Consider the following 144179-nt stretch of genomic DNA (forward strand, 5'->3'; position numbering starts at 1 on the left):
AGAAATGCATGCTATCAGTCACATAGTGGGATGAGGTCTGTTCACAGTTTAAAGGTTATATTTACCCACAGAGGTGTGTTGAAATAATAAAGAGCAAGCTGTAAAAATGCTATTCCATTGCCGTTTGTGCACTCTTATCTGCCAAGTGCTTTCAGTTCATCTCAAACTGCGTTGCTTTGCCAGCATAGTACAGGCTCTCTGATTTCAATCTTATCAATACCCAAAATGCCAGGGGGTAAATCAAATGTTACAGGAAGCAGCTATGAGTAGGCTGAGATTGGTACTCTGGGATTCTTGTTTGGCAAGGAAGTTCATAATTGGACACAGTTTGTTACATTGTGCATGTGCGTCATTATGTGGGTTCTCAGAGAAGCATATGACTGATGAGTGAGGGCGACTGTCTTACTGGTTTACAAATTGCAAGCATGGGATTGCTCTTGGATCCAAACATGTTGGAATGTATGTGTTCGTATTCAAAGAGTTTGATGTCTAATCCATAATCAAAAAGTATTATCTGACAAATGTTTACTCTATGGGCAGCACGGTGACTTAGTGGTTAGCACTGTTGCCTCACAGCAAGAAGGTTATGGGCTCAATTCCCACCTGTGGCTATTCTGTGTGGCGTTTGCGTGTTCTCCCTGTGTTTGTGGGTTTCCTCCTGGTGCTCCGGCTTCCTTCCACATCCAAAAACATGCAGGTTCGGTGGATTGGAAACTTTAAATTGTCTGTAGATGTGCATGCAGGTGTGAATGTGTTTGTCTATATGTGGCCCTGTGACAGACTGGCATCCTGTCCAGGGTGTACCCCGCCTCTCACCCTATGACTGCTGGGATAGGCTCCAGCTCCCCCGTGACCCTTAATTGGAGTAAGTGGTTGAAGATGAGTGACTGAGTGAGCACAACCTATTACAAAGACTTGACAAGGTCAGCAAACTCTCCCACAATGCGCTGTGTGCCAGTATAAAATGTAGATCAAATCATTGTTCAGAATTCGTCCAAAGACAGGTTTGTGAGGTCTCCTTGTTGATTATTTTCCATTTATTTGCTTGTTTATTTTGATTTCAGCTAGCAGTTTTACATGCTCCATGTGTTCCTAAGTGGCCTCCCAGCGAAGTATTAAATCAGGGCCTATTCTGTTTATAGTCAAACCTCTGATTGAAGAGGAACAATGTGGGTTCCATCCTGGTCATGGAACAACCGACCAGCTCTTCACTTTCACAAGGATCCTGGACGGTGTCTGGGAGTATGTCCATCCAGTCTACATGTGTTTTGTGGACTTGGAGAAGGTGTATGATCAGGTACCCCTGGAGATACTGTGGGAGGTGCTGCAGGAGTATGGAGTGAGAGGGTTCCTTCTCAGGGCCATCAAATCTCTGTACTCACAAAGTGAGAGCTGTGTTCGGGTGCTCAGAAGTCGGGTTCGTTTCCGGTGGGGGTTGGCCTCCACCAGGGCTGTGCCTTGTCACTAATGCTGTTAGTGAGCTTTATGGGCAGGATATCAAGGTGTAGTTGGGGAACAGGGTTTTCGGTTTGGTGGGCTCAGGGTCCCGTCACTTTTTGCAGATGAGGTGGTCCTGTTGGCGTTATCGGCCTGTGACCTCCAACCAGTGGTGGGCACAGTTCTGCTAATCCACTAAGTTTGAATGAGTTTTAATGCTCAAACCTTCAGAATTAGTGCATTACTTTAAAACTAAAATATAGTTGTGATATTTTCACTTTTGTAAAAATGACAGAGTTGACCTTAATGTCGAACTGTCCGGAATTAGTTTTGTTTATAAATCAAAAACATAAGTGAAAACTGATTTGCCTTTGATGTCACCTGACACACGTCTGGGGCACTGTATGTTGAATGTAAATGACTTTTCCTTACAGCAGAGAGCAGGGCACACAAAGACAGGAGTGCTGACTAATTGATTGTGTTGGGTTTGTGATCGCCTTTGTTCTACTCAGAAACGTCGGCGGAGCTTAAACGCAAAACTGGCTTGTCAGTAGCTGACAGTGGGCTGGAGTCAATACTAAAAATTACCTGTTAGCTGTAGTTTCCACTACATTTTTTATTGGTTTAGAGTTATAAAAGTTAACTTTTTAGTTAGCGGATTAGTGGTTATCAAAGCTAACTTTTTGGTTAGCTGTGCCCATTACTGCCTCCAACACTTATTGGATCGGTTCCCAGCTGAGTGTGAAGTGGATGGGATGAGGATCAGCACTTCTAAATCTGAGGCCATGGTTCTCAGCAGGAAACCAACAGATTGCCTACTCTGGGTGGGGAATGTTGTCTTGCCTCATGTGAAGAAATTCATGTACCTTGGGGTCTTGTTTACAAGTGAGGGGACAATGGAGCGTGAGACTGGCCAGAAAATTGGCGCAGAAGGGGTGGTGTTGCATTCGCTCCACCATACTGTTACTGTACCATACTGTATTGCTATTCATTCATTTTCTGCCACTTACACAGTAAAATCACCAGTGCTGAATTAACATTGCCAGTGTACATATGGTCCTACTCTGGTCAGAGTTGGACCATATGTACACTGGCAGTGTTAATTTAACACTGGTGATTTTACTGCGTATCCAGGTCTGGCTCATGGTGGCAGTAGACCAAGCAGCTCATCCCACACTTACCTATCCTCAGCCAAGTCATCTAACTCATCCTGGGGGATCCCAAGATGTTCCCAGGCCAGTTGGGAAATATAATTCAGACTTGGAAAAAATCCCTAAGGATGCAACCAGGGGGCATCCTCTGCAGTTGTCCAAACCATCTCACCTGGCTCCTTTCAGTGTGAAAAAGCAGTGATTCTACTCCGAATCCCTCCAGGATATTTTAGCTTCGCACCTTGTCCTGGAGTGTAAACACAGATGCCCAATGGAGGGATCTCATTTCCATTGCTTGTATCCGTGACCTTGTTCTTTTGGTCATTACCCAAAGTCAATGACCATAAGTGAAAACGACTGAAAATTGACTGGTAAATACACCAATGTTACAAACTGAATGTGCATGCTTAACAGTGTGTAAATCTTGCACGACTAAGCATGAAATCCCATTTCTGCTGTTGGGGTAAAGCGTTATTCCAAGATTATGACAGTATAGTGTAAATGGACTACATTTATATAGCGCTTTTCCATCTGCATCAGACGCTCAAAGTGCTTTACAATTATGCCTCACATTCACCCCGATGTCAAGGTGCTGCCATACAAGGCGTTCACCACACACAGGGAGCAATAGGGATTAAAGACCTTGCCCAAGGGCCCTTAGTGATTTTCCAGTCAGGCGGGGATTTGAACCGAGGATCTTCTGGTCTCAAGCCCAACACCTTAACCACTAGACCATTACCTACCAACAAGTATTACCAACCAGAAAGATCTTATTGTTCTGACTGTCACATCTTAGACACATTTAAGGGACTTTGTCCACCCTCCTTTGGAAGTTACAGACATTTGCCACGGTGTTATCAGTAGATTCAGCCATGTCCGTGTAGCATACGTGGACCACGAATGTCTGAGAACTGCGCTTTGTACCCCAAGGCATTCCACGCGAGTGACCTCCGGAGAAGAGTTTGCGCATGTGCCAAACAATGCAACAACAACTCTGTGGCAGCACAGTGGCTTAGTGGCTAGCACTGGGGTCTCACAGCAAGAAGGTCCCGGGATTGATTCCCTGCCTTTCTGTGTGGAGTTTGCATGTTCTCCCCGTGTCTGCATGGGTTTCCTCCAGGCACTCCAGTTTCCTCCCACAATCAAAAACATGCTTATTTAGGGTCTGCTACTGTCTCTGCACCTGACCAAGGTGCTGTCTCTACATCTGGAGTTGGTCCTTGGTAGCTGGACTCTGATTGCCAACTGCTCCTAGTGGTTGCATTGTGTCTGACTGTAATTAGGATGGGTTAAATGCAGAGGACAAGTTTTGTTGTATGTATGTATATATATGCAATGACAATAAAGTTTCTATTCTATTCTATTCAATGGTCTATTGAGAGTCTTCGCTGCCATACTGAAAACAAAGAATCTGTCCACTGTAAAGGCTGCAGTGCCGGATTGCTATGTAGGTCACACATGACAACCCATAACACAGAGAATTTATTCAGTTGGTGTTAAAGTATGTTAATCAACATAAATGCATATCTATTGTCTCTAAAAATACCTGCACTCTATGTTCATGAATGATTTGTTTAACCTTTTTCAAACACTGCAGCACTGGTTTACTGGGAGGTCACACGACAGCGAAGGCACCCCATATTTGTCAGTTAATCCTGAGAAAATGCTCCCAAAAGAAATTCACAGATACATAAAGCAAAAACATTTAGAAACACCTTCTGCTGCTCTGCATTCGGTGCTATTAAAGATTTCTCAGGATTAATTGACTTAACCTTGATGAGTACTTATGTTTTAAGGTGGATCAGGCAAAGGCTGTTTCTTTTCTCTTTTTCACTCACATGATTGACTGGTTCTATTAGCTGCCTTTAAATGGACAATAAGCGCTGCAGGGAGCCATATTTTAAGATAAGATGAAGTTTAACAGAAGAATCACGTCTCACAGGCTGGTAGCCATGCTGACGTACAGAGGCAGACAGTCAATGAGCACAAAAGCTCAAAATGTCACAGATATTTTTTCCCACAGTGCCTAAGAAAATACACTGGGAATGCCTGAGATCATCATCTACTTTGCCAACAAATCATTAAATGTCTCTTATTTTGCAGAATATATGTGTAGCAAATATGCAGTTCTGTTATGAGGTGAACCTTGAAGTACACCAATATCGCAGAGCAAAACTACAATTTCTCTTCATGGCAGACAGGATCATATCCTTGGATGTTAATAAAAACCCTTGACAAGCATGAGTAGAATTTTGGAGGAACACAGCCTGTCTGTAATAGTTTGTAGGACTGTCAATCATCTGATTCTCTCACTCGCTCTCTCTCTCTCTCTCTCTCTCTCTCTCCTCTCTCTCTCTCTCCCTCTCTCTCTCTCTCTCTCTCTCTGTGTGTGTGCAAGCCTGTAGAGCAATGCCACAAAAGGAAAATACAGTATATGCTGCAATATCTGCATGTAGTCTCAAGATAATAAATGATAAATGTGGTCCATGTACAACCCCAATTCCAATGAAGTTGGGACGTTGTGTGACATGTAAATAAAAACAGAATACAATGATTTGCAAATCCTCTTCAGCCTATATTCAATTGAATACACCACAAAAACAAGATATTTAATGTTCAAACTGATAAACTTTGTTGTTTTTGTGCAAATATTTGCTCATTTTGAAATGGATGCCTGCAGCATGTTTCAAAAAAGCTGGGACAGTGGTATGTTTACCACTGTGTTACATCATGTTTCCTTCTAACAACACTCAATAAGCATTTGGGAACTGAGGACACTAATTGTTGAAGCTTTGTAGGTGGAATTCTTTCCCATTCTTGCTTGATGTACGACTTCAGTTGTTCAACATTTCAGGGTCTCCGTTGTCATATTTTGGACTTCATAATGCGCCACACATTTACAATGGGCGACAGGTACCACTCTTTTACTATGAAGCTGCACCGTTGTAACACGTGCAGAATGTGACTTGGCATTGTCTTGCTGAAATAAGCAGGGACGTCCCTGAAAAAGACATTGCTTGGATGGCTGCATGTGTTGCTCCAAAACCTGGATGTACCTTTCAGCATTGGTGGTCCCATCACAGATGTGTAAGTTGCCCATGTCATGGGCACTAACACATCCACATACCATCACAGATGCTCACTTTTGAACTTTCCGCTGGTAACAATCTGGATGTTTTTTTTCCTCTTTTGTCCGGAGGACACGACGCCCATGATTTCCAAAAACAGTTTAAAATGTGGACTCATCAGATGACAGGACACTTTTCCACTTTGTGTCTGTCCATTCCAAATGAGCTCTGGCCAAGAGAAGGCGCAGCGTTTCTGGATGTTGTTGATGTATGGCTTTCGCTTTGCATGGTAGAATTTTAACTTGTACTTGTAGATGTAGCGGTGAACTGTGTTAACTGACAATGGTTTTCTGAAGTGTTCCTGAGGCCACATGGTAAGATCCTTTACACAATGATGTTGGTTTTTAATGCAGTGCTGCCTGAGGGATCGAAGGTCACGGGCATTCAGTGTTGGTTTTTGGCCTTGCTGCTTACATGTAGAAAGTTCTCCAGATTCTCTGAATCTTATGATTATATAATGGACTGTAGATGATGGAATCACTAAATCTCTTGCAACTGAACATTGAGAAACATTGTTCTTAAACTATTGGACTATTTTTTTCACGCAGTTGTTCACAAAGTGGTGATCCTCGCCCCATCTTTGCTTGTGAACAACTGAGCCTTTTGGGGATGCACCTTTTATACCCAATCATGACACTCACCTGTTTCCAATTAACCTGTTCACCTGGGGAATGTTCCAAACAGGTGTTCTTTGAGCATTCATCAGCTTTCCCAATCTTTTGTCCAAACTTTTTTGAAACATGTTGCAGGCATCAAGCAAATATTTGCACCAAAGCAATAAAGTTTATCAGTCTGAACATTAACTATCTTGTCTTTGTGATGTATTCAATTGAATATAGGTTGAAGATGATTTGCAAATCATTGCATTCTGTTTTTATTTACATTTCACACAACGTCCCGACTTCACTGAAATTGGGGTTGTATATCACACTTTTCTATACGATGTAGACACTCAAAGTGTTCTGCAAAGATGCCTCACATTCAGCCAGTCACACACACACACACACACACACACACACACACACACACACACACACACACACACACACACACACACACACACACACACACACCACACACACACACACACACACACACTGATGTCATCGCGCTGCCATGCTAAGCACTTGGTTGCACACCAGGAGCAACTTGTGGATTAAGGACCTTGCTGAACTGCATGTCTGACAGGGAATCCTCAGGTCACCTCCAGACCACCAACTATCCAATAAAAGATCGGTTATTGAGTATTTAAATTTATGTACTATATAAAGGTGGATCTGACACTTTACTTGTTTTCAGAATTTGGTTTTAAATATGTAAAGCCATAAATTTGTTGCAGATTCATTATTTTACTGCTTGCTGTATAACACATTTACAGTAACAATGACGTAATTGTCTCTAAATCAAATATAACATCAACATCACCAGCAGATAAATAGAATTACAAGAATGGCATCATATTATAATTTAAGCACTGTTTGTCTGTTTGTTTTCCTCTTCCCAAGTCCTTTGCCCAATGTCCACCAAACTCAATAAGTGGATGACACTCAACCCCAGAATTGCCCTTAAAGAATTTGTTTTGGCAAAGGTCAAGGACAAAAGTCAAAATTTTAAGCTTTTCATCCATGAGAGTCGGCACACATATGGAGGTGGGTTCTGGAATAACCCAGACAAGATTGTTTACCAAATGTGTCAAAGGTCAAAATTTAACTTTTTCACTCAGATTTCCATCAAAGGTGACACACATATGGAGGTGGGTTCTGGAATTGCCCAATAAAGACAAATTTGCCAAAGTTCATTATTTGGGGTAACGTCATACCCGTCCGTCTATCTGTTTCTTGGCCTGCTCCTCCTATTTGTGTGATCATAAAGATTCCAAAAAGGTATAGTTTGGACTATGTATCAGAATGTTACCATCAGAATGTTATGGAAATGAGGGATAAAAACCAGCAAAAAAATGTGGCAAAAGTCAGTTTCAGTTTGTAGAGTGGTAAAAAATTAATAGGTTTCTCTAAGTTTAAGAGTGATGCAAATGATTGGTCTGTAAAGTAATGGTCAAGGAGCCATTGACATGTGACATGTGTTACCCTGTAACATAAGCATAACAGTCAGTGCAAACTATAGTCTAAAAAAAAACAAACAATTAACCTCAACCATTAATTTGCATCACGTTGTACCAAATTTGAAGCAAGTTTAACTTTTAGCTATAGTTGTCACTTTGGGTTTGCCATTTTTGTGTAGTCCACGGTGTAGTGAGGCTGGACTGTTAGTGTTGTTTAGTCACCTGATGTGATACCGCAAACCTGACTGGACCATGAACTCTAAAGATAAATCCTGAAATTGCCTTTAAAGAATTCAGTTTGGCAAAGCTAATGGAATTTAGGTGAAGGTCAAGCTCATTGGATTCAAGTGTCAGATTGGTGTCACACTTACTGTCTTCAGGCCCCTGTTTACGAGTACTGTTGCAAAGTGTGTATAATAACCATTTCCTGATGACAGCTGATCTTTCAGTCTGTTGGTTCCACTCAAGGCGTGTTATGGTTGAGGGCTTTCCTCTGCAAATGTTCACATGACTTTCTTGGTCAAAACACACACACACACACAAAAGAACAGGAAGGAGGAGAAAAACATCTGCATCCGCCAGACCATGCAGCTTCACCACAGAGGAGTTTTCACATGACTGCACATACACATGCACGTTAATCTGCCTCTTCAAGTGTGAGCAAAGAGCAAGAAAGAAAGCGGATTAGGAATCAGATGACTCTCTGCATTTTCTTCCAAGTGACTTATTACAAGAGTTGTTTTGAGTGGACTCTTGGACTGTTGAAGGCTTTGGCCCTCAGTGTAGCCAATCTCTCTGATACTGCAGCAGATTACTGGGTGAAATCCATTCTCATCTTTACTCAACATCCAATGCAAAAATCCTGCATATATGTATATGTATATGTAATGCAATCACAGCTATGTCATCTTCAATCATTTTTCCTTTAGCCCCATCATAAATCCAGACTATGTGCACTGTATTTTGTCAGATCGGGCATGAGAATTTCAATGGCATATTGTGCTGCACCATTTGTTCTACTTTCTCAAAAAAAAGTAAAGAAAGAGATTCTTTAACGCATGATTCATTACAGTACACATAATTTTTCTATCAGAAGTTATCATGTTGGTTTCAAGTAGCTGTCTTTACTCTGTCTCTGGTTCTGTTACAGTTGTGCTCTATGACTGCTGGGATAGGCTCCAGCCCCCCGTGACCCATAACTGGACTAAGTGGTTGAAGATGAGTGTGTGTGAGAATAGAATAGAATAGAAGCTTTATTTGTCATTGTACATATACAGTTAGATTAGGGGTGCCACTCCACAACTGAGTTTGACACAGTAGGTCATCACACTTTCCGTGGTGGCGCAATTGAAAACCACCAACACCTTCTGCTCCAGTCTGCTCTTCTTCAGGAGCATCAGGAAGTGCAGTTGCTGCTTGGCCTTCTTCATGACAACCATGGTGTTGGCAGACCAGGAGAGCTCTTCTTGGATGTGGACTCCCAGAAGCCTAAAAGCCAACATCTGGGAAGTATTCACAGTGCTTCACTTTTTCCACATTTTGTTATGTTGCAACCTTATTCCAAAATGGATGAAATTCATTTTTTTCCTCAAAATATTACACACAATACCCCATAATGACAATGTGTTGAGATTGCTGCAAATTTCTTAAACATTAAAAAAAAAAACAAGAAAAACATGGAATAAGTATTCACATTGAAGTCCACCTGAGGTAAATTCAGTTGACTGAACATGATTTGGAAGAGCACACACCTGTCTACATATAAGGTCCCACAGCTGATACTGTTGTGTGGGCCGCTGAAGAGGAGGTACTGCTGGCCCACCACCACCAGAGGGCGCCCTGCCTGGAGTGCGGGCTCCAGGCACCAGAGGGCGCCGCCGCCTCACGGGAGCAGCCAAGGTGACAGCTGTCACCCATCACCTGAGACAGCTGACGGCAATCATCAGTGGGGTATATCAGCAGGACGGCATCTCCACCTCATTGCCGAGATATCGTTTCTACCTGAGAGGTAACGTATCAAAGCTGACGGAGTGTATCCTTTTGGATTTGTGCTTAGTTTGTGGATTACTGTTCCAACGAGAGGTGGAGGTAACTTCCCTGCTGTTCGGAGTCCTGGGTGCAAACGCGCCCCCATCTAACTGTTCTTTGTTCCTCGCCAGCAGTACCAGGTCCGACACGCGGAGGCAGTGGCCACCTGGGAGTTCGGGACTTGGCGGCTCCAGTATTCCCGGGGTCCTGTGGCGGAGGAAGCCGTGTGGTTCCGGTCTTACCTTGGAGAGGCGTCTCCTATCTTCGAGCCTGCCCACACGACACTTTTGTGAATTGACTGTTGTCCATTTCTGTGATTGGTTGTATTCGTTGTGCACATTCACAACAGTAAAGCGTTGTTATTTGACTTACTCCATTGTCCGTTCATTTGGGCCCCCTGTTGTGGGTCTGTGTTCCTACACTTTCACAACAGGATATCTCGGCCAGCGTCATGGATCCCGAGGGGCGTCAACCGACTGTTGAACGGCCAATGGAAGAACAGGGCGCACAGGCGTCCGCAGGAGGGGTAATCGGTGAGTTGCAGCGGATCCTCACCGCTTTCACGACTCGGTTGGATTTGATGACCGAGCAGAACGTCCTCCTGAACCGCAGGGTGGAGGCTCTCGCCGCGCAGGTGGAAGCGCGCCCTCCGGGCGCCGCTGCGGCTCTCCCTCCCGTCGACCCTGTGCATAACAGCGACGTTCCACTGGTTGTCCAACGACCCCTCCCACCTTCCCCTGAAGCATACATAAGCCCCCCAGAGCCGTACGGAGGCTGTGTGGAGACGTGCGCGGATTTTCTTATGCAGTGTTCGCTCGTCTTCGCACAGCGTCCCGTCATGTACGTGACCGACGCTAGCAAAGTAGCTTATGTGATAAATCTGCTTCGTGGTGAGGCACGCGCTTGGGCTACAGTGCTCTGGGAGCAAAGTTCACGGCTCCTTCTGACATATGATGGGTTTGTGAGGGAGCTCAGAACAGTGTTCGATCACCCTAATAGAGGAGAGACCGCTTCAGCCGTGCTGCTGTCAATGAGACAGGGGCGCCGGAGCGCAGTTGCCTATACAGTCGACTTCCGCATCGCGGCTGCGAGGTCCGGCTGGAATAGCGCTGCCCTCCGTGCCGCCTTTGTAAACGGACTGTCGTTGGTCCTCAAGGAGCGCCTGGTGGCTAAGGACGAACCGCGGGATTTAGATGGGCTCATCGATCTTGTCATACGATTAGACAATCGGTTAGATGAGCGCCGTCGGGAACGAGACGAAGGGCGTGGCCAGGCACGCGTCGTCCCTCTCCCTTCCAGTTCCGACCGCGTTCCGCCCTCCCCACGCTCCACGGCCCCTGCACTCCGTGCGATTACAGCCCCCCCTGCTGACGAAGCTATGGACACGAGTAGGGCAACATTTAGGGCACCGGTTACACAAAGGAGGCTGGCCCGCGGGGCGTGTTTTGTTTGTGGCTCGATTGAGCATCAATTAAGAGACTGCCCCGAGCGGTTAAACACCAACGCCCGCCCCTAGAAACTGGGCTAAGGGTGGGCCGAGACATTCACGTGGGACACACCCACATCGCCACACGACTCCCAGTTACAATCCTTTATGAGGATTTAACCCTGAAGGCCCCAGCACTGGTGGACACGGGCTCAGAAGGGAATTTGCTAGACAGCCAATGGGCCAGGGAGATAGGGTTCCCTCTGGTGGCGCTTACCTCGCCTGTGCAGGTACGGGCGCTAGATGGCTCCCTACTCCCTCCAATCACTCACAAGACACCACCAGTAACTCTGGTGGTGTCGGGGAATCACCGGGAGGAGATCGAGTTTTTCGTGACTCCGGCCACCTCCCGTGTGATTTTAGGTTTCCCCTGGATGTTGAAACACAATCCCCGGATCGATTGGCCGTCCGGGGTAGTGGTTCAGTGGAGCGAGACCTGCCATCGGGTATGTTTAGGTTCCTCGGTTCCTCCCGGTTCCCAGGCCAGGGAGGAGGTCAGAGCCCCGCCCAATCTAGGGACGGAGCCGGTGCAGTACCATGACCTTGCGGAGGTGTTTAGCAAGGATCTGGTGCTCACCCTTCCCCCGCACCACCCGTATGATTGTGCCATTGATTTGGTTCCAGGCGTTGAGTTCCCGTCCAGTAGGCTGTACAACCTCTCATGACCTGAACGCGAATCAATGGAGACCTACATCCGGGACTCTTTGGCTGCCGGGTTGATCCGGAATTCCACCTCCCCGATGGGTGCGGGCTTCTTTTTTGTGGGAAAAAAGGATGGCGGATTACGTCCATGCATCGATTTCAGGGGGCTGAACGAAATCACAGTTCGTAACCGATACCCCTTACCCTTGTTGGATTCGGTGTTCACGCCCCTGCATGGAGCCAAGATATTCACCAAGCTTGATCTTAGGAATGCGTATGACCTGGTTCGGATCCGGAAGGGAGACGAGTGGAAGACGGCATTTAACACCCCGTTAGGTCATTTTGAGTACCTGGTCATGCCGTTCGGTCTTACAAACGCTCCCGCGACGTTCCAAGCATTAGTTAATGATGTCTTGCAGGACTTCCTGCACCGATTCGTCTTCGTATATCTAGACGACATACTCATCTTTTGTCCGGATCCTGAGACCCATGTCCGACATGTACGTCAGGTCCTGCAGCGGTTATTGGAGAACCGGCTGTTTGTTAAGGGCGAGAAGTGTGAGTTTCACCGCACCTCTTTGTCCTTCCTGGGGTTCATCATCTCCCCCAACTCTGTCGCTCCTGATCCGGCCAAGGTTGCGGCGGTGAGAGACTGGCCCCAACCCACAAGCCGTAGGAAGCTGCAACAGTTCCTCGGTTTTGCGAATTTCTACAGGAGGTTCATTAAGGGCTACAGTCAGGTTGTTAGCCCCCTGACAGCCCTGACCTCACCAAAAGTCCCCTTCACCTGGTCGGATCGTTGCGATGCCGCGTTCAAGGAGTTGAAACGGCGCTTCTTGTCTGCACCCGTTCTGGTGCAGCCCGATCCTAGTCGCCAGTTAGTGGTTGAAGTGGATGCCTCGGACTCAGGGATAGGAGCTGTGCTGTCCCAGAGTGGGAAGACCGATAAGGTCCTTCATCCGTGTGCCTATTTTTCCCGCAGGTTGACCCCGGCTGAACGGAACTATGACGTCGGCAACCGAGAACTCCTTGCGGTGAAAGAGGCTCTTGAAGAGTGGAGACACCTGTTGGAGGGAACGTCCGTGCCATTCACGGTTTTCACTGACCACCGGAACCTGGAATATATCAGGACCGCCAAGCGGCTGAATCCCAGGCAAGCCCGCTGGTCACTGTTCTTCGGCCGTTTTGACTTCCGCATCACCTACCGGCCCGGGACCAAGAACCAGAAATCGGATGCCTTGTCCCGGGTACACGAAGACGAGGTCAAAACGGAGTTGTCGGATCCACCGGAACCCATCATTCCGGAGTCCACTATCGTGGCCACCCTCACCTGGGACGTAGAGAGAACCGTCCGGGAGGCCCTGGCACGAAGCCCGGACCCCGGGACTGGACCAAAGAACAGACTTTACGTCCCACCAGAAGCAAGGGCTGCAGTCCTGGACTTCTGTCACGGCTCTAAGCTCTCCTGTCATCCAGGGGTGCGAAGAACCGTGGCAGTTGTCCGGCAGCGCTTCTGGTGGGCGTCCCTGGAGGCCGACGTCCGGGACTATATCCAGGCCTGTACCACCTGCGCCAGGGGCAAGGCCGACCATCGCAAGGCTCCGGGACTGCTACAGCCGCTGCCCGTGCCTCATCGCCCCTGGTCCCACATCGGCCTGGATTTTGTCACGGGCCTCCCGCCGTCCCAGGGAAACACCGTCATCCTCACGATAGTGGACCGATTCTCCAAGGCGGCCCACTTCGTGGCCCTCCCGAAGCTCCCAACGGCCCAGGAGACAGTGGACCTCCTGGTCCACCACGTCGTCCGCCTGCATGGGATACCATCAGACATCGTCTCCGATCGCGGTCCCCAGTTCTCCTCGCACGTCTGGAGGAGCTTTTGCCGGGAACTGGGGGCCACGGTCAGTCTCTCATCCGGGTATCACTCCCAGACCAACGGGCAAGCAGAGCGGGCCAATCAAGAAATGGAGCAAACACTACGTTGTGTGACAGCCGCGCACCCGGCGGCCTGGAGTACTCATCTGGCCTGGATCGAGTACGCCCACAACAGTCAAGTGTCATCAGCCACCGGCCTCTCCCCCTTTGAGGTGTGTTTGGGGTATCAGCCCCCATTATTCCCGGTGGTTGAGGGAGAGGTCGGTGTGCCCTCGGTCCAGGCCCACCTGCGGAAGTGCCGTCGGGTGTGGCGTGCCGCCCGTTCTGCTTTGTTGAAGGCCCGGATGAGGGCGAAGACCCATGCAGACCGGCGGCGGACCCCGGCCCCTACGTATCGCCCCGGGCAGGAAGTGTGGTTGTCCACCAAGGACATTCCACTGCAAGTGGCCTCCCCAAAACTGCAAGACAGATACATAGGTCCGTTTAAGATTCTCAAGGTCATCAATCCCGCCGCAGTGAGGCTTCGGCTTCCAGCCTCACTGCGGATCCATCCAGTATTTCATGTGTCAAAGATCAAGCCCCATCACACCTCGCCCCTCTGTACACCCGGTCCGGCACCACCTCCTGCCCGGATCATCGATGGCGAGCCGGCTTGGACAGTGCGCCGGTTGTTGGACGTCCGACAGATGGGCCGGGGCTTTCAATATCTGGTGGACTGGGAGGGGTACGGTCCCGAAGAACGCTCCTGGGTGAAGAAGAGCTTCATCCTGGACCCGGCCCTCCTGGCCGACTTCTACCGTCGCCACCCGGACAAGCCCGGTCGGGCGCCAGGAGGCGCCCGTTGAGGGGGGGGTCCTGTTGTGTGGGCCGCTGAAGAGGAGGTACTGCTGGCCCACCACCACCAGAGGGCGCCCTGCCTGGAGTGCGGGCTCCAGGCACCAGAGGGCGCCGCCGCCTCACGGGAGCAGCCAAGGTGACAGCTGTCACCCATCACCTGAGACAGCTGACGGCAATCATCAGTGGGGTATATCAGCAGGACGGCATCTCCACCTCATTGCCGAGATATCGTTTCTACCTGAGAGGTAACGTATCAAAGCTGACGGAGTGTATCCTTTTGGATTTGTGCTTAGTTTGTGGATTACTGTTCCAACGAGAGGTGGGGGTAACTTCCCTGCTGTTCGGAGTCCTGGGTGCAAACGCGCCCCCATCTAACTGTTCTTTGTTCCTCGCCAGCAGTACCAGGTCCGACACGCGGAGGCAGTGGCCACCTGGGAGTTCGGGACTTGGCGGCTCCAGTATTCCCGGGGTCCTGTGGCGGAGGAAGCCGTGTGGTTCCGGTCTTACCTTGGAGAGGCGTCTCCTATCTTCGAGCCTGCCCACACGACACTTTTGTGAATTGACTGTTGTCCATTTCCGTGATTGGTTGTATTCGTTGTGCACATTCACAACAGTAAAGCGTTGTTATTTGACTTACTCCATTGTCCGTTCATTTGCGCCCCCTGTTGTGGGTCCATGTTCCTACACTTTCACAACAGATACTGCATGTTACAGCACAAACCAAGCAAAGGAATTGTCTGTAGACCTCTGAGAAAGGATTGTCTCCAAGCACAAATCTGGGGCAGTATACAGAATCATTTCTGCTGCTTTGAAGGTCCCAATAAGCACAGTGGCCTCCATCATCTGTAAGTGAAAGGATTCGGATCCACCAAGACTCTTTTTAGAGCTGGTTGCCCATCTAAACTGAGCAATCCGGGAGAAGGGCCTTAGTCAGGGAGGTGACAAAGAGCTCCAGCATTCCTCTGTGGAGACAGGAGAACCTTCCACACGGACAACCATCTCTGCAGAAATCCACCAATCAGGCCTGTATGGTAGAGTGGCCAGACGGAGGCCACTCCTTAGAGGCACATGGCAGCTCACCTGGAGTTTACCAAAAACCACCTGAAGGACTCTCAGACCATGAGAAACAAAATTCGCTGGTCTGATGAGACAAAGATTGAACTCTTTGGCATGAATGCCATGTGTCATGTTTGGAGGAAACCAGTCACCATCCTTACAGTGAAGCATGGTGGTGGCAGCATCATGCTGTGGGGATGTTTTTCAGTGGCAGGAACTGGGAGAGTAGTCAGGATTGAGGGAAAGATGATTGCAGCAATGTACAGAGACATCCTGGATGTAAACCTGCTCCAGAGCGCTCTGGACCTCGGACTGGGGCAACGGTTCATCTTTCAGCAGGACAATGACCCTAAGCACACAGCCAAGATATCAAAGAAGTAGCTTAAGGTCTGTGATTGTTCTTGAGTGGCCCAGCCAGAGCCCAGACTTGAATCTGACTGAACATCTCTGGACAGATCTGAAAATGGCTGTGCGCTGACGCCATTCCCATCCAACCTGATGGAGCTTGACAGGTTCTGCAAAAGGGAATGAGCAAAACTGCCAAAAGATAGGTGTGCCAAGCTTGTGGCATCATTTTCAAGAAAACGTGAGGCTGTAATTGCTGCCATAGGTGTATCAACAAAGTACTGGGGAGTGAATACTTAGGTACATGTGATTTCTTAGTTTATTATTTTTAATAAATTTGCAAAAAAAAAAAAAAAAAAAAAAATTCTCATGTTGTCATTACGGGGTGTTGTAAATATAATTTTGAGGGGAAAAATGAATTTACTCCATTTTGGAAAAAGGCTGTAACATAATGACGTGAAAAAAGTGAAGCGCTGTAAATACTTTCCGGATGTGCTATACGTTGAGTTGATAACATAGCAGGGAAAAAATAGATTTCCTATCAGCAGACTGCTTAAATCTCAGTGTTGCTGCTGTCTGCTTTGTGGTTTTCACTCAAGACAACTTTAGATTTCCAGAAGATGGCATCATAATTTGAGCAAGCTAAGACTTTGGACACCACAGCTTCTTGAATAATGAATAAGTACATGTACTTAACAATTTTCCAAATTTTAAACTTCAGTGAAGATCTGATTATCTCATTTGCATGTGTCTTCATTTGAAACTCTTGCAGAAGCAAATTATCTGATTACTATGCATAATTAATCCACCATAAGAGGCCTCAAAGGCAGTCCCAAGAATTGGTCATTAGCAGTTTTGTAAGTTGGATGTGTTGATCAGGCTTCTCCACATTACAGGGCTGCTTTAAGGAGGTGAAAGGGGCAATAGCTGTGTAATTACGCCTGTCAGTATGGTGGCTGAGAAAGGCTGCAACACTTCCAAATTAAGGTAACACAAGCAAATGCAGAAAACACATGTGAAAATTGTGGCGCTTACAAAAAACAGGAGGTAGAGCTGGAGGTCCCAGTACTGAAAAATGCTTTGGGAGTGATGAGGATGGACAGGATTCAGAATGAACATAACAGATGGACAGCTCACGTAGGATGGTTTGGAGACAAAGTCAGAGATGAGATGATTTACACATATACAGATGAGGGACCAGGGTATATAGGGGGACAGATGCAGAGGATGGAGCCACCAGGTAGGAGGAGAAGAGGGAGGCCAAAGAGGAGGTTGCAGGAGAGAACAGGGTGAGATGGAAATAATTGACCTGATGTGGTGACCCCTAACGGGAGCAGCCAAAAAAAGACGAAGAAGTTGATGCAACTACCTGTTTTTGGATTGATGCAGGTGTGTGTGTGTGTGTGTGTGTGTTTTGCATCTGGTATTGTCTTGATTTGTAAGTGTTGTGACAGTGTCACATGTATTGTAGCAAATATAAAAATGACATGATTTTATATTCGTGTTGAACAATGACTATAGGTGTGTAAACCTATAGTCCCTTAACATCCGAACAGCCCCCACTGTAGAATGTTTTAAGTCTCGTCTTAAGACCCATTTTTATGCTTTGGCTTTTAACACCTCATGAGTTTGTGGTCCTGTGTGTGTGTGTGTGTGTTTTGTTTTTGTTTTTTGTATAGCAATTTGGAAACTATGTTTGTGAAATGTGCTATATAAATAAAGTGGTGTGGTATGGTATGGTATGGTAAATACTGTATGTCCAACATGTAATCACTAGGCCAAGATTTTGACCTTGGCCTATGAGTCCTAGACCTGTAACCTCATCATATTCTTAAAAACAAATTGCTTTGTCCTTGGCTGTAACTGGGTTGGAAATGCTTGTTTCTGAAAAAATAATCTATGCTGATCACATGTTTTAATCAAGTAATGCTATAGCCATCTATCCAGTTGATGTAAGTCCCTTCGGCTGCTCCCTTGTTTGCACTCGGGGTCGCCACAGCAAATCCAAGGTGGATCTGCATGTTGAATTGGCACAGGTTTTACGCCGGATGTCCTTCCTGACGCAACTCCACATTACATGGAGAAATGTGGCAGGGGTGGGATTTGAACCCGGAGTCTTCAGCACTGAAACCAAGCACATTAACCACTTGGCCACTACCCCTGCAGTTGATGAGTTTATTAAAAATCAGAAATCTTGTAAGTGAGGCATTCAGTATTTATTAGTTCTGCACTGACATCACAATAGCTCCAGCACGAAACATTCAACCCTTCCCATTTCAATAACGTGAGCAAATAAAATTTGCATTATCCAATCCTAATGTGGCTGGATCATTAAACAGATACTGAAGGCACTGAAGGAATATTCTTGTACTTGAGAGAAAATCAGAAGAAAATTCTAAATTTAAGAGTTTCAGGCTTGTGCTCTTCTGTACAAGTGCTTATTTGTTTACCATGTATTTGAAATGATTTCTTCTGCGTTTTATGCAAATCTTCCTTATCGAAATATGAACCAGCACTCCAGTGAATGATTGCGCAAACATTTTTATTTTGAAAATCTAATTAAATGTTACCGCTTGGGGGTTCCTGTGCATGCCTGTGAAATTTACTTTTAACCAGTTTTTCTCAAAATCAAATCACTTTGTCACTGGCTGAGCCAAAATCATGCCAAATAAAGTTTGGTCCATTTAAATCCAAACTGATATGGGCCCTTTCTTGAAGATCTCTTGTGTACGGTCTGAAGTGTATAGCAAAAGCAGGGTACAAAGGAGGTGTATTTCATCTCTTAAGTGATCAGGGATGTGTTTTGTGCATAACATGAAATAAACCAATGAGATGTCATGCAGGACTATATTATTGAGGTGGACTGAATAATTAAATGTTAGTTTTGCACAGTCAGTTATAGTTAAGGCTCCACATATGTATCTGGGTAAAGTCCCCTGTACAGAGTGACATTCCTGTTGTAACCTGACTCTCTGGTTGATATCATCACCTTCCTTCCCGTGTTTTCACCCCTCAGCAGACGAAGAGATTGCAAGAACATATAAAGTCTTAAGGAATGTGCTCCAGTGTTGTCCTTTGGACCTGAAAATGACTGGCACTTCTGCCTGATGTGTCAGGCAGCGTGGTCTTAGTAAGTCTGTTTGGACAGAACTGCTACTTAAATTAATGTCTGGCTGAGGTTTAGGCAGGAAGGAAGTATAGTGAAAATGGAGAAACTCATTATAAACTCCCAGGTGTACCCTAAACGCTAACTAGCAATTCCAGTCTGGGGGTGACGGATACAATACAAGCCAGATCAACTCATGAGTCAGCGTCTGGGGCAACCTGGTCTCACGGCATGGCATGATTCAGAAGCACGAAATATACAGTAATCTATTGGTTCGTCATATTGTGACGAGAAGCGCCCCATTTTTGTCACGGCAGCACAAATTCATTCTAATTTATTCCATGATGGCTGCACGAAATTAAAAGTGAAGCAGGTGGTGGTGGTGGTGGGGGGGGGGGGGGGTATGGTTAGGGAGGGGGTAGGGGGTAGGAGTAGGGTTAGTAATAGTGAGTTTAAAAAAAGTCACGAAAATTTGACTCATTTCATGATGGGGCATGAAAAAAAAACGTGAGACTGGGCTGTCTGAGGATGTATTCCAGTCTACTTTACTGTCTGAAGGGCAGTAGTGGCAACTCAGTCTCACAGCAAGTCGTGATTCAGCAGCACAAAATATACATTGGTTCGTCATATTGTCATGAAAAGTGCAAAATTTTCATCATGGGAGCACAAATTTATTCTAATTCATTCCATGACGGGTGCACGTAATTAAAAGTGCAGTGGGGGGTGCTGGTTATGCTTAGGGTTAGGGGTAGGAGTAGCATTAGTAATAGTGAGTTTAAATAAACCCCGTCACAAAAATTTGAATCATTTTGTGACGGGAGGATGGAAAAAAAAATCTGAGACGGGGCTGGTCGTGGACACAGTTCAGCTAATGAGTTAACACAGCTAATTAGCAAAGCTAACATTTTTTTGTTCACTGATTAGCTTTTCAGCTAACTTTTAAACTATTAGCTTCCACTAATTTTAGTTCTGCTAACTTTAAGTCAGCTAATGTTTTTTTAAATGACGTTTAACAGGCCCTGTGATAGACTGGCATCCTGTCCAGGGTATACCCTGCTTCACGCCCTATTTTAATTTTTAAATTTAATTTAACCTTTATTTAACCAGGTTAGTCCCATTGAGATCGAGATCTCTTTTGCAAGGGACACCTGGACAATTATAAAGTTTCCTATTCACCTAACCTGCTTGTCTTTAAATGTGGGAGGAAACCAACGCAAACACGGAGGGAACATGCAAACTCCACACAGAAAGGCCACAGGTGGGAATGCTGTGAGGCAACAGTGCTAACCACTAATCCACCATACTGCCTGAAATTGCTGGGATAGGCTCCAGCCCCCTGTGATCCTTAATTGGAGTGAGCAGGTATTGAAAATACCAGACAGGAATGACTTCCCTGATCTAAACCCGAGCAGTTGTTTGTTATTGGACTTCAGTGCTAGTCATGGACTGTCCATAACAAATGCCATTGTTCAAACATAAGGATGCTCATAAGTGTACATGGTACCAGAGCACCCTAGGCCGAAGGTCGATGATCGATTTGTGATCGTATCATCTGTTCTGAGGCCGCATGTTCTGGACACTAGAGCGAAGAGAGGGGCAGAGTTGTCAACTGATCACCATATGGTGGTGAGTTGGATCAGAGGGTGGGGGAGGACTTTAGACAGACCTGGTGAGCCCAAATAGATACAGCTGTATGCTAAGGTTTGGGCACCCCTGATGATTTCCATGATTTTGCTTTATAAATCATTGGTTGTTTGGATCAGCAATTTCAGTTAAATAGATCATATAGCAGACAAATGCAGTGATATTTGAGAAGTGAAAGGAAGTTTCTAGAATTTACAGAAAATGTGCAATAATTATTCAAACAAAATTGGGCAGGTGCATAAATTTGGACACCCTTGTCATTTTATTGATTTGAATACATTTAGCACTAATTACTGGAACACAAAATTGGTTTGGTAAGCTCATTGACCATTGACCTCCTTACACAGGTGAATCCAATCATGAGAAAGGGTATTTAAGGTGGCCATTTGCAAATGTTTCCAGTCTTTGCATCTCTTCGAATGAGTGGCAACATGGGAGCCTCTAAACAACTCTCAAATGACCTGAAAACAAAGATTGTTCAACATCATGGTTTAGGGGAAAGATAGAAAAAGCTATTTCAGAGATTTCAGCTGTCAGTTTCCACTGTGAGGAACATAGTGAGGAGATGGAAGACCGCAGGCACAGTACTAGTTAAGGCCTGAAGTGGCAGGCCAAGAAAAATCTCAGATAAGCTGAAACGAAGGATGATGAGAACAGTCAGTCAACCCACAGACCTGCTCCAAAGACCTACAACATGATCTTGCTGCAGATAGTATCTCTGTGCATCATTCAACTATACAGCGCACTTTGCACAAAGAGATGCTGTATGATGCGGTAATGCAGAGGAAGCCTTTTCTGTGTACATACCACAAACAGAGTCGCTTGAGATGTGCTAAAGCACATTTGGACAAGCCAGCTTCATTTTGGAATAAGGTGCTGTAGACTGATGAAACTAAAATTGAGTTATTTGGACATAACAAGGGGCGGTATGCATGGCTGAAAAAGAACACAGCCTTCCAAGACAAACACTTGCTATCTACAGTAAAATTTGGAGGTGGTTCCATCATGTTGTGTGGCTGTGTGGCCAGTGCAGGTACTGGGAATCTTGTTAAAGTTGAGGGTCACATGGATTCCAGTCAATATCAGCAGATTCATGAGAACAATGTTCATGAATCAGTGACAAAGTTGAAGTTGCGCCGGGGCTGGATCTTTCAACAAGACAACGACCCTAAACACTGGTCAAAATCTACTAAGGCATTCATGCAGAGGAACAAGTACAACATTCTGAAATGGCCATCTCAGTCCCCAGACCTGAATATTATTGAAAATCTGTGGTGTGATTTTAAGCCGGCTGTCCATGCTCGGAAACCAGTAAACCTGAGATGTTTTGTAAAGAAGAATGGTCCAAAATACCTTCAACTAGAATTGATGTATTTTTTTCTGTTGGGGTGCCCAAATTTATGCACCTGCCTAATTTTGTTTAAAGAATTATTGCACACTTTCTGTAAATCCTATAAACTTCATTTCACTTCTCAAATATCACTGTTTTTCTGCTGTATGATATATTTAACTGAAATTGCTGATCCAAACAACCAATGATTTATAAAGAAAAATCATGGAAATCATCAGGGGTGCCTAAACCTTTGGATACAACTGTAGTGTGGGTCAACTGTGAACGTCTGGAGGAGCCCATTGTCTGAGAGTTCTTCATAAACCTCCAAGTTTATGTTTCAGCATACTAAAATTTAAATTTCTTGAGGTCTGTTTTTCAGGGTTTTATTGTCAATACATAAATAAATAAAATGAAGCCAAAGCTAAATTCAGTGTTTCAGATACAAATGTTTTTGTGGTTTATTTGTTTTATCACAGTTACTTTGTCGGTAAATTAGCAATTGTCTAAGCTAACTTTTAGATTAGCTGTGACCACCGATGAATAAACACAAGAGCGGACATCGAGGTGCTCTCCAAAATTTTGGTGCACTATCTTGAGAGAGGGATTGTCATGATTTTGTGCCCCAATACTCTACTGGTAGCAACACAAAGAACCACAACTCAAGTCAATACCTGTTTGTTTATCGCATAAAACTCACCATCTGGCTGCTGTGGCAAATACTACAAAAAACCTGAACTACAGGTTCCATCAAGAAGTTTGAAAGTGATTTAAGAACAAACACACAGAAATAGAGATGGCATTTAAGTGTAGACAGAAGGTTTAAAGAACTTAGCTTCAGCAACTGGGATTTTTATAAACTTTCAACTTCATTCTCGAAAGAAAGTACTGTGAGTCCATTCGGCTCCTCCCTTGCTTTCACTTGAGGTAACCACAGCAGAGCCAAGGTGGATTTGCATGTTGATTTGGCAACATTTCTGATGTCCGCCAATCCAGATCAGGATCAGGATCACCTCCAAAATTCAGTGGCGTCTTCCATGCCCTAATATCTATCTGTGGTGCAAATTTGGTAACAATCTGTGAAGTAGTTTTGACGTCATCCTTAAAAGCGTATATAAAGTGAAACTTGATCCAGAATCTCCAAAATGTAATGGGGTCTTTCATGGCCTAATATGGATCTGTTGGTGAAAATTTTGTCAAAATCCATGCAGCCTATATAAAGTAAAACTTGATCCAGATTCCGGTGTCGCAGACCGAACAATCCCCCCTAAAAATCAGTCCACCTGCCTTCACTGCACATGAAGTGAAGGCAGGGTGGACCAATTTTTAGTTGGGACCGTTCGGTCGGCTACACCAGATCCGATTCTGGATCACCTCCAAAATTTAATGGAGTCTTCCACGATGGCCTAATATCTATCTGTGCTGAAAATTTTGTCAAAATCTATGCAATAGTTTTGATGTAATCCTGCTAACAGACAGACGGACAAATAAACACCAATGATTTTATAGTCCTTAGCAGATGTTAAAAAATGAGTTCCCTCATATTTTGGGGAAGATTCTAAACTCTTCCCTGTAGCCACTCCTGCAGTAATATATCAGCGTTTATCTTCATCCATAATAACAAAATTCTGTCCTGTAACAGACACAATGTGACTGACAGAACTGACATCTCATTAATTAATTCAGTAACCTTCTGCTGTTTTTCACCAATATAAGTATGTATATATATACACACACACACACACACACACGTATATTTGTGTGTATATATATATATATATATATATATATATATATATATATATATATATATAATATATATATATATATATATATATATATGCTTGAGTGAATGACATCTGCTCTCGTGCTGATTCATCTCTACGGCTCTGCCTACCACTGGGTTGATGGAGGAAGGAAGTAGTGTGAAAATCCAGACCCATTATGAGGTCACAGGTGTGTACTTAACGCTACCTATCAATTCCAACTTGGAGGTGAAGGATGCTCCAAACCAGATTAAATCATGAGTCAGTGTTTAAGGACATATTCCAGCCTGCGTTATTGCCTGTATGATCACATGGTGACAGCTGAGATAGAATGAGTCAACAGCTACACGGACACACTTCAATGCAGGAGATACGTGGGAGAGCGCAGTTTGAATCATGACTGAAGTGTATCACTCATGGTCAGTCAAATCGATGACAAAATTGAATTGGGGGGGGGGGGGGGGCACCAGCAATGCTCAGTAAGAAGAAATGGTGGGAACCAAAGCTGCCTATTGTTTGGTTCCATATCCACCCACTCCTTTGGTCCAAGCTGTCTGTGCTGCTGAACTCACCCGGTAGCTCTCTGTGATACAGCAGAGCCCTTGGAGCGGGGCGCACAGTATTGATGCCAAAGTCCTGTAATCCAAATCCATCAGCGCTGTCTCATTTAACAGATAAGAAGCTAATCTACAGGGTGGGCAGGAGACAGACGTACAAATACAAGGCTTCTCTTGTCGCTTGGTCGTCATTCTTTGCATTCCTGGAACATGTACCATCATGTGCAGAAATAAAACAACACATTGAGGTTTTCTCTCCTTTCTGCCATAGTCCTGAATCAACAATACAGTGTATGGGTTTGTGCAGTTATTTTACTTTTAACATTGTATTAACAGCATAATATGTCAGGAACCGCTGGTCATGCAGCCTTAATCTGAGTGTTAAATTATTTGCAAGATCCAAGGTTTATAGGCTATAATGGAACACTTTGCATATACTGAAGCATTACTGTGGTAACAGGCAAAAACAATTAAATGTATCCAATAGTCAGATCACAATCATTGCGACAAGCAATCAGATGCGCTGCTTTGGTTACTCAGCAACCCCAAATTTTTCTCCAATGAAGGACCAATGAGACCAAACTAGGTATGGCATGGATTGACTACAAGAAGGCTCAAGCCTCAATACCCCACATATTGATACTGAAGCACTTGGCTCTATGCAGTGTCAACAAGACGCTCCTCAGGAACTCAATGTGACTGTGGATGACAACAGTAAAGGTGACCTCTAGGGTCAATACACAAGTGATCATCAGGTGTGGAACATACCATGTTGATGCACAGTCCCTGCTGCTGTTCTGCATAGGCCGGAACACTCTTAGCCAGATTGAATATGGATATAAGTTCAGGACATGGGTTGACCATCAGCCACCTTCTCTACATGGATGCCATCCAACTTTATTCCAAGAGTAAATGAGACACTGATTCATTGATCCATCTCACCAGGAATCAGCAGTGCCATCAGCATGACATTCAGACTGAATAAGTGTGACTGAATGGTAGCAAAGAGAGAGAAGGTGGTTAACAAAGAGTGATTGATGTTATCCAAAGCTAGAATGCAGACTATTAATAATCATCAAAACATGCTTATTTAGGGTCTGCTCCTTTCTCGGCCACTGACCAAGGCAGCGTCTCTGCATCTGGAATTGGTCCTCGGGTGTTGGACTGTGGCTGCCCACTGCTCCTAGTGGTTGGAATGTGTCTAACTGTAATTAGGTTGGGTTAAATGCAATGGACAAATGTTTGTTTGTTGTATGTATATGTATAATAACAATGAAAGGCTATACTATACTATTACTAGAAATGCAGGACCCTTACAAGTACTGTAGTTTCCTGCAGACCAATGGGAGCCATGATTAGTTACCCAGGAGGACAGTCATGCCCAAATTCTTGCTGAGAGTAAGACAAGTACTAAAATGCAGCTCAAAGATCCAAGCCATCAACAGGCATGCCTTACTAATCATCAGATACCCTGGTAGAATAATAAGATGGCCAAAGGAAGAGATCAATCCGGTAGATGTCAAGACTCGTAAGCTTCTCACAATACATGGAGGATTAAATTCAAAGTTCAGAACTCTGAAGCTGTATGATCAGGATGAAATCAGAACCACTCAAGAATACGTCGAGAAGCTGGTCTCAGGGACATATCACAGAGTGAATACCCCCAAGAGCAGAAGACGGAGGAGGATGAGGATTAGAGGAGACATCATGAAAGATCAGACCACTCCATGGCATTTCTTGATGCACTGGCATCAAGAAATCCTACCAATGGCTAGCAAAGGCTGGGCTGAAGGAGAGCACAGAGCCTCTGATCAAACTGCACAATATCTGATCCTGAACACTAGATCTGTGGAGGCAAGGGCCTACCTCAGCAGACAAGAACCAAGGTGTAGGCTGTGCAGAGATGCCCCTGAGATCGTCCTGCACAGAGTGTCAGGGTACATGATGCAAGAAGCTGGGACAGCATACTGAGACTTACAACCACATAGCTGGGATAGTGTACAGGAACATCTGTGCCAAACATGCCCTGGAAATATAGTCTGGAAGTATAGTTTTTCTCCCAAAACGCTGAGAACAGCAGAGCTAAGGTGAAGAGGTTCTTCAAGTTTCAGACAGACAAACAGGTGCTGGCCAACCAAGCAGACACAGTGGTGATTAAAGAGCAGAAAAGGGCAGTTGTGGTAGATGTGGTAATTCCAAGTGATGACAACATCAGAAATAAAGAAGAGGAGAAGATCAAGTAGTACCAGGAGCTGAAGGAAGAACTAGAAAAGTTATGTAAGGTAAAAACCACAGTGATTCCAGTGGTAATAAAAGCTCTTGGGGCTGTGACCTTAAAATGGGAGGGTGGTTCCAGTTGATTCCACATGTAACATCTGAGGTATCTTTCTAGAAAAGAGCAGTCCTAGGAAGAGCTAATATACTGCACATGTCCATCAGTATACTATGGTAGTTTCAAAATATATGTATGTCGTCACACATTTGTGACATTCTGTGTTGTGTTAAAATGGTGCATTTTTTTCTGAAGTACATCTCATGACCTGTTCGCCTCAGTAGATTTTCAACATCAAAGGCTGTTTGAAGTTAATCTTCATACCTGATACATGAGGCACAGTAGATACAACACTACATGCCTCTTGAAATTACAGTAAAATGTTGTGATGAGGTTATAGGGCAGGAAGCCAGCACTGCACTATTTTTAAAGGTTTATACCAAAGGTTTGTTGTGAAGACTTGAGTTGTTTTGTCATATAAGATGGTATTACAATTGTCTTTTTGTAGTCTTATTAATACTTTGGCAATGCAAAAGCAAACAGTCATTTCTACTCATCATGTGAGCAGTTTATATTTATGTACAGTTTTGTTGTTCATTCAGTCTTTTGAATGTCTGAAATTAAAACCAAAGCTGTGTGCACGTTCCTCTGTATACTTGTCTGATTCTGTTCCTGCCTACAGGCTGTTTCCAACCACAACACTGGAAACCGTATCTTTAATAATGTTGACTGCAGATTAGTGCACCTGTGGATGACACAATATCCTGTGGCCTGTTTGAGACAGAGCCTAGAGGAGCAAGAACTCTCATATCTGCCATGATCTCATCATCAGCAGACATTAAATTAATACACATGACCCATGGTCTTGGCTGATGTTTTGTCATAGAAACATCAAAAATCTGCACCTCAGCAAAACTTGAGATGAGATGCTGCATATGTGTCAAGTGTAATGTTTGATGTTGTTCCTTCATTAGTGTGTTAACACAATCACATTTGAGATCTCTCCTCCAGGCTGTTAGCATGATAACTCAAAAACAATACATGCTATCATCTTGTATACCTCCAAGTTTAAAGGGCATGCAATGAGGACAAGCCCCATAAAATCAGGCAAACTTTTATTCACCAGATCAGTCAAAAAAGTAACTGCTTTTCTTATATAATATCACATAGACCTGCTGTCACCTGGTTATTTGATGCTGGGTGGATGATGGATTTGTTGCAGGTGTGGTGGTCAATGATTGAGACAGACAATTTCCACACAGAAATGCACTAAAGAAAATAAATGTTTCACATTCTAAAACTCAAGGACCATATTATGTAGTTTTAACACCTTAAAGAAATTATTTGTTTCCTCATTATTTTTCCAAGATACGTATATTCAAAAAAGTCAAAGTCAGCTTTATTGTCAATTCTTCACATGTACTAGACATACAAGGAATCAAAATTTTGTTTCTCACCTTCCCTCGGTGATGACAGGACAAGACATTTCAACAATAGGGACAAATATTTAGTATTTACAGTGTAGTGTCTGAGGTAATAGTAAAAGTAAAAGTGGAGAGTGCAGTAGTGCAAACCATTCAGTATTTGTAGCAGCAGAAGATTTTTTGTTAAGACACTGTGCAAGTGGTGTGATGGTGATAAAGTGAAACACTGCAGGACATTGTCATTAGATATCATATATACACACACACACACACACACACACACACACACACACACACACACACACACACACACACACACACACACACACACACACACACACCACACACACACACACACACACACACACACACATGCATATATATATATTAGCTTCTTGAAAGCCTGGGTGGAGCTGGGGGGAGAGAGTTCAATAATCTCACAGCCTGGTGGATGAAGCTCTTTGTGAGTCTGATGGTGCGGGACCGGAGGCTCCTGTACCTCTTCCCGGAGGGCAGAGTGCTAAACAGGCTATTTTTGGCACATTTTTAAAAAAGACATGAAGATAAACATTTGTTTTTATTTATAGTCCATCTGTACAGCAGCTTGGCTGGGGAAGTAACTTACGATGTGTGACATTCCACCCACAGTATTTGGAGATAAGCACTGGCCTTGTACGGGGCTTACTTCCATATCGCAGTGTGACCCATTTACTACGACATCAATGACTCGGTGTACAACCCCTGGCAAAAATTATGGAATCACCGGCCTTGGAGGATGTTCATTCAGTTGTGTAATTTTGTAGAAAAAAAGCAGATCACAGACATGACACAAAACTAAAGTAATTTCAAATGGCAACTTTCTGGCTTTAAGAAACACTATAAGAAATCAGGAAAAAAAATTGTGGGAGTCAGTAACGGTTACGTTTTTAGACCAGGCAGAGGGAAAAAATTATGGAATCATGAAAAAAACAAAACAAAACAAAAGAACGCTCCAACACATAACTAGTATTTTGTTGTACCACCTCTGGCTTTTATAACAGCTTGCAGTCTCTGAGGCATGGACTTAATGAGTGACAAACAGTACTCTTCATCAATCTGGCTCCAACTTTCTCTGATTGCTGTTGCCAGATCAGCTTTGCAGGTTGGAGCCTTGTCATGGACCATTTTCTTCAACTTCCACCAAAGATTTTTGTAATAGGTTGAAAATGCTACAGACAGAGTTTTTATTATGAAGCAAACCCCCTCTTATTTTTTTTTTTGGAGATAATACTGTAAAGAACTACTCTAGCAGAGTGACTTGAACGCATCACAGATTTGTGGATTCTACTCCACCAAATCAGTAGATGGCGCTTGTTTGCTCCTGTGGATCAGACAGAGCTATTTCTTCTCAGGCCTTACCTGGCGCAAATCAGAAATAAATGGCGCTGGCTTGACAAGGACATTAATTTGCTGTCTCTCCTCATTGATCCACAGTGATCCATTGTGTGCGTAGAGCCAGGGCACCACAGATCCACAGTGCTCCTTAGCCTGTGGATCACATGTTGCCGGCCCAGATACCCCTAGGTCTGATGCCGGTTACATTTTGGGGGCTCGTCCGGGTTGATCTAGCATCACAGCTGGGTGAAGTGAGTGCCAAGACGGTGTGAAACTCCTGTCCAAAGCTTCAGGGAAGGCTATATTCCAGTACGTCATCCAGAGAGCTGAGGCCACCAGTGTCACCATGTCCACTGTCACACCACAGCGAATGCTGATCTACAATATCCAAAAGAGACTTTCTGGCTTGAGTATAAGTCACTTAATGACAGTTGAAAGTTCAGTTGATGATGGCGGTGTAGCGCGCAGCGTGGATGACCTGAGTGAACCAGAGCTGTATGACCTGATTGTTGACTACCTAAGAAGTGATAAGTTGAAAACCCTGGAGGATGAAGGCATGGCCCAACTCCTTCTCCTGGATGACATGTTGAGTGACCTGCTTACCACCGAGACCGGAGAAGTTGAAGCCAGTCAGGGTACGCCCCCTGCAACAGGAGCTGTGATGACCAATCTACAGGAATGTTCCACTCCACCTCCCCCTGACTACAACCATTCTGACCAACCTCCAGCAACACCAGCCGTAGATATTCCCATCCCTTCATTGAATTTGAACAGTGACACTCCCATTCTGCCACCCTCACTGCCTGACCGAGATGTGTGTCCAGCTGAAGGGGACAGGGACCCTCACTCGCTTCCATCACTTGCAAGAAGGAGCAGCAGTGTGCCACCTACATATCCCGCCTCCACAGCATCAGTCAAGTCACCCACAGCAGGTGTCATTGGTGCTTCCCTTGGTAGAGTGAGTCAGTCTTCCAGTATCGGAGACCAGGTATTGAGGTTGAATGATGTAACAGCTCTGCTCCCACGCAGAGAGTTTAAGTTGCATGGTGGACAAATCACTGATATTGGTTCAGATATGTCTTACAGTAACCTTTGCCAACAAATGGATGAAGGGTTACAAGAAGGTTTTACTGAGTCGGAAGTAATTCGTACTGTGATTAGGATCGTAAAACCTGGTGCATTCAGGGAAATGTTAACTCATAAAGGTGGCTTAACTGTGAATGAACTTAAGCGGTTTCTTCGTGCACACATCAGGGACAAAAACAGCACAGAACTCTTTCAAGAGTTAAGTAATGCTAAACAGCAAGACAAAGAGAGCCCACGGCAGTTTTTGTACAGGATAATGGGTTTGAAACAGCGTGTTCTCTTTGAGTCACAACAGCCTGATGCTGAGTTTAGCTATGACAAAAAGCTTGTTCAGGGTACCTTTCTCCACACGCTTTACCAAGGGTTAAATGAGAAAAGCACTCATGTTCGACATGATCTCAAACCCCTTCTTACAGAGTTACAGGTTACTGATGATTTTCTCTTAGACCAAATCACCAAGTCTACTAGTGAGGAGGCAGAGAGACTGAAACGTCTTGGTACCGTAGCTAAAACTCGACCAGTGACTGTAAGTACAGCTCAGCTTGACAGCAGTGACCCAGCTAAGCAGGTTAAAGTTGACACTGAGCTACAGGCTAATCGTACTGCTATTAAAGAACTGACTGCACAGGTGTCCTCACTGACCAAACATCTGGCCCAGATGGTGAAACCTTTTGACAACATGACACCTGTGAACCTCTGCAAACCAGTGGCTCATCCTCCGGTACCAACAGCTGACACCCGGGGCAGGTGCAGTGACTGTGTACAGCAGAGCAAGGTGAACTGCCCTCACTGTTTTGCTTGTGGTCAAGCCTGACATCGTGCCATTGGTTGTCTGCAAAAGAAGATGTCAGGAAACAGGGTGAGGTCACTGGAAAGGGGCAGCCAGTGACCGCAATAGCCAATGGGCCCCCAGCACTAGCTAGTCACTCAAAAACAGCCAACCCTAAAAGGGTAAATACACCATGTCAACCGCAACCAAAGAAACGTCTAGCGCAACTGATAGGGAACCGATGTATGGTTTCATGTGCTGTTGATGGAGTCCCTTTCCAGATGTTACTTGACTCAGGGGCTCAAGTGACTATGGTGGGAAGAGCCTGGTTAGAAGAAACACTTCCTCATGTCCAAATTAATCCGCTTGAATCCCTACTGTCTGACCGACCATTGGAGATTACTGCAGCTAATGGCACAGATGTTCCCTTTGATGGGTGGGCAGATGTTGAACTCCAGCTCTGTAGCAAGAGTCATGGACATGTCACCATACAAATACCCTTACTAATCAGTCAAAACTTTAACTGTCCTCTCCTAGGCAGTAATGTCATAGCTGAGATAATTGAATCACACAAAGAACATAGAAGTGAGACTGACATTTCTGCTTTACGCAAGGAAGCTTTAAGTATCAATGACAGTGCAGTGGACACTCTCGTTTCTGGTGTTCAGATTTTGACCCCTGATGAGATGACTCCTGAGTGTAGCCTCAGAACTGGGAAGAGAGATGTAACTATTCCAGCAGGGCAGATTTATGAGGTTAAATGTAGAGTCAGAGAATGGCCAAGGTGTGGTGCAATGCTTTTTCAACCCAATGTAGTGAGTAACTGTCCTGAGGGACTAGAGCCATTTCCTGCTTTAGTGGATGTTCCCAGTGGGTCAGCGAAAACTGTTAAAATCCCTGTTCAGAACCCTACAAAACATGATATCTACCTCCCCAAGAGAATAGTTCTAGGTACATTGGTGGAAGTTACTGAGGTGAAACCAGTTAACTGTTTGCCCGGTGATTCAGAGCCCATTTACCATCCCACTGTAAACTCAGCTCAACAAAGTACAGACAGGCAGGGTAAAAGAAATGATAAACCTGACATCAAAAACATGGCAAAACAAAAATGGTACCCACCTGTCGATGTGTCACATTTGGAAGAGGATGAACAAAAGATTGTCAGAGACATGTTGTATGAGGAATCAGATGTGTTTGCTCAGGATGATTCTGATATTGGCTGCATTTCAAATTTGCAACTGAAAATTCACTTAAAGGATGAAACTCCAGTCCAAACATCTTACAATTCAGTCCCCAAGCCTTTGTACAAAGAGGTAAAGGAATATGTCCAAAACCTGCTCCATCAGGGCTGGATCACAAAGTCCATCTCACCCTACTCATCTCCAGTGGTCTGTGTCAGAAAAAAGGACCAGAGCTTACGTCTGTGTGTTGACTTCCGGGGTGTGAACAACAAAACTGTCCCTGACCGCCACCCTCTCCCACGCATCCAAGATCTGCTGGATAACCTCGGGTGGTACTCGTGGTTCTCAATACTCGATCAAGGTAGTGCTTACCATCAGGGCTTTGTTGATGAGAGCTCCAGACATGTGACTGCCTTTACCACTCCTTGGGGGCTATACAAGTGGGTGCACCTCCCATTCGGCCTTACCAATGCCCCGGCGGCATTTCAACATTGTATGGAGGGAGTCCTTGATGGCCTAAGGGATGAGTGTTGCTCTCCCTACTTGGATGACGTGCTCTGTTTTTGAAAGACCTTTCACGACCACGTTGATGACTTGAGGCGGGTACTCTGCCGTCTGAGAGAGCATGGTGTGAAATTACGCCCCCAAAAATGTGAACTCTTTAAAAGGCAGATCAGGTATGTAGGGCGTCTAGTGACCAGTGAAGGTGTTCAGATAGACCCTAAAGACCTTGAGGCAGTTCATCATTTAAAGGACAGAGAGCCAAAGAATGTAGGAGAGGTCAGAGCCCTCCTAGGGTTTCTAGGCTATTATAGGACATTCATACAGGACTTTTCTAGGATAGCCAGGCCACTGTTTAAGCTCATAGAAAGTCCAGGTGAGTCTTGCCAGACATCTACCCGAGCTCGAGCTAACAAGACCAAGCCTAAGGGCACAAAAGGTGGCCAGCTCTCATCTAAAGTCCCTGTCCAATGGACACTAGAACACAGTGCAGTGGTATCGCGCCTTGTTGACATGCTAACTAGTCCACCCATCTTAGCCTACCCAGACTTCAATTTGCCCTTTGTTCTGCACACTGATGCCTCAAATGAAGGTCTGGGGGCTGCGCTCTATCAGCAACAGGGGAACCAACTCCATGTCATCGCTTATGGTTCAAGGACACTTTCGCCTGCTGAAAAGAACTACCATCTCCATTCTAGCAAGCTTGAGTTCCTTGCCCTAAAGTGGACAATCTGTGATAAATTTAGAGATTACCTCTATTATGCACCCACCTTCAAATCAAATCAAATCAATTTCATTTATATAGCGCCAAATCACAACAAACAGTTGCCCAAGGTGCTTCATATTGCAAGGCAAAGCCATACAATAATTACAGAAAAACCCCAACTGTCAAAACGACCCCCTGTGAGCAAGCACTTGGCGACAGTGGGAAGGAAAAACTCCCTTTTAACAGGAAGAAACCTCCAGCAGAACCAGGCTCAGGGAGGGGCCGTCTTCTGCTGGGACTGGTTGGGGCTAAGGGACAGAACCAGGAAAAAGACATGCTGTGGAGGGGAGCAGAGATCAATCACTAATGATTAAATGCAGAGTGGTGCATACAGAGCAAAAAGAGAAAGAAACACTCAGTGCATCATGGGAACCCCCCAGCAGTCGAAGTCTATAGCAGCATAACTAAGGGATGGTTCAGGGTCACCTGATCCAGCCCTAACTATAAGCTTTAGCAAAAAGGAAAGTTTTAAGCCTAATCTTAAAAGTAGAGAGGGTGTCTGTCTCCCTGATCCGAATTGGGAGCTGGTTCCAGAGGAGAGGAGCCTGAAAGCTGAAGGCTCTGCCTCCCATTCTACTCTTACAAACCCTAGCAACTACAAGTAAGCCTGCAGTCTGAGAGCGAAGCGCTCTATTGGGGTGATATGGTACTATGAGGTCCTAAGATAAGATGGGACCTGATTATTCAAAACCTTATACGTAAGAAGAAGAATTTAAATTCTATTCTAGAATTAACAGGAAGCCAATGAAGAGAGGCCAATATGGGTGAGATATGCTCTATCCTTCTAGTCCCTGTCAGTACTCTAGCTGCAGCATTTTGAATTAACTGAAGGCTTTTCAGGGAACTATTAGGACAACCTGATAATAATGAATTACAATAGTCCAGCCTAGAGGAAATAAATGCATGAATTAGTTTTTCAGCATCACTCTGAGACAAGACCTTTCTAATTTTAGAGATATTGCGCAAATGCAAAAAAGCAGTCCTACATATTTGTTTAATATGCGCATTGAATGACATATCCTGATCAAAAATAACTCCAAGATTTCTCACAGTATTACTAGAGGTCAGGGTAATGCCATCCAGAGAAAGGATCTGGTTATCAATCAATCAATTTTTTTTATATAGCGCCAAATCACAACAAACAGTTGCCCCAAGGCGCTTTATATTGTAAGGCAAGGCCATACAATAATTATGTAAAACCCCAACGGTCAAAACGACCCCCTGTGAGCAAGCACTTGGCTACAGTGGAAGGAAAAACTCCCTTTTAACAGGAAGAAACCTCCAGCAGAACCAGGCTCAGGGAGGGGCAGTCTTCTGCTGGGACTGGTTGGGGCTGAGGGAGAGAACCAGGAAAAAGACATGCTGTGGAGGGGAGCAGAGATTGATCACTAATGATTAAATGCAGAGTGGTGCATACAGAGCAAAAAGAGAAAGAAACAGTGCATCATGGGAACCCCCCAGCAGTCTACGTCTATAGCAGCATAACTAAGGGATGGTTCAGGGTCACCTGATCCAGCCCTAACTATAAGCTTTAGCAAAAAGGAAAGTTTTAAGCCTAATCTTAAAAGTAGAGAGGGTGTCTGTCTCCCTGATCTGAATTGGGAGCTGGTTCCACAGGAGAGGAGCCTGAAAGCTGAAGGCTCTGCCTCCCATTCTACTCTTACAAACCCTAGGAACTACAAGTAAGCCTGCAGTCTGAGAGCGAAGCGCTCTATTGGGGTGATATGGTACTACGAGGTCCCTAAGATAAGATGGGACCTGATTATTCAAAACCTTATAAGTAAGAAGAAGAATTTTAAATTCTATTCTAGAATTAACAGGAAGCCAATGAAGAGAGGCCAATATGGGTGAGATATGCTCTCTCCTTCTAGTCCCCGTCAGTACTCTAGCTGCAGCATTTCTGAACCAACTGAGGCTTTTTAGGGAACTTTTAGGACAACCTGATAATAATGAATTACAATAGTCCAGCCTAGAGGAAATAAATGCATGAATTAGTTTTTCAGCATCACTCTGAGACAAGACCTTTCTGATTTTAGAGATATTGCGTAAATGCAAAAAGGCAGTCCTACATATTTGTTTAATATGCGCTTTGAATGACATATCCTGATCAAAAATGACTCCAAGATTTCTCACAGTATTACTAGAGATCAGGGAAATGCCATCCAGAGTAACGATCGGGTTAGACACCATGCTTCTAAGATTTGTGGGGCCAAGTACAATAACTTCAGTTTATCTGAGTTTAAAAGCAGGAAATTAGAGGTCATCCATGTCTTTATGTCTGTAAGACAATCCTGCAGTTTAGCTAATTGGTGTGTATCCTCTGGCTTCATGGATAGATAAAGCTGGGTATCATCTGCGTAACAATGAAAATTTAAGCAATACCGTCTAATAATACTGCCTAAGGGAAGCATGTATAAAGTGAATAAAATTGGTCCTAGCACAGAACCTTGTGGAACTCCATAATTAACTTTAGTCTGTGAAGAAGATTCCCCATTTACATGAACAAACTGTAATCTATTAGACAAATATGATTCAAACCACCGCAGCGCAGTGCCTTTAATACCTATGACATGATCTAATTTCTGTAATAAAATTTTATGGTCAACAGTATCAAAAGCAGCACTGAGGTCTAACAGAACAAGCACAGAGATGAGTCCACTGTCCGAGGCCATAAGAAGATCATTTGTAACCTTCACTAATGCTGTTTCTGTACTATGATGAATTCTAAAACCTGACTGAAACTCTTCAAATAGACCATTCCTCTGCAGGTGATCAGTTAGCTGTTTTACAACTACCCTCTCAAGAATCTTTGAGAGAAAATGAAGGTTGGAGATTGGCCTATAATTAGCTAAGATAGCTGAGTCAAGTGATGGCTTTTTAAGTAATGGTTTAATTACTGCCACCTTAAAGGCCTGTGGTACATAACCAACTAACAAAGATAGATTGATCATATTTAAGATTGAAACATTAAATAATGGTAGGACTTCCTTGAGCAGCCTGGCAGGAATGGGATCTAATAAACATGTTGATGGTTTGGATGAAGTAACTAATGAAAATAACTCAGACAGAACAATCGGAGAGAAAGAGTCTAACCAAATACCGGCATCACTGAAAGCAGCCAAAGATAACGATACATCTTTGGGATGGTTATGAGTAATTTTTTCTCTAATAGTCAAAATTTTGTTAGCAAAGAAAGTCATGAAGTCATTACTAGTAAAGTTAATGGAATACTCAGCTCAATAGAGCTCTGACTCTTGTCAGCCTGGCTACAGTGCTGAAAAGAAACCTGGGGTTGTTCTTATTTTCTTCAATTAGTGATGAGTAGAAAGATGTCCTAGCTTTACGGAGGGCTTTTTTATAGAGCAACAAACTCTTTTTCCAGGCTAAGTGAAGATCTTCTAAATTAGTGAGACGCCATTTCCTCTCCAACTTACGGGTTATCTGCTTTAAGCTATGAGTTTGTGAGTTATACCACGGAGTGTCAGACACTTCTGATTTAAAGCTCTCTTTTTCAGAGGAGCTACAGCATCCAAAGTTGTCTTCAATGAGGATGTAAAACTATTGACGAGATACTCTAACTCCCTTACAGAGTTTAGGTAGCTACTCTGCTCTGTGTTGGTATATGACATTAGAGAACATAAAGAAGGAATCATATCCTTAAACCTAGTTACAGCGCTTTCTGAAGACTTCTAGTGTAATGAACTTATTCCCCACTGCAGGGTAGTCCATCAGGGTAAATGTAAATGTTATTAAAAAATTATCAGACAGAAGGGAGTTTTCAGGGAATACTGTTAAGTCTTCTATTTCCATACCATAAGTCAGAACAAGATCTAAAATATGATTAAAGTGGTGGGTGGACTCATTTACTTTTTGAGCAAAGCCGATAGAGTCTAATAATAGATTAAATGCAGTGTTGAGGCTGTCATTCTCAGCATCTGTGTGGATGTTAAAATCGCCACTATAATTATCGTATCTGAGCTAAGCACTAAGTCAGACAAAAGGTCTGAAAATTCACAGAGAAACTCACAGTAACGACCAGGTGGACGATAGATATAACAAATAAAAACTGGTTTTGGGACTTCCAATTTGGATGGACAAGACTAAGAGACAAGCTTTCAAATGAATTAAAGCTCTGTCTAGGTTTTTGATTAATTAATAAGCTGGAATGGAAGATTGCTGCTAATCCTCCGCCCCGGCCCGTGCTATGAGCATTCTGACAGTTAGTGTGACTCGGGGGTGGTTGATCATTAAACTAACATATTCATCCTGCTGTAACCAGGTTTCTGTTAGGCAGAATAAATCAATACGTTGATCAATTATTATATCATTTACCAACAGGGACTTAGAAGAGAGAGACCTAATGTTTAATAGACCACATTTAACTGTTTTAGTCTGTGGTGCAATTGAAGGTGCTATATTATTTTTTCTTTTTGAATTTTTATGCTTAAATAGATTTTTGCTGGTTATTGGTGGTCTGGAGCAGGCACCGTCTCTACGGGGATGGGGTATTGAGGGATGGCAGGGGGAGAGAAGCTGCAGAGAGGTGTATAAGACCACAGCTCTGCCTCCTGGTCCAACGCTAGACAGTCACAGTTTGGGAGGATCCAAAAAAATTGGCCAGATTTCTAGAAATGAGAGCTGCTCCCTCTAAAGTGGGATGGATGCCGTCTCTCCTAACAAGACCAGGTTTTCCCCAGAAGCTTTGCCAATTATCAATGAAGCCCACCTCATTTTTTGGACACCACTCAGACAGCCATCAATTCAAGGAGAACATGCGGCTAAACATGTCACTCCCGGTCTGATTGGGGAGGGGCCCAGAGAAAACAACATAGTCCGACATTGTTTTTGCAAAGTTACACACCGATGTAATGTTAATTTTAGTGACCTCCGATTGGCGTAACCGAGTGTCATTACTGCCGACGTGAATTACAATCTTACCAAATTTACGCTTAGCTTTAGCCAGCAATTTCAAATGTCCTTCGATGTCACCTGCTCTGGCCCCCGGAAGACAATTGACAATGGTTGCTGGTGTCGCTAACTTCACATTTCTCAAAACAGAGTCGCCAATAACCAGAGTTTGATCCTCAGCGAGTGTATCGTCGAGTGGGGAAAAACGGTTAGAGATGTGAACGGGTGACGGTGTACACGGGGCTTCTGTTTAGGGCTACGCTTCCTCCTCACAGTCACCCAGTCAGCCCTGCTTTCCCGACTGCTCGGGATCTGCCAGGGGGGAACTAACGGCGCCTAAGCTACCTTGGTCCGCACCGACTACAGGGGCCTGGCTAGCTGTAGAATTTTCCACGGTGCGGAGCCGAGCCTCCAATTCGCCCAGCCTGGCCTCCAAAGCTACGAATAAGCTGCACTTATTACAAGTACCGTTACTGCTAAAGGAGGCCGAGGAATAACTAAACATTTCACACCCAGAGCAGAAAAGTACGGGAGAGACAGGAGAAGCCGCCATGCTAAACCGGCTAAGAGCTAGTAGCTGCGCTAAGCTAGCGGATTCCCAAAAACACACAAAGTGAATAATGTGCAAATAATCCAGAGGTGATTCAGCAGAAGGAGTGCCCCAATCAAGGCACCAAACAGGCCATGAAGCAGCACAGGCAACGCACGACAACAGCGAACGCACGACAACGGTGCTAAAATAAAATAAAAATAAAAATAAAAAAAAAAATAAAACGAAAGCGTTAGCAAGCTAGTTAGCTTGCCAACGCTAATGAAAGTTAGCTGATAAAAGTGCTCCGTCGCGATGTTTCGACCGTTAGAGGTCTTCCTTAGGCGTGGAGCACAGTAAAAAAGTTAAAAAAAAGTAAAAGGTAAAAAGTAAAAAGTCTTGAAAAAGACTGTTAGTTCAAGTCCAAAGCAGCAGGTAGCAGTCTCTGTGTAAACAGTCCCAACAGAGAGCCAAAATTCTGATGCAATCTCACTCCGAAGACCAAGTCACTGAACCAACCAACCTTAGTCTGTGAAGAAGATCCCCCATTTACATGAACAAATTGTAATCTATTAGATAAATATGATTCAAACCACCGCAGCGCAGTGCCTTTAATACCTATGGCATGCTCTAATCTCTGTAATAAAATTTTATGGTCAACAGTATCAAAAGCAGCACTGAGGTCTAACAGAACAAGCACAGAGATGAGTCCACTGTCTGAGGCCATAAGAAGATCATTTGTAACCTTCACTAATGCTGTTTCTGTACTATGATGAATTCTAAACCCTGACTGAAACTCTTCAAATAGACCATTCCTCTGCAGATGAACAGTTAGCTGTTTTACAACTACCCTTTCAAGAATTTTTGAGAGAAAATGAAGGTTGGAGATTGGCCTATAATTAGCTAAGATAGCTGGGTCAAGTGATGGCTTTTTAAGTAATGGTTTAATTACTGCCACCTTAAAAGCCTGTGGTACATAGCCAACTAATAAAGACAGATTGATCATATTTAAGATCGAAGCATTAATTAATGGTAGGGCTTCCTTGAGCAGCCTGGTAGGAATGGGGTCTAATAGACATGTTGATGGTTTGGAGGAAGTAACTAATGAAAATAACTCAGACAGAACAATCGGAGAGAAAGAGTCTAACCAAATACCAGCATCACTGAAAGCAGCCAAAGAGAACGATATGTCTTTGGGATGGTTATGAGTAATTTTTTCTCTAATAGTTAAAATTTTATTAGCAAAGAAAGTCATGAAGTCATTACTAGTTAAAGTTAAAGGAATACTCGGCTCAATAGAGCTCTGACTCTTTGTCAGCCTGGCTACAGTGCTGAAAAGAATCCTGGGGTTGTTCTTATTTTCTTCAATTAGTGATGAGTAGTAAGATGTCCTAGCTTTACGGAGGGCTTTTTTTATAGAGCAACAGACTCTTTTTCCAGGCTAAGTGAAGATCTTCTAAATTAGTGAGACGTCATTTCCTCTCCAACTTACGGGTTATCTGCTTTAAGCTGTGAGTTTGTGAGTTATACCACGGAGTCAGGCACTTCTGATTTAAGGCTCTCTTTTTCAGAGGAGCTACAGCATCCAAAGTTGTCCTCAATGAGAATATAAAACTATTGACGAGATAATCTATCTCACTCACAGAGTTTAGGTAGCTACTCTGCCCTGTGTTGGTATATGGCATTGGAGAACATAAAGAAGGAATCATATCCTTAAACCTAGTTACAGCGCTTTCTGAAAGACTTCTACTGTAATGAAACTTATTCCCCACTACTGGGTAGTCTATCAGAGTAAATGTAAATGTTATTAAGAAATGATCAGACAGAAGGGGGTTTTCAGGGAATACTGTTAAGTCTTCAATTTCCATACCATAAGTCAGAACAAGATCTAAGGTATGATTAAAGTGGTGGGTGGACTCATTTACATTTTGAGCAAAGCCAATTGAGTCTAACAATAGATTAAATGCATTGTTGAGGCTGTCATTCTCAGCATCTGCGTGGATGTTAAAATCGCCCACTCTAATTATCTTATCTGAGCTAAGCACTAAGTCAGACAAAAGGTCCGAAAATTCACAGAGAAACTCACAATAACGACCAGGAGGACGATAGATAACAACAAATAAAACTGGTTTTTGGGCCTTCCAATTTGGATGGACAAGACTAAGAGACAAGCTTTCAAATGAATTAAAGCTCTGTCTGGGTTTTGATTAATTAATAAGCTGGAGTGGAAGATTGCTGCTAATCCTCCACCTCGGCCCGTACTACGAGCATTCTGGCAGTTAGTGTGACTCGGGGGTGTTGACTCATTTAAACTAACATATTCATCCTGCTGTAGCCAGTTTTCTGTAAGGCAGAATAAATCAATATGTTGATCCATTATTATATAATTTACTAACAGGGACTTAGAAGAGAGAGATCTAATATTTAATAGACCACATTTAACTGTTTTAGTCTGTGGTGCAGTTGAAGGTGCTATATTATTTTTTCTTTTTGAATTTTTATGCTTAAATAGATTTTTACTGGTTGTTGGTGGTCTGGGAGCAGGCACCGTCTCTACGGGGATGGGGTAATGAGGGGATGGCAGGGGGAGAGAAGCTACAGAGAGGTGTGTAAGACTACAACTCTGCTTCCTGGTACCAACCCTGGATAGTCACGGTTTGGAGGATTTAAGAAAACTGGCCAGATTTCTAGAAATGAGAGCTGCTCCATCCAAAGTGGGATGGATGCCGTCTCGCCTAACAAGACCAGGTTTTCCCCAGAAGCTTTGCCAATTATCTATGAAGCCCACCTCATTTTTTGGACACTACTCAGACAGCCAGCAATTCAAGGAGAACATGCGGCTAAACATGTCACTCCCGGTCCGATTGGGGAGGGGCCCAGAGAAAACTACAGAGTCCGACATTGTTTTTCCAAAGTTACACACCGATTCAATATTAATTTTAGTGACCTCCGATTGGCGTAACCGGGTGTCATTACTGCCGACGTGAATTACAATCTTACCAAATTTACGCTTAGCCTTAGCCAGCAGTTTCAAATTTCCTTCAATGTCACCTGCTCTGGCCCCCAGAAGACAATTGACTATGGTTGCTGGTGTCGCTAACTTCACATTTCTCAAAACAGAGTCGCCAATAACCAGAGTTTGATCCTCAGCGGGTGTGTCGCCGAGTGGGGAAAAATGGTTAGAGATGTGAACGGGTTGGCGGTGTACACGGGGCTTCTGTTTAGGACTACGCTTCCTCCTCACAGTCACCCAGTCGGCCTGCTTTCCGGCTGCTCGGGATCTGCCGGGAGGGAACTAACTCCTTTACTGTATACACGGATAACAATTCCCTTGTTTATGTATTGAGCACAGCCAAGTTGAATGCAGTTGGACATCGGTGGGTGGGTGAGTTAGCCGATTTCCATTTCACCATCAGATATCGACCAGGCAAGTCAAACACAGATGCTCACACCCTGTCACGATATCCAGTGCAACTTAATGACCACCTGTATGAGTACACTGAAATAATGCCCCCAGATGTAGTCTCAGCCATCTGGCAGGGGGACAACGCTCAAAGAGACAGTGATGTGCCATGGGTAGCCGCATTGCAACTGCATGCTGGTGCAGATGAAATACCTCATGAAGGCACTCCGGTTATCACTCCAGAAAGTGTTCGAGCAGCTCAAAAGGGAGATGCTCCTATCTGTGAGGTGATAAACCTAAAAAAAAGTGGATGGTGTCCAAATGATAAAGATAAGAGACGAATGGGACTGGAGACATGCAGACTAGTACAAGAATGGAACAGACTCACACTTGACAAAGGAATACTTTACAGGCAGACAGGGCAAAGGAAACAGTTGGTTCTCCCCAGTAAACTGAAGTTGACTGTTCTGAAACACCTACATGATGACATGGGGCATGTTGGCGCAGATAAGGTTATTCATTTGGCTCGAGAAAGGTTTTATTGGCCTTTTATGCAGCATGAAATTGAAGACTATGTCATTCGACAATGTCTGTGTGTTAAACAGAAACGACCAAGCATCCCACAGAGAGCACCAATGGGTTCTATAACAACCAGTGCCCCTTTTGAGCTTATCTCTGTTGACTATCTCCACCTTGAGCCAAGTAAAGGTGGCTATGAATATATACTCAACAAAAATATAAACGCAACACTTTTGGTTTTGCTCCCATTTTGTATGAGATGAACTCAAAGATCTAAAACGTTTTCCACACACACACACACAATATCACCATTTCCCTCAAATATTGTTCACAAACCAGTCTAAATCTGTGATAGTGAGCACTTCTCCTTTGCTGAGATTATCCATCCCACCTCACAGGTGTGCCATATCAAGATGCTGATTAGACACCATGATTAGTGCACAGGTGTGCCTTAGACTGCCCACAATAAAGGCCACTCTGAAAGGTGCAGTTTTGTTTTATTGGGGGGGGGGGGGGGGGGGATACCAGTCAGTATCTGGTGTGACCACCATTTGCCTCATGCAGTGCAACACATCTCCTTCGCATAGAGTTGATCAGGTTGTCAATTGTGGCCTGTGGAATGTTGGTCCACTCCTCTTCAATGGCTGTGAGAAGTTGCGACGACGAACTGGAGTCAGGTCGAGACCCCGATGAGGACGACAAGCATGCAGATGAGCTTCCCTGAGATGGTTTCTGACAGTTTGTGCAGAAATTCTTTGGTTATGCAAACCGATTGTTTCAGCAGCTGTCCGAGTGGCTGGTCTCAGACGATCTTGGAGGTGAACATGCTGGATGTGGAGGGTCCTGGGCTGGTGTGGTTACACGTGGTCTGCGGTTGTGAGGCTGGTTGGATGTACTGCCAAATTCTCTGAACGCCTTTGGAGACGGCTTATGGTAGAGAATGAACATTCAATACACGAGCAACAGCTCTGGTTGACATTCCTGCTGTCAGCATGCCAATTGCACGCTCCCTCAAATCTTGCGACATCTGTGGCATTGTGCTGTGTGATAAAACTGCACCTTTCAGAGTGGCCTTTTATTGTGGGCAGTCTAAGGTACACCTGTGCACTAATCATGGTGTCTAATCAGCATCTTGGTATGGCACACCTGTGAGGTGGGATGGATTATCTCACCAAAGGAGAAGTGCTCACTATCACAGATTTAGACTGGTTTGTGAACAATATTTGAGGGAAATGGTGATATTGTGTATGTGGAAAAAGTTTTAGATCTTTGAGTTCATCTCATACAAAATGGGAGCAACACCAAAAGTGTTGCGTTTATATTTTTGTTGAGTATATCTTAGTCTTGGGAGATCACTTTACTCGTTTTGCACAAGCCTACCCGACTAAGAACAAGTCAGGCAGAACAGCAGCTGAAAAGATTTTCTATGACTTTACCCACGCTTCGGGTACCCTGACAAAGCTACATCATGATCAGGGGTGGGAATTTGAGAACAGCGCTTTTCCAGAGACTTCCAGCAGCTGGCTGGAATTGCCCACTCTCGAACTACCCCCTATCACCCACAGGGGAACCCTGTTGAGCGTCTGAACAGGACCCTTCTACAGATGCTGCGAACTCTACCAGAGGAGAAAAAGGCTGAGTGGAAAGACCACTTGCCCCACATAGTCCATGCATACAACTGCACAAGACATGAGGGAACAGGCTATTCACCGTTCTTTCTCCTGTATGGAAGAGCCCCACACTTGCCTGTTGATTTGCTCTTTGATCTCAAACTTGAACAAGAGTCACAGTCCAGACAAGAGTATGCACAGAAATGGGCTTCTCATATGCAGGAGGCATACAAGATTGCCTCAGAAAATAGTGAAAAGTCCTCAGCTAAAGAAAAAAAGTCCTATGATCGGCATGGTAAAGGCATTGTGCTGCAGCCAGGAGATCGGGTACTGGTCAGAAATCTGTCAGAGAGGGGTGGGCCAGGGAAACTTCGAGATTATTGGGAAAAGGGAATTCATCGTGTTGTTGAAAGGATTGGAGATGGACCTGTGTATAAAGTTCAGTCAGAAACAGGAGACCAGAACCTCCGTGTCCTGCATTGTAACCTTCTCTTACTTGTTAATGACTTACCCTTGGAACAAGATGAGAAAAGTCAGTGGGCAGCAAAAAAAATACAAAAAAAACACACTGAGATAAAAGACAGAAAGACAGTGGAACAGGAGTCTGAAAAACTCTGATGAAGAGGAAGACTACCCCTATTGTCTCAGGACCATACCTGTGTATCATAGGGAGAGAGTTAGACCTCCCATACCTCAGTCAAAACCACACAGTGAACTCAGTGTGGTAGCTCCAGAGTTCAGCCAATGAGACCGGTAACTGAGACAGCGCAAATGCAGCAGCCACCTGAACCTGAGCCAGTTGCAGTGCCAGATCCAGTGCAGGTGCAGATGCCATCTGCCACACCATCAGCTGAGGAGCTACAGCAAGAACCAGGAAGGGATGACACTATGGAGGATGTAGGTACAGAGCAGCAGGTTGAAAAGAGTGTGCCTGTTACGGAGCCATTGGGAGAGGAAGTGCTGCCTGTGAGAAGGTCAACCCGAGCAACAAAACCTCGAGAAATACTCACATATGACTACCCTGGACAACCCTCCTACCAGCCCTGGAGGCCTGGAGCAAACATGATGTTTGCCTGTGTCCCTTACCCCATGCCATATTACCCAGCTATTCCCGAACCCTGTTATTACCCACTGGTATGGGCATGTTAGACCTGTGATACTATAGACCTTGACTTAAAAGACATTCACTTGTACAATTGCGAAAGACGTTACTTTGAAGTTCCGATTTCCTTGACTCTTGACTTTCTGGAGTTAATTTGGTTCTAGATGTCTGGAGACATCTCTTAAAGCAGGGGAGAGTGTAATAGGTTGAAAATGCTACAGACAGAGTTTTTATTATGAAGCAAACCCCCTCTTATTTATTATTATTATTATTATTTATTATTACGTCATCCAGAGAGCTGAGGCCACCTGTGTCACCATGTCCACTGTCACATGTTGCCGGCCCAGATACCCCTAGGTCTGACGCCGGTTACATTTTCAATTGGATTAAAATCCGGACTATTTGCAGGCCATGACATTGATCCTATGTGTCTTTTTGCAAGGAATATTTTCACAGTTTTTGCTCTATGGCAAGATGCATTATCATCTTGAAAAATGATTTCATCATCCCCAAACATTGATGGGATAAGAAAAGTGTCCAAAATATCAACGTAAACTTGTGCATTTATTGATGATGTAATGACAGCCATCTCCCCAGTGCCTTTACCTGACATGCAGCCCCATATCATCAATGACTGTGGAAATTTACATGTTCTCTTCAGGCAGTCATCTTTATAAATCTCATTGGAATGGCACCAAACAAAAGTTCCAGCATCATCACCTTGCCCAATGCAGATTCGAGATTCATCACTGAATATGACTTTCATCCAGTCATCCACAGTCCAGGATTGCTTTTCCTTAGCCCATTGTAACCTTATTTTTTTCTGTTTAGGTGTTAATGATGGCTTTCATTTAGCTTTTCTGTATGTAAATCCAATTTCCTTTAGGCGGTTTCTTACAGTTCGGTCACAGAAGTTGACTCCAGTTTCCTCCCATTCGTTCCTCATTTTTTTTGTTGTGCATTTTCGATTTTTGAGACATATTGCTTTAAGATTTCTGTCTTGACGCTTTGATGTCTTCCTTGGTCTACCAGTATGTTTGCCTTTAACGACCTTCTCATGTTGTTTGTATTTTGTAATTGAGCCATGATTCATGTCAGTCCACTTGGTGCAACAGCTCTCCAAGGTGTGATCACTCCTTTTTAGATGCAGACTAACGAGCAGATCTGATTTGATGCAGGTGTTAGTTTTGGGGTTGAAAATTTACAGGGTGATTCCATAATTTATTCCTCAGAATTGAGTGAGTCCATATTTTTTTCCCTCTGCTTGGTCTAAAAAAGTAACCGTTACTGACTGCCACAATTATTTTTCCTGATTTCTTATAGTGTTTCTTAAAGCCAGCTTTAGTTTTGTGTCATGTCTGTGATCTGCTTTTTTTCTACAAAATTAAACAACTGAATGAACATCCTCTGAGGCCGGTGATTCCATAATTATTGCCAGGGGTTGTATAATGTTAATTGGCTTTTACCAGTTCCATTTGCTTGCTTGCTCTTAAATATGATCAATCTATCTTTATTAGTTGGCTATGTACCACAGGCTTTTAAGGTGGCAGCAATTAAACCATTACTTAAAAAGCCATCACTTGACCCAGCTATCTTATCATAGTACAGAAACAGCATTAGTGAAGGTTACAAATGATCTTCTTATGGCCTCAGACAGTGGACTCATCTCTGTGCTTGTCCTGTTAGACCTCAGTGCAGCTTTTGATACTGCTGACCATAAAATTTTATTACAGAGATTAGAGCATGCCATAGGTATTAAAGGCACTGCGCTGCGGTGGTTTGAAATGGGGAGTCTTCTTCACAGACTAAGGTTAATTATGGAGTTCCACAAGGTTCTGTGCTAGGACCAATTTTATTCACTTTATACATGCTTCCCTTAGGCAATGTTATTAGGAAGCATTGCTTAAATGTTCATTGTTACGCAGATGATACCCAGCTTTATCTATCCATGAAGCCAGAGGTGTTGGGAAAGTGTAGTGACACGGACCCACAACAGGGGGCGCAAATGAACGGTCAATAGATGAGCCAAAAAGTAACAATTTAATGTTGTGAATGTGCACAACGAACATACAGACAATCACAGAATATCATAACAGTCAATACACAGAGGTGACGTGTGGGCAGGCTCGAGGATAGAAGATGTCTGTCCTGAGAAGAGCCGGAACCACACGATTTCCGCCGCCCCAGAACCTGGTGAATACTGGAGCCGCCAAGTCCCGAATTCCCAGCTGATCACCGTCCCCGACTGTCGGATCTGGTACTGCTGGCGAAGAACAAAGACAGTCAAGTGTGGGTGTGTGTACACCCAGTAACAACAACGGTGGGAATGCCACCTCCACCTCTCACTCAATACTTGCAGCGCGTCCTCAGAGGAAAAAGAGTGCCGTATTGCACAGCCTCCACAAAAGGACCGGAACTCCTGCAAACACTCACAATAAACAGATTCTCAATATTTCCACAAAGGCTGAAGATATTACCTCCTATGAAGTATGATATCTCGGCAACGAGGTGGAGATGACGTCTGGTCTTTATGGAGTGAGATGATGTTGAGTAGATGGGTGACAGCTGTCAAGAGGTAATGAGCGACAGCTGTCACCCCCGGCTGTGTCCATGGCGGCAGCGCCCTCTCGTGCCTGAAGCCCGCACTTCAGGCAGGGCGCCCTCTGGTGGTGGGCCAGCAGTACCTCCTCTTCTGGCGGCCCACACAACAGGACCCCCCCCTCAACGGGCGCCTCCTGGCACCCGACCAGGTTTGTCGGGGTGTCGGCGGTAGAAGTCGGCCAGGAGGGCCGGATCCAGGATGAAGCTCCTCTTCACCCAGGAGCGTTCATCGGGTCCATACCCCTCCCAGTCCACCAAGTACTGGAACCCCCGACCCATCCGATGGACGTCCAGGAGCCGGCGCACCGTCCAAGCCGGCTCCCCGTCGATGATCCGAGCAGGAGGCAGCGCCGGTCCGGGAGCACAGAGGGGTGAGGTGTGGTGAGGTTTGATGCGGGACACGTGGAAAACCGGATGGATCCGCAGTGAAGCCGGGAGTTGGAGCTTCACTGCGGCAGGACTGAGGACTTTGAGGATCCTGAAGGGGCCAATGTACCTGTCCTGAAGTTTTGGGGAGTCCACCTGGAGGGGGATGTCCTTCGTGGAAAGCCACACCTCCTGCCCGGGCTGGTAAGCAGGGGCCGGGGATCGCCGGCGGTCTGCATGGGTCTTCGCCCTCGTCCGGGCCTTCAACTAGGCAGAACGGGCGGAGCGCCACACCCGACGGCACTTCCGCAGGTGGGCCTGGACCGAGGGCACACCGACCTCTCCCTCGACCACGGGAAACAACGGGGGCTGATACCCCAAACACACCTCAAATGGGGAGAGGCCGGTGGCAGAAGACACCTGGCTGTTATGCGCATACTCGATCCAGGCCAGATGGTTACTCCAGGCCGTCGGGTGCGCGGATGTGACGCAGCGGAGGGTCTGTTCCAAGTCCTGGTTGGCCCGCTCTGCCTGTCCGTTCGTCTGTGGATGGTACCCGGACGAGAGGCTCACGGTGGCCCCCAGTTCCCTGCAGAAGCTCCTCCAGACGTGTGAGGAGAACTGGGGACCACAATCAGAGACGATGTCGGAGGGTATCCCATGCAGACCAACGACGTGGTGGACCAGGAGGTCTGCTGTCTCCTGGGCTGTTGGGAGCTTCGGGAGGGCCACGAAGTGGGCCGCCTTGGAGAATCGGTCCGCTATCGTGAAGATGGTGGTGTTGCCCTGGGACGGCGGGAGACCCGTGACGAAATCCAGGCCGATGTGGGACCAGGGGCGATGAGGCACCGGCAGCGGCTGGAGGAGTCCTTGGGCCTTCTTATGTACTGCCTTGCCCCTGGCACAGGTGGTGCAGGCCTGGATATATTCCCGGACGTCGGCCTCCATAGACGCCCACCAGAAGCGCTGCCGGACAACTGCCACGGTCCTTCGCACCCCTGGATGACAGGAGAGCTTGGAACCGTGACAGAAGTCCAAGACTGCAGCTCTGGCCTCTGGTGGGACGTACTGACGGTCCTTCGGACCGGTTCCAGGGTCCGGGCTCCATGCCAGGGCCTCCCGGACGGTCTTCTCCACGATAGTGGACTCCGGAATGATGGGCTCCGGTGGATCCGACAGCTCTGTTTTGACTTCGTCTTCGTGTACCCGGGACAAGGCATCCGATCTCTGGTTCTTGGTCCCGGGGCGATAGGTGATCTGGAAGTCGAAACGCCCGAAGAACAGTGACCAGCGGGCTTGCCTGGGGTTCAGCCGCTTGGCGGTCCTGATATACTCCAGGTTCCGATGGTCAGTGAAAACCGTGAATGGCACAGACGCTCCCTCCAACAGGTGTCTCCACTCCTCAAGAGCCTCTTTCACCGCAAGGAGTTCTCGATTGCCGACGTCATAGTTCCGTTCAGCCGGGGTCAACCTGCGGGAAAAGTAGGCACACGGGTGAAGAACCTTATCCGTCTCTCCGCTCTGGGACAGCACGGCTCCTATCCCTGAGTCAGAGGCGTCCACTTCAACCATGAACTGGCGGCTAGGGTCGGGCTGCACCAAAACTGGCGCAGTAGAGAAACGTCGTTTCAACTCCTTGAACACGGCTTCGCACCGATCCGACCAGGTGAAGGGGACTTTTGGAGAGGTCAGGGCAGTCAGGGGGCTTACTACCTGACTGTAGCCCTTAATGAACCTCCTATAGAAATTAGCAAAGCCAAGGAACTGTTGCAGCTTCCTACGGCTTGTTGGTTGGGGCCAATCTCTCACCGCCGCAACCTTGGCCGGATCAGGGGCGACGGAGTTGGAGGAGATTATAAACCCCAGGAAGGACAAAGACGCGCGGTGAAACATGCACTTCTCGCCCTTCACAAACAGTCGGTTCTCTAACAACCGCTGCAGGACCTGACGTACATGCTGGACATGGGTCTCAGGATCTGGAGAAAAGATGAGAATATCGTCCAGATATACGAAGACGAATCGGTGCAGGAAGTCCCGCAAGACGTCGTTAACCAAGGCTTGGAACATCGCGGGGGCGTTGGTGAGGCCGAACGGCATGACCAGGTACTCAAAGTGACCTTACGGGGTGTTAAATGCCGTCTTCCATTCGTCTCCCTTCCGGATCCGAACCAGGTGATACGCATTCCTAAGATCCAGCTTAGTAAAGATTTTGGCTCCATGCAGGGGGGTGAACACGGAATCTAACAATGGCAATGGGTATCGGTTGCGAACCGTAATCTCATTCAGCCCCCTGTAATCAATACATGGACGAAGTCCGCCATCTTTCTTGCCCACAAAAAAGAAACCTGCCCCCATCGGGGAGGTGGAGTTCCGGATCAGCCCGGCAGCTAATGAGTCCCGGATGTAGGTCTCCATTGATTCACGCTCAGGTCGTGAGAGGTTGTACAGCCTGCTGGACGGGAACTCAGCGCCTGGAACCAAATCAATGGCACAATCGTACGGACGGTGCGGGGGAAGGGTGAGTGCCAGATCCTTGCTGAAGACGTCAGCAAGATTGTGGTACTCAACCGGCACTGCCGTCAGATTGGGAGGGACTTTGACCTCCTCCTTAGCCTGTGAACCGGGAGGAACCGAGGATCCTAAACACCCCCGATGGCAGGTTTCGCTCCACTGAACCACAAACCCCAGACGGCCAATCAATCCGGGGATTGTGCTTCAACATCCATGGGATGCCCAAAATCACGCGGGAGGTAGAAGGAGTCACAAAAAACTCAATCTCCTCCCGATGGTTTCCAGACACTACCAGAGTTACTGGTTGTGTCTTGTGTGTGAGTAAAGGGAGGAGGGTGCCATCTAGTGCCCGCACCTGCAATGGCGAAGGAAGCGCCACCAGAGGGAGCCCTACCTCCCTTGCCCATCTGCTGTCTAGCAGATTCATTTCTGACCCCGTGTCCACCAGTGCTCGGGCTTGAAGGGTTAAATCCCCGCTCAGGATTGTGACTGGGAGTCGTGTGGCAATTTGTGTGTGTCTCACTTGAATGGTTTGACCCCTCCTTAGCCCAGTCTCTAAGGGCGGTTGTTGTCGTTTTGGACGTTTGGGGCAGTTTCTCTGTGTGTGCTCAGTTGAGCTGCAGAGAAAACACTCTCCACGGATCAGCCTCCCCATTTTGGCCCTGTGCGTTTCCCTAACAACGTCAGCAGGGGGAGCTGTTGCCCCACAAAGCGCTGCGGCTGTGGAGCGTGGGGAGGGCGGCGCCTTATCGAACCCGGAAGGGAGAGGGGCGGCGCGTATCCGGTCACGTCCTTCGCCTCGCTCCCGACGGCGTTCGTCCAACCGATTGTCTAACCGTATAACGAGATCGATAAGCCCATCTAAATCCCGCGGTTCCTCCTTAGCTACCAGCTGCTCCTTCAGAACCAACGACAGTCCGTTTACGAAGGCGGCCGGACCTCGCAGCCGCGATGCAGAAGTTGACTGCATAAGCGGCTGCGCTCTCGCGTCCCTGTCTCATTGACAGCAGCACAGTTGAAGCGGTCTCTCCTCTGTTAGGGTGATCAAACACTGTTCTGAACTCCCCCACAAACCCAGTGTATGCTGATAACAACCGTGAGTTCTGTTCCCAGAGCGCCGTAGCCCAGGCGCGTGCTTTACCCCGAAGCAGAGCAATCACATAAGCTATTTTACTAGCATCTGACGCGTACATGACGGGACGTTGTGCGAAGACGAGCGAACACTGCATAAGAAAGTCCGCGCACGTCTCCACACAACCTCCGTACGGCTCAGGAGGGCTTATGTATGCTTCAGGGGATGGTGGGAGGGGTTGTTGAACCACCACTGGAACGTTCATATTCTGCACAGGGTCGGCAGGAGGACGAGCTGCAGCAGCGCCCTGAGCGCTCGCCGCCATCTGTGCGGAGAGAGCCTCCACCCTGCGGTTCAGGAAGATGTTTTGCTCAGTCATTTGATCCAACCGAGCCGTAAAGGCGGTGAGAATGTGCTGCAGCTCACCAATCACGTCTCCTGCAGACGCCTGTGCTCCCTGCTCTCCCATTGGTCGTTCAACAGCCGGGTGACGCCCCTCGGAGTCCATGACGCTGGCCGAGATATCCTGTTGGGAAAGTGTAGTGACACGGACCCACAACAGGGGGCGCAAATGAACGGTCAATAGATGAGCCAAAAAGTAACAATTTAATGTTGTGAATGTGCACAACAAACATACAGACAATCACAGAATATCATAACAGTCAATACACAGAGGTGACGTGTGGGCAGGCTCGAGGATAGAAGACGTCTGTCCTGAGAAGAGCCGGAACCACACGATTTCCGCCGCCCCAGAACCTGGTGAATACTGGAGCCGCCAAGTCCCGAATTCCCAGGTGATCACCGTCCCCGACTGTCGGATCTGGTACTGCTGGCGAAGAACAAAGACAGTCAAGTGTGGGTGTGTGATCACCCAGTAACAACAACGGTGGGAATGCCACCTCCACCTCTCACTCAATACTTGCAGCGCGTCCTCAGAGGAAAAAGAGTGCCGTATTGCACAGCCTCCACAAAAGGACCGGAACTCCTGCAAACACTCACAATAAACAGATTCTCAATATTTCCACAAAGGCTGAGGATATTACCTCCTATGAAGTATGATATCTCGGCAACGAGGTGGAGATGACGTCTGGTCTTTATGGAGTGAGATGATGTTGAGTAGATGGGTGACAGCTGTCAAGAGGTAATGAGCGACAGCTGTCACCCCCGGCTGTGTCAATGGCGGCAGCGCCCTCTCCTGCCTGAAGCCCGCACTTCAGGCAGGGCGCCCTCTGGTGGTGGGCCAGCAGTACCTCCTCTTCTGGCGGCCCACACAACAAGAGGACACACACCAATTAGTTAAACTGCAGGAATGTCTTTCAGACATAAAGACATGGATGACCTCTAATGTCCTGCTTTTAAATTCAGATAAAACTGAAGTTATTGTACTTGGCCCCACAAATCTTAGAAACATGGTGTCTAACCAGATCCTTACTCTGGATGGCATTACCCTGACCTCCAGTAATACTGTGAGAAATCTTGGAGTCATTTTTGATCAGGATATGTCCTTCAATGCGCATATTAAGCAAATATGTAGGACTGCTTTTCTGCATTTGCGCAATATCTCTAAAATTAGAAAGGTCTTGTCTCAGAGTGATGCTGAAAAGCTAATTCATGCATTTATTTCTTCTAGGCTGGACTATTGTAATTCATTATTATCAGGTTGTCCTAAAAGTTCCCTGAAAAGCCTTCAGTTAATTCAAATTGCTGCAGCTAGAGTCCTGACGGGGACTAGAAGGAGAGAGCATATTTCACCCATATTGGCCACTCTTCATTGGCTCCCTGTTAATTCCAGAATAGAATTTAAAATTATTCTTCTTACCTATAAGGTTTTGAATAATCAGGTCCCATCTTATCCTAGGGACCTCTTAGTACCATATCACCCCAATAGAGCGCTTCGCTCTCAGCCTGCAGGCTTACTTGTAGTTCCTAGGGTTTGTCAGAGTAGAATGGGAGGCAGAGCCTTCAGCTTTCAGGCTCCTCTCCTGTGGAACCAGCTCCCAATTCGGATTAGGGAGACAGACACCCTGTCTACTTTTAAGATTAAGCTTAAAATTTTCCTTTTTGAAAAAGCTTATAGTTAGGGCTGGATCAGGTGACCCTGAACCATCCCTTAGTTATGTTTCTATAGACTTAGACTGCTGGGGGGTTTCCCATGATGCACTGAGTGTTTCTTTTTATTCACCTCTTTTTGCTCTGTATGCACCACTCTGCTTTTAATCATTGGTGATTGATCTCTGCTCTCTTCCACAGCATGTCTTTTTCCCGATTCTGCTGGAGGTTTCTTCCTGTTAAAAGGGAGTTTTTCCTTCCCACTGTCGCCAAGGGGGTCGGTTTGACCATTGGGGTTTTTCTGTAATTATTGTTTTGCCTTACAATATAAAGGGTTTTGGAGCAACTGTTTGTTGTAATTTGGCACTATATAAATAAAATTGATTTGATTTGATTTGCAGACCAACAACTGTGAAGTGAAGCACGACTAAAGCGACGAGAATGAATGAATGAATGATTTATTCAGCACGCACAAACAAAATCTGTCATTCACAAAACAAGTCAAGAGAAAACAAAAATTAAAACATATAGAACAAAACTCAAACAATTTACCAACTTAATGATGCTGAAAGGGTGTGGGCAGAAGCAGAAGCTTATAAACGCCCACCGCGTACACCAGTTTCTGTGTTATGTGTTGACGCGGGTTGAGGAGCGGACCTGCGTCAGACAGGACCCAGCGCTAAAAATAACCAGAAAGCGGTTCCAAACAGAAACTATTTATTATTCACCTGTGCTTAAAAGTGTAAAAACATAAAAACAACGTCCCTCTGGTGGAGTGATTCGTGGCTCGCTCTCCAGCGCCCGCAAGGATTAAAGCCGGCGCTCCTGGATTCTCTGTGAAGCAAAGAGAAGGTGAGGTAAGTCAACAGATACAACTATATCTTCCAATAAACACACGCTATCAGCAACACACTCAGGTCAGTGTCCTTTTTTTACTTTATGCAAATGAGCAGCTTCTCACAACAAGTGGAGGATCACTTATCCTTCACGCCACAGCAGTGAGAAGCAAACTGCACAATTCTCTTCACAATTCCAGTATACTGTGTAACAAAACACCAAGTTACTATCAACAATTACTTAAACACTTAATTACCTTTAGTGTGTGCTGACAGCATGTGTCCTCACCCCTCCCTGCTTCACGGGCTCGATGTGTCAAAACCCAGGCGCGGTCCTCAGCGTCTCACAAACGAACGTCACAAGGTCGAGTTCCTGGCAGTTCTGCTCAAATCACACATGACTTAAATGCAGAACGCCATCCAATTATCTGCTTCAGCTGCAAGTCGTCCAGGTTGCACGTGAGCACCAATCACAGGTGCTTTCCATGATGTTGATGAGGGTGAAGACTCTTCAGCCAGCACCTTCTTCACAGACAAATCAGCCCTCATGCCACCTGGAGAGCAAAGAAAAGAAAAGAACACCAAAACATCCAGCCACGCCCCCCCAACACACAACATTCTGTGTACAAACATAAAATAAACACAAAAAACAAATGCCAGTCAGTAATGTAATGCAGTGAAACAAACAAAGTAATACAACAGACAAACAAACAAAAAATAGCCACACAGGCAATTTACTTAATTACTCAAACTATAACAAGTTAATAATATGTCCACAAATCATGAGCAATAACAACTCGTTTACAAATCCCTGCACAAATCCCTTACCACATCTAAACTCCATTTCACATAATGTAAAGAAGGTGCTCCTAGCTCCTTTTCAATCCCAATCATGTTTATTTATATATACATGTAAGTATGTACGTGGGTGTGTATGTGTCTATGTATGTGTGTGTATATATATATATATATACACACACACACACACACACACACACATACATACATACATACATACATACATACATACATACGAGGTCTGTCAATAAAGTAACGGTCCTTTTTATTTTTTCAAAAACTATATGGATTTCATTCATATGTTTTTACGTCAGACATGCTTGAACCCTCTTGCACATGCGTGAGTTTTTCCATGACTGTCGGTGACGTCATTCGGCTGTGAGCACGCCTTGGGAAGGAGTGGTCCCGCCCCCTTGTCGGATTTTCATTGTCTGGAAATGGCGGAATGAAAAGGACTTTTTTCCATCAGAATTTTTTCAGAAGCTGTTAGAGACTGGCACCTGGAAACCATTCGAAAAATTTATCTGGCTTTCGGTGAAAATTTTACGGGATTCACAGAGAATAATGTCTGTTACTACAGCTTTAAGGACCCCTTTAAGGATGCTCGGCGTGCCGCGCTCCGAGCTGCGACGACGCGGCACAAGCCACCTGCCCATTTCTAAACGAAGATTATGGGGTGTTTCTGAATTGAAATCAATTTCACTGATACTTACTGGACTGGTAAGCATTGAAAGCCGAGATAGACATGTCCAAACTTGTCCTCTGACACGCCGAAACGGAGGTGTTCCTTTGTCTCGCTTCCAAAGCGAATCGGTGTTTACGCGCGAAGCCTCCGCGCGGCTTTCCATGACAAAATCTCTTGTTAAAAGTGAAATCTGCCGGAAAATGGCTGATGTCCAGCTCTTGTGATAACCAGAGAAAGAACACACGACGGTCTCGTATCCACAGAGCCATCCATTTAGAAATGGTCCGGTGGCTTGTGCCGTGTTGTCGCAGCCCGGAGCGCGGCGCACCGAGCGTCCTTAAAGGGGTCCTTAAAGGGGTTCTTAAAGCTGTAGTAACAGACCTTATTCTCTGTGAATCCCGTAAAATTTTCACCGAAAGCCAGATAAATTTTTCGAATGGTTTCCAGGTGCCAGTCTCTAACAGCTTCTGAAAAAATTCAGATGGAAAAAAGTCCTTTTCATTCCGCCATTTCCAGACAATGAAAATCCGACGAGGGGGCGGGACCACTCCTTCCCAAGGCGTGCTCACAGGCGAATGACGTCACCGACAGGCGTGGAAAAACTCATGCATGCACACGAGGGTTCAAGCATGTCTGACGTAAAAACATATGAATGAAATCCATATAGTTTTTGAAAAAAATAAAAAGGACCGTTACTTTATTGACAGACCTCGTATTCTATTTCTACCTCATTTCTTATGTCTTGTACTGTTACAAGTATTATTATTGCTTATCGTTGCACATGCTGTTTGATGAACATTTTCTTCTACTTGCACCCACCTTGTGTGTTTTTTAAGAGCTGATGTAACATGTGAATTTCTCCTCTGTGAGATCAATAAAGTTTATCTTTATTTTTATATTATTTTTATACAGTCTTTTAAAACAAGCCAGTACTAGATACCGTAATACAATCTAAATAATCGTTCCACACTCACAGCCTTTACCAAAACGGAATGACCTTTAGCAGTCGTTCGAATCTTTCTTCTGTCAAATACCAAAGTTCCACGCAAATTATAACTGGACTCTCTCAGTTTAAACAGCTACTGGACATGTTGAGGCAAGAGTCCACTTTTAATTTTATATATTATCTGTATTATAAAATAATCAACCAAGTCATAAATTTTCAAAAACTGAAGATGAACAAACAATGAATTTGTTGGTTCCCAATATGGTTTTTTTACTTCTTACTATTCTAGCTTTTTTGTAACAGAAATATTGGATTAGTATTTGTTTTGTATGTATTTCCCCAAACGTCAATGCAGTAAGTCATATAAGGGACAAGTAATGAGTGATACAATGAAACCAACAGATGCTGGGGGAGAAAGTATTGTACTTTGTACAAGATAGAAATAACTTTTGATATTTTGGACTCAATATGTTTTATATGAGTTTTCCAACAGAGCTTATCATCAACAAAAACTCCAAGAAATTTGGTTTGAGATACAATTTCAGTTTCAACGCCATTCAACAATAATTTACTGCTTAAATTTCTAGGGTTACTTCCAAATATAATGCACTTAGTTTTATTGAAATGAAGTGATAATTTATTAGAATCAAACCAATATTTAAATTTTTGCAATTCCCTCTCCACCAAGTCCAAGAGCTGTCTCAAATTATCCCCACTACCAATCACAGTTGTATCATCAGCAAACAAAATACAACTCAAAGACTTAGAAACCAAACCTATATCATTAATATACAACAAAAACAATAATGGCCTGAGGACTGACCCCTGGGGCACCCCACACGTGGGGTTAATTCAGATATTAACCCACCAAGATGAACACACTGATACCTATTACGTAAATAGCTAGCTATCCAGTTAAAGGCCAGTCCTCTAATACCGTAATTTTTCCAATAATAAGGTATGATCAATAGTATCAAATGCTTTCTGTAAATCAAAAAAAAAAAAAAAAGAAAAGAAAAAACCAACAGTGTATTGCTTCTTCTCTATTGCATTTATAACTTGTTCCACAAAGTCTATTAAAGCCAAAGAAGTTGTTCGATTTTTTTTCTGAAACCATCCTGCTGTTCGTTAAGTATATAAAATCGTTCAACCTCTTTACAAATATTTTTTCCAGAATTTTAGAAAACTGTGGTAACAAAGAGATTGGCCTATAATTTGAAAAAAAAAAAAAAAAAAAACGTGTTTATTGCCTGATTTAAACAATGGTATCACCTTAGCAATTTTCATTCTGGAGGGAAATTTCCCAGTCATGAGTGACAGATTACAAGTATATGTTAAAGGTTTGATAATACAGTCAATAATGTTCTTAATCAAAACTATATCAAAACTATTTATATCAGTGGATTTTTTTCTCTTAATTTTGTGAACTATATTAAAAATTTCTTTTTCATCTGTTTCTCTAATAAACATTGAATCCTGAATTTTATTAATTAATTTACAGTTGTCCATAGAACACTTTGTCATAGTTACAATTGAGTTTGATAAGTTTTTACCAACATTAACAAAATAATAATTAAAATAATCAGCAATAATTTTATTTCCTTTTACAATTTTATCAGAGTCTATATAAAAGTAAGATGGATAATCTTTAACAACTTTTTTCTTTTTAATGATTTCACTTAAGAGCTTCCAGGTTCCCCTAATGTTTTATTTTTATCTAACAAAGCACAGTAATACTGCTTCTTACGCAATCGCATAATGTTTGTTGATTTATTTTTCTATGTCTTATATTTTCTATCGGCTTCATTAGTTCTAAATTTTAAAAACTGCTTATACAATAAATTTTTCTTCAGTCCTTTGTGTATCTCTGGTTTTTGTCACCCACGGACAATGTTTATCATACGGATTAGATACAATGTATAATCAGATTAGACGTCTTTTATCATTGCTGTTGATTGACTGTATAGAAAGTAGTGGCTTCTATCTTTAATTTTGTTCATTCAAGCTTCACCAGTGCTGCTCAAACACGTTAATGGTTGTTGATAAGGAGTTAGATAAGCTATATTTCTCTGTCATTCATCCCCTGACTTGTTAACTTTTGGTTCATCAGAAGACATAAAGGACTGCAGCTTCATTTGCCCAAGTTAATCATCTGGATCTGTTTTTGTACAGGGAAGTGTCAGATGATTCTACTGTGACACTTGACCCACATTTAGTAGGTTCCCACACTGTTCAGTGTTTGCATGGACTGGGTGTCAGTGATGGATCCACCACCACCAGCCAAAAAAAGAAAGAAAGAAAAGATGAGAAGAAAAAAATATGAAGAACAACAGAAAGGAAAGAAGCAAAAAAAAAAAAAAACAACAAAAAACCACACAAACACACACACACACACACACACACACACAAGTTTGATATCCTACTGTTTCTGCCACAATTTCTTCTTATTTTCCCCTGAAAAAAAAGCTGAACATATATAGCACATTTGATGTGTTACTCCGCGCTCTGACCACATTGCTACGCAGATGTCAGTAATGGCGCTGTCATCTGAGAGCGAGACAAACTGGTGGAGCGACGACGATACTGAAAGGAGTGAATACGAGGTCTATTAGATAAGAAACCGACACTTTTATTTTTTTTAACTATATGGATTTGAATGACGTGCGATTACACCAATCATGCGTGAACCCTCGTGCGCATGCGTGAGTTTTTTCACGCGTGTCGGTGATGTCATTTTCCTGTGGGCAGGCCTTGAGTGAGATGTGGTTCAGCCCTCTCGGCTGAATTCCTTTGTTTCACACGCTGCTCGAGACGGCGCGCGTTGCTGTATCAAAATTTTTTCTGGACCTGTGAGGAATATCCGAGTGGACACTATTCGAGAAATTTAGCTGGTTTTCGGTGAAAAGTTTAACAGCTGATGAGAGATTATGGGATGTTTCTGTCGGTGTAAGGACTTCCCACGGAGCGGGACGTCGCGCAGCGGTTCCAGGTGCCGTTGTCGGCCTGTATCGACCTGAAAACATCCTAATTTAAGGCTTAATTCACCCAGGACGTCGTGAGAGAACAGAGAAGATTCAGAAGAGGCCGGCATGAGGACTTTATGTGGACATTCCACTGTTTAAGGACATTTTGTAATGAAAGACGTGCGCGCAAATTCACGAGTCGTTTCCGTGACGACTCGGTGAATCTGTGTGCGCCGCGACAGGAAAAACACCTCCGTGTTGAAAACCATTTGTAAAATTCAGGCGGCTTTTGATGGCTTTCAACAAGTGAGTAACTGAGAAATTGTTTAACAGCTTGGGCATGTTCCAACTTGCCCGTTAAGTTTTCCAACGAAGGTGTTTTTCCTGTTGCGACCCCCCGCGGTCGGGTCCGGCCCGACATGCGACTCTGCCCGCACGTTCTTTCATTACAAAATGTCCGTTAACAATGGAATGTCTGAATAAACTCCTCATGCCGACTTCTTCTGAAAGTTTTCTGTTCTCTGACGACTTACTGGGTCAACAGAGCCTGAAATGTGGAAGTTTTCAACTTGAAACGGCGAGACGCTGCCGCCTCGAAGCGCAGATCGCCGTCAGGCGCCGTGGGCCATCCTTAAAGCGACACTACCAGACCAAAATCTCTCATCAGCCGTTAAAATTTTTACCGAAAACCAGCTGAATTTATCGAATGGTGTCCACTCAGTTGTGCCTTACAGTTTTTGAAAAAATTTTTATCAAACAAAGCAGCAGTCTCAGCCATTCGTAAACAATGAAAAAACGACGAGAGGGTGGTGACTCCTCACTCAAAGACTGCCCACAGGCGAATGACGTAACCGACAGGCGTGAAAAAACTCACGCATGCCCACGAGGGTTCAAGCATGTCTGATGCAATCACACGTGATTCAAATCCATATGGTTTTTGAAAAAAATAATAAGGTTGGATACTTTTCTAACAGACCTCGTATAACCGATAAATACAATACTAATGGTGATTATTTGATGAGTCCGGACCAGGAACCTAGCAACATTTCCCTAAAACTACGGTCTGCGTAACAGTTTTATCAAACTATATTATTATGTGGGTTTTGATGTAGCCTTCAGTGGTGAAGCGACCTTTCGCTGAAAACACAGATCCAGGTCAAACTACTTACAAAAAATAAACTGTGCAAATGATGGAACTGGATTAGAATGGGAATAACCCCCTTGTGTCTGATGATTTGCGGACGTTAATGCGATTTTATGGTCGCAAATATCCAGTAAAACTGACTTTACGACCGTAAAATCCAGCATTAACATCCGCAATGCATCAGGCCAGTGGTGTGCACAGTTTCACTAATCATTGAAGATAAGGTTTTCATGATCAGATTAGCTTTTCAGATAACTTTGGAAAACATCATCGGACCAACTATCTTCCGATAAGTTTACCGCTAACATTTTTGCAGATGTAGCTTTTTGTAGTAGATGGGTAGTTCTATCCTCTACAAACAGAGAAGAGGTGGTTCTAGAAGAAACCACTCTATACTCTCCAGGCAAAGGAGAACTGGTCATAGAAAAGAAAAAACGCTAATTTCTTTTGGCAATAGCACCCAAGTCATCCAGATGCATACAGTTTTAACTTATGATTAAAATTTTAACCAAACTAATTTCGGACAAGTTATTTAAATTAACGTCACGTCTGAAGTTTTCTAAAGTGAAAATATCAGATATATGTTTTAGTTTTAACGTGATGCACTAATTTTGAAGGTTTTAGTGTGAACGTGGTGTGTGCACAGTGCATTATGGGTATTCACAACAGAAGAAATACATTTGAGATGCTCTGATCAGGATCCACAGGGACAACAGCATTAAACTCTTTGTATATTGTGCCTAAAACTCTTGTGAATATATTCTCTGGGTTTATAGACGTTGTTATTGTGTTTATGTTATGTAAAAATGCCGACAGTCTGTTAAACTGTAATTCAGGCTGTGTGATATAACTGGCGTCAAAATGCATAGAACACTGCCATCTAATGGTGACCGGTTCTATCACAGTGTTGTCGACCACAGGATTTTAAAATTATCTGTAGGTTTCCAAAACCTGAGAGACCACACACGTGGAGATAAAAACAAATCATAGATCTGACAGGTTTAGTTGTACAGTGTGTTGTGTCAACCACACTGTAAAAACAACACACACAAACAGATTTCACACACGAACATTCCCAGATCAGACACCTCGCTTTCTGATTGGTTGTATGTCACATTTAGCTCCTCGCGTCCTTCTTAACACACCACACACAGCAGGAATATCTGATAAGATTATATTTAACGTTATCACGATTGTTGGGGCGTCCTTAAGATTGTCGGAAGGGGAAGATCGGGTCCGATATAGGCCTAATTATCTTGCCATGTGAACCAGGCTTGATATTATGACGCCTCACGGAGCGACTGATTGATCTATTATAGCACCGCATGATCCGCTAACCAATCAGATGTTATGATGCCTCACGGAGCGACTGATTGATGCATTATGACACCGCACCAAACATTTTCATTACAACAAATGTTTTCATTATTATTTGATTTCTTTGTGTGACTAACATCGTTATTCCAGCATTCAAAAGGCGATTCCTATCACCACACAACTCCAACAAGTACACACGAGAAAGTTTTTTGACAGTTCTTGTTCTTGAAAGAAACCTTGTCTCCCTAACCGGATAGAATTGTGATGTCATCACGTGTGCGCTTAGGTGCTGTCTAGCGGGATTGTGAAAATTTATTTCTTTTGTTATACAAATGAGAAAAATGACATATTTTACAAAAGCACATTTATTTGTAAACACCAACACGTTACATTGATTCACTTGTGTTGGTTTTTACATAGAATGAATTAATCAACTAACCAATCAGTGTGAGCGGAGGCTTAGTTTACCCATAATCCCTTTGGTGTATTAATGTTTAACTCTTTAGAATTAGTGCATTATTTTAAAATTAACAGATATGTGTTATATATATTATTTTGTACATTTTAAAAGTTTACATTAATGTAGTTATTCTATCTGGAATAATTTTATTTATAAAGCAAAACCATAATTCAAACCTGCTTTCCATTTCAAGACCTCTGCCTCATCGCTGGACCACTGTATCCTGTCAGGGAAAATGAGGTTAATGTCAAGCATAAGGATTCATCCCTGCTGGATGTTTGGTAGGGTTGTGGAAACCAGTAGCTGCGTAGACTTTATTGCTGAGAAAATATTTGCTGACTTTGACTTTGTGGATGATGCTGTGATAATCAATGGATATCCTGTTTACAGCACTTGAGAAGTCGAGTGAGGAATCAGTGTTTGGTTTTGGAATGATCCGGGATCAACACTAAGATCTAGGCTTTCAATGACTTCCTGGATTTGGCAATCAGAAGTGGATGTGTTTGCAGCGAAAGTGTTGAGCTTGTAGAAACATTCATGTCTATGGAGCCTCAGCCTTTGAGAACAGGAGACACCTGGGAAGAGCTTACAGAGGCATGAGGTCGCTGGACAGAGGTGTTTGGTGATGCTACTATCTTTGCAGGAGAACTAAAGTCAAGTCTTCATGGCTCTTGTGGTTCCTTTCTTACAGTATGATTGTGAGACTCGGACCTAAGGTATTGACTGGATATCTTTGGTACAATGTCGCTTTGGAGGATCCTTGGGAACCTCTGGAAGGACTTGTTGCCAAATGAGCGGTTACTTAATGAGACTCAACTGAGGAGCATCACTTGCGGCCGCTATGACATTTTGGCCTGTGACATGTGTTTCTTTGCATGATCCAGCTTGCAGATGCCTCAGTGTTGAGGACCCCAGTGGCTGGACAAGGCCAAGGAGATGCATACATTTCTCCTGGCTGCAGCAGATACATGGTTACTTTTGAGACCTGGCAACGGGTCAGTTGTCTGCCTGGGTGGCTGGAAGCCAGGACGTAGTGCAGTTCTATGGTGGGGTAGATGCTGTGATGCAAGGTACTAGTGCCTGCTCCCAGATTTGTCTTGAAGTGTCAGATGATATTTGTTCTAACAAAATGTGTCTCAATACTTTGTTAGTCAGCAGATCAAAGTGTTGAAATTGGGCTCACTACCGTAATAATATTTGTAATTATGTTTCACCCAGGAAGAGGGTACCAGCGAAAATTGAGGCATTGTCTTAGATGCTGAGTGTACTTTTCATGTACATATGAAATACACATGAACGTACCTCTAATCACGTACGGTGTTCCCTCATCAGTGGATGTTTAAAAAGCTTTTTTTAAAGATATGTATTTCATTGCATTTTCTGTTATTATGTCCGCCAAGGACATAATAAAATCATTGGCGTTTATTTAGTTATCTGTCTGTCTGTTAGCAGGATTACGTCAAAACTACTGCACGGATTTTGACAAAAATTTCAACACAGATACATATTAGGCCATGGAAGACTCCATTAAATTTTGGACATGATCTGGATCTGAATCCGGATTCTGGATCAAAATTTCACTTTATATACTCTTTGAAGTATTATGTCAAAACTACTTCACAGATTCTCATCAAATTAGCACCAGAGATACATACTCGTATTAGGCAATGGAAGACTCCACTGAATTTTGGAGGTGATTCGGTGTAACAGTATATCTTCCCTCCCACCCTGGAAATCTCCCCCACCCCTGAAAGGCAACATTCCTACAGGGCAGCACTGACAGTATACAGTAGTTGACGCTACAAACTCAAAACTATTATGTTCAAACTGCTTTTTTAGCAATCCTGTGAATCACTAAACTAGTATTTAGTTGAATAACCACAGTTTTTCATGATTTCTTCACATCTGTGAGGCATTAATTTTGTTGGTTTGGAACCAAGATTTTGCTTGTTTACTAGTGTGCTTGGGGTCATTGTCTTGTTGAAACACCCTTTCAAGGGCATGTCCTCTTCAGCATAAGGAAACATGACCTCTTCAACTATTTTGACATATCCAAACTGATCCATGATACCTGGTATGTGATATATAGGCCCAATACCATAGTAGGAGAAACATGCCCATATCATGATGCTTGTACCACCATGCTTCACTGTCTTCACTGTGAACTGTGGCTTGAATTCAGAGTTTGGGGGTCGTCTCACAAACTGTCTGCAGCCCTTTGACCCAAAAATAACTATTTTACTCTCATCAGTCCACAAAATATTCCTCCATTTCTCTTTAGGCCAGTTGATGTGTTCTTTGGCAAATTGTAACCTCTTCTGCACGTCTTTTATTTAACAGAGGGACTTTGCGGGGGATTCTTGCAAATAAATTAGCTTCACACAGGCATATTCTAACTGTCACAGCACTTACAGGTAACTCCAGACTGTATTTGATCATCCTGGAGCTGATCAATGGGTGAGCCTTTGCCATTCTGGTTATTCTTCTATCCATTTTGATGGTTATTTTCTGTTTTCTTCCACACGTCTCTGGTTTTTTGTCCATTTTAAAGCATTGGAGATCATTGTAGATGAACAGCCTATAATTTTTTGCACCTGCGTATAAGTTTTCTCCTCTCCAATCAACTTTTTAATCAAACTACGCTGTTCTTCTGAACAATGTCTTGAACTTCCCATTTTCCTCAGGCTTTCAAAGAGAAAAGCATGTTCAACAGGTGCTGGCTTCAACCTTAAATAGGGGACACCTGATTCACACCTGTTTGTTCCACAAAACTGACAAACTCACTGACTGAATGCCACACTACTATTATTGTGAACACCCCCTTTTCTACTTTTTTTTTTACTAATAGCCCAATTTCATAGCCTTAAGAGTGTGCATATCATGAATGTTTGGTCTTGGATTTGTGAGAATCTACTGCATCTACTGGTACCTTGTTTCCCATGTAACAATAAGAAATATACTCAAAACCTGGATTAATCTTTTTAGTCACATAGCACTACTATTATTCTGAACACTACTGTATCTTTCCTCCAGGGGGAAGATACACTGTTACACTGGATCCAAATTGGTGGACGTCAGAAATCTCTGATTGCTCTTGTTTTCTAATGTTGCAATATGCACTTTGTACTCCATGCTGTATGTCTATTATAATTGATTTCAGTTTAATTTAAATGTAAAGCAGTTGATCAGACAGGCATTTAACTGCATGAATTAAGATCAGTCATTCAGTGCCGTTTGAAGAGGCATTTTCTGCTGCTACTGGTTTCCAAACAATATGAAAAAAAAAAAAAACAGAAAAATAACAGCAAACAGACTCTTTAGATATTTAATCTCACATTATTATTCCAAGACCAGCATGTCTGCTTTACTTCCACTTCAAAGCAAAGCCACAGCTTATCAAAAGAAAATAGATGGACATGGCTTAAATAAATAGAAAAAAGCATACACCAGAGCTACTGCATCCAATCAGAGTATTTTACACACATTTTAATTATGGATGTGTTTCTTTCTTTAAAAGAACTACAGTAGACATTTATATGTCCCTGTTTTTTTCTGAAAAACATTACTTTTATGTTTAATTCATACAAAAGAGCTCTTTATGTATGATGAAGAAAAATGTCAAACCTTTGATCCGGCTTATGATAGATTCAGAAACGATTGTAGGTTTCATGATCAAGGCAAAGCATAAAATATTTTAATGAAATGAAAGAGCCACTGTGATCTTTGCTGTGTGAAAACCAGACAGAAGCAAAACATGTTCTCACCTCCTGCTCGTATATCCTCCCCCGCTGTGATCTGTCAGGACAAAGTTAAGAATCGTCCGTAAATTTGATCCAGAGAGCTCTAACCCACGTTTGTGTGCCAGAGAGAAAATTGGAAAGTAATTTTACCAGCTGCCCTGGTCTCGTCTCTCGTTGTGTCAGGACAATTTATTATGAGATGAGTTTGTTAGGGTTGAATGCTTCTTGACAGACTCGGATGATATATTGTGTTTGCTAAAGCAAACAGGGGTTTAACATGGCCCATTTCATCAAACTGTTTTTAAGTACATGACATTATGTTGTTATGTTGTTGAACCCAAGTTTAGTCATGAGGTAAAAGCATGTGACATCATAATGTAATTTCACAAACGCGTTTGGGCCAATTTCAAACCAAACTTACTGTGTGCGTGTAGGTTGACCCCAGAATTGCCCATAAGAGGTTTGTTTTGTCAAGCGTTAAGGTCATTTGAGTCAAAAGCCCCTTTCACAACGGGCCTGTGTGGAGTTTACAGGAATGGCTGCATATGTTGTACGCGGGGGGAGGGGGCGCTTTGGCCTGCTTCTTCTTATGTGATTTTGAAGCTTACTGCCAGCAAAGTTCAGCAGAGTCCAGCGAGATGAATAAAATCTAGCAATGCAGGAATGTATTGATAAAAAAACCTAAAAGGATTTTTCGCCAGACTGGCGTAGGGTAGGGCACAATTGCGGAGGGATGGTGTACAGTAGCGCAGTGTTGCGTAGACTTGCTGAATGGCCGCGAAAAAAATTAAACATGCTTAATTTTTTGCGTCCATTTCACAGACCCCTTTGCATCCCTCAGCAAACTGCCACGTAGGGCTGCATAATTATGCTCGACGTAGGGTTGCATTTAAGCTCAACGTAATTGGTACGCTGCATTACGCAACTCTACGTTAGCCCGGTGTGAAAGGGGCTAAAGGTTCTATGTCCACCAAAGTCGATATATGGCAACAGTCAACCGCACAATTGTCCTCAAAGGGTTTGTTTTGGCAAAGGTAACGGTCATTGGGTCAAAGGTCAAAATTATGATTTTTCACGCCAATGTCCACCAAACGTGGTACACTTATGTAGGTGGGTTCTGGAATTTCCCAGGTGACATCAAACTGGCCAGAGATCAATGTTTTAGTCAAACACATCAGGGTCAACAGTCAAAATTTAAGTGTTTCACTCTAATTTGTGCCATATGTGGCAAACGTGTATACTCTAAAACATGCAGCTGCATTTACAACCCCTGGCAAAAATTATGGAATCACCGGCCTCAGAGGATGTTCATTCAGTTGTTTAATTTTGTAGAAAAAAAGCAGATCACAGACATGACACAAAACTAAAGTCATTTCAAATGGCAACTTTCTGGCTTTAAGAAACACTATAAGAAATCAGGAAAAAAAATTGTGGCAGTCAGTAACGGTTACTTTTTTTAGACCGAGCAGAAGGAAAAAAAAATATAGAATCACTCAATTCTAAGGAAAAAATTATGGAATCATGAAAAAAAACAAACAAAAACAAAAGAACGCTCCAACACATCACTAGTATTTTGTTGCACCACCTCTGGCTTTTATAACAGCTTGCAGTCTCTGAGGCATGGACTTAATGAGTGACAAACAGTACTCTTCATCAATCTGGCTCCAACTTTCTCTGATTGCTGTTGCCAGATCAGCTTTGCAGGTTGGAGCCTTGTCATGGACCATTTTCTTCAACTTCCACCAAAGATTTTCAATTGGATTAAGATCCGGACTATTTGCAGGCCATGACATTGACCCTATGTGTCTTTTTGCAAGGAATGTTTTCACAGTTTTTGCTCTATGGCAAGATGCATTATCATCTTGAAAAATGATTTCATCATCCCCAAACATCCTTTCAATTGATGGGATAAGAAAAGTGTCCAAAATATCAATGTAAACTTGTGCATTTATTGATGATGTAATGACAGCCATCTCCCAGTGCCTTTACCTGACATGCAGCCCCATATCATCAATGACTGTGGAAATTTACATGTTCTCTTCATGCAGTCGTCTTTATAAATCTCATTGGAACGGCACCAAACAAAAGTTCCAGCATCATCACCTTGCCCAATGCAGATTCGAGATTCATCACTGAATATGACTTTCATCCAGTCATCCACAGTCCACGATTGCTTTTCCTTAGCCCATTGTAACCTTGTTTTTTTCTGTTTAGGTGTTAATGATGGCTTTCGTTTAGCTTTTCTGTATGTAAATCCCATATCCTTTAGGCGGTTTCTTACAGTTCGGTCACAGACGTTGACTCCAGTTTCCTCCCATTTGTTCCTCATTTGTTTTGTTGTACATTTTTCGATTTTTGAGATATATTGCTTTAAGTTTTCTGTCTTGACGCTTTGATGTCTTCCTTGATCCACCAGTATGTTTGCCTTTAACAACCTTCCGATGTTGTTTGTATTTGGTCCAGAGTTTAGACGCAGCTGACTGTGAACAACCAACATCTTTTGCAACATTGCGTGATGATTTACTCTATTTTAAGAGTTTGATAATCCTCTCCTTTGTTTCAATCGACATCTCTCGTGTTGGAGCCATGATTCATGTCAGTCCACTTGGTGCAACAGCTCTCCAAGGTGTGATCACTCCTTTTTAGATGCAGACTAATGAGCAGATCTGATTTGATGCAGGTGTTAGTTTTGGGGATGAAAATTTACAGGGTGATTCCATAATTTTTTCCTCAGAATTGAGTGAGTCCATATTTTTTCCCCTCTGCTTGGTCTAAAAAAGTAACCGTTACTGACTGCCACAATTTTTTTTCTTGATTTCTTATAGTGTTTCTTAAAGCCAGAAAGTTGCCATTTGAAATGACTTTAGTTTTGTGTCATGTCTGTGATCAGCTTTTTTTCTACAAAATTAAACAACTGAATGAACATCCTCCGAGGCCGGTGATTCCATAATTATTGCCAGGGGTTGTAGTTATGCCCACTTGCTACCTCTCTTTAACATAAAGAGCTCTTACAAGTTTTGGATGTTGAACAAATTGATTTACAAGTTGATTTGAGTTGTAAAGTTGAGTTCAACATCCAAAACTTGGATGCGGGCGTTGGGGTGCAGCAGAAAGTGATTGCAACATAGAACAGTAAAAACCTGGTGTAAAGTCCAGCACAAAGTTTTTACGAAGCTCGATATTCATATAAGCCTCAGACAGGTGGGTGCACAATGTGCATCATCTCTGCATGTGCACATATTAAGTCATACTGAACTGAAAACAAGAGTTCAACAAAACAAAAGTTTTGTTGAAGTCTTGATTTGATTTGGGATATGTCCACCTGCTGCTTTGACATGCTCTTGGCAGAGCTTGAGAGTGGGTTTTGCATTTTCTTATGAATGTAATTTTTTTTGACAGTGCTTGTGTGAGGAGGTGATGGTCTAGTGTTTAAGCGTTGGGCTTGAGACCAGAGGATCTTCGATTCAAACCCCAGCCTGACCAGAAAATCACTAAGGGTCCTTGGGCAAGATCCTTAATCCCAGAGTTGCTCCCGGTGTGTTGTGAGCTCCTTGCATGGCAGCACCCTGACATCGGTGTGTATGTATGTGTGAATGTGAGGCATCATTGTAAAGTGCTTGGTGCGTCTGATTCAGATGGAAAAGCACCATATCAATGCAGTCCACTTACTTGTGTGGACTGCATTTAAAAAAAGTTTCCAAAAGTTCCTGTATACACGTGGAATTTGCCTGATTAATTTAGGAGAAATCCAGCAGGGACGGCCGTGCTGTCAGCTTGTCAAACAGTGATTCACTGCAGTTCTCGTGTTTATTGTATGAGACAGATGGATTGATGCAATCACAGTTCTTTCCCTCAGCTGATGGCTGTGTCATTTGTAACAGTGCACCTTCGCTGTTTCCTGCCCACATCATGATGATTGATGTCTGGCAGCAGTCTGACCCACACGCCTCTGCTGCTGGATTGTGATTTTATTATTTTTTTTGTAAACACTGCAGTCTGTCTTTACTGAATATATTTGAAAATACACAGCACCTCCTACTGTTTGACAAAGATTTCACCTTCATTGTTGCAGCCAAGCCACAGCCATATTCACTAAAGCTCAAAACATTTTAAATCGAAAGAAATGAAACAATACATGAATACAACAGATGACGTCAGTATTCAGTTTCCGGGATTTGGCCATGTGGGCAGACCAGTCCAATCACAGGCTGTTTCAGGTCCTACGTTATGCTTATAACAGGTCAGTTTCTGCACACACACATGCTGAAATGTGTGATTTTGAGGAGATTTTCCATAAAACTCCAAAACAAAGTACATTAAAACTGATTTTATACACTATGATCCCATTAAGTGCCTAACTAAGAAGCAGTGGCCTGAAGAAGAGAGAGCCAGACTGGTGACCAGAAGGTGAAAGGTTAAAGCTAATAGATGCCATTCAGAAAGATCCCCAATCACCAAGTTGCTCCTGTTGGGCAATTGAGCGTTTTGAATGCCAGCACATTGACGTGTGTGTGTGTGTGTGTGTGTGTGTATGAGGCAACTTTGTAAAGTGTATTGAGTTTCTGCATCAGACGGAAAAGTGCTAGATATAATACAGCACTTTTGATTCATAGATTGCTTTACAGAATGCATTTGTAGCCCAAACAATAATCAATAGTCATACTTTATGTAGCATTAGACAAGTTTGTCCCAGACCACTGATTATACATAGTAATGTGTTTGCCCTCATGCACACTGTGGTACAGACTGTGGGTGTCACAGTCATGAGACTTACATCTCTTTTGTCTCAATGAGCAAGCATATAAATGTTTAAATGTGCTGTAACTCAACAGTTACCCATCTCATAAATCACATGCATTATGGAAATAAACCCTAATTACTGTGTCAACGTGTGTGAATCAGTTTTTATCTTCAACTTCTCGATTCACCCAGTGTCATTTGATGTACATGTTATTTCTTAGACTTATACCTTCAGCCAGAGTCAAACTGCAGAATGGAAAAGGTTAAAAGAAGTGATAAATACAACCCCAATTCCAATGAAGTTGGTACGTTGTGTAAAATGTAAATAAAAAACAGAATACAACAATGATTTGCAAATCTTCTTCAACCTATATTCAATTGAAAACACCACAGAGACAAGATATTTAATGTTCAAACTGATAAACTTTATTGGTTTTGTGCAAATATTTGCTTATTTTGAAATGGATGCCTGCAACATGTTTCAAAAAAGTTGGAACGGTGCAACAAAAGACTGGGAAAGTTGATGAATGCTCAAAGAACACCTATTTGGAAACAGGTGAGCATCATGATTGGGTATAAAAGGAGCATCCCCAAAAGGCTCAGCCATTCACAAGCAAAGATGGGGCGAGGATCACCACTTTGTGAACAACTGCATAAAAAAAAGTCCAACAGTTTAAGAACAATGTTTCTCAACGTTCAATTGCAAGGAATTTAGGGATTCATTGGAATTGGGGTTGTATAAGCATTTGGTGTGAATAAGAATCATCTTCATATTACATACTGTTGTCATGCATATTTTTTAGAAAACAAGACAAAGAACTGAGATCATTTGTATGTTTCAAGTTTGTTGCTGTTCATAGTGCATCTGGAAAGTATTCACAGTGCTTCAGGTTTTCCACATTTCATGATGTTACAGCCTTATTTCAAAATGGAGTAAATGAATTTTCCCCCTCAAAATTCTACTCACAACACCCCGTAATGACAACATGAAAAAACTTTTTTTTTTAATTTTTGCAAATTTATAAAAAAAAAAAGAAAAAAAGAAAAAAGAAATAAATTGCATGTGCATAAGTATCCACAGCCTTTGCTCAATACTTTGTTGATGCACCTTTGGCCGCAATTTCAGTCTCAAGTCTTCTTGAATATGATGCCACAAGCTTGGCGCACCTATCTTTGGGCAGTTTTGTCCATTCTTCTTTGCAGCACCTTTCAAACTCCATCAGGTTGGATGGGGAGCATCGGTGCACAGCCATTTTAGATCTACAAAGATGTTCAGTCGGTTTCAGGTCTGAGCTCTGGCTGGGCCACTCAAGGACATTCACAGAGTTGTCCTGAAGCCACTCCTTTGATATCTTGGCTGTGTGTTTAAGGTCATTGTCTTCTGAAAGATGAACCGTTGCCCCAGTCTGAGGTCAATTCACTCTAAGAAATGAAACACAGGGGTTTTAAATGTAATTAATACAATTATTTTCAATATACTTGCAATTGTTAATTTTAGGGATTTAAGTAATAATGTTTCATTTGATTTAATTAATTTCAACTACAATATTGTTTTGCACTTAATTAACAATGTTATGTGGAAAAAGTTACCTTAACTTTATCAATTAAATTCAATGTTTTATTTCTTAGAGTGAAGAGCACTCTGGAGTAGGTTTTCATCCAGGATGTCTCTGTACATTGCTGCATTCATCTTTCCCTCAATCCTGACTAGTCTCCCAGTTCCTGCCACTGAAAAAAATCCCCACAGCATGATGCTGCCACCACCATGCTTCACTGAAGGGATGCTGCCTGGTTTCCTCCAAACATTATGGCATTCACACCATTCACACCAAAGAGTTCAAGCTTTGTCTCATCAGACCAGAGAATTTTGTTTGTCAAGATCTGAGAGTCCTTCAGGTGCCTTTTGGCAAACTCCAGGTGGGCTGCCATGTGCCTTTTACTAAGGAGTGGCTTCCGTCTGGCCACTCTACCATACATACAGGTCTGATTAGTAGACTGCTGCAGATGGTTGTCCTTCTGGAAGGTTCTTCTCTCTCTACAGAGGAATGCTGGAGCTCTGACAGAGTGATCATCAGGTTCTTGGTCACCTCCCTGACTAAGGCCCTTCTCCCTGATCACTTTTGTTTTTTTTTTTGTTTTTTTTGCTCTGACATGCACCTTATAGGTAGACAGGTGTGTACCTTTCCAAATTATGTCCAATAAACTGATTTACCCCAGGTGGACTCCAATTAAGCTTTAGAAACATCTCAAGGATGATCAGTGAAAACAGGATGCACCTGTGCTCAATTTTGAGCTTCATGGCAAAGGCTGTGAATACTTTTTATTTTAATAAATTTGCAAAAATCTTAAAAAAAAAAAAAAAAACGTTTTCACATTTTCATCATGGGGTATTGTACACTCAACAAACAAATCTAAACGCAACACTTTTGGTTTTGCTCCCATTTTGTATGAGATGAACTCAAAGATCTAAAACTTTTTCCACATACACAATATCACCATTTTCCTCAAATATTGTTCACAAACCAGTCTAAATCTGTGATAGTGAGCACTTCTCCTTTGCTGAGATAATCCATCCCACCTCACAGGTGTGCCATATCAAGATGCTGATTAGACACCATGATTAGTGCACAGGTGTGCCTTAGACTGCCCACAATAAAAGGCCACTCTGAAAGGTGCAGTTTTATCACACAGCACAATGCCACAGATGTCGCAAGATTTGAGGGAGCGTGCAATTGGCATGCTGACAGCAGGAATGTCAACCAGAGCTGTTGCTCGTGTATTGAATGTTCATTTCTCTACCATAAGCCGTCTCCAAAGGCGTTTCAGAGAATTTGGCAGTACATCCAACCAGCCTCACAACCGCAGACCACGTGTAACCACACCAGCCCAGGACCTCCACATCCAGCATGTTCTGTTGTGTGGGCCGCCAGAAGAGGAGGTACTGCTGGCCCACCACCAGAGGGCGCCCTGCCTGAAGTGCGGGCTTCAGGCACGAGAGGGCGCTGCCGCCACGGACACAGCCGGGAGTGACAGCTGTTACTCATTATGTCCTGACAGCTGTCACTCATTCTTCATCATCCCACTCCATAAAACCCAGACGTCATCTCCACCTCATCGCCGAGATATCGTACTTCAATGGAGGTAATATCCTCAGCCATTTGTGTTTACTTATAAGCTGTATATTGTGAGTGTTTGCAGGAGTACCGGTCCCTCTTCCTGTGGAGGCTGAGTGAGTGCAGGACGGCACTCTTTTCCTCTGAGGGATCACTGTAAATTCAGCAGCATATTGAGTGAGAGGTGGAGGTGGCATTCCCACCGTTATTGTTATTGGGTGTACACACACCCACACTTGACTGTCTTTGTTCTTCGCCAGCAGTACCAGATCCGACAGTCGGGGACGGTGATCACCTGGGAATTTGGGACTTGGCGGCTCCAGTATTCACCAGGTTCGGTGGCGGCGGAAATCGTGTGGTTCCGGCTCTTCTCAGGACAGACGTCTTCTATCCTCGAGCCTGCCCACACGTCAGCTTTGTGGATTGACTGTAATCATATTCTGAGATTGTCTGTGTATTCGTTGTGCACCTTCACAACATTAAATTGTTATATTTTGGCTCATCTATTGACCGTTCATTTGCGCCCCCTGTTGTGGGTCCGTGTCACTACACTTTCACAACATGTTCACCTCCAAGATCGTCTGAGACCAGCCACTCGGACAGCTGCTGAAGCAATCGGTTTGCATAACCAAAGAATTTCTGCACAAACTGTCAGAAACCGTCTCAGGGAAGCTCATCTGCATGCTCGTCGTCCTCATCGGGGTCTCGACCTGACTCCTGTTTGTCGTCGTAACCGACTTGAGTGGGCAAATGCTCACATTCGCTGGTGTTTGGCACGTTGGAGAGGTGTTCTCTTCACGGATGAATCCCGGTTCACACTGTTCAGGGCAGATGGCAGACAGCGTGGGTGGCGTCGTGTGGGTGAGCGGTTTTCTGATGTCAATGTTGTGGATCGGGTGGGCCATGGTGGCGGTGGGGTTGTGGTATGGGCAGGCGTCTGTTATGGACGAAGAACACAGGTGCATTTTATTAATGCCATTTTGAATGCACAGAGATACTGTGACGAGATCCTGAGGCCCATTGTTGTGCCATACATCCAAGAACATCACCTCATGTTGCAGCAGGATAATGCACGGCCCCATGTTGCAAGGATCTGTACACAATTCTTGGAAGCTGAAAATGTCCCAGTTCTTGCATGGCCGGCATACTCACCGGACATGTCACCCATTGAGCATGTTTGGGATGCTCTGGACCGGCGTATACGACAGCGTGTACCAGTTCCTGCCAATATCCAGCAACTTGACAACCTGATCAACTCTATGCGAAGGAGATGTGTTGCACTGCATGAGGCAAATGGTGGTCACACCAGATACTGACTGGTATCCCCCCCCCAATAAAACAAAACTGCACCTTTCAGAGTGGCCTTTTATTGTGGACAGTCTAAGGCACACCTGTGCACTAATCATGGTGTCTAATCAGCATCTTGATATGGCACACCTGTGAGGTGGGATGGATTATCTCAGCAAAGGAGAAGTGCTCACTATCACAGATTTAGACTGGTTTGTGAACAATATTTAAGAGAAATGGTGATATTGTGTATGTGGAAAAAGTTTTAGATCTTTGAGTTCATCTCATACAAAATGGGAGCAAAACCAAAAGTGTTGCGTTTATATTTTTGTTGAGTGTATGTAGAATATTGAGGAAAAAAATGAATTTCATCCATTTTGGAACAAGGCGGTAACAACAAAATGCGGAAAAAGTGAAGCGCTGTGAATATTGTCCGGATGTACTGTATATATAAATAAATATACACGGTGTATCTGCCTGTCTGTCTGGACTATTTAAACTTTCTGCCTGGCTTATCTGCTTGGTAGCTTGGTTTTCAGTTGATTTCCAGGACAAAGGTCAAGGCTAGATCTGAGTACTCACGCTAGGGTACAATATCATAGGAAAATGCAGCATGTCATAATAGGGCATATGAATATTCAGTGGGTACTATTAGTAGAGGGTATCCAGATGAAGTACTATTGCCATAATATGCAAACAGACTACATTATATTATCCCATGACGCAACTGGCACCAGAAGGAGAACTTCCTCGGAAAATTCAAAGAACACAGTGGACATACATGAAACAGCAGTGTCATCCTAGATGCTGTGGAATTGAGTTCATACATTTATCCTAAGCATTTGTATTTTCAGACAAGTTAGTTACTGGAGGTACCCTTGATCTTGTAGCATTAACTCCTAAAAAGTAACCAGTAACCTGACTTACAGAGGGAACAGTTTTTCTGTCTCTCTGAATGGCTGAGTATGAAAGTTTATATCTAAAAAAGTTTTGCTTTTGAAGGGCAAGCATCTCCAGTTTTCTTTTTCTCCCCTAAGTGTAAAACTAATTTTTAAAATCAATTTATTCCTCATTATTATTATTATTATTATTATTATTATTATTATTATTATTATTATTATTATTATTATTATTATTAAACAGTATTTATTGCCAAATATTTTTTTCTTTCTTTCTTTCAAGGACCACAATGCAAATAATAATTTTTATTTTATCCTTAACAATATTAACAGGCATATTTGTTCTTATATGTAATTTTATTTCCAAAATAAATCAAAGCAAATCAAAGATGGATGGATTTATTTATTTAGTAATTTATTTGTTAAATATTTTTATGTGGAACAACACTTGCAGCATCCAAATAATTGCACTAGATGGCATTGTCGGAGAGAAAATTACTGATCCAAAATCTATGAACCGCAATTTACAGTATAAACGATGCTTATCCCAGAAATTCGTCCTTTTATAAGTTCCAGTGATGGAGTTTTTTTTTATTAAATGCTTGATGATTAACATGTACAACAACCTTATCGTTTTAACATCTTGAATCAACATATGTCCATGAGTGTTTTCCTAAATTTGATGAAAAAAGAAAACATTAACTGTGTCTGAAGCGAGGACACGCTGAGCGCAGTGGGATTACGCGGCGCGCACTGATCCTGTGCGTTTGGTTTTGCGCAGCGACGCGCGGGGACACGAGCTCTTCGCTCCCACCAGAGGTCTTGAGGGAACACGAACGATCCACAGCTGTCCACGCAGGAGCGACGCAGGAGGCTGCTTGGCTTTATTTATTTATTCTCTTTCTTCTTTTTTAATCCATCGCCGGTTATTATTGATCAGGGATCAGACGGGGCGGGGTGTCTCTCTGTCCCGTCGTCAGCCCGCAGGCGCCGTGCACTTTACCGACACACGCAGAGGACACCACACGCCGGTTTTACTGGACTCTCTCTCTCTCTCTCTCTGACACACACACACATCCATGGGAATACTTTCAAAGGAACCTTTTACATGAAAACAGGTAAGTGATTGCTGCGCATGAAGATCACATCCAATTTCTGACACGAATCTATCGTCTTGTAAATGATTTGTAGTCCAGAATCAGAATCAGTGTATGGAGTTGGACTAATGAAGCTCAAGCCAGCACATGGCGAGTGGCCAGATGAGCAGAGGACACGACAACAAAGTGACAGCTGGCGTGATGTGTGATGATGAAAATAGACCCCTGAGCACAAAGATCATTCAGGGCGCGTGCATGATGCTGATACGGGCAGTGCATGTGTCACAGCCTCATAATGCATCATTCTTACACCGGGAAGAATGTGTTGTTAAATAGGCCCAAATGGAAAACAAAAGTCAGTGCCTGCAGCAGTTTAGTAGCACGTATCCACTGTGCCAAATGCGTGCGTGCAGGTTTGAAAAATGTTTTATTTCCTATTTTGAGCTTGTAAGCTTACAGGGTCATAAGGGGCTGGACAGAGGTGTGTAGCAATGCTGATATCTTTGAAAGTCCAAGTCTTTAGGGTCCTCCTTGTGCTTCCTGTCTTACTGTACCATTGTGGGACTTGGAGAGTAACCAGTCACCAAAGGTCACGACGGAGGATCCTTGGTTATGCTGCAATGACTTGGTGTGAAATGAACAGTTACAAATAGAGACTCAGATGGTGACTGAATGTCAACTCCAACAATTTGGCTGTGTGATGCTTTTCTCTGTGCATGATCCAGCACTCAGGTGCCTCAGTGTTGAGGACTTCTGTGGCTGGAGAAGACTAAGGTGATACCCATGTTTCACCTGGCTGCAGCAGATAAGATGTTTTCTTTCAGCTTGGTCACCACGCTGCCCCTTCATTCATTTTCTAAACTGTTTGATTCCAGTTAAGGGTCACGGGGGGGGGGGGGGGGGGGGGGGGGGGGCATGGAGCCTATCTACTGTTATAACTCACCAATTCAAGCTATTTTAAGCCACAAAGCTATGAATATTTGAGAGACAGATTGTGTGTGCCTGGTGCAGACAACTGCTCCTAGCAGTAGATGTTTGGTTGCAAGTGGCTGTGAACTCAACTATCTTGCTCCTTTCTGGCCATGTTATTGTAAATATCTGAGATAGTCTATGTTCCAGTATTTTCACTACATGAAAATTTGATATTATTTAATTGATATGTCAGCACTATTAACACCTTAGCAAGTATTGATAGTCTGGTGATGTTAGCTCCACTCATGTTGCCACTCTTAATAAGGTTGGATGCTGGTCCTAGTTATTAATGACTGCACCCAAGTCACCAATTAAAAGAACCTTGACCAGTCCATAAAAATACATGTTAATCAAACTTGAGACCGAAGGTCACCACGCCTATTAGCCTTAGTTAACTTGGTAACCTTGAGATAGGTGGATGTGTTTGGGATTTATTTGTTCAACCCAGGTCATGGTGCTCTTGCCCATGCTCCACTTCTTTACCCATTTAAGTGTTGGCTTTGGAGTTAGGTGGACTCCAGCAGTGCAAAGATTATCTACTAACACAGGGGTGGCCAAGTTCGGTCCTCGAGAGCCACCTTCCTGACACTCTTAGTTGTCTCCCTGCTCCAACACACCTGAATCCAATGAAAGGCTCATTAAAAGTCTGCTAACGAGTCTTCCATTGGACTCTAAGAGTCAAGAGGGAGACAACTAAGAGTGTCAGGAATGTGGCTCTCAAGGACCGAACTTAGCCACCCCTGTACTAACATGAGCAACAGATTGGTTGTGTCCCACAGCAGCCGATACTCCAGATACTTGAAATGGAGCAATATCTCCGCCTGGTGGACATTTGCCATTAATGCATTTACAACAGAATTTTGCCAAGAGCTTTAGTGACATATGGAGTGCCCTATTTGAGCTTCAAGCACACTCTTCAGAAAGCCTGCAGGTGTCATCTAAGAGGGTTTTGTCCAGTATATATAGTGTATGTAATACATGCCTGCACATGGAGAAATTCCCCTGCCATTTCTTGGTTGGGGAACTCATGGCAGGGCAGAAATTCCCCTGCCATGAGTTGTTTCTTGGTGGAAACAACTCATGTTCTTCTGCATGTAAAACTAATCAAAATCTGGATTTCTGCTTAACCAGTGAGACATGCATCAGTGGGAAAAAATGCAGCAGCTCTTTTGATTGAATTAAGAAACACAAAATTGGATCATTTTGAGAGAACGGAAAAGGCTGATTTTTCGGACACATCTCCTCAGATTTGACAGAACTGTCAGCATCTGTTTGTCTTGGGAGTTGATGGTGTAGCATTGGCAATGGGGCATATCTTCGCATTCAAAAGGTTTCTGGACTGTGTCGTGTCAGGTGCCAGAACATGTACTTGACTAGAGGTCCACGGTGGAATGCTGTCTCTCACACAGCGGCTGCACATAAAGTAATATGGCTCTCTGGCAGACACAGCACTTGGCTTTCTAATGTTGTCAGTATAGTTTGGTGGCTTTAACTCTATCAACCTTATTCATTCAGAATTGTTTCTGCTGTATGTAGATCTAACTGTGTAACTAGACCAGGTACTTGGTGAGCGTACACATCAGCCACAATGAATAAATGCTTAAATTTTGCATCTATATTACGAGTATAATAGCCAAATGGCCTCTGTGTGCGTGCGTGCGTGTGTATGGCTTAGATCACAGAGAAACTGGAGAGAGCTGACATTTGCCATTTGGTATGCTTATGTATTTTGGGTCAAGGATGAATGCTGCAAAAACAAAAAGTTGATAGGACTAATATTTTTGGAAAAATCAGTGATATTAGACAGTGAACAATGGATGTTGTGCTGCAATGCACCATGGGAGTTCAGGGTTTTAAGGTTTTAAATGTTATTGTGGTTCCAGTTATTTCAACACTGCTGTTAGTGTAATTGATTTATTGTGTTTTTGTAGTTCAGTTGGTTTAGTTAGTTTAGAACTAGTTCGCGGGTACAAGCGGCCGAAATGGGCTTCCTCAGGAGGGTGGCTGGTGTCTCCCTTAGAGATAGGGTGAGAAGTTCGGTCATCCGTGGGGAGCTCGGAGTAGAGTCGCTGCTCCTTCACACTGAAAGGAGCCAGCTGAGGTGGTTCGGGCATCTGGTAAGGATGCCTCCTAGGCGCCTCCCAAGGGAGGTGTTCCAGGCACGTCCATCTGGAAGGAGACCCCAGGGAAGACCCAGGACTAGGTGGAGAAATTATATCTCCACACTGGCCTGGGAACGCCTCGGGATACCCCAGTCAGAGGTGGTCAATATGGCCTGGGAAAGGGAAGTCTGGGGTCTCCTGCTGGAGCTGTTGCCCCTGTGACCCGAACCCTGAAAAGCGGTTGAAGATGAGTGAGTGATGAGAGATGAGTGGATGCACATGAAAGTGAAAACACTTTAAAAATCAAATGACAAAATAGAAGTAATAATAAAATATGATGATGATAATAATAATAATAATAATAATAATAATAATAATAATAACAGTAGTGTGTATATGATAATAACAAACTAAACAATTTATAAATATATAAATATATCAAGACAGTAAATTAACATTAAAAATTACATCATTAACAGGAAATAAAAGGGTCAAGTTCTTCCTTTATTATACCATGGTCAGTGAGAATTCCATGTCCAACTGGCATGTATTATTTTCGTGTATACGCACACGTAGTTCGGCGAGTTAAGTCACTGTAATATCCCTCCGCTTTGGTCGTCACCACAGCAACGCACAAATCAGTTGGCACAGATCAGTTGTGTTTTGACAGGTGAATGACAGACACGCGATAAAACATGGATTTACAAGTGAATTTTAATATGTTTGGCCAATATAAAATGTTTGATGAATGGGAAGAGGAGGAGAGCAAATGAGAAGAACAGCAAAAGCAACGGCATAAAGATTTAACATCGGACGAACTGGACAAGATTGAAGACAGGAAAGAAGAAGAGAACAGTTGCCAAGGATGAAAATATCTTGAGACTGGCATAAAAATACGAGTCGTCACTTTGTGGAGTAACACCACTCACCATTCACGTTGTGGTGTTTTAGACTCCTTGTCGTGTATTCAGACTGTATAATGCATGGCTTCTTGTTTAATCTTTACATAACTGTTGAGGTCTAAGGTTCTAACAATATTCTGGACTCACAAGCCATTCCAACTCATTATAGAAACTTTGCATAATTTATTACCACCCTTGAAAAATGTCAGTTACCTATAACATAAACACTACCTAATCTAGAGCCCATGGATCCCCATGGGCAAAGTGCTAGTAGGGATTAACAATAGTTCTGTAATTTATAATGGTGCTACAAAGATGTAGATTTTACTGACTGAAGGGGAATCAAACTGAGGTCACAAATCACCATCACTTCACTTGGTGTGCATACTTAAGTAAGCCATTATTTTATCTTTTATTATGTTTTTAATTGATTAATAATGGTGGAGAGTTTTTTTTCACAATGACATTATAAAGAGTGAAAATATTAAATATTTCATATAATTAAACCTATTTTTTTTTGGGGGGGGGGGGGGTGATGTCATAAAAGAATAAAAACAGTTACATATTACAAAGTCCAAATCTGATTAAATGTTCCAGCATCACTGTAAATCAAGGCTGAGTGACATGTCACTCTTATTTTTCTGTGAGTATGTTTTTCTGACACATTTCATCAAGATCAATAATACAGAAGCGACGCTGCCAAGTCCCAAACACTCAGGCAGGAGTGGTAACTTCAAGGAAAATTCTGGAATTTCAGATACCATAATTTCGGAGGCTTGTAAAACATTGCCAATGTCTATAAAAATGATTAAAAATTATTTCCCTCAGAAATGCAAAAAAAAAAAAAAAAAAAAAAAAAAAACCTCTTCCGTGATCAAAGGGAAGAATTGTTTCATTTCTGATTTTGTCTGTTTAAAATGTCAAAGTCCAGCCATTACAGCTTGTACAGAAAAAAACAAAAAAAACAAAGAGGTTCAATCACCACCTCTTTCTCTGTCATTGGTGGCTTTAATAATAATAAGAATAAAACAATCCACACGTCACAGGATTGTTGTACAAATTAATTTCCTCTCCAATATTTGACACATCCTGCGTTTACCTGCTTTGTTGTCATGGTGATTTGTTTTTAACGAGAGGTTTACATTGATATTTGATCTGTCACACAAGTAAGTCATGACAGTCACATGAAACTGCGCTGACTCGCAGGCTGACAGGTAGTATGTAAATCAATGATCCTCGGTTTATTCCTTGGAGCTGGAGTTGGTCAACAGGACCTTTCTTTTAAAACACAGCGTGACCCTTGCTGCTGACTCTCCCAGCGGCTAACAGAGCCGCCGGCACTTTCTTATGAAAAGATTGCACTGTGTTGTTCAACTCAGCCGGCATTGTCACTCTCCTGTTGTGTCTCATGAGGAGGATTTATTTAGCTCTGAAGTTACTGTCAAAGAGCTGCTTTCATGCGAGGATCGGCGAATGCTGGCTGCAGTGCGTCAGTAAGTGTAAGCTAAAAGATGGCCGCCGTGACAGTAATCCTCTTTGCGCAGCAGTACACTAAATCAGGGGTTTTCTTTCAATCGGACATTTTCATCAGTGTGTGGTTTTGTAATGCCACCAAGAAGGAGAGAAGGTTTTTATTCCCCCACTCCATTTCAACTTCCGAATTGCTTAAATATTTAACAAAGATGGAACTATTTTTGGATTTGTGCTCAGTTTGTTGCGGCATTTATGCAATATGTATATACCAAGCAAAAGCAAAAATAATAAGAAATGGCTGTCAATGTGCACTGTAAACCCCAACAAGTTGGCAGAAAAAAGAATCATATAACTGATTGTCTCAATTTTTTATGTACCCCAAAATAATAAGTTATTAGAACTTAAATATTTGCATTGAGACGCTCTGATCACGCTTCACATTAACTGCTGCACACGGACAACACAATTAACATCGCAACATAAAACTATTTTTATATTGTGCATAAACTCTTGTGAATATATTCTCTGGGTTTTTAGACGTTGTTATTGTGTTTGTTTTATGTAAACGTGCGAGAATCACAGGCTGTCTCTCCGTTATTTTAAATGGGAGCTGCTGTGAGCTACACTCACTTCCTGATCATGTCGTTCTGGGGGAAAGTGAAGTTTGCTCTTTAACGTCTTGATTATTGTTCTTTACAACACTGTTTGTCCTCTTTGTTCCAGAGTAATATGTATAATATGTCTGAAATTCGGTGTGCGCTTATTAAATTCCACGCAGATTAAATTTAGCAGAGACGGATTTTTTTGTTATAATTGTTTTAGCAAGTTTTCAGGGTATGCAGCAGTCTCTTATTAACGTGACGAAAAGCATAAAAAAATTACATTTTTGTAGTATAATATTCATTTACAATTGTCATCGTGTGGATTCTGTATGTTGTTTTGACTGCAGCGACTCTCTGGCACGCAAGATTATGGGATACGTGAAAACCCCGAATTATAGAATCCTGGCTGCCCTCATGGAAAAGTGACCCACCCCATTAAGTCATTAAAAATGTATGAAAACATGCACATACAAATGACAAACATTAATGTAAATAAATTTATTTAGAAACACATGCTATTTCATAATATTAATCTTCTATTTTGTACGAAATACACAATTACATGAATCTCAAGCCTCTGTCACACATAGCAAGAATGTGCAGGAACCAGGCCGACATGGCAAATATCATAATCGGGCGCAGTCGGGAGGAAAAGAGGCGTGGTCAGCAGTGTTAGAATGCAGCCAGCCTACCTCATACACACCTGCACAATGGCATCCAAAGCGTATGTAGACAACAGGTAGATGACACTGACTGCCGTCAGACGGCCATAAAAGCTACTGAAGACTACCCGATGTCCAAATATCTGGATGGCAGACACGGGGGCGGAGTGGGAGGGAGCATTGTGTCCTCCCTTTACACAGGCCCTGCCGAGACTGGACACCAGAGTTCTATCAATGTATGGACCAGACCCATGCCATATGTGTCCAAGCCAGCATCAGTGTTGTCACTCACTCAGTCATGCAACATCTGCGCTTGTTCTCTCCTTTGCAGCGCTAATGACCTCACATGCGTGTGCATGCGTAGAGCAGGTGCTGGACTGATGACGTGATTGCTGTGTGTGTGGGTGTTCATAACTGCTGAATGAGCAGATATGCGTGTGCATGGGTGCCGTGTGCGGGGAGCGCACGTGTGCACCCCCCTCAAGTTAATAGAAATTGACTACTTTAAGTACAAAAACATCATATATAAACAATAATCAAAGGCAGAATTGGAGATTGTGGCTTGAGCACATATTTTTATCTGAATTGGTATATATCATCAATTCTTCAGCTGGGAGGCTGTGATTATGTTATTGACAACAAGGTGGCGGAACCTCTGAGTGAAAAAAGTGGAGAACTTACTATCATTGGCATTATAACCCTAAATTTATCTAAGTGCTAAATGCAAAATGTCTGTTGTGTATGTAAATTTGCAGGCATGTACACAAAACATCACACTCAGCCGTTACTATGGTATAATACAAAAGGCAGCACACGTTGTTTACAGACGCTTGGTCATCCAGGTCTATTCAAGGACAAATATACTCATTTTCTACATTCAAAACATGTTTACCCAGCAGCACTATTATGTCAAAATGTGTACTTTCTTCCTCTAAATACATATAATCATGTTACCTTCCTTTTTGTGTTAGATTCAATCTTGTCATATGAGTAAAAAAAAAAAAAAAAAATTAAAAAAGGCAACAACCTAATGAACTCCTAGAACAAGGGTCGGTCATTGACAGACACTTTGACCTGATGGCTGATTTGGTACAAGTTGTTCACAAACTAAAATCTATGTAGTTCAATCCCTGACTGCATCTCTGTCTCACGTTGATGGAGGCCACTCTGCTGCAGAAATGTTTCTGTACCCTCCCCAGATTTGTGCCTTGAGACAGTCCTGTCTTGGAGCTCTACAAACAATTCCTTTGACTTCGTGCTTGGTTTGTGCTCTGACATGCACTGTCAACAGGGAACTTATATGTAGACGTGTGCCTTTCCAAATCATGTCCAATCAACTGAATTGTTGGGAGTACAACCCCAATTCCAATGAAGTTGGGATGTTGTGTAAAATGTAAATAAAAACAGAATACAATGATTTGCATTTCTGGATGTTGTTGATGTATGGCTTTCACTTTGCATGGTAGAGTTTTAACTTTCACTTGTAGATGTAGCGACGAACTGTGTTAATGGACAATGGTTTTGTGAAATGTTCCTGACCCCACACGGTAAGATGCTTTACACAATGATGTCGGTGTTTAATGCAGTGTTGCCTGAGGGATCGAAGGTCACAGGCAGTCAGTGTTGGTTTTCGGCCTTACTGCTTGCGTGTTGAAAGTTCTCCAGATTCTCTGAATCTTCTGATTATATTATGGACTGTAGATGATGAAATCCCTAAATTCCTTGCAACTGAATGTTGAGAAACATTGTTCTTAAACTGTTGGACTATTTTTTGATGCAGTTGTTCACAAAGTGGTGATCCAATCCCCATCTTTGATTGTTAACGGCTGAGACTTTTGGGGATGCTCCTTTTATACCCAACCATGACACTCATCTGTTTCCAAATAGGTGTTCTTTGGGCATTCATCAACTTTCCCAGTCTTTTGTTGGCCTGTCCCAACTTTTTTGAGATGTGTTGCAGGCATCCATTTCAAAATGAGCAAATATTTGCACAATAAAGTTTTCAGTTTGAACATTAAATACCTTGTCTTTGTGATGTATTCAATTGAATATAGATTGAAGAGGATTTGCAAATCATTGTATTCTGTTTTTATTTACATTTTACACAATGTCCGAACTTCATTGGAATTGGGGTTGTATGTGGGTGTGTGTGTGCTCCTGGTCCTGGGTTTGTCTATGTCTGTGTCCTGTGGTTGTGTCCTGTCCCCTGTCCAGCCTGATGATTTATCATTGTCTGTTGTCATCTCCTGCCTGTTTCATTTCTGTTTGTGCTCTCCCCTGTCACCGTGTGTGTCCTCCAGGTGTCTGTTGGTCTGTTTGTACCCTTGTCCCGAGTCTTCCTTGTCCTTGTACTCCTGGCCCGTTAGTTCCAGTGTTGTGTTTACTGTACTGCTTATGAGTCATTTTCCCCCAGTTAGTGGTGTATTTATTAGTTCCATGATTATTATGTCCCTGGCTTTTGTTTTAAGTTATTGTTCAGTTCTTTCTGTAGTAGTATAATTTAAGTGTCCCTTTTCATGTCTTAGTTCTTGTTAGTCTTGCCTCAGTTGCACTTATAGACTTGTTGAGTTCCATGTTAGTTTTTGTATTTCGCACTTGGATTTATATTTTGTTTTTGTTACTTCCTCTGTTGTATTTTGTTATGTTATTATTGTATTTTGTTAGGCAGCATGGTGGAGTAGTGGTTAGCACTGTTGCCTCACAGTGAGAAGGTCATGGGTTCAATTCCCACCTCTGGCCTTTCTGTGTGGAGTTTGAGTGTTCTCCCCGTGTTTGCGTCGGTTCCCTCCGGGTGCTCCGGCTTCCGCCCACATCCAAAGGCATGTGGGTTAGGTGAATTGGAAACTTTAAATTGTCCGTAGGTGTGTGTACAGGTGTGAATGTGTTTGTCTATATGTGGCCCTGTGACAGATTGGCGTCCTGTCCAGGGGGTACCCTGCTTTGCGTTCTATGACTGCTGGGATAGGCTCCAGCTCCCTGTGACCCTTAATTGGACTAAGCAGTTGAAGATGAGTGTGTGTGTATTTTGTTATGCTTTATTTTCTATTTACTCTTAAGGTCAGTTTTAGTTTTCTTCTTTCCCTGAGTTGATGCACCTGTCACTCATTAGTTCATTATGGTATGTAAGCCCTCACCTGTCTGCGTCTCCATTGCCTGTAGAGTCACTGTGGTTCCTACTATCCTGTTTTGTGAGTAGTCTGTAATTGCCATGTGTTCCGTGCTTTTCCTGTCATTTATTTTTTCCTCTGGGTTATTCTGTGTTTGGACTCTGTTCCCTCAGCCCTGTTTTTGGACTGTTTGTCACTTTAGGATTTTTTTGTGGATTAATACATCACCCTGGCATTTGCACCGACTCCTGTATTTTGCTACCTGCATTTGGGGGTTCAATTTTGACTGTGTTTGAACAAAAACATAACATGAATTAACTCCAAGTGCACTACAATTAAGGTGTAGAAACATCTCAAGGATGATCAATGGCAACAGGATGCACCTGAGCTCAATTTGGCCTCATAGCAAAGGCTGTGAATACTTGTGTACATGTGATTTTTTAGTTTTTTTATTTTTAATAAATTTGCAAAAATCTCAAAAAACCCTTTTCACATTGTCATTATGGGGTATTGTGTGTAGAAAAAAAAATTATTTCATCCATTTTGGAATAAGGCTGTAACATAAAGTGGATAAAGTGAAGCAATGTGAATACTTTGTAGATGTACTTTGTACATCTTATATTTGAATTGAATTACCATTTTTAATCAAGTCGTTTGTTCACAAAAAAAAATCTAGGTGAATCCACATCTTTTCAGATATATATTGATCACCTTATCTCGCTCTCTTCCAACAATTTGTTTGATCAGCCCTCTCAGTTCTCAGATTCTCTGACTCTTGCCCTTTTGGAGGATGGGAGGAAAGCAAGGGATGAAAGGAGTGAGGAAAGTCATTTTGCAGATAGAAAGAGTGAACTTCATCCAATAAGAGGGATGGGACAAAAACTGAAGTTGATACGCCGCCAAAGTATATTCTCCACCATCCCCCCACCTCAGAGTGATATATGGTCCTAATGTTGCTCTCTAATAATAAGCAGCATGCCTTTGTAAGTCAATGGAAGACAAATGATCACAAACTTCCACAAGTAAATGCTGTGGAAAGTCAAACTGCAAATACAAACAGTACTATGCCACTCCAGCAGGATAGTAAGACATTTTGTTAAATTTAAGACATCTATACGATGCAGTTTTTCTCTCTGTTCAGCTATCCATTTTCGATACCCGCTTACTCCAGTTAAGGGTTACGGGGCGCTGAAGCCTATCCCAGCAGTCACAGGGCCACATACAGACAAACAAACATATTCACACCTGCACGCATGCCTACGGTCAATTTAATGCTTCCAATTCACCTAACCTGCATGTCTCTGGATATGGGAGGAAGCTGGAGCATCTGGGGGGAACCCACAGAAACACAGGGAGAACATGCAAACTCCACACAGAAAGGGTGGGAGTCAGTCCCACGGCTTTCTTGCTCTAAGCATCAGTGCTAACCACTAAGCCACCGTGCTGTTTTTTTTCCCTTTCTGTGTTGATCAATTTTCTGTTGATTTAAAAAAAAGTAAAGTTATGTTGTATTGGAGTTATTTTTGATCAGGATATGTCATTCAAAGCGCATATTAAACAAATATGTAGGACTGCCTTTTTGCATTTACGCAATATTTCTAAAATCAGAAAGGTCTTGTCTCAGAGTGATGCTGAAAAACTAATTCATGCATTTATTTCCTCTAGGCTGGACTATTGTAATTCATTATTATCAGGTTGTCCTAAAAGTTCCCTAAAAAGCCTTCAGTTGGTTCAGAATGCTGCAGCTAGAGTACTGACGGGGACTAGCAGGAGAGAGCATATCTCACCCGTGTTGGCCTCTCTTCATTGGCTTCCTGTTAATTCTAGAATAGAATTTAAAATTCTTCTTCTTACTTATAAGGTTTTGAATAATCAGGTCCCATCTTATCTTAGGGACCTCGTAGTACCATATTACCCCATTAGAGCGCTTCGCTCTCAGACTGCGGGCTTACTTGTGGTTCCTAGGGTTTGTAAGAGTAGAATGGGAGGCAGAGCCTTCAGCTTTCAGGCTCCTCTCCTGTGGAACCAGCTCCCAATTCAGATCAGGGAGACAGATACCCTCTCTACTTTTAAGATTAGGCTTAAAACTTTCCTTTTCGCTAAGGCTTATAGTTAGGGCTGGATCGGGTGACCCTGGACCATCCCTTGGTTATGTTGCTTTAGACGTAGACTGTGGGGGGTTCCCATGATGCACTGTTTCTTTCTTTTTTTCCTCCGTATGCATCACTCTGCATTTAATCATTAGTGATCGATCTCTGCCCCCCTTCTCGGCATGTCTTTTTCCTGGTTCTTTCCCTCAGCCCCAACCAGTCTCAGCAGAAGACTGCCCCTCCCTGAGCCTGGTTCTGCTGGAGGTTTCTTCCTGTTAAAAGGGAGTTTTTCCTTCCCACTGTGGCCAAGTGCTTGCTCATAGGGGGTCGTTTTGACCGTTGGGGTTTTTCATGGTTATTGTATGGCCTTGCCTTGCAATATGGAGCGCCTTGGGGCAACTGTTTGTTGTGATTTGGCGCTATATAAGAAAAAAGTTGATTGATTGATTGATTGATTAGCTGATGCCACTGTGCCACCGCCTGTAACATTCTGGATCTGCATGGAGCAATGAAAAGGAAGGAACTGGAATTTACTAAATCCTTCTTGAAAACAAATGCATCACCATTTGATTAATGCACCTCTCACAGAAGACATGCTTATTAATATTGAGTGAGCTTCACTTTGATACTGCTTTAATGTGGCAGTCAGAGATACAAATGGCTGAGCATATAGCGCTATAAGAGTGCTTATTACACCTCTGCTCATTAGTTTGTTGGATCACTCGTACGTTACAGTAATTATGCAGATTCCACCATCCAATATTTGACAGATTGATTGTAAGCTGAGTCACAGTACTTTGAGATACGGCAATCTTCACCAAATCCTTTCTGATGTTCATAATTCATAGATATTGAGGTTCCTGAGCTGTTATCACCCTTCTAAACATGGGATGACAGCTGATACACTGGTGAAAAATAGCATGTTTTTTTGCATCAACTAAGTAATGTTCAGTTCTGATGTAGCCGAAAATAATATTTTGTTACTTGTAAGGGTCTCGTTTAAAAGTAAATCCTGGTGCTGTTTCAGATTTGTCATGTCAACCAGAAAATCTTTTCCACCCACACAGTTTTAGAAATTATACAGCATTCATACATCAGTGATTTTGTCAAGTTAGACATATTTGAATTTAAAATATTTGAATTTATTTAATCTCTGCAGCACTGAGACACACAGACTCGAATCACGTCTGAATGGGGTGTTACAGCCATGTTAAACATATATTACAGATACATCTTCTAACTCATAAGAAAGACTGACAATGTATCTGTAATATCATGGTCATTAGGGGAGGTGATGGTCTAGTGGTTAAGGCGTTGGGCTTGAGAACAAACAGAAGATCCTTGGCCTGACTGGAAAATCACGGGGCCCTTGGGCAAGGTCCTTAATCCCCAAGTATGGCAGCACCTTCAAATCAGGTTGAATGTGAGGCATTATTATAAAGCGCTTTTGAGCATCTTATGCAGATGGAAAAGCGCTATATAAATACAGTCCATTTACTATTATGACCATTATGGACATAACACCACGTTAACATGTGCTGCGCTGCTCCATGGCTCTGTGACGCATTGACTCGCAGTGCATTTGCATGGGCTGTTATGCTATCATGGCTGGTGCAGCCATGATAGCATAATATTACACATACGAGGGCTGTCCATAAAGTATAGGTCCTTTTTATTTTTTTCAAAAACTATATGGATTTCATTCATATGTTTTTACGTCAGACATGCATGAACCCTCGTGCGCATGCGTGAGTTTTTCCATGCCTGTCGGTGACGTCATTCGCCTGTGAGCACTCCTTGTGGGAGGAGAAGTCCAGCCCCTCGTCGGAATTCCTTTGTCTGAGAAGTTGCTGAGAGACTGGCGCTTTGTTTGATCAACATTTTTTCTAAACCTGTGAGACACATCGAAGTGGACATGGTTCGAAAAATTAAGCTGGTTTTCAGTGAAAATTTTAACGGCTGATGAGAGATTTTGAGGTGATACTGTCGCTTTAAGGACTTCCCACGGTGCGAGACGTCGCGCAGCGCTCTCAGGCGCCGTCATCAGCCTGTTTCAAGCTGAAAACCTCCACATTTCAGGCTCTATTGATCCAGGACGTGATACAAATGGTTATCAACACGGAGGTGTTTTTCCTGTGCCGCCGCACCGCGCCGGCTGCGTCCCGACGCGCAGACCCGTCCGCACGTCTTTCATTAAAAAAATCTCCTTTAACAGTGGAATATCCGGATAAAATGCTGAAACCGACTTCTTCTGAAACGTCTCTGTTCTCTCACGACGTCCTGGATCAATAGAGCCTGAAATGTGGAGGTTTTCAGCTTGAAACAGGCTGACGACGGCGCCTGAGAGCGCTGCGCGACGTCTCGCACCGTGGGAAGTCCTTAAAGCGACAGTATCACCTCAAAATCTCTCATCAGCCGTTAAAATTTTCACTGAAAACCAGCTTAATTTTTCGAGCCATGTCCACTTCGATGTGTCTCACAGGTTTAGAAAAAATTTTGATCAAACAAAGCGCCAGTCTCTCAGCAGCTTCTCGGACAAAGGAATTCCGACGAGGGGCTGGACGACTCCTCCCACAAGGAGTGCTCACAGGCGAATGACGTCACCGACAGGCGTGGAAAAACTCACGCATGCGCACGAGGGTTCAAGCATGTCTGACATAAAAACATATGAATGAAATCCATATAGTTTTTGAAAAAAATAAAAAGGACCTATACTTTATGGACAGACCTCGTACATTGTCATTCCCGCTTATGGGTTAGATAATGTATCAGTAATATCATGTTTATTATGGCTATTGCATGTGCTGCTACGCAGCTCAGAGATGCATTGATTCGCAGTGACACACAGTGTTTTCACTTTGGTTGCACAATGTTCACATCGAGTTCACAAAATGAATGTGTGCCACGGACTTTGCACATTACAATACTACAATACTTCTTTTGTGCACCCCAAACGGGATGCACTGGAGATGCAGTCTGGCTCATTCATGGCACAATCAGCACATGCTTGCAGGATTTGACGTGCCTGACCATTAAACCCCCGTCGCACATAGACGGATTGAGGCCGAATTGCGTCAGAATGACACATCCGGCCACAGTCGGGAAGTATTAAGGTGCAGTCTGAAGACAGTTGGACAGCAGTCTTGGTTGCATGTTTGTGTTTTGACATTTTAGTTCAGTGATTCATTTATATTTTGTATTCGTTATCATAGGTATATGTATATTTTATATGCATATGTATACATTATTACTTTTTTGGTTAAAGGGATGGGCGTTTATAAGCTTTTGCTTCTGCCTACAATCTTTCAGGCACATGGGTGCATTGTTGGATTGTTTTCTTTGTAAGTTTACTTTATTATTTTGGGTCTGTATGTGATGAATAATTTCATTCATTCATTTATTCATTCAGTCTCTGAGCAGTGTACATAGCTGGTCCCATTCGCCCGGCTGTCTCGAATGTGTTGCACAGTTCAAAACACTCTTGGCACCATTGAGATAGGACGCACATCTGACAGCGGTCTATGTGCAGTTTAACAGCATTTGAAATGATCTGATCGCGGTTGATTGAACTCTGAGATGGATCGGTCACGGCAAAGCCTGACGCCATGTTGTGCCACATATGTCCACCTCCACTGGACCCCGGCCAGGGAGGGCAAAGGAAATGTTGATATGTAATAACATGTATGTGGCACGCATTCAACATGTGGAGTGGATGTGAATAGTGCACAATCAAGCTGAAAGCACCGTGTGCCACTGCAGGTCCACATCGACCAACGCACGTCGCCGCACATCTGAATAGGTTGTTATACCCATGTTATATCCATTTTGTCCTGACAGTACAGATACACTTCCATACCCTCCCATGGGTGAAATATTGTGCATGTCATAGCTGTTACACCACAGATAGGTGCGCTGCTCCACATCATTGCGCCTGTCAGAGGCTCGGTGCAGCACCCCGCAATGCAGCTGAACGGGATGTCACCGCTGCAATACACGTATTATTACATCACCTCCTAACTCTGTAGCAGGTATGATGTGGAACTGTTTCCCCAGCCTATGACAACATAAACAAACATTCAACTCACCCCGGAAGCTTTCCACGCAGTGTAAACAGTAGCCAGGGACAGCAACATGTGGTGAAATCCCTTTCACCTGGCTGCACTGTGTGCTGACAACATCGATCGATTCACAAATGCATAAATAAATCTAATGCGTATCAAGTATACGCTGAAATGGCCACAAGTAAGGAAAAAGGAAATGGTGGATTGGCAAAAAAAAAAAAAGAGAAAAAGGTTGCTGGCTGCGTTTGAAGAATGTTGCACGCATGGGGAAAGTTGACACACTGCCACCACAGTTCAGCAGCAGTTATAGAGTCCAGCCGCACAAATAAAATCTAGTAATGCTCCAGTGATTGGAGCATTATACTGATCAAACACCTAAAGGGATTTTTCGCCAGACTGTACAACAGCAGGCGATCACTGACAGTTCCTGGGCTCGCGTGTGCATGCATATTCAGCCATTATGAACAACACGCAGCTGAACAAACATTTCAGCTACACACTGGCACACTGGTAGGATCACCTGTTCTATGCATGCACTCCATCATTTGAAAGACACACAGTCCTGCCAGCACACCTTCCTCCTGATGAGCGCTTGGAATGTGAGGACAAGCGAAGATGTGATTGCGTGGGTGAGTGAGTGAGTGACAGCTCCAACGTTGGTGGCGTCTGACAGCAGTCTGTGTCATCTGACTGATGTCTAAATGTGTTTTGGCTGCATTGTGCAGGTGTGCACGAGGCAGTCTAGCTGTATTCTGACACGGCTGACCATGCCTCTATTCCTCCCGACTGCATCCGGATTATGACCATTTTTGCAGTGTTGACCTGGTTTCTGCACATTCTTGCTATGTGTGACAGGGGAATTACCAGTTTCCCTTGAACGTGATCAGAATGTTTCAAATGCTGTTGGGATGCTGTGAGAATCTTTAGAATTTTCAATTTCACTTTATTTTCATTTATATAGTGCCAAAACACAACAAAGTTGCCTCAAGGCGCTTCACACAAGTAAGGTCTAACCTTACTAAATAACTACAGTCAGAATGCAGTTAGAGACCATCTCAAATGGCGTTCAATATTTTTCCACTTCGAATGCACCTCAGATGTTTTGAACATGAGCGAAACATTCGGGCCGGCTGCACAAATGTGTCGGACTGTTTGGAATGCACCCAGAATGCTGCCAGAGGCTTTGGAATGCACCTCACCTGTGTCGAATAGGTCGAATTTTAATTCTGATGGAATTCCGGTGTCGCAGACCGAACATGCCCCCTAAAAATCGATACGCTCTGCCTTCACTGCGCATACGTCATTTCTGAGCATCACCAGTGTTTCGACGATCATCACGTTGTTTCTGCTTAAAACTGCACTCCAGTCATCATCTATCTCAGTGAAAGATATCTGAAGCAATGGAAATAATTGTTGCACAATCATTTCCACATAAATTCAGCATTATTTCATAATAAAAGATGGAGGAAGCGATCAGAACACTGCAGCCAGAGGAGCTGCTCGCTCCTGCATTCACTGCGCCTCCATCATTTCAAAGTGTCTGTTGCAACTCACCAAATATCTCCTCATTTCTGCTTAAAACTGACTTTAGAATGATTTAAGAGGTTTTACCTTGTCATCTGATGGTTAATAATTTCATTATTCCTTTTGATTGCTTTGGCTGAAGAGAGTCTGTCTCAGATGAGCTGCTGTGGTCTGAAATGACACATGCGCAGTGAAGGCAGGGTGTGTCAGGTCATGAGTTTATCTGCTGCGGGGTTTTGATTAGTTTTTATCTGATTGGTTGTTTTCTTTTCTTTTAATTATGTTCTTGGTTGACTTTTTCCCTGTGTTGGGTTTTCTGGCTCTCTGGGATGTGGGCGTGTCTCACTGTCTCACGCTCTCTCTTTATCTCTTTCTTGCCATGGCCATGCCCTCTTTCAGGTGCCTTCTGCGCACACCTGTCTCTTTGCCTCTCATTATCGGAAGATATATATATTGCTCATGTTGGGACCAGGAAGCAGAGTTGTAGTCTTACACACCTCTCTGCAGCTTCTCTCCCCCTGCCATCCCCTCATTACCCCATCCCCGTAGAGACGGTGCCTGCTCCCATACCACCAATAACCAGCAAAAATCTATTTAAGCATAAAAATTCAAAAAGAAAAAATAATATAGCACCTTCAACTGCACCACAGACTAAAACAGTTAAGTGTGGTCTATTAAACATTAGGACTCTCTCTTCTAAGTCCCTGTTAGTAAATGATATAATAATTGATCAACATATTGATTTATTCTGCCTTACAGAAACCTGGTTACAGCAGGATGAATATGTTAGGTTAAATGAGTCAACACCCCCGAGTCACACTAACTGCTAGAACGCTCGTAGCACGGGCCGAGGCGGAGGATTAGCAGCAATCTTCCATTCCAGCTTATTAATTAATCCAAAACCCAGACAGAGCTTTAATTCATTTGAAAGCTTGACTCTTAGTCTTGTCCATCCAAACCGGAAGTCCCAAAAACCAGTTTTATTTGTTATTATCTATCGTCCACCTGGTCGTTACTGTGAGTTTCTCTGTGAATTTTCAGACCTTTTGTCTGACTTAGTGCTTAGCTCAGATAAGATAATTATAGTGGGCGATTTTAACATCCACACAGATGCTGAGAATGACAGCCTCAACACTGCATTTAATCTATTATTAGACTCAATTGGCTTTGCTCAAAATGTGAATGAGTCCACCCACCACTTTAATCATATCTTAGATCTTGTTCTGACTTATGGTATGGAAATTGAAGACTTAACAGTATTCCCTGAAAACTCCCTTCTGTCTGATCATTTCTTAATAACATTTACATTTACTCTGATGGACTACCCAGCAGTGGGGAATAAGTTTCATTACACTAAAAGTCTTTCAGAAAGCGCTGTAACTAGGTTTAAGGATATGATTCCTTCTTTATGTTCTCTAATGCCATATACCAACACAGTGCAGAGTAGCTACCTAAACTCTGTGAGTGAGATAGAGTATCTCGTCAATAGTTTTACATCCTCATTGAAGACAACTTTGGATGCTGTAGCTCCTCTGAAAAAGAGAGCCTTAAATCAGAAGTGCCTGACTTCGTGGTATAACTCACAAACTCGCAGCTTAAAGCAGATAACCCATAAGTTGGAGAGGAAATGGCGTCTCACTAATTTAGAAGATCTTCACTTAGCCTGGAAAAAGAGTCTGTTGCTCTATAAAAAAGCCCTCCATAAAGCTAGGACATCTTACTACTCATCACTAATTGAAGAAAATAAGAACAACCACAGGTTTCTTTTCAGCACTGTAGCCAGGCTGACAAAGAGTCAGAGCTGTGTTGAGCCGAGTATTCCTTTAACTTTAACTAGTAATGACTTCATGACTTTCTTTGCTAATAAAATTTTAACTATTAGAGAAAAAATTACTCATAACCATCGCAAAGACATATCGTTATCTTTGGCTACTTTCAGTGATGCCGGTATTTGGTTAGACTCTTTCTCTCCTCCAAACCATCAACATGTCTATTAGACCCCATTCCTACCAGGCTGCTAAAGGAAGCCCTACCATTAATTAATGCTTCGATCTTAAATATGATCAATCTATCTTTATTAGTTGGCTATGTACCACAGGCTTTTAAGGTGGCAGTAATTAAACCATTACTTAAAAAGCCATCACTTGACCCAGCTATCTTAGCTAATTATAGGCCAATCTCCAACCTTCCTTTTCTCTCAAAAATTCTTGAAAGGGTAGTTGTAAAACAGCTAACTGATCATCTGCAGAGGAATGGTCTATTTGAAGAGTTTCAGTTAGGTTTTAGAATTCATCATAGTACAGAAACAGCATTAGTGAAGGTTACAAATGATCTTCTTATGGCCTCAGACAGTGGACTCATCTCTGTGCTTGTTCTGTTAGACCTCAGTGCTGCTTTTGATACTGTTGACCATAAAATTTTATTACAGAGATTAGAGCATGCCATAGGTATTAAAGGCACTGCGCTGCAGTGGTTTGAATCATATTTATCTAATAGATTACAATTTGTTCATGTAAATGGGGAATCTTCTTCACAGACTAAGGTTAATTATGGAGTTCCACAAGGTTCTGTGCTAGGACCAATTTTATTCACTTTATACACGTTTCCCTTAGGCAGTATTATTAGACAGCATTGCATAAATTTTCATTGTTACGCAGATGATACCCAGCTTTATCTATCCATGAAGCCAGAGGACACACACCAATTAGCTAAACTGCAGGATTGTCTTACAGACATAAAGACATGGATGACCTCTAATTTCCTGCTTTTAAACTCATAAAACTGAAGTTATTGTACTTGGCCCCACAAATCTTAGAAACATGGTGTCTAACCAGATCCTTACTCTGGATGGCATTACACTGACCTCTAGTAATACTGTGAGAAATCTTGGAGTCATTTTTGATCAGGATATGTCATTCAATGCGCATATTAAACAAATATGTAGGACTGCTTTTTCGCATTTGCGCAATATCTCTAAAATCAGAAAGGTCTTGTCTCAGAGTGATGCTGAAAAACTAATTCATGCATTTATTTCCTCTAGGCTGGACTATTGTAATTCATTATTATCAGGTTGTCCTAAAAGTTCCCTCTCAGACTGCAGGCTTACTTGTAGTTCCTAGGGTTTGTAAGAGTAGAATGGGAGGCAGAGCCTTCAGCTTTCAGGCTCCTCTCCTGTGGAACCAGCTCCCAATTCAGATCAGGATGACAGACACCCTCTCTACTTTTAAGATTAGGCTTAAAACTTTCCTTTTTGCTAAAGCTTATAGTTAGGGCTGGATCAGGTGACCCTGAACCATCCCTTAGTTATGCTGCTATAGACGTAGACTGCTGGGGGGTTCCCATGATGCACTGAGTGTTTCTTTCTCTTTTTGCTCTGTGTGCACCACTCTGCATTTAATCATTAGTGATTGATCTCTGGTCCCCTCCACAGCATGTCTTTTTCCTGGTTCTCTCCCTCAGCCCCAACCAGTCCCAGCAGAAGACTGCCCCTCCCTGAGCCTGGTTCTGCTGGAGGTTTCTTCCTGTTAAAAGGGAGTTTTTCCTTCCCACTGTCGCCAAGTGCTTGCTCACAAGGGGTCGTTTTGACCGTTGGGGTTTTTCCGTAATTATTGTATGGCCTTGCCTTACAATATAAAGCGCCTTGGGGCAACTGTTTGTTGTGATTTGGCGCTATATAAATAAAATTGATTTGATTTGATTTGTCAACACACAGATGAGTCAGCTGCTGTCACGGTTCGACTCTCAGGCTTCGTTGGAGACAGGCGCCCATGATCCCAGCCCACCTGCCCTGGGGCCGACCGCTGTCTCTCTGGCACCAGCACCAGCGCCTGTTGCAGCTGTCACATCCAGAACACTTCTCCGGCGACACCGGAGATGTCAAACGATTCATCACACAATGTGAGCTCCACTTCGAACTAATGGCATCCATGTTCCCGACCGACAGAACCAAGATAGCGTACATGATCACTCACCTCTCCGGTCGCGCGGCAGCCTGGGCTACTGCCGAGTGGGCACGTCAGTCTCCAGCCTGTGTTTCACTTCCAGCATTCACCACCGCACTCGAGCAAGTGTTCCAGCATACGGCTCTTGGGCACGAGGCAGTGCGCACACTCATGAGACTGAAGCAGGGCAGCCGCCGGGTCACTGATTACGCCATTGATTTCCGCATTCTTGCTGCAAAAATTGAATGGAACCCGGCGGCCCTCATCGATGTCTTTTTCCAGGGTTTGTCAGCTGAGATACAGGATCAGCTGGTAGCAGTCGACTTGTCGGATGAGCTCGACGAATTAATTGCGCTGGCAATCCACACTGACCATCGCCTTCAGGACCATCCGTGCCGAGGGATCCGCTATCCAGTTCAGCGGATTGACACACACCCAAGCCATCCCTCCGCCTCCACTCCTGCCCGGGCTGACCTCCCACCCTTCAGCTCAGAGGAGCCCATGCAGTTGGGACGCATGTGCCTGTCATCTGCAGAACTACAGTGCTGGCGAGAGGACGGCCTCTGTTTTTACTGTGGACAGTCTGGACATGTCATATCCCATTGTCAAGCCAGGGATGCCACCATGCTGCCAAAAACAGAATTGCGAGTGAGTCTAAGTTCCATTTCTGTGTCAAGTCAAAATATGATCCCGGCCAAATTAATGTCTGATCATGCCTCAGTTACTGTCTCGGCTTTTGTTGATTCAGGATCAGATGCCAATCTAATTTTGCTCTCTCTTGCCAGGTCCTTTCACCTAAAGATGTATAGAATCACACGGCCATTGGTGGTACGTGCAGTGGATGGTCACATTTTAGGACAAATTACTCACCGCACTCAGCAAGTTAAAATGTTAATCTCACACAGACATGAAGAATTAATCAGTTTCCACATAATGGAAAATATGACTCACCCGCACATACTGGGGCACCCCTGGTTGCAACGTCATGGTCCCAACTTTGATTGGGCAGAATGTGAAATTATATATTGGAGTCCGTCATGTACTAATGTATGTCTTCTTGCTCCCAAATGCACTCCGCTAGAGGTTAATCCTGACCTTGCAGGAGTCCCAGAATGTTATCATGACCTTGCAGCCATTTTTAGTAAGGCCAGAGCGAAATCGTTACCACCACATCGCAAATACGATTGTGCGATCGAGCTACTGCCAGGAGCAACTCCGCCTCAGGGAAAACTTTTTTCCCTTTCAGCCCCAGAACGTCGAACAATGAATGAGTACATTCAGGACTCTTTAGCAGCTGGATTAATCCATTCTTCGTCATCACCTGCAGGGGCGGGTTTCTTTTTCGTCGAAAAGAAGGATAAAACACTCCGCCCCTGCATCGATTACCATGGCCTTAATGATATTACCATAAAGAACCGCTATCCACTACCGCTAATCTCCTCTGCGTTCGAGTTATTGGAGGGTGCCACGGTCTTTTCCAAGCTCGACTTGCGAAATGCTTATCATCTAGTTAGAATTAAACAAGGAGACGAATGGAAAACAGCTTTCAATACACCCTCCGGACATTATGAATATCTCGTAATGCCGTTTGGCTCACCAATGCACCCGCCGTCTTCCAAAACCTGGTCAATGATGTACTACGTGAATTCCTGAACAAATTTGTCTTCGTCTACTTGGACGATATTCTCATTTTTTCCTGAGATCAGGTAACCCACACCCGTCATGTCCGTCAGGTCCTTCAAACACTGCTACAAAATGGGCTTTTTGTGAAAGCCAAAAAGTGTGAATTTCACAGATCCACTATTTCCTTTTTAGGTTTCGTAATTTCGGCCGGAGAAATTAAGATGGATCCTGCAAAAATAGCGGCGGTGCGCGAGTGGGCAGTCCCCACATCTCGCAAGGAGGTGCAGCGAGTTTTAGGTTTTACCAGTTTCTATCGCAAATTCATTCTGGGTTTTAGCACCATCGCAGCTCCTTTACATGCAGTCACCTCGTCCCTCCACCCGTTCTCCTAGACGCCGGAGTGCGACGAGGCGTACAGAGTCCTAAAAGATCGTTTTACCACGGCCCCCGTGCTTCACCTCCTTGACCCTGCACGGCAGTTTGGGGTCGAACTCGATGCCTCCAATGTAAGCATGGGTGCAGTCCTGTCCCAGCGGAGTCCATCCGACAACAGGCTGCATCCATGCGCCTTTCTGTCAAAGAAGCTGTCCCCAGCTGAGCGAAACTATGGCATCAGTGACCGTGAACTGTTAGCGGTAAAAGTGGCCTTGGAGGAGTGGCGGCACTGGCTAGAGGGGGCACAGCTTCCGTTCATAGTTTATACTGACCACAAAAACCTTGAATATTTGTGCTCCGCCAAATGACTGAACTCCCGACAGGCCCGTTGGGCAATCTTTTTCAGTAGGTTTCAGTTCACCTTGTCCTATCTGCCGGGCTCTAAAAACGGGAAACCCAATGTGCTATCCTGACAGGGGGATCCGGCTGAAGCTACCACAGACCCATAATCAATTTTACCCTCATCATGTTTCGTAGCTGCGCTAACCTGGGACATCAAATCCAAAATAAAGTCTGCAGTAGGAGAGGCGCCTGTTGCTGCAGGATGTCCACGGGGAAAACTATACGTTCCCCCCGCACTCAGGGGGGAAACCATCCGATGGTGTCATGAGAGCCGGATGCTCTGTCACCAAGGGGTCAAGAAAACTGCGTTCGTAGTATGTGTCCGCTTGTCAGCAATGTGCCATACACAAATCTTCCAGTCGCCCACCAGCAGGCACATTACTACCATTACCAGTCCCGACTCGACCATGGACGCATATAGCGATGGACTTTGTAACCGGGTTTCCTCCCACCAAAGCCTCATTTACACATAGATGGTAAGAGCTCCCGGAAGCGTCCCGGAAGAGTCCCGGAAGAGTTTTTGGCCGTCTTAAGGATCAAACGCCGTTGTTAACGCCCGCACTAGGGGGGCGTGGCTTAGTTCCGGCTTTACCGGAAATCGTCGAAAAAATTATTCAACATGTCGAATAATTCCGGGAGCGCTCCCGGAGAATTCGCGGAGAATCACTGTTTCATCCTGCCCCTTCCTGTAGTGCCGCAGTTTACACCACCGTAATTGGCGGCCGGCGTTGTATCCCTAATCAACAGCGTGTAAAACGGCGATAGAGCCCACATCGGCATCCTCAAGGGCGTTTTAACCGGCGACAGAGGCAGACAAAACGGCGGCGCTAGCAGACAGTACGCCATTCTAAATGCCACCTCCCGGTAAATGGCGTTCCAAACGACCAATAGGCGGCAGTCAGTATAAAAACGCTAGCGCACTGCATGCAGGCCTCTCACTCGCAGCCAGCTCCAGATATTTTTGCAGAGAAGCTCCAGTATGCCTCCTTCAGAAGCAGAGGGAGGCCTGTGGTGGAGACAGAGCAACATGTTGAGGAGGGGGAAAAGGAAGGAGAAGAAAAGGCTGAGGATGATCTCCCTCCCCCTGCAGTGACAGAGGCATGTATTCCTGCTGCTTCAGCCTGTTATACTCTGGGGGTGGTGCCTATATGCAAAAGTTCCTGGAGTAACGCAGGATTTACCTGGATAAAACCAGTGGTACACAGGGCATTATTGGCGGCAGCAGAACACCACCGTTCTCACGCACGTCTTAACCTGCGATTGTAAAGGATAGAACTGGGTATTAACTCCCGTTGCCTGACGTGCTGGATGCTATGGCGTCAAAACGTCGCTTTATTCGGCGGATTTAGCGGCGTTTTATCCGCGTATTTGCAGCTAGTATGGCAGTCAAAACGCCGGTGAAATGCTCCGCCCCTTTCCACCACAAAAACAGCCAGAACTACCGCGAACTTCAGTCTACGTACTACCCGCTGACAAAACCGTCTATGTGTAAACGGGGCTTAAGGGTTGTACGGCCGTCCTGACGGTGGTGGATCGCCTGTCTAAGATGGTCCACTTCATTCCTTTGAGAAAGCTACCATCTGGAAACCGCTGAGATAATGCTGAAACAGATTTTTAGGTTGCACAGGTTACCACAAGACATTGTGTCGGACCGGGGGCCGCAATTCTTGTCCCATTTTCGGAGGGAGTTTTGCCGGCTCCTTGAGGTTTCGTCCAGCCTTACCTCGGGCTACCATCCACAGGCCAATGGGCAGGCGGAACGGCTTAACCAAGAATTGGAAAAGGGGCTCGTGTCATGGCACCCCACATGCTGGTCTGACCAGCTCCCCTGGATTGAGCTTGCCCATAACTGTTTGCCCTCAGTGTCCACCGGTTACTCCCCTTTTCATGTAGTATTTGGTCACCAGCCCGCCTCGTTCCCCTCAGCTGATCACGACTCCTCTGTTCCGTCAGCACTAAGTCTTATCCTTCGTTGCCGTAGGGCCTGGAAACAGGCATGGGCAGTTCTGCTACGTTCCGCGGTGTCCTATAAGGCCTCCGCGGATCGGAGGCGGTCCCTTGCCCCTTCTTACGTCCCGGGTCAGAAGGTATGGCTCTCGACGCGTCACCTTACCCTTAGGGGTGTGCCCAGTAAACTAGCTCTGAGATTTGTTGGCCCATTTTCTGTTTCCAAGGTCGCAAATCCCGTTTCTGTCCGTCTTCGTCTTCCCCGGTCCATCCCACATTTCATGTCAGCAATATCAAACCTGTCCGGTCCAGTGTTTTGTGCCCTCCTGCCGGTCCCCCGCCGTCTGCCCAGTGTGTGGATGGTGGCCCGGTTTTCTCTGTGAATCGGCTCCAGGCTTCTCGGTGCTGTGGGCGCGGTTTTCAGTACCTGGTTGATTGGGAGGGTTATGGCCCCGAGGAGCAGTCGTGGGTTCCCTCCCGCTTTATTCTGGACCCAGGTCTTGTCCAGGCCTTTCATGCCGCTCACCCTGCTTCTCCTGGGCCGTCTGGGGCCGGCCATGGTGGGGGGGGGGGGTCCTGTCAGGTCATGAGTTTATCTGCAGCGGGGTTTTGATTCGTTTTTATCTGATTGGTTGTTTTCTTTTCTTTTAATTATGTTCTTGGTTGACTTTTTACCTGTGTTGGGTTTGCTGTCTCTCTGGGATGTGGGCGTGTCTCTCTGTCTCCCTCTCTCTCTTTATCTCTTTCTCACCCTGGCCACGCCCTCTTTCAGGTGCCTTCTGCACACACCTGTCTCTTTGCCTCTAATTATCGGAAGATATATATATTGCTCATGTTGCTCTGCTTCTTCGCCAGATTGACGTGCCCTGTGCCTTCATTCCCGCCTCCGATTCCTGTGTCCATTGTCCTGCCTGCTTTTGCGTATTACCGACCTCCAACCTGTTCACTCCGACCTTGTTTAAGCCTGATGTCTGTGGTACTTTTGCTGTGTTGTTTTGGACTGTCTCTCCGTGTACCGACCTGTGCTCTTCACCTCACTAAAGTTTTGCTCAAACCCTAACTGCCTACCTGAGTCCTGCATTTGTCTCCAGACAAAACCACCTGTCAGGGTGGACCAATTTATAAGGGAGGACCGTTCGGTCTGCGACACTGGCTCATTCAGCGTTCATTCAGTGTGATGGGGGTATAACTTAATCCATAATGACAACCATCCCAAATAGGGATCTGTCCAAACCATCCAAAGTGTACCACTGGTGTGGACAAAATAGGTGGCGAGGCTGAGCGTGGCTACCACCGGTGGTGTGTCAATGAACTAACAAGGAGTGGGCGAATGAGCCGGGCTTTTAAACTGTAGTGGAGTAGATGAGTGATTGAGACAACCACGCAATTTTATTCACTTCTCTGATTATGCCGATCCAGGAGCTTGATGTTTTTGCTGCCCCCCAGGCACTTGGTGCCCTACGTGCAGTGCGTGATGAGCGTGTGCACTTCAGCTGCATGCCTCAGTCCACCCAGCGGTATACAGGTAATGACCTTGGTTGGGGAAACAACATGTGTCGAACTAGCGTCTTGTGCAGGGGGAGTCATAAGACTCTCATCTTCTTCACAGTACGGAGTCCGGCGGTAAGCACCAATCAGCCTCAGGGACTATATAGGACTTACTTCTTCTTTTTATTGTTATTATTCCCACAACGTGAGATCCTGAATCATAAGAACAATCCCTGAATGCTAGGTTCAGATCACATCCAGCATCAAATTAACGGCAAAGTGGTCATCTCCTCCCTCATCTGGCTGGTTTTCTAAGTCCGGGCGTTGTCCTTTGCACTTTAAAAAGCTCTAGTTTTGAACAGAGGACACTCTGTTCATCCCAAGCCCCTGCTGATTGAAGTTCTCTAAAAGAGGAGTTCACATGTCTGTCGTCTTTACGTGCACATGGACCATGTGCCTTGTTACAAACACACAGAACAGCACATAATGACCCTTCCCACCATTAACTCCTAATGTAATACAGCGCTAATGTTTTAGTGGAGCTCTTCAGTGCAGAAACTCAATAACATTAGCCATGAGTTTGCAAAGATGTGATAATACACAATCAGACTCAAAGCTTCACTGAAACAAAATGTGGTATTTTGTTTATCACCAGCCAAGAAGCACTTAAGCTTTTTTTAAAATGGATATTGTATCTTACTGATGGTTAATCCATTTTGAATCTCTGTCCAGAAAATACAGATACCCATTAAAATATCGCTGTGTGCCATTCACTGTGTGAGAGCTTCTCAACATGTCTTTTCATCCAGTGCATAAATAAATCAGCAGCAGCAAACCTCTCAATTGCAGAATCTCATGCTAATTTATCAAATATCATCTACTCACATGGCTTGCCCATATGAACATCATATTGTTGGGGAAAGTGTAGTGACACGGACCCACAACAGGGGGCGCAAATGAATGGTCAATAGATGAGCCAAAAGGTAACAATTTAATGTTGTGAATGTGCACAACGAATATACAGACAATCTCAGAATCTGATAGCAGTCAATACACAAAGGTGACGTGTGGGCAGGCTCGAGGATAGAAGACGTCTGTCCTGAGAAGAGCCGGAACCACACGATTTCCGCCGCCACCGAACCTGGTGAATACTGGAGCCGCCAAGTCCCGAATTCCCAGGTGATCACCGTCCCCGACTGTCGGATCTGGTACTGCTGGCGAGGAGCACAAACAGTGAGATGTGGGTGTGTGCACACCCAGTAACAAAAACAGTCAGAAGGTGGAAATCCCACAGATAAGGCAACACCCACAGGAAAACGGCTGCAAAGAAGTTCAGACTATAAAGTCAGTGTTAAGTTCAGATACAGCAGAGAATATTACCTTCACAGGTAGATGATATCTCGGCAATGAGGTGGAGATGACGTCCGGGTTTTATGCAGTAGTACGATGACGTGTAGATGGGTGACAGCTGTCACCTCCCGGCTGTGTCCGTGGCGGCAGCCCCCTCTCGTGCCTGAAGCCCGCACTTCAGGCAGGGCGCCCTCTGGTGGTGGGCCAGCAGTACCTCCTCTTCTGGCGGCCCACACAACAGGACCCCCCCCCCCCAACGGGCGTCTCCTGGCGCCCGACCAGGCTTATCCGGGTGACGGCGGTAGAAATCGGCCAGGAGGGCCGGATCCAGGATGAAGCTCCTCTTCACCCAGGAGCATTCTTCGGGTCAATACCCCTCCCAGTCCACCAAATACTGGAACCCCCGGCCCATTCGACGGACGTCCAGGAGCCGGCGCACTGTCCAAGCCGGCTCCCCGTCAATGATCCGGGCAGGAGGCTGCGCCAAACCGGGAGCACAGAGGGGTGAGGTGTGGTGTGGTTTCAATCTGGACACATGGAAAATCGGATGGATCCACAGTGAAGCCGGGAGTTGGAGCTTCACTGCGGCAGGGCTGAGGATCTTGAGGATTTTAAATGGTCCAATGTACCTGTCCTTCAACTTAGGTGAGTCCGCTTGGAGGGGGATGTCCTTCGTTGATAACCACACCTCCTGCCGGACTGGTATGCAGGGGCCGGGGACCGCCGGCGGTCTGCATGGGCCTTAGCCCTCGTCCGGGCCTTTAACAAGGCAGAACGGGCGGTGCGCCACACCCGACAGCACCTCCGCAGGTGGGCCTGGACCGAGGGCACACCGACCTCTCCCTCCACCACGGGAAACAATGGGGGCTGGCACCCCAGACACACCTCAAATGGGGAGAGGCCGGTGGCAGAAGACACCTGGCTGTTATGTGCATACTCGATCCAGGCCAGATGGTTACTCCAGGCCGTCGGGTGCACGGATGTCACACAGCGGAGGGTCTGTTCCAACTCTTGGTTGGCCCGTTCTGCCTGTCCGTTCGTCTGTGGGTGGTACCCGGACGAGAGGCTCACGGTGGCCTGCAGTTCTCTGCAGAAACTCCTCCAGACTTGAGAGGAAAACTGGGGACCTGGGGTGAAGAACCTTATCAGTCTCTCTGCTCTGGGATAGCACGGCTCCTATCCCTGAGTCAGAGGCGTCCACTTCAACCACAAACTGGCGGCTAGGGTCGGGCTGCACCAGAACTGGTGCAGACGAGAACCGGCGTTTCAACTCCTTGAACGCGGCTTCGCACCGATCCGACCAGGTGAAGGGGACTTTTGGAGAGGTCAGGGCTGTCAGGGGGCTAACTACCTGACTGTAGCCCTTAGTGAACCTCCTGTAGAAATTTGCAATGCCGAGGAACTGTTGCAGCTTCCTGCGGCTTGTTGGTTGGGGCCAATCTCTCACCGCCGCAACCTTGGCCGGATCAGGGGCGATGGAGTTGGAGGAGATGATGAACCCCAGGAAGGACAAAGAGGTGCGGTGAAACTCACACTTCTCGCCCTTCACAAACAGCCGGTTCTCCAACAACCGCTGCAGGACCTGACGTACATGCTGGACATGAGTCTCAGGGTCCGGGGAAAAGATGAGTATGTCATCCAGATATACGAAGACGAATCGGTGCAGGAAGTCCCGCAAGACGTCGTTTACCAATGCTTTGAACGTCGCGGGGGCGTTAGTGAGGCCGAATGGCGTGACCAGGTACTCAAAATGACCTAATGGGGTGTTAAATGCCATCTTCCATTCGTCTCCCTTCCGGATCCGAACCTGGTGATATGCATTCCTAAGGTCCAGTTTGGTGAAAATTTGGGCTCCATGCAGGGGCGTGAACACTGAATCCAACAGGGGTAAAGGGTATCGATTACGAACCGTTATGTCGTTCAGCCCCCTGTAATCAATGCATGGACGGAGTCCGCCATCTTTCTTGCCCACAAAAAAGAAACCTGCACCCATCGGGGAGGTGGAATTCCGGATCAGCCCGGCAGCTAATGAGTCCCGGATGTAGGTCTCCATTGATTCGCCCTCAGGACGTGAGAGGTTGTACAGCCTGCTGGACGGGTACTCAGCGCCCGGGACCAAAACAATGGCACAATCGTACGGACGGTGCGGGGGAAGGGTGAGCACCAGATCCTTGCTGAAGACGTCAGCAAGGTCATGGTACTCAACCGGCACCACCGTCAGATTGGGAGGGACTCTAACCTCCTCATTAGCATTTACACCGGGAGGAACCGAGGATCCTAAACACTTCCGGTGGCAGGTTTCGCTCCACTGAGTCACAACCCCAGACGGCCAATCAATCCAGGGATTGTGTTTAATCATCCATGGGAAGCCCAAAATCACGCGGGAGGTAGAAGGAGTTACAAAAAACTCAATCTCCTCCCGGTGATTCCCAGACACTACCAGGGTTACAGGTAGTGTCTTGTGTGTGATAAAAGGGAGAAGAGTGCCATCTAGTGCTCGCACCTTTACTGGCGAAGAAAGCGCCACCAGAGGGAGCCCTACCTCCTTTGCCCATCTGCTATCCAGCAGATTTCCTTCTGACCCCGTGTCCACCAGTGCTGGGGCTTGAAGGGTTAAATCCCTGCTCAGGATTTTAACTGGGAGTCGTGTTGACAGATGTGTATGACCCACGTGAATGTTTTGACCCCCCCTCAGCCCAGTCTCTAAGGGCGGGCGTTTGTGTTTTGACCATTTGAGGCAGTCTCTCTGCTGATGGCCTCGGACAGTGGACTCATCTCTTTGCTTGTTCTGTTAGACCTCAGTGCTGCTTTTGATACTGTTGACCATAAAATTTTATTACAGAGATTAGAGCATGCCATAGGTATTAAAGGCACTGCGCTGCGGTGGTTTGAATCATATTTGTCTAATAGATTACAATTTGTTCATGTAAATGGGGAATCTTCTTCACAGACTAAAGTTAATTATGGAGTTCCACAAGGTTCTGTGCTAGGACCAATTTTATTCACTTTATACATGCTTCCCTTAGGCAGTATTATTAGACGGTATTGCTTAAATTTTCATTGTTACGCAGATGATACCCAGCTTTATCTATCCATGAAGCCAGAGGACACACACCAATTAGCTAAACTGCAGGATTGTCTTACAGACATAAAGACATGGATGACCTCTAATTTCCTGCTTTTAAACTCAGATAAAACTGAAGTTATTGTACTTGGCCCCACAAATCTTAGAAACATGGTGTCTAACCAGATCCTTACTGTGGATGGCATTACCCTGACCTCTAGTAATACTGTGAGAAATCTTGGAGTCATTTTTGATCAGGATATGTCATTCAAAGAGCATATTAAACAAATATGTAGGACTGCTTTTTTGCATTTACGCAATATCTCTAAAATCAGAAAGGTCTTGTCTCAGAGTGATGCTGAAAAACTAATTCATGCATTTATTTCCTCTAGGCTGGACTATTGTAATTCATTATTATCAGGTTGTCCTAAAAGTTCCCTAAAAAGCCTTCAGTTAATTCAAAATGCTGCAGCTAGAGTACTGACGGAGACTAGAAGGAGAGAGCATATCTCACCCATATTGGCCTCTCTTCATTGGCTTCCTGTTAATTCTAGAATAGAATTTAAAATTCTTCTTCTTACTTATAAGGTTTTCTGTCTGAATGTGGCCCTGCTCGTGTCCCTAGCACCGTCAGCAGGGGGAGCTGTAGCCACTCGGAGCGCTGTGGCTGTGGAGCGTGGGGAAGACGGCTCTCTTTCGGACCCGGGAGGAAGAGGGACGGCTTGTGCCTGACCACGCCCTTCGTCTCGCTCCCGTCGGCGTTCTTCTAACCGATTGTCCAATCGTATAACCAAATCAATAAGCTCAGCCAAATCCCGCGGTTCCTCCTTAGCCACCAGGTGCTCCTTCAGGACCGACGACAGTCCGTTTATGAAGGCGGCGCGGAGCGCAGTCATATTCCAGCCGGATCTCGCAGCCGTGATGCGGAAGTCGACTGCATATTCGGCTGCGCTGCGGAGGCCCTGTCTCATTGACAGCAGCACGGTAGACGCGGTTTCGCCTCTGTGAGGGTGATCAAAAACAGTTCTGAGCTCCCTCACAAACCCAGTATAAGAGGCGAGGAGCCGTGAACTCTGTTCCCAAAGCGCTGTAGCCCAAGCGCCTCGAAGCAAATTAATCACGTAAGCCACCTTGCTGGCGTCAGACGCGTACATCACGGGACGTTGTGCAAAGACGAGCGAACACTGCATAAGAAAGTCCACGCACGTCTCCACAAAACCTCCGTACGGCTCTAGGGGGCTTATGTATGCTTCAGGGGATGGTGGGGGGGGGTCCTTGAATGACCAGTGGAATGTCTGTATTCGGCACCGGGTCGGCAGGAGGAGGAGCTGCAGCAGCGCCCTGAGCGTGCGCTTCCACCTGCGCGGTGAGAGCCTCCATCCTGCGATTAAGGATGACGTTTTGGTTGGTTATCAGGTCCATCCGAGCGGTAAAGACGGTGAGGATGTGCTGCAACTCACCAATCACGCCTCCAGCCGACGCGCACCCTGCTCTTCCATTGGCTGTCCAACAGATGGTTGACGCCCCTCGGGATCCATGACGTTGGCCGAGATATCCTGTTGGGGAAAGTGTAGTGACACGGACCCACAACAGGGGGCGCAAATGAACGGTCAATAGATGAGCCAAAAGGTAACAATTTAATGTTGTGAATGTGCACAACGAATATACAGACAATCTCAGAATCTGATAGCAGTCAATACACAAAGGTGACGTGTGGGCAGGCTCGAGGATAGAAGACGTCTGTCCTGAGAAGAGCCGGAACCACACGATTTCCGCCGCCACCGAACCTGGTGAATACTGGAGCCGCCAAGTCCCGAATTCCCAGGTGATCACCGTCCCCGACTGTCGGATCTGGTACTGCTGGCGAGGAGCACAAACAGTGAGATGTGGGTGTGTGCACACCCAGTAACAAAAACAGTCAGAAGGTGGAAAGTCACCTCCACCTCTAATCACACACTCGTGCAGCTCCTGTTAACCACTTATCTGGTTGGGGTGTGAAGCAAAGCCGTCGCTGATCACACCAAAACGCCAATCCCACAGATAAGGCAACACCCACAGGAAAACGGCTGCAAAGAAGTTCAGACTATAAAGTCAGTGTTAAGTTCAGATACAGCAGAGAATATTGCCTTCACAGGTAGATGATATCTCGGCAATGAGGTGGAGATGACGTCCGGGTTTTATGCAGTAGTACGATGAAGTGTAGATGTGTGACAGCTGTCATGAGATAATGAGTGACAGCTGTCACCCCCCCGGCTGTGTCCGTGGCGGCAGCCCCCTCTCGTGCCTGAAGCCTGCACTTCAGGCAGGGCGCCCTCTGGTGGTGGGCCAGCAGTACCTCCTCTTCTGGCGGCCCACACAACACATATAGCCTTCTAAAAAATGCAATTACAGTATTAAGTGCCCTCTGCAGACTGATGGGAATTTGTCACCAGAACAATGAAATGGTAAAGGGACTGCATTTATATAGTACTTTTCCATCTGAATCAGAAGCTCAAAGCACTTTACAATGATGCCTCACATTCACCCATTCACACTCACACACTGATATCAGGGTGCTGCCATGCAAGGCACTTACTACACACTGGGCTCAACTTGGATTAAGGACCTTGCCCAAGGGCCCTTAGTGATTTTCCGGTCAGGCTGGGATTTGAACCGAGGATCCTCTGGTCTCAAGCCCAAAGCTTAACCACTAGACCATCACCTCCCCAATGAAGCTTTTTTTTTTTAAGTGTTTTGAAGCTCATGTATGACAACAAGAAACCATGAAGTAGCAAAATAATTCAGCTCTCATTTAAAGTCTGCATTGGAAGGTTCTGGGTTCAAATCCCACCCCTGCCACATTCCTCCATGTAATGTGGAGTTGTGTCAGGAAGGGCATCCGGCATAAAACCTGTGCCAATTCAACATACAGACCCACCTCGGATTTGCTGTGGTGACCCCGAGTGCAAACAAGGGAGCAGCCGAAGGGACTTACTATTGGATATAATCATTTCTTAATAATGTCACATAATCTTCATAATGTTGCCCCTCAAGTCAGATCTAGGAGGATGCATGTCTCATCACATCCACCAGGGTCCTGGATGGAAACCACCCAGGTCGACAGCCTCTAGAAAATAACCATTTAAATCAAATCAAATCAAATCAATTTTATTTATATAGCACCAAATCACAACAAACAGTTGCCCCAAGGCGCTTTATATTGTAAGGCAAAGCCATACAATAATTACGGACAAACCTCAACGGTCAAAACGACCCCCTGTGAGCAAGCACTTGGCGACAGTGGAAAGGAAAAACTCCCTTTTAACAGGAAGAAACCTCCAGCAGAACCAGGCTCAGGGAGGGCCAGTCTTCTGCTGGGACTGGTTGGGGCTGAGGGAGAGAACCAGCAGTCTAAGTCTATAGCAGCTTAACTAAGGGATGGTTCAAGGTCACCTGATCCAGCCCTAACTATAAGCTTTAGCAAAAAGGAAAGTTTTAAGCCTAATCTTAAAAGTAGAGAGGGTGTCTGTCTCCCTGATCCGAATTGGGAGCTGGTTCCAGAGGAGAGGAGTCTGAAAGCTGAAGGCTCTGCTTCCCATTCTACTCTTACAAACCCTAGGAACTACAAGTAAGCCTGCAGTCTGAGAGCGAAGCGCTCTATTGGGGTGATATGGTACTATGAGTCCCTAAGATAAGATGGGACCTGATTATTCAAAACCTTATAAGTAAGAAGAAGAATTTTAAATTCTATTCTAGAATTAACAGGAAGCCAATGAAGAGAGGCCAGCATGGGTGAGATATGCTCTCCCCTTCTAGTCCCTGTCAGCACTCTAGCTGCAGCATTTTGAATTAACTGAAGGCTTTTCAGGGAACTTTTAGGACAACCTGATAATAATGAATTACAATAGTCCAGCCTAGAGGAAATAAATGCATGAATTAGTTTTTCAGCATCACTCTGAGACAAGACCTTTCTAATTTTAGACATATTGCGCAAATGCAAAAAAGCAGTCCTACATATTTGTTTAATATGTGCTTTGAATGACATATCCTGATCAAAAATGACTCCAAGATTTCTCACAGTATTACTAGAGGTCAGGGTAATGCCATCCAGAGTAAGGATCTAGTTAGACACCATGTTTCTAAGATTTGTGGGGCCAAGTACAATAACTTCGGTTTTATCTGAGTTTAAAAGCAGGAAATTAGAGGTCATCCATGTCTTTATGTCTGTAAGACAATCCTGCAGTTTAGCTAATTGGTGTGTGTCCTCTGGCTTCATGGATAGATAAAGCTGAGTATCATCTGCGTAACAATGAAAATTTAAGCAATGCTATCTAATAATACTGCCTAAGGGAAGCATGTATAAAGTGAATAAAATTGGTCCTAGCACAGAACCTTGTGGAACTCCATAATTAACCTTAGTCTGTGAAGAAGATTCCCCATTTACATGAACAAATTGTAATCTATTAGATAAATATGATTCAAACCACTGCAGCGCAGTGCCTTTAATACCTATGGCATGCTCTAATCTCTGTAATAAATTTTTATGGTCAACAGTATCAAAAGCAGCACTGAGGTCTAACAGAACAAGCACAGAGATGAGTCCACTCTCTGAGGCCATAAGAAGATCATTTGTAACCTTCACTAATGCTGTTTCTGTACTATGATGAATTCTAAAACCTGACTGAAATTCTTCGAATAGACCATTCCTCTGCAGATGATCAGTTAGCTGTTTTACAACTACCCTTTCAAGAATTTTTGAGAGAAAAGGAAAGTTGGAGATTGGCCTATAATTAGCTAAGATAGCTGGGTCAAGTGATGGCTTTTTAAGTAATGGTTTAATTACTGCCACCTTAAAAGCCTGTGGTACATAGCCAACTAACAAAGATAGATTGATCATATTTAAGATCAAAGCATTAAATAATGGTAGGGCTTTAGTATAGCCCCTTTAGTGTAGTAATATAATTTCAGACCTGACTGATCTTAAAATTCCAAAATGAATGATAGCCAGTTGCCTTGGATTAAGTTGTAGGTTGTTTCAAATATTTCTCTGCCTAGCTCAAATAATAGTGTTTTGAGTCAACATGGGATTTTGCAGTCACTGAGCCTGTGACCTTGTTAATACACAAATTAAATGAATGACTCTGTGCTCATCTCAATAATGCACTTTGTTTTTGATGCTATTCTGATTTTTCTGTTTCCTGTTTCTTCAGCTTGGTAAAAACTTTGTAAAAACCTTGTGACTGTGACAATGGCCTAAGCAGAGGGTCACCCCTCTGGGTCTGGTCTGCTTGAAGTTTCTTCCTCAGTATTATCAGAGGGAGTTTGTCCTTACCACTGTCACCTGTGTTCTTGCTTGAGGGGTTTGTAAGGTTAGACCATACTCAAGTGAAGCGCCTTGACTCCGCTTTGTTGAGATTTGGCGCTGTATAAATGAAATAAATTGAATCACGGTTGCTCTGGTGATCATGTTTCCTACTGAGACAATGACTGAATACTTGATTGGATGTGCCAATATTGATAAGAGTGGCCAAAAGGGTCTTAGAGATATAGTGACAAATGTTTGGATAGATGGACACTGGAAAAGAGTAAATGTGGTGGCCCAGGATAAGAATGTGTCCAAATAATGTCATGTTCTTGTCTTTCTCAATTAGAAACATAAGGAAATAAAGAAGGACATAAGGAAGCCAAAAAAGCAATCACAGTAACACACTTCTTGTTGTCAGTGGAAGTGTTTGGTAGTATGTAGAGGATTCCTATGGACTGACGGTGAGTCGATTACAGATTACAAGTTGATTACAGATGAGGGGACCATTCCTGTTTCATATATATATATATATATATATATATATATATACACACACACAGTGAGGAAAATAAGTATTTGAACACCCTGTGGTTTTGCAAGTTCTCCCACTTAGAAATCATGGAGGGGTCTGAAATTTTCATCTTAGGTGCATGTCCACTGTGAGAGACAATCTAAAAAAAAAAAAAAAAAAAAATCCGGAAATCACAATGTATGATTTTTTTAAATAATTTATTTGTATGTTACTGCAGCAAATAAGTATTTGAACACCTGCCAACCAGCAAGAATTCTGGCTCTCACAGACCTGTTAATTTTTCTTTAAGAAGCCCTCTCATTCTGCACTCTTTACCTGTATTAACTGCACCTGTTTGAACTTGTTACCTGTATAAAAGACACCTGTTCACACACTCAGTCAATCACACTCCAACCTGTCCACCATAGCCAAGACCAAAGAGCTGTCTAAGGACACCAGGGACAAAACTGTAGACCTGCACAAGGCTGGGATGGACTACAGGACAACAGGCAAGCAGCTTGGTAGAAGACAACAACTGTTATGATTATTTATTAGAAAGTGGAAGAAACACAAGATGACTGTCAATCTCTCTCGGTCTGGGATTCCATGCAAGATCTCACTTTGTGGGGTAAGGATGATTCTGAGAAAGCTCAGAACTACACAGAAGGACCTGGTCAATGACCTGAAGAGAGCTGGGACCACAGTCACAAAGATTACATTAGTAACACATGATGCTGTCATGGTTTAAAATCCTGCAGGGCAGCAAGGTCCCCCTGCTCAAGCCAGCACATGTCCAGGCTCGTTTGAAGTTCACCAGTAACCATCTGGATGATCCAGAGGAGGCATGGGAGAAGGTCATGTGGTCAGATGAGACCAAAATAGAGCTTTTTGAAATCAACTCCACTTTCCATGTTTAGAGGATGAGAACAACCCCAAGAAAACCATCCCAACCGTGAAGCATGGGGGTGGAAACATCATACTCTGGGGGTGCTCTTCTGCAAAGGGGACAGGATGGCTGCACCGTATTGAAGGGAGGATGGATGGGGTCATGTATTGCGAGATTTTGGCAAACAAACTCCTTCCCTCAGTAAGACCATTGAAGATGGGTCACGGCTGGGTCCTCCAGCATGACAATGACCCCAAACACACAGCCAGGGCAACTAAGGAGGGGCTCCGTAAGAAGCATTTTAAGGTCCTGGAGTGGCCTGGCCAGTCTTCAGACCTGAATTCAATAGAAAATCTTTGGAGGGAGCTGAAACTCCAAACCTGAACGATCTAGAGAAGATCTGTATGGAGGAGTGGACCAAAATCCCTGCTGCAGTGTGCAAACCTGGTGAAAAACTACAGGAAACGTTTGACCTCTGTAATTGCAAACAAAGGCTACTGTACCAAATATTAACATTGATATTCACAGGTGTTCAAATACTTATTTGCAGCAGTAACATACAAATAAATTATTTAAAAAAAATCATACATTGTGATTTCCGGATTTTTTTTTTAGATTATGTCTCTCACAGTGGACATGCACCTAAGATGAAAATTTCAGACCCCTCCATGATTTCTAAGTGGGAAAACTTGCAAAATCGCAGCGTGTTCAAATACTTATTTTCCTAACTATATATATATATATATATATATATATATATATATATATATATATATATATATGCAAATGACTAATGTCTGAAAACTAAATTTAATAAAATGCACAACCTTGATGTACGACAAGAACTACAACAAATATAGATGAAGTCACCCAACTTTTTAATAAAGATTTGTGGAGACAGTTTTGAAGAACTGTCTGACAATCTGACAAGAGAAAACATAATCATCCCTTATCATTTGACGTGAAATATTATATCTACCGCTAGTTTTCTTCTCAAAGGTCTAAGACAGACATTTTGTTGCGTTGTTTTTGATTATTAATAAATGTTTTTTATAATAATTTGATGTTCATTCTTACTTCTGCTTTCAAATCAGCACAAAACAAAGCCATCTCACAAGCAGTTCTGTTCAATATCCTAATCCTAAATGTAATTGCCTCAAACAAAACCTTCCTCTCCCACCATCTCTAATGCAACACAGTAATCCATCACACAGAAACATTAGTGCAAAGACTGGAATGGAGCTGCAAAGACTTATTACTGTTGGCCTCTTGGGGGCAATTTGAACATCTGGTAGAGAGGGCTCACTCTGCACTGTGTTGCTTCAGTGGCTTCTGCTGTCAAAGAGTGCAATAATACACCTACACCAGCAGGAATGGGGGAAAACAGATGAATGCAAAGTGAGGAAATATGGCACAAATCATGCTGCAATGTCCAGGAAAAACTTCAGGCTTTAAAAAGAGATAAAACACAGCTGGACAAAGGATACAGTTGTATGCAAAAGTTTGGGCACCCTGATAACTTTCATGATTTTCCTTTATAAATCATTGGTTGTCTGGATCTGAAATTTCAGTTTAATATATCATATAGCAGACAAACACACTGATATTTGAGAAGTGAAATGAAGTTTCTAGTATTTACATAAAGTGTGCAATAATTATTTAAACAAAATTAGGCAGGTGCATAAATTTGGGCATCCTTGTCATTTTATTGATTTGAATACATTTAGCTCTAATTATTGGAAGACAAAATTGGTTTGGTAAGCTCATTGACCCTTGACCTCCTTACACAGGTGAATCCAATCATGAGAAAGGATATTTAAGGTGGCCATTTGCAAATGTTTCCCCTCTTTGCATCTCTTCTAATGATTGACAATGAATTGGATTGCATCATACCTATGTGGCAGGAAACAATGTGTTTGAGTAAATCACACATTGTCCCCTTTAAAAGACTGCACTATGGGAGTTCCACAGGGTTCCATTTTAGGGCCGCTGCTTTTTAGTTTGTACATTAATGATCTTCCATCGGTGTGTGACATTAACATCATTATGTATGTGGACGATACTGTCCTGTTTAGTCACAGAAAGAACATGACAGAAGTGGCCACAAAATTAACAGGAGAATTGAAAAAGGTTGCTGCCTGGCTACAAAATTGCTGTCTCACACTAAATGTTGACAAAACGGTTGCAATGTACTTTACAAACAGACAAAAACCTTTAAATCAACCAGACATCCATATAAATATCTGGATAACTAAGATCTGGATCAGGTGACCCTGAACCATCCCTTAGTTATGCTGCTATAGACTTAGACTGCTGGGGGGTTCCCATGATGCACTGAGTGTTTCTTTTTCTTTTTGCTCTGTATGCACCACTCTGCATTTAATCATTAGTGATTGATCTCTGCTCCCCTCCACAGCATGTCTTTTTCTGGTTCTCTCCCTCAGCCCCAACCAGTCCCAGCAGAAGACTGCCCCTCCCCGAGCCTGGTTCTGCTGGAGGTTTCTTCCTGTTAAAAGGGAGGTTTTCCTTCCCACTGTTGCCAAGTGCTTGCTCACAGGGGGTCGTTTTGACCGTTGGGGTTTTTCCGTAATTATTGTATGGCCTTGCCTTACAATATAAAGCGCCTTGGGGCAACTGTTTGTTGTGATTTGGCGCTATATAAATAAAATTGATTTGATTTGATTTGATAAATGGGAAAAAAAAAATGTAAACAACTTCACCTACTTGGGCATTACCCTTGACCCAACCTTGACTTTTAAAAATCATGTCAACAAATTGTGTAATTCTTTAAAATTTAATCTGGCATATTTTAGGTACATTCGAGGATCTCTTACTATTGAGGCATCTCATATGTATTTAAATTCTGTGATTCTCTCACGCCTTCTGTATTGCGTGACTAGTTGGTCGCAGGCCAGTAAATCAGTCCTAAAGCCACTTGAATCAATGTTCAAAAGGGCAATAAAAATTCACGATAGGAAATCCAGACAATATCATCATTCTCTTATTCTTTCTAAGTATAATTTTCTAAATTTTGACAATCTAATAATACATGCAAATATTTGTATACTCTTTAAAATCATTTATGATATGGCTGCTCCTCCTCTAAGAAGGATTGTCACATTGTGCTCAGAAAGAACAACTCGAGCTACAAGGGCAACCTCTAGAGGAGAGTGCAGCATCGCTAAATGTAGGACCTCTTTTGCCAAATCTGCCTTTTCTGTTGTTGCCTCTAGTCAGTGGAATATCTTACCAAATGACATAATGAAATGTACAACTTTTCCAATGTTTGCACAGCTGACAAAGAAATGGCTTTTATAAAAGCAAGTTTGCACCCACCACTGATGAATGTATGTGTATAAGAGTGTGTGCATGTGAGAGCACAGAGTGCAGGTGTCTGAAAAGTATGATTTGTATATATGATGTATGTGCCTATGTGTGAGAGTATAGCGTGAAGATGTTTGAAAAGTGTGACTATGTATGTATGTGTATATATATATATATATATATATATATATATATGATGAGTGTGAGTGTGAACAAAGCGGTATCTTTTGTATATGTCTGTGAATTGATGAAATGTTGAAAGTTTTTATGAATGGTATATTTGAGGGGCAACGTATGATATGTTTACAGTATGAATAGTCTTTGTGCTAAATGGATTTTCTTTTCACTTACAAACTCTGTCACTCACAGTTAGACATCAACCTGTCCAGGGACTACAGGTGGAAATTAGTATTTTTGCTATAACCTGGAACAATGCATCTTTCCTGTTTTTTAGGTCAATGTATTATTGTGCACTCTCCCTGAGAAATAAAATCATACCATACCATACCATTGGCAACATGGGAGCCTATAAACAATTCTCAAATGACCTGAAAACAAAGATTGTTCAACATCATGGTTTAGAGGAAGGATACAAAAAGCTATCGCAGAGATTTCAGCTGTCAGTTTCCACTGTGAGGAATATAGTGAGGAAATGGAAGACCGCAGGCACAGTACTAGTTAAGGCCCGAAGTGGCAGGCCAAGAAAAATCTCAGATAAGCTGAAGCGAAGGATGGTGACAGCAGTCATAGTCAACCCACAGACCTGCTCCAAAGACCTACAACATGATCTTGCTGCAGATAGTGTCTCTGTGCATCATTCAACTATACAGCGCACTTTGTACAAAGACATGCTGTATGATGCTGTAATGCAGAGGAAGCCTTTTCTGTGTACATACCATAAACAGAGTCGCTTGAGGTATGCTAAAGCACATTTGGACAAGCCAGCTTTATTTTGGAATAAGGTACTGTGGACTGATGAAACTAAAATCGAGTTATTTGGACATAACAAGGGCCGGTATGCATGGCTGAAAAAGAATACAGCATTTAAAGAAAAACGCTTGCTACCTACAGTAAAATTTGGAGGTGGTTCCATCAAGCTGTGGGGCTGTGTGGCCAATGCAGGTACTGGGAATCTTTTTAAAGTTGAGGGTCACAAGGATTCCAGTCAATATTAGCATATTCTTGAGAACAATGTTCAAGAATCAGTGACAAAGTTGAAGTTGTCCCAGGACTGGATCTTTCAACAAGACAACAACCCTAAACACTGCTCAAAATCTACTAAGACATTCATGCAGAGGAACAAGTACAACATTCTGGAATGTCCATCTAAGTCCCCAGACCTGAATATTATTGAAAGTCTGTGGTGTGATTTTAAGCAGGCTATCCATGCTCGGAAACCAATAAACCTGAGATGTTTTGTCAAGAAGAATGGTCCAAAATACCTTCAACCAGAATCCAGACTCTCATTGGAAGCTATAGGAAGTGTTTAGAGGCTGTTATTTCTGTAAAAGGAGGATCTACTAAATATTGATGTATTTTTTCTGTTGGGGTACCCAAATTTATGCACCTGTCTAATTTTGTTTAATGAATTATTGCACACGTTCTGTAAATCCTAGAAACTTTATTTCACTTCTGAAATATCACTGTGTTTGTCTGCTATATGATATATTTAACTGAAATTTTGGATCCAGACAACCAATGATTTATAAAGGAAAATCATGGGACAGCACAGATTGTGAGATGACACCATTTTTCATTCTGCTGTAAGCAAGCAGTCAAATAAACAAGTGCATATTTGAAGGTGGGATTGGAGGTGTGACGTCTGTGGCAGCATTAAGAAATGCAGCAGTGGACGTGTTCACACACCACATACATGTCATGTGGAAATGTAGATTTCCTCTTCCAATTCAATACCCTTATAAATTCCTGCATAATTATCCCAGCCAGTCAAATATGGACAAAGATCAGTAAAAGCTAATTCTGGCACTGATACAATCTCAAAATTTAAAAGAAAACGGTGAAGCATCGTCGGTGTCGGTAGCATGGCCCAAGCAGAGGGTCACCTCTTTGAGTCTCATCTGTTTGAGGTTTCTTCCTCAAATCATCAGAGGGAGTTTTTTATTACCACTGTCACCTGTGTGCTTGGTCTGGGGGTTGGTTAAGGCTAGACCTTACCTGTGCGAAGTGCCTTGAGGCAACTTTGTTGTTGTTTGGCGCTAGATAAATGAAAATTAGTTGAAATTAAAAAGCACCATTTTGGGGCTAGGCAAAAAAAATACATTCATTTTTTTGACATCTTTTATTCAGAACTCTGTCAAAAGGATCGAATGTCTTTCATATTTGAGAGCGTTATGTAGGATGGTGTCCTTTATCAACCGACAAAGTTTGATCCGGATCTGACCCAGATTACAGATTTTTGGACATTTGAATTTAATATTGTAAAAGCCTGTTTGGTGTACATTTTGCATTATATTTCAATCAAAAGTGCCTTAATCACTTTCATTTGTGACAATGAGGTGCAAACTGACAGTCTCAATGAACAGACTAAGTTTGATCTGCACCTGATCCTGACCCTTATGGCAGATTTAGCAGATATTTGATTTGAACACAGAAAAGGCCTTTTGATCTTTATTTTTTGTATTATATTTTAGCTTATGAAAACTCACTTCTAACAGGACTTTGACCTTGAAAATTTTTCCAACATAAAAATCTGTGGAATTGGAAACTAGTTTGCACTCTACGACCGCAGTGCTGTAGTTACTATGTTTTTCCAACCTTGGTAAGAAAAACAAACAAACATGGAGACATAATAATATTCAGAACTACTGTATGTGTACTCACAGTAACTGGGGTGACATTGTGGCTGCGCCTGCTTTATGTTTTACTTTATGAGGCATAATGATAAACACAGGGACAGTAAGGTCATCTGGCAGTGCAGTCCTGCACAGCTGCTGGATAAACCGCTCACCCATGGTATTCATCCTGCCAGGCCACTACTTTCACCCTTTGTTGTTTTTTTTTTAAGAGTAAGAGCCTCGTACTGTCAAAGCCTCCTCTGGCTGCACCGCCGCAGTGGCAGAATGAATCACAGGAGTGAGTGGAGGAAACATCCCAGAGGTGAGAGCAGCTCTGTCCTGTCCATGCTCATGTGACTTTAATGCAGAGGGGGCTGCAAGAGAAAAATAAGGCTGGAAAAATCAAGGAGATGAGGGCAGGGCAGGATTGTCACCCAGAGGAAGAACTGTATTAGATTGGCACTCTTTCTATAAACCACATCTCTGTATCATCGTGTTTGCCTGTTCATGCTCGAATGTCACTCTCGCCACTTTGTAACGTGATTGTGAAGAGATCAATCTTGACTTTTAAGTGACCTAATAGTGGTGCAGCTTAGCTAAAATTTCCATAACAGCTGTTTATTTTGTAACTAAAGCATCAAATGTGGCACACATACAACCCCTGGCAATAATTATGGAATCACTGGCCTCAGAGGATGTTCATTCAGTTGTTTAATTTTGTAGAAAAAAAGCAGATCAGACATGACACAAAACTAAAGTTATTTCAAATGGACTGTGGATGACTGGATGAAAGTCATATTCAGTGATGAATCTCGAATCTGCATTGGGCAAGGTGATGATGCTGGAACTTTTGTTTGGTGCCGTTCCAATGAGATTTATAAAGATGACTGCCTGAAGAGAACATGTAAATTTCCACAGTCATTGATGATATGGGGCTGCATGTCAGGTAAAGGCACTGGGGAGATGGCTGTCATTACATCATCAATAAATGCACAAGTTTACGTTGATATTTTGGACACTTTTCTTATCCCATCAATTGAAAGGATGTTTGGGGATGATGAAATCATTTTTCAAGATGATAATGCATCTTGCCATAGAGCAAAAACTGTGAAAACATTCCTTGCAAAAAGACACATAGGGTCAATGTCATGGCCTGCAAATAGTCCGGATCTTAATCCAATTGAAAATCTTTGGTGGAAGTTGAAGAAAATGGTCCATGACAAGGCTCCAACCTGCAAAGCTGATCTGGCAACAGCAATCAGAGAAAGTTGGAGCCAGATTGATGAAGAGTACTGTTTGTCACTCATTAAGTCCATGCCTCAGAGACTGCAAGCTGTTATAAAAGCCAGAGGTGGTGCAACAAAATACTAGCGATGTGTTGGAGCGTTCTTTTGTTTTTTGTTTTTGTTTTTCATGATTCCATAATTTTTTCCTCAGAATTGAGTGATTCTATATTTTTTTTTCCTTCTGCTTGGTCTAAAAAAGTAACCGTTACTGACTGCCACAATTTTTTTCCTGATTTCTTAGTGTTTCTTAAAGCCAGAAAGTTGCCATTTGAAATGACTTTAGTTTTGTGTCATGTCTGTGATCTGCTTTTTTTCTACAAAATTAAACAACTGAATGAACATCCTCCGAGGCCGGTGATTCCATAATTATTGCCAGGGGTTGTATTCAAATTAAGTAATGTTCATTTTCAGATATGGAGGCATCCTAGAACTGACCACTCATGACCTACAGGGGTCAAAATTTTAAAATGTTCCAGGCATATTGAAAGGTATATCATATTTGTCTGATCATAACGATTCCAAATGATTTGTCTTTCTGTGACTGAATGTTCTGGAGTTATGGGGTAATGGGTTATGTGGTTCTTATTCAGATCCAATCAGTCTTGGTGTCCAATGTTATTGATGAGAAGTTTCAATCTGGTTTGAAATTGTGCCATAGCACTGAGACAGCACTGCTGAGGGTTTTTTAATGATCTAATGGTAACTGTTGGCTCAGGAATCCCTGCGTTGTTGGTGCTGCTTGATTTGACAGCTGCTTTTGACACTGTGGATCATGGGATCCTCCTGGCACGACTGGAACAGTGGGTGAGCATTACAGGTTGTGCTCCCTCATGGTTCTGGTCCTACTTGACTGACCGGAGTTTTTCTGTGCAGCTCGGTGAATTCACCTCCTCCTCAGCCCCTCTTGCCTCTATGGTCCCCCAAGGTTTCATGCTTGGCTGATTCTTTTCCTATTGTATATGTTACCATTGGGGTCAGTTTTTAAGAAATACAATATTTCTTTTCATTGTTATGCAGATGATGTTCAAATCTACCTGCCTTTAACGTCAATGTTCATTGATTCCTTACAGACATTGCTTGATTGTCTAAATGATGTTAAGTGCTGGACAACTGCAAATCTTTTGAATTTAAACGAAAACAAGACTGAAATTATAATGTTTGGATGTAATCCAACAGATTTTTCTGCTGGCTTTCTGGGCCCCCTGTCACCAAACATCCAGTCGTCAGTGAAAAATCTTGGTGTCATATTTGATGATTCTTTTCCTATTGTATATGTTACCATTGGGGTCAGTTGATCGTCAGTGAAAAATCTATCATCATATTTGATGATAGGCTGAAAACATGATTGCCAAGTTAATTCGTTTTTTTTCATCTACGGATTTTATCTAAAGTAAAAGGGTACCTGCCACATAAAGATTTTGAGACCGTAATCCATGCTTTTAAACACACGTTTGGATTACTATAACTCTTTGTATTTTGGCCTGGACTACTCACTCTTGCACCGCCTGCAGGTGGTACAAAATGCGGCTGCCCCTTTCCTTACTGGCAAACACAAGCAGGACCACATATCTCCTGTCCTAGCCTCGCTGCATTAGTTGCTTTTAGATTTGATTTAAAAATGTTGTTTGTCTTTAAAGCTCTTAATGGCCTAGTCCCCCAGTATTTGTCTGAGCTCCTCCATGTCTTGGCCCCTGCCAGAGCATTGAGAACCACAAAGCAACTGCTGCTGGTCACCCCAAAAATGAGGCTAAAAACTAAGGGTGACGGAGCCTTTGTGGCAGCGATCCCTAGGCTCTGGAAGAACCTGCCCTGACATATCTGTTCTGTAGGATCTATTGAGGTTTTTAAATCTCCTTTAAAGACTCACCTCTTCTCTCTGGCTTTTAACCAAGGTTAAGTGGATTTTTGGTATATTTTTAATGAATTAACTTATTTGTTTTATAGCACTGCATTATGTATTTTAGTATAAGTATTTATTGTGTTGTTGTGTTTATTAATGATATTGTTTTAATGTGTATAGCACTTTGGTCAACTCTGGCTGTTTTAGTGCCCTATCAATAAAGTTTTAGTTGAGTTGGGTTAAAAACAGCAAAAATGATGACAAAAGTCAATAACAGTTTGTACAGGGGTCAAAAGTTAAAGTTATTACAGTTTTAGTAAAAAGTTATGCAAATTATTGGTCGTGTTAATAGGATTTTAAAAAGGAATATACATATTACAGGGTAACGTGTCACATGACATAGAATCCAATTGAGGGCAACCTTGTTTGACCTTTACATAGAGATCAAACATTCAACACAGACAAAACTATTCCATTTATTAATCCTATTAGCTCAACCAATAATTTGCATCACTTTATTACCAAAATTGGTGCAACTTTAATTTTTGACCCCTGTACTACTGAAATTGATCTTTGTCATAGTTTTTGCTGTTTTTACCCTGTAACTCCACAACATTTAGTCAAGGATAGTCTAAACTATACAGGAATAGTTATGATCAGAAAAATAATATGATATACCTTTCAATATGATTGGAACATTTTTAAATTTTAAACCCTGTGTAATTCTTCATTAACCAGCTCCCAATTCAGATCAGGGAGACAGATACCCTCTCTACTTTTAAGATTAGGCTTAAAACTTTCCTTTTCGCTAAGGCTTATAGTTAGGGCTGGATCGGGTGACCCTGGACCATCCCTTGGTTATGTTGCTTTAGACGTAGACTGTGTTTCATAATTATTGTATGGCCTTGCCTTGCAATGTGGAGCGCCTTGGGGCAACTGTTTGTTGTGATTTGGCGCTATACAAGAAAAAAGTTGATTGATTGATTGACCCCTGTTGGTCATTTGAGATCAGTTTCAGGATGCCTCCACATATGAAAATAAGTATTATCCATCCATCCATTTTCTTCCACTTTATCCGGAGTCGGGTCGCGGGGGCAGCAGCTCAAGCAAAGCCACCCAGACCTCCCGATCCACACACACCTCCCCCAGCTGCTCCGGGGGAACCCCAAGGCGTTCCTAAGCAGTGTTGCCACAGTTACTTTGAAAAAGTAATCCAATTACTGATTACTGATTACTCCTTGAAAAAGTAACTTAGTTACTTTACTGATTACTCAATTGCAAAAGTAACTAAGTTAGATTACTAGTTACTTTTTTAGTTACTTTCCCCAGCTGCCGACAACAACCCTCTGCCACCTCAACATGACAGTGATACCTGAAACTCACTTTATAGTCACCCTTTCTTGACTTCAATGAAAATAAATACTTGTTTTATAAAAAGTAAAATAATCTTTCTTGACCTCATATTTAACTGTTGACAGCACTGTAACAGTAAAACTTGAAATTTCTAACCTACGTTGTTTGTAAATGTAACTATTAAATTCTAACGTTTTTCTAACATTTAAATTCGCTATAAACATTTTACTTGTCAAAATTATTATTATTTTAAGTAGTATTAGTAGTTGTAGTAAAAAAACGGCTTCAAAACTGGACCTTTAATCTAGGGGTGTTGTGGGGGAGGGGGGCACATCCCTGCCCCACGCCCCCATTCCATCTGGATTCGCCCCTGCTTTGGCGTTTGAGCACAAAGAATGGATAACATTTATTTATGCAGAAAACATGACCAGATTTACAGGTAAGAAAGTTTTATTGTGTTTTCACATCATGTGGTCCTCAGAAAAAGAGTTTAGGTGCATTTGAGTGGAAAATAGTGTTAGTTGTTGACACGTTGCGGAGGATCAGCTGTTTTTAACGAGATGATACGGAGCGGCTCAGCTCAGAATTCTAAATAAAGGAGAAAAATAAAGCATAAAAATGACTTTGTAAAGCTCAGTGCAGGTGTGCTGTTTTCACCGCGCTTTAAGAGGTGAGGATGAGTCGGAGCTGATGAAAAGCTCACAGCTCGCTTAAAGTGGGCAGTTCAGAACCTCAACCCCCTGCCCACGGACCAAGTTTAATGCTCCTGTCGACCCACAATGCAAAAATAATAGTAACGCACAGTGACTTGGAGAAGTAACTTTAATCTGATTACTCATTTGGAAAGGTTAACACGTTAGATTACTCGTTACAAAAAAAGTGGTTAGATTAGAGTAACGCGTTAAGTAATGCGTTACCGGCATCACTGTTCCCAAGCCAGCCGAGAGACGTAGTCCCTCCAGCGTGTCCTGGGTCTTCCCCGGGGCCTCCTCCCAATGGGACGTGCCCGGAACACCTCTCCAGCAAGGCGTCCAGGGGGCATCCGAAAAAAGATGCAGAGCCACCTCAACTGGCTCCTTTCAACGTGGAGGAGCAGCGGCTCGACTCCGAGCTCCTCCCGAGTGACCGAGCTCCTCACCCTATCTCTAAGGGAGCGCCCAGCCACCCTGCGGAGGAAACTCATCTCGGCTGCTTGTACTCGCGATCTCGTTCTTTCAGTCATGAGCCAAATCTCATGACCATAGGTGAGGATCGGAACGTAGATCGATCGGTAAATCGAGAGCTTTGCCCCCCTACTCAGGTCTCTCTTCACCACGACGGTCCGATACAGCGACCGCATCACTGCAGATGCTGCACCGATCCGTCTATTGATCTCATGCTCCATCCGTCCCTCACTCGTGAACAAGACTCCAAGATACTTAAACTCCTCCACTTGAGGCAAGGACACTCCACCGACCTGTAGAGGGCAAAGCTCCTTTTTCCGCTCGAGAACCATGGCCTCGGATTTGGAGGTGCTGACCTTCATCCTGGACGCTTCACACTCGGCTGCAAACCGCCCCAGTGCACGCTGAAGGTCCTGATTTGACGAAGCCAACAGAACCACATCGTCCACAAACAGCAGAGACGAGATTCTGTGGTTCCCAAACCAGACCCCCTCTACACCCTGGCTGCGCCTAGAAATTCTGTCCATAAAGATAATGAACAGAACCGGTGACAAAGGGCAGCCCTGGCAGAGGCCAACGTGCACTGGAAACAGGTTTGACTTACTACCGGCAATGCGAACCAAGCTCCTGCTGTGGTCGTACAGGGACCAGATAGCCCTTAGCAAAGGACCCCAGATCTCGTACTCCCGGAGCACCCCCCACAGGGTGCCCCGAGGGACAGGGTCGAACGCCTTCTCCAGATCCACAAAGCACCTGTGGACTGGTTGGGCAAACTCCCATGAACCCTCGAGCACCCGATGGAGCGTGTAAAGCTGGTCCAGTGTGCCGCGACCAGGTCGAAAACCACACTGCTCTTCCTGAATCCGAGGTTCAACTATCGGTCGAATTCTCCTCTCCAGTACTCTGGAATAGAACTTACCGGGGAGGCTGAGGAGTGTGATCCCCCTGTAGTTGGAACACACCCTCTGGTCCCCCTTCTTAAACAGAGGGACCACCACCCCGGTCTGCCAATCCAGAGGCACTGTCCCCGACTGCCACACGATGTTGCAGAGGCGTGTCAGCCAAGACAGTCCTACAACATCCAGAGACTTAAGGTACTCAGGACGGACTTCATCCACCCCAGGAGCCTTGCCACTGAGGAGCTTTCTAACCACCTCGGTGACTTCGGCCTGGGTAATGGATGAGTCTGCCTCTGAGTCCCCAGTCTCTGCTTCCTCTTCGGAAGACGTGACGATGGGATTTAGGAGATCCTTGAAGTATTCCTTCCACCGCCCGACAACATCCCCAGTCAGGGTCAACAGCTCCCCACCCGCACCATAGACAGTGCTGGTGGAGAGCTGCTTCTGCCTCCTGAGGCATCGGACGGTTTGCCAGAATTTCTTCGAGGCCGACCGATAGTCCTCCTCCATGGTCTCCCCGAACTTCTCCCATACCCGAGTTTTTGCCTCTGTGACCGCATGGGCTGCAGCACGCTTGGCCTGCCAGTACCTGTCAGCTGCCTCTGGGGTCCCACCTACCAACAAGGACAAGTAGGACTCCTTCTTCAGCTTGATGGCATCCCTTACTTCTGGCGTCCACCACCGGGTTTGGGGATTGCCACCGTGACAGGCACCAGAGACTTTGTGACCACAGCTACGAGCGGCCGCATCGACAAAGGAGGTGGAGAACATGGTCCACTCGAACTCCATGTCTCCAACCTCCCCCGGGATCTGGGAGAAGCTCTCCCGGAGGTGGGAGTTGAAGACCTCGCTGACAGAGGGTTCTACCAGTCGTTCCCAACAGACCCTCACAATACGTTTGGGCCTGCCAGGTCTGACCGGCTTCCTCCCTTCCCAGCGGATCCAACTCACCACCAGGTGGTGATCGGTCAACAGCTCAGCCCCTCTCTTCACTTTAGTGTCCAAGACACGTGGCCGAAGGTCAGATGATACAACTACAAAGTTGATCATCGACCTCCGGCTTAGGGTGTCCTGGTGCCACGTGCACTTATGGACACCCTTGTGCTCGAACATGGTGTTCGTGTTGGACAAACTGTGACTAGCACAGAAGTCAAACAACTGAACACCACTTGGGTTCAGATCGGGGAGGCCATGCTTCTCGATCACCCCCCTCCAGGTCTCACTGTTGTTGCCCATGTGCAACGGGGAGACCTGTCCCCAACCCGAAGGCGTAGGGACGCGACCCTCTCGTTCACCGGAGTGAACTCCAACCCATGGCAACTGAGCTGGTGAGCAATAAGCAATGCGACCCCAGCTCTCCGCATCTCCCCATGGGCAACGCCAGAAAAGTGGAGCATCCACCCCCCTCCAGGAGTTGGGTACCAGAGCCCAAGCTGTGTGTGGAGGGGAGCCCGACTATCTCTAGTCGGTATCTCTCAACCTCCTGCACAAGCTCAGGCTCCTTCCCCCCCAGCAAGGTGACATTCCACGTCCCAACAGCCAGGGGCTGTGAATGCGGACTGGGCCGCAGGGTCTCCCGCCCTCGACAGCCACCCAATCCTCTCTGCACCCGACCCCCATGGCCCCCTCTGCAGGTGGTGAACCCACAGGAGGGAAAAAAATGTAGTTAAATAAGTATTAGTTAAAATGTAAATAATTATTATTAGTTATTATAATTATAAATATAACCTGGTTACAGCAGGATGAATATGTTAGTTTAAATGAGTCAACACCCCCGAGTCACACTAACTGCCAGAATGCTCGTAGCACAGGCCGAGGCGGAGGATTAGCAGCAATCTTCCACTCCAGCTTATTAATTAATCAAAAACCCAGACAGAGCTTTAATTCATTTGAAAGCTTGTCTCTTAGTTTTGTCCATCCAAATTGGAAGTCCCAAAAAACAGCTTTATTTGTTGTTATCTATCGTCCTCCTGGTCGTTACTGTGAGTTTCTCTGTGAATTTTCGGACCTTTTGTCTGACTTAGTGCTTAGCTCCGATAAGATAATTATAGTGGGCGATTTTAACATCCACACAGATGCTGAGAATGACAGCCTCAACACTGCATTTAATCTATTATTAGACTCAATTGGCTTTGCTCAAAATGTAAATGAGTCCACCCACCACTTTAATCATACCTTAGATCTTGTTCTGACTTATGGAATGGAAATTGAAGACTTAACAGTATTCCCTGAAAACCCCCTTCTGTCTGATCATTTCTTAATAACATTTACATTTACTCTGATGGACTACCCAGTAGTGGGGAATAAGTTTCATTACAGTAGAAGTCTTTCAGAAAGCGCTGTAACTAGGTTTAAGGATATGATTCTTTCTTTATGTTCTCCAATGCCATATACCAACACAGGGCAGAGTAGCTACCTAAACTCTGTGAGTGAGATAGATTATCTCGTCAATAGTTTTATATCCTCATTGAGGACAACTTTGGATGCTGTAGCTCCTCTGAAAAAGAGAGCCTTAAATCAGAAGTGCCTGACTCCGTGGTATAACTCACAAACTTGCAGCTTAAAGCAGATAACCCGTACGTTGGAGAGGAAATGGCATCTCACTAATTTAGAAGATCTTCACTTAGCCTGGAAAAAGAGTCTGTTGCTCTATAAAAAAAAGCCCTCCGTAAAGCTAGGACATCTTACTACTCATCACTAATTGAAGAAAATAAGAACAATCCCAGGTTTCTTTTCAGCACTGTAGCCAGGCTGACAAAGAGTCAGAGCTCTGTTGAGCCGAATATTCCTTTAACTTTAACTAGTAATGACTTCATAACTTTCTTTGCTAATAAAATTTTAACTATTAGAGAAAAAATTACTCATAACCATCCCAAAGACATATCGTTCTCTTTGGCTGCTTTCAGTGATGCCGGTATTTGGTTAGACTCTTTCAGACAGAACAATCGCAGAGAGTTATTTTCATTAGTTACTTCCTCCAAACCATCAACATGTCTATTAGACCCCATTCCTACCAGACTGCTCAAGGAAGCCCTACCATTAATTAATGCTTCGATCTTAAATATGATCAATCTGTCTTTATTAGTTGGCTATGTACCACAGGCTTTTAAGGTGGCAGTAATTAAACCATTACTTAAAAAGCCATCACTTGACCCAGCTATCTTAGCTAATTATAGGCCAATCTCCAACCTTCCTTTTCTCTCAAAAATTCTTGAAAGGGTAGTTGTAAAACAGCTAACTGATCATCTGCAGAGGAATGGTCTATTTGAAGAGTTTCAGTCAGGGTTTAGAATTCATCATAGTACAGAAACAGCATTAGTGAAGTTTACAAATGATCTTCTTATGGCCTCAGACAGTGGACTCATCTCTGTGCTTGTTCTGTTAGACCTCAGTGCTGCTTTTGATACTGTTGACCATAAAATTTTATTACAAAGATTAGAGCATGCCATAGGTATTAAAGGCACTGCGCTGTGGTGGTTTTAATCATATTTATCTAATAGATTACAATTTGTTCATGTAAATGGGGAATCTTCTTCACAGACTAAAGTTAATTATGGAGTTCCACAAGGTTCTGTGCTAGGACCAATTTAATTCACTTTATACATGCTTCCCTTAGGCAGTATTATTAGACAGCATTGCTTAAATTTTCATTGGTACGCAGATGATACTCAGCTTTATCTATCCATGAAACCAGAGGACACACACCAATTAGCTAAACTGCAGGATTGTCTTACAGACATAAAGACATGGATGACCTCTAATTTCCTGCTTTTAAACTCAGATAAAACCAAAGTTATTGTACTTGGCCCCACAAATCTTAGAAACATGGTGTCTAACCAGATCCTTACTCTGGATGGCATTACCCTGACCTCTAGCAATACTGTGAGAAATCTTGGAGTCATTTTTGATCAGGATATGTCATTCAATGCGCATATTAAACAAATATGTAGGACTGCTTTTTTGCATTTGCGCAATATCTTAATATATAGTTGTCCTCAATATCTAAATTAGAAAGGTCTTGTCTCAGAGTGATGCTGAAAAACTAATTCATGCATTTATTTCCTCTAGGCTGGACTATTGTAATTCATTATTATCAGGTTGTCCTAAAAGTTCCCTGAAAAGCCTTCAGTTAATTCAAAATGCTGCAGCTAGAGTACTGACAGGGACTAGAAGGAGAGAGCATATCTCACCCATATTGGCCTCTCTTCATTGGCTGCCTGTTAATTCTAGAATAGAATTTAAAATTCTTCTTCTTACTTATAAGGTTTTGAATAATCAGGTCCCATCTTATCTTAGGGACCTCATAGTACCATATCACCCCAATAGAGCGCTTCGCTCTCAGACTGCAGGCTTACTTGTAGTTCCTAGGGTTTGTAAGAGTAGAATGGGAGGCAGAGCCTTCAGCTCTCAGGCTCCTCTCCTGTGGAACCAGCTCCCAATTCAGATCAGGGAGACAGACACCCTCTCTACATTTAAGATTAGGCTTAAAACTTTCCTTTTTGCTAAAGCTTATAGTTAGGGCTGGATCAGGTGACCCTGAACCATCCCTTAGTTATGCTGCTATAGACTTAGACTGCTGGGGGGTTCCCATGATGCACTGAGTGTTTCTTTCTCTTTTTGCTCTGTATGCACCACTCTGCATTTAATCATTAGTGATCGATCTCTGCTCCCCTCCACAGCATGTCTTTTTCCTGGTTCTCCCTCAGCCCCAACCAGTCCCAGCAGAAGACTGCCCCTCCCTGAGCCTGGTTCTGCTGGAGGTTTCTTCCTGTTAAAAGGGAGTTTTTCCTTCCCACTGTCGCCAAGTGCTTGCTCACAGGGGGTCGTTTTGACAGTTGGGGTTTTTCTGTAATTATTGTATGGCTTTGCCTTGCAATATAAAGCGCATTGGGGCAACTGTTTGTTGTGATTTGGCGCTATATAAATGAAATTGATTTGATTTGATAATTATTATATATGTATGTATGTATGTATGTTACATTTCTGTCATTGAGTGATCTATCAGTCTTGCATCATGCCTTTTGTTGTGTCCACTGCACTTCCTGGGTTTGTGATTGTCCTGTATACAATCTGTATACATATACAAGCTGTATACATATGTATGTATAATTATATAATAATAATAATAATAATTCTTCTTCTTCTTATTATTATTATTACTATTATTATTATTAGTTAAAAATGTAAATAAGTATTATTTAATTTAAAATATGTGCGCCAAATTTCAGGCTTTAGTCACAAAATGCACAATCATTTTTCCAATCTGCTGCACTATAATGACCTCTTTCCCCACAGAGTGGTGCTCGGGTCAATAGCTCTGAGGGTTCCTGTCCAGAGCAGATCATCCCTGTCACCGACAAAGTCTTCAGAGCCATCATCATGACTACAAACAAACCAGAGGAGGTGACTGGAATGCACACGTCATTGCATCCATGTAAAATCATGTCTTGGTGTTATTTTATGTAATTGATGTGCAGTAAAGGTCTATATGTATTCTGACAGCAGAATGTTTTGCCATTTTGTCTCTTCATCATGAAAATAGAGCTACATCCAACATGAGGGACAACAGGAAGATTAAAAAGGAGTTCCTGAAGAAGCCCATGTTTAAATATCCAGTTTTAGAACAGAGTTAAACATGATTATAGCCCAGTAGAATAAAAGAAACTAGGGAGAGCTGACATTTGTATGCTTATGTATTTTGGGTCAAGGATGAAAGGAACACTAATAGCACCAATATTTTTGGAGAAATTACGTAACAACAGTGAACAATGGACATTGACAATTACATTCTGGACTCACACACCATTTCAAAATCATTATAGAAACTTTGTGTAATTAATTATCACCCTTGAAAAATGTCAGTTACCTGTTTTTAATGCTACCCAATCTAGAGCCCATGGATCCCCAGGGGCAACACGCTAGTTCTAGTTTTGGAATTAAGACACATAATGCCACCATTTTCAGAGACCAAGTAATTGGTAATATATATATATATATATATATATATATATATATATATATATATATATATATAAAATCACGGGACAGAATCACGTGTGCTTGCATAAAGCCAACCTTTTCCGACGAGCCAACCCAATCCGACGAGAGCACAACACGCCCTCACACAAAGGCTGCTTACCAGCAAATGACGCAATCGACAGGCGTGAAAAAACTGACCCATGCACACGAAGATTCAAGGTTTGCTCATGCAAGCACGCGTGATTCAAATCCATCAGGTTTTTGCAAAAAATAAAAAAGGTCCAATACTTTTCTAACAGACCTCATATATATCTTACGTCTTAGTGTGGTTGGGCTCTTACAGCTGTCACCTACATGTTTGCCCAGGGGGCTTATTAAGGTTAGACCTTACCCTTGTGAAGCACCTTGGCGCAACTTTTATTCTGATTTGGCGCTATATAAATAAATGAACAGTTTTTCCAAGCACATCCAGAGAAGCCTACACAGCAAAATCACCAGTGTTAAACTCACACTGACAGACTGGGGCCATATGTTCACTGTCAGTGTTAATTTAACACTGACCAGAGTACGACCATATGTACACTGGCAGTGTTAATTTAACACTGTCAGTGTTAGTTTTACACTGGTAAATTTACTATGTACTTTTTGAGAACGGCCTAGTTTATAGGGTACCATACTCGTATCTGCATACTTTATATAAATGAGGTGCAAGACATTTTAACTGACTTGGAAATGATCACATATCCATATCCTTACTTGTCCAAAGAAAACTGACAGCAAAGTGGGTCATTTCTTTTACAAACTATCCTGACATTTTGTTTGTCCATTGACTTGTGGGCTCTGAAAATGGAGGTAAATGGCTGTAATTCCTAAATGGTTAATGCAAGATTTTTCTTAGTCCCCTTGATTTTAAAAATAAAAGTCTACAATACAAGCAGATACTGATTGCAAAAATGACAATTGTGCTCAAATACTTATGGACCTTAGTGCAAAGGTTTTGTCAGATAAGATGACTGTGGATGATAATCAGGATGTATTTTGCAAAAACATATGTACAAAAGTGGTGTGATGGGTAAAAAAAAATATATATAGCACAAGAAGCTATTTGACATATTTCAACAGAGCATTTCTTCTAATTGATCTCAGCGTGACTTGATGTGCTTTTATGGTTATTTATTCCCCTCTGAATTTGGGGTGATGGGAGAAAAGTGTCTGAGTGTGTCCTTTAGGATAAGACAATCTTGCAAATGAAAAATTGTTATGTGGTAAGTGGTTTATGCAAAACTATTTAGATCCTACTAAGATGAATGGTTTGGTGCGAGTTGTACAGCAGGTTTTTAGAATGCTCAGCCATTTGTTGGACCTTTTAAAAAGGAGCTGCAACACGTAGACATCTCTGTACCATTATTGAGGAACATGTTCTTTGTAGAAAGAACACACAGAGAGAACATGCATCCATGGTTCATTCCACCTGATAAAACTGCAAATGATGCAAAATTTGTGCAAAGTAAGAGAAACATTTATGTAGCTGCCATAGGCATAGATAGGAGGGCTCATCTGGGATTTAAACCCATTTCATACCCCACAGTCCCAGTAGTCCTTTAGAGTGTCTCTTGGCTAGGGCAGCACAAGAAAATACCTTCTTAAGATGTGGGTCATGTTTTTAGATCAAATAAAAAAAATGACACCTAGAATCTTGTGATTTTACATTTTTATACTCCTCTTCTAATGATGGAACACATCACAGAACCTAAATGACTAAAGACAGTGAAGCAGTAATCCATCACAATGGGGTTGTTACATGTAATTTTCAGTTCTTGCACCATTATGTGGGAACTTTAAAAACTTCTCAGCCTCACCCAGAAAACATCACAGCAAAAGTTGTTCTTGCATTACATTTTCAACATAGCATCCCACTTTAAACTTGGTCCAAGTTTCATTATCCCTTCAGTTCCATATTTAGCCTCCAGATACTTTTTTTCTGGCTTCTTATAAATTTAGTCTGTAGTGAAGTTCAAACACGCTGAGTTGTATTATATCACACAGGTTCATGGTTTGTGGTTTTGCAAACTGTCCCTTACATATTTCTTCAACAAACATGCAACATGCTTTGTGTTCTGTGACACACAAACAGGTACAGTAGTGTTCAGAATAATAGTAGTGCTATGTGACTAAAAAGATTAATCCAGGTTTTGAGTATATTTCTTATTGTTACATGGGAAACAAAGTACCAGTAGATTCTCACAAATCCAACAAGACCAAGCATTCATGATATGCACACTCTTAAGGCTATGAAATTGGGCTATTAGTAAAAAAAAAAAAAAAAAAAATAGTAGAAAAGGGGGTGTTCACAATAATAGTAGTGTGGCATTCAGTTAGTGAGTTCGTCAATTTTGTGGAACAAACAGGTGTGAATCAGGTGTCCCCTATTTAAGGATGAAGCCAGCACCTGTTGAACATGCTTTTCTCTGAAAGCCTGAGGAAAATGGGAGGTTCAAGACATTGTTCAGAAGAACAGCGTAGTTTGATTTAAAAATTGATTGGAGAGGGGAAAACCTATATGCAGGTGCAAAAAATTATAGGCTGTTCATCTACAAAGATCTCCAATGCTTTAAAATGGACAAAAAAAAAACCAGAGATGCGTAGAAGAAAATGGAAAACAACCATCAAAATGGATAGAAGAATAAGCAGAATGGCAAAGGCTCACCCATTGATCAGCTCCAGGATGATCAAAGAGAGTCTGGAGTTACCTGTAAGTGCTGTGACAGTTAGAAGACGCCTGTTTGAAGCTAATTTATTTGCAAGAATAAATAAAAGACATGTGCAGAAGAGGTTACAATTTGCCGAAGAACACATCAACTGGCCTAAAGAGAAATGGAGGAATATTTTGTGGCATGATGAGATTAAAATTGTTCTTTTTGAGTCCAAGGGCTGCAGACAGTTTGTGAGACGACCCCCAAACTCTGAATTCAAGCCACAGTTCACAGTGAAGAATGGTGGTGCAAGCATCATGATATGGTCATGTTTCTCCTACTATGGTGTAGGAGAAACTATATATCACATACCAGGTATCATGGATCAGTTTAGATATGTCAAAATACTTGAAGAGGTCATGTTGCCTTATGCTGAAGAGGACATGCCCTTGAAATGGGTGTTTCAACAAGACAATGACCCCAAGCACACTAGTAAATGAGCAAAATCTTGGTTCCAAACCAACAAAATTAATGCCTTGCAGATGTGAAGAAATCATGAAAAAGAAATCATGAAAACTGTGGTTATACAACTAAATGATTCACAGGATTTGTCAGGAACTGGGCCCGGTCAGGGCACTAAGCCCTTGATTTTCCTCTTTTCATGGTTTCTGTCTGCTTCAACATTGATTTATCAGTAATTTTCATCATGAGTTATTCTGTCATGTTTTTCTTGTCACTTTGTTCTTTTTGTTATGATTCACTAGTTATTTCATTTTCATCATAGTTGTCCTCAGTTTCATCATAGTCATTAACAGTTATTCTCTGTTCTGTTTGGATTTGTCACTTTGTTTTCTGTTACTTTTTACTTTGGCCTTTCATTCTGTTCTAGTTGTCAGTCATTGTTTATTTAGTTATCACTTGTTCCTCTTGGTTATAATATCTGTTGTACTGTTATGTCAGGATTTGTTTTGGTTATTGTTTGTTCTCTGCTTCTTCTTATGGTTGGTATTACTGCCTAGTTTTCTTTAGTCAGTTTTTGTTTGTCATTTTAGTATTTTGCTCCGTCTTGTATTCTAGTCCATGTTGCCAGTTCTTGCTTAGTCTAGTCCTCATGTTCCTGTTTGACTCCTATTCAGTTGTAGCTCAGTTTTGTTTTTGCCTCTTGTTCCTACTTCACATCCTGCACCTGCTTTCATGTCCTTGTCTCACGCCCAGTTATTTATGTTCACTTCACATCCTGCACCTGTCATGTTTTTTCTCACTTTAACTCTGTCTGCTGTCTTCTTTCACTCACGCTCTGTGCACCTGTTCACATATCTTTGTCTTTTCTTCACTCCACCTTAAGTTGTCCTCCCTCACTGTCTTGCACAATGAAGTATCTTCGTTCAGTAGCCACGCCTCCTTCTTGATTGTTCCTCACGTGCACCTAGTTAACTCCTGTCCTATTTAGTCTCCACCCAGCCACCACACCCTTGCTCGTTTGTCTTTGCACACTTACCAGCTCTGTATCTAGTCCTGTTTTTGCCGTGTATCCAGATCCTGCTTTGTGTTTTTTGACTTTGCCTTTTGCCTTGCCCACGATGTCTGTGTCTGCTCGTGCCTTTGAACCCTGCTTGCCCATGACTGCGTTTTTGCCTGACCCTGTTTGTACTTCTGCCTCGCCGACTGATCACTTGTGTGCTGAACCAGAGCCAGAATTAAAGACCATGATTTCTTCTTCATCCAGTAGTCCGAGAGTTTGCATTTTGGGTCCAAACACTTCGGAAGCCTGGCACCCGCCGGGCGTGACAGGATTGCTAAAAAAGCAGTTTGAACATAATAGTTTTGTGTTTGTAGCATCAACAGCAGATGCTACTATTAATGTGAGCACCCCCTTTTCTACTTTTTTTTTAATAATAGCCCAATTTCATAGCCTTAAGAGTGTGCATATCATGAATGCTTGGTCTTGTTGGATTTGTGAGAATCTACTGAACCTACTGGTACCTTGTTTCCCATGTAACAATAAGAAATATACTCAAAACCTGGATTAATCTTTTTAGTCAGATAGCACTACTATTATCCTGAACACTACTGTATACACCACCAGTCAAAGGTTTGGACACATTTTTCTGAATGGGAAAATGACTCAAACCTTTGACTGGTAGGGTATATTACAAAGGTTTAACTCTTTATTAAAGCAAATATCTCATCAGCCAATCACGTGGCAGAAACTCTGTTCATAGTTGTTCGTACCAGCAGGCTGATTTCATTATTTACAAAGCTGCTGATAGAATAAGATCAACTTTATCAATCCCGAAGCAAATTATTTTGCCAGAGTACCAAAACAGTGACAGTAAACAGTGAAGAATGTTTTTTTAAAATACATTTGCACAAGATGTTGACAGTATTGCATATAGCTCTGAGTAACTAAATAACTCTGTTCATTATGTATTCATCCTGCGGGGGGGGATTACACAATCTGATTGGCACAGGTAGGAAAGACCTCCTGTGGTGTTTTGTGGTGCACTTCGGTGGTGTCATTCTGTGGCTGAAGGTGCTCTGACAGGATGTCAGTGTGGCATGCAGGGGGTGGGAGGTGTTGTTCCGGATGCTGAGCAGTTTTCTCAACATCCTCCTCACTGACACCTCCACCACAGAATCTTCTAGCTCAATCCTCAGGACAAAGCCAGCTCTCCTGATGAGCTTGTTGAGTCTGTTCGTGTCAGCTGCCTTCAGCCTGCTGCTCCAGCACACTACAGCAAAGAAGACGACGCTGGAGACCACCGAGTGGTGAAATATGTGCACCATATTCCTGCAGACATTGAAAGATCCAAGCCTCCTGAGGATGTACAGTCGGCTCTGACCTTTCTTATACACAGCATCTGTGTTTACTGTCCAGTCCAGTTTGTTGTCTATGTGGGCACCCAGGTACTTGTAGTCCACAGTGTCCACCTCAGTTCCATTGATGGTAACTAGGTTCGGATGGGTCTTCAGTCTTCTGAAGAAGCATGAAGACACTACCTGCATTCATTTACGAGACATAGGTCAGCTGTTTGAGTTGACTAATTCACCTGCCAAAGTTCACAGACTTTTCTTCACTGAGTGAAGGGAGTGGTGGCAGCTCCAGTAGGTCTATTCTTTTACGGGTTAAATTAACTTATGGTTTTTCCTCAGTCATTTTGGTAAATTTCATGAATTGTCCTCAATATTTGCAAAACAGCAAGTGCATTTCTCAAACCAACTCGTACAAATAGCAAAACACCATGGATTATCTGCAAAAGCCAGTCTCATGTTCAAAATCCTTAGTTCATCTCTCAAAATATCTGTGTCAATGAACGTCAGTGCCATCACAATGGCAAGTCCTTGTGTCGTGTACGGATAAGACAGTCAAACTACTTAGTCATGTTGTCAATATAACAGTGTACTCTGGGGGGATGTTCTGATGTAAACTATGGCTAAAGTTTTGATAACAGTTATTATAAGTTACACCGTATTGTACGAGATCTGTTAGAAAAGTAACAGACTTTTCATAGTTAGGAAATTGGCTGATCGACTGCCGCTTTGCTTCATCAACATTTTTTCAGAAAGTGTGAGAGACAGCCAAGTGGAAACCATTTAGAACATTTAGATGGCTTTTGGTGAAGATCTTATGGGGATCACAGAAATTAAGGACAATTACGACTGGATTAAAGACGGCCCACAGCGGCGGATGGCGTGCCGCGCACCGAGCGGAGATCGACAGGATCAAACGACCAGATCATTTCGAAAGTGAACGCTTTGCTGATCCGGCATGTCGTCTGACTACCAGAGAAATGGCAAGACAGCTGGACATAGCACTTTTTCGGCACATTCCACTGTTACAGGAGTTTTTGTAATGGAAAGAGGAGCGGAGAAATTCACCACAGAGCCGCTCATGGCGCGGGACAAAAGCACCTCCATGTTGGTCTCACAGGACATGCCCTAAAATGCCCAGTTCTTGCACCATTCGGAAAATTCAGACGGCTTTCGGTGGCTTTTCAGTCGTGTGACTATCCGAGAAATTATGGACGAGCTGGACATGCCACAACATGTCCTGTGAGGCTTCATCACGGCATTGCTTTTTGTTCTGTGCTCTGCACCTCCGTTCCGATGTGCGAATTCCTCCGCACGTCTTTTCATGCCGAAAAAGTGCTGATGTCAAACTCTTCTGCCATTTCTGTGGTAGTCAGATTACGTCCCGGATCAACAAAGCGTTTACTTTGGAAATGAACGGCACATTCCACTGTTACAGGAGTTTTTTTGCGCGGCACGCCATCCGCCGCTGTGGGCCATCTTTAATCCAGTTGTAATTGTCCTTAATCTCTGTGATCCCCATAAGATCTTCACCGAAAGCCATCTGAATTTTCCAAATGGTTTCCACTTGGCTGTCTCTCACACTTTCTGAAAAAATTTTGATGAAGCAAAGCGGCAGTTGATCAGCCAATTTCCTGACAATGAAAATCCGACGAGGGGGCTGGACCACTCCTCCCACAAGGCGTGCTCACAGGCGAATGACACAACCGACAGGCGTGAAAAAACTCAGGCATGTGTTGTGAAAGTGTAGTGACACGGACCCACAACAGGGGGCGTTAATGAATGGACAATGGATAAGCCAAAAAGTAACAATTTAATGTTGTGAATTGCACAACGAAATACAGACAATAACAGAGGATGAGGATGGTCAATCATACACAAGGTGATGTGTGGGCAGGCTCGAAGATAGAAGACGTCTGGCCAGAGAAGAGCCGGATCCCACACAGTTTCCACCGCCAACGGATCTGAAGAACACCGGAGCCGCCAAGTCCTGCGCCCCAGGTGGCCACTGTCTTCAGCAGTCAGACCCGGTACTGCTGGCAGAAACAGAAACAGTTAATGGTGGGTGTGTGAATACACACCCAGCAATCTTTCAGTGCTTAATTCGTCCAGGAGGGAAAACCTCCACCTCCAGACACAGAATCACCCGTGCAGCTCCTGTCAGTCACTTCCCTGGAAGGAGTGAGAGGCGAAGACGTTGCGCTCACACTATCCGCCAATCCAGCTTCAGACTGTAACCACAGGAAAACGGCTGCACACAGAACAATGTTTAGTCACAGAAAATCACCGCAGAGAAGGTTACCTGAGTGGTAGCTGATTTCTCGGCGGGGAGGTGGAGTTGCAGTCCGGCTTTTATGGAGGATGTGGTTGATGAGTGACAGCTGGTGTTGATGATGTGTGACAGCTGTCACTCCCAGTAGGTCCGACGCCCTCTCGTGCTTGGAGCCCGCACTCCAAGCAGGGCACCATCTGGTGGTGGTGGGCCAGCAGTACCTCCTCTTCAGCGGCCCACACAACAGCATGCGCATGAAGGTTCAATCTTGGCTGATGCAGTCACACATGATTCAAATCCATGTAGTTTTTGCAAAAAATAAAAAGGTCCGTTACTTTTCTAACAGACCTCGTATGTGGGAGATTGATTGCAAGAGACTGGACAAGAGTCACATTTATCCTTTTACTGTTTGTACTTTAATTTGTTGATCGACCATGTGATTGTGATACAGAAAGAAAAAGACAACACTGCATCACACAAACAAACAAAACACAAAATTTAAAAACAAAGTAGAAATGTGAACATCTCCTTAGAGAAAACTGTACATGCAGCACTGTAGGAATTACAGTGCAGTCTTCCAACACCTGACGTTCCTGCCTGTTGAGCCACAAGTTCTCATCCACACCACAATTAATATCTTCTCTTGCGATGCAGCATGGAAAGAATATTTTAGAGTGTCTTATCCAGCCTCTGCAGAGATCTGCTGTGATGTCATCACATGCTCCATCTGTGGCAGCCAGTAGGGTCATCTGTGTATGTGGCTGGCAATCATACTTTCCATTTCCATGCTGATGTGAAATTCCTCAATAGGGAGTAGGATGAGAGGAACTCCTTTAGCATCCTGCTGTGGTTCGCAAACAATTGCCTGATGATGTTGGAG

Source organism: Thalassophryne amazonica, chromosome 6 (genome assembly GCF_902500255.1).
Source record: "Thalassophryne amazonica chromosome 6, fThaAma1.1, whole genome shotgun sequence".
NCBI lineage: Eukaryota > Metazoa > Chordata > Actinopteri > Batrachoidiformes > Batrachoididae > Thalassophryne > Thalassophryne amazonica.